We start from the raw sequence: 130,533 nt of genomic DNA, 5'->3' as shown, positions 1-130,533 counted from the left end.
AAATATATTATGTGACTTTTCACATTACAATTACACGTACGCGTCAGTTTTTTTAAAATTAACATAACGGGCTAACCGTCTTTAGAAAAGACGGTTTCTCAAGAGAGAGTCCGAAAAAGGAATGGGTTAAACTTAAGCCGTTAAGGAAGGGGTTGGGTCATTTTGGGCTATTGCTAATTTATATTCGGTTTTGAAAAAACCATTTAGATAGATGGACTAAATAGTAATAAATAAAAATAAAATTAAAAATTACAAAACGGCTAAATTTGAAAAATTATAACGGCCCGTTTGGTTGATGGTAATGAAGTAATGAGAATGAAATGTTGTAATGACAATAGTAATGAAGGATTGGATATGAGAATTGGTAATAAAGATTCTTTTGTTTGGTGTGCATAACTAAAGAATGATAATGGAAGATAATATTCCATTGATTGCATTTGGTTGTTAGTAATAAAAAATGGTAATGACTCCTAGTTTCATTATTGTATATTTGTATCTAAAAGCATTATTGTATCTAAATTATTCTATCTAATAATTCTTTTTGTAATAATAATATCTTTTTGGATGATTACATACATTACTTTTTTTTCTTCATTATTTTTTTCTTCAGCTCGAAACAACATTACCGTATTTTATTGCCACAGTAAAACTTCATTACCATTACAGGTTATTGGATGATAGCAATCTGAATTTTGCCATTGAAAGTAATTTGACAGTTTTCTTCTCGTGATTGATTCATCTTCAACTTAAATCACGTGTAATTTCTTGTTTTGTTTGGTTTATTTATATATTTTTGGTTTTTTTTTTTTTGAAGTTTGTCGAAATTTTAAGGTTTTTTTATTCAATTTTTTGTAATTTTTATATTTTGTTCAGATAATAATTCTTCAAGCAACGACTCAAGGTTATTAAGAGATAATGAAACTTTATCTTTGATTTTTCAATGAAAGAAAAAAGGTGGTTCCCAATATTGTTCATAATATTTACCAACAAAGTATTAGCTGACAAACTTATAAAGAGGAAGGAGAATTCCTCTGATGTTGATATAGTCATAGAAACGGAGCCCAAGGCAAAATGCAAGAAAATTTGAAACCGAAGAGGGAACGCAAGTATTATGTTTATATGTACACTTTTTTGCAAATTTTTACGATTGTATGTTTTGTGTTATGGTAATCCAAGTAGGGTTTTTAGGTTTTCAAATTAGGTATATATGGTGTATAAAGTAGGTGTTTAGGGTATGTCAAGTTAGGTTTATACTACAGTGTTTAAGATATGTCAAATAGCTAGGGATTTTTTTTATATAAGTATGTGTTTAGGGTATGTCAACTAGGGTTTTATGGTATGCCTAGGATTAGGTACATAACAAATCACCATTTTATCAAGGAAAAATTATCCAGAATAATACAATCTTTTTACTGATTTTTCTACAATAATCTCAACTTTTGATTATACATAAATAATTCCAACTATTAATGGTGCTTTCTAAGAATGCACCAAGGTAACCTCTTATCTGTACAACAAGTCATTTTGCACAAAAATAAAAAAGTAAAAAAAATTAAATCATAAAAAAGTTGAAAAAAAAAAATATATAAAAGAAAAATCAAGTTTATTTTTTTTGTTACCTTTCAACTTTTTTTATTTTTCCTTTTTTATGACGACTAATCTGCAAAAATCGGTCACATTTAGGTAGCAATGTTCTTGGATAAGTGACCTTAAAATTGGGATTATTCATGGTTAATCAAAAATTGAGATTATTGTAGGAAAATCAATGAAAAGTTGGATTATTTTAGGTATTTTTTCATTTTATCTAATCCATTTCATGTGTAATTATCTTACTCTGCAAAATTAATTATTACATTACCAGCTCGTTTGAACGTAGTAGGTATTAAATAATAGGAATAGTCATGGAAAACTAGGTTAATTTTAGTAGCAAAATCTCTTAATTAGTTAAATGATTATGTTTGTTCTCCTCTAATCATCTCATTTTCTTCACAGAACTTTTTTCTATGATACATTGCCATATTAAAATGTGGTACCATATTAAAATGTGACATTAAGTGGTAATAGAAAATTATAAATAAAAAATTTTTATGATTAAAATTTCATTGCCATATTACTCATGACATAATACATTTCATAAAAATATAAACTATCAATTATTTAGTTTACCATCGTTTAGTAACAACAACCAAACGAGCTGTACAATTCTAACATTAGCATCATGGCTATATTAGTTGAAATAAATTTAAGTGGCATTGCTATTTGTTTGAATGAATATGGAATCTCTCATCACATATTCTAATCTATTGCTTCAATGAATAAGATACAATATCTAAGGAAGATACAAGTTGGGAATTGTCTTGCCCTTTTCAAACATAAAGACAAACCACTAAAAAGTTCCATTTTCTCCTCAATACTAAATTCACAAACAAGCAAATGTGTCAAATCCCTTAAATACATCTACCTCAACTTTCAAAGTTGGTGTTTACGGTTTTAATCCTATGCCAACTTGCCAAGTTGATGTATAAGGTATATGAAATAAGTATTATATAAAGTAGGTCTTTAAGGGATACAAAGTAGGTGCTTATGGTGTATGAAATAGGAATTTTAGTATGCAAAGTAGGTTTTTAAGGTATATGAAGCATGTATTTATGATAATAAAAGTAGGTGTTTATACTATACCAAGTAGGTACTTAAGATACCTGAAGTAGATATATATTTAAAGGTATACGAGTATGTAAAGTAGGTGTTTATCATATATCAAATAGGTGTTTATGATATGTGAAGTTGGTGTTTAATTATGGAATATTAAATAGATGTTTAAGGTATACAATGTAAAAGGGATTATAGCTTGTGAACCATTGCATAAGCATCAATCTCACCCATTTCCACCAAATCTTGCTCATAGATAGACATATTCCATGTCTTTGTTGCCTTCTAAAATGTCATTTTCAATTCATCATCCTAAATGACTTGTGCTAATTTTCATATATATATATATATATATATATATATATATAGACACACACGCTCTTTACCTTTGGTCGTACTTGTGCTACACTACTCAAAATTGACTAGTATACACAAGAAAAACATTAAAATATGAAGCAGGTAATTATATGAATTCTGAAAAGGTTGTTAAACATCATAGTTAATACCTTATGTTCATTTGATATGATGACCACACCTTACCTTCAAGAAACACTCCCAGCTTTCATTGTTTCTCCTTCCACAACTACCAATTGCCTACCAAGGAAGGTCTTCAAGAAACAAACATCAATACATATTACCCTCTTTATGGAGTCCATGACCTTCGTTCCAAGCAAATAAGATCTTGATTCGAACACATCATTCTCAACTAACATACAACTGAAAGGAAAGAAATGAAATTTAAAACCAAAGCTTAACATGAAATTTAAAAAAAGAAAAACATATATTGGGAATGAAATGAATTAGGGTTTTTAATTGATATGGCAATAAATTACCAATCGTTGGATGATGAAATGGAAGTAGTTGGTTGAAAGATTCTATACAATGGGGGAAGTTAAAAAGATAACAACTCATTAATGGAAGATGAACACAAATTCATATTTATCTAATATCAGGTAGAAAAGACCTTTACTAGAAAATTGATGGAAAATTGAGATTTTTTGAAGGTAAAAAACTAAATATGAAATTAAAAAGAAACCACCAAAAATTAGATTTTTAAAAGTACATTTTCCATTAAATTTTGCTTTTTAAAAATCCACCCAATACAAATTCTTCATCAACTATTACATGTGAGTAAGCCACTATTTATTTTAAGTAACTTTCAACTTTATGGTTAATGGTAAGCCTTCAATCTCTTTATTTTATTTTTCCATTTTTAGTTAAAAATAAAATTCGTTCTCTTTATATTATTGCTAGAGTTGTTTTATCCATATATTTGATTCGTTCTACCCATATATTGGGTTTTAAAGTCTCTCATAAGAACCCCTTGGAAGAGCCTTGGAAGCAGTTGTATCAAACAAGCAGATCTCCTTTATAATGATCATGACTTTTTTATATAGAAATTTAATTGATTAAAATTGTTGTATTTTTAATCGATTATTATTCTATAATGACATTTTAATCAAATATTAGGATCCTTTAAAAAAACGCTCTTACGTTACATGTGGGTTAGTACTTGGTACACATTAACGAAAAAGTTCAGTATGGACTTAGTGCACACTAAAATTAATGTGGGCCAACATTTACACCCCCAATTTTATACTCTTACACTTCACCCCTACACACTAAAAGTTCAGTATGGAAAAAACCTTAAAATGTTGCTTTTTTTTGCCACTATATGCTGCGATTTTGACACCAAACATTAGTGATAGCAGCAGATGGCTTATTTTAAATGCTGCAGTTTAAAACCGCAGCAAAAGATACATTATATGTTGCGGTTCTATGGGAACCGCAGCATATAGTGTGTTTTTTTTTAATTCAAAAAACACATTATATGCTACGGTTCTCATATAATATTTTTTTTTTACTTGTAAGAGATCGTCCATAAATTTCAGAGTGTAGTAGCCGCAATCAATACCATTATCTTGTCGAAAGCAATAAGTGATAATAGATGTTATTGCCAAAAATGCTTAAAAAAACCTTAAAAACGCAACTTAGCACGTAATTTAAAGCATATGACTATTAATTTCAATTCTAATCAACCATTTCAACACAATAATATATATTAAATAGTGTTGTGTACTAAGTTTCATGCCAAACAAACCAAATTTGAACTACCTTATGCGAGAAACTGCCAAAAACGCTTAAAAAATCTTAAAAACACAACTTAGCACGTAATTTCAAGCATATGACTATTATTTTCAATTCTAACCATTTTAACACAATAATAATATATATCAAATAGTATTATGTCTTAAGTTTCAATAGTATGCCTATAAAATTGAATAAACAACCCCTTGAATTTTCCTATCACTTAAATGCTAACCTCCAACCTATAAATCAAATTAATTATTATCAATAAGTACTTAATCTCTATCCATTATTAACAAGGCAAGCAAGAATGAAGGAGGAAGAAGAAGGAATATCAATGGCGAAAGGAAGAAGAAGGAAGACACTGGAATCTGGAATGGAAGGCGGCACGCACAAGGTAGAAATCTGATTTAGGGTTTTTAATTTTACTTTTTATATTTAAAAATAAAAAAAAAATAAAATAAAACCGGATACCGGGTACCCGGTTTCCAAAATTCGTGATCTGTATCCGACCCGAATACGCGATTTTAAAACCGGGTACCCGACCCGGATTATCCGAATTTTGGAAATCGGGTAATTTATCCGCTTATAAAAATTGGAAACCGGGTTTTCGGATCGAGTTTTCGGAATCGGATATTTTTGAACACCCCTAATTAGATGAATTATACTCCTATTACATAGACTCTACTAATCTTAACTACCCATATTTGACATTATAAAGATGGAACGGAATATATTTCCAACAACTCGTTTTTCAACACCAATGTCTTTATTACTTTGATCCACATATGTGCAAAGAAAACTATAAAATACAAAACAAAAATGATATTCACCTACTTATGTATTTAAGAGAACTTTTATTATTTTTTACTCGTTTTTTCTTTTCATTTTATATTGCGTTTGTAATGAATCGTAATATTTTTCATGCAACATATGAACTCTTTTCCACTAGTGACTCCATCCTACTTTACTTTACTCTTATACTCTTACACTCCACTCCACCCTACTCTTAAAAAATTTTAAAAATTAAAATTAAAAAAAATAAAAAATAAAAACAAATTAAAATTAAAATTAAAATTAAAATTAACAAATTTTAAAATTTTAAAATTTTAAAATTTTAGAAACTAAAAAATTTTAAAAATTAAAAATTAAAAAAATTAAAATAAAAAATTAAAATTATAAATTATAAATAAATTAAATTAAGTTATTTTTTTCAAAAAATTTTTCCGATTAATTTGAACTATGTAATAAAGAGCGAAGAAACTAGAAATACAAGTGCCAAGTCCAGCACTCCACACAAGAGTTTCTCCATATTTGGAGACCTCGAAAAGTCCAAGTCAATTGGGGACCATTTACTAATCAAGTTATCGTTGAACTGTTGAAGATTTGAATGCGACATCTCGTTTTCGTAAGAGGAGCGAGGAAGTTATAAATGGCAATTTAGCTTATCTTCTCCTCTTCTCGATCCTTTTTTCATGATGAAGATCAGCTGCTTGATCTCTAAGCTCAATTTGTTTACTCTAATCCTGTTGCTTCAATTACATCTTTCGCTCTCTTCGGGAGAAAATCATTATGGAGATTGCAAGACGACGAAATGCGGCAACCTTTTAATACGTTTTCCTTTCACCATTCCAACTCTGCAACAATCTTATTGTGGTGTTAAAGATTTTGAGGTAAACTGCAAGAATGGTATACTTCCTATGATCAATATATCCGGAGATTATTATCTGATTAAAAATATTTGGTATGATAACTCTACGTTTCAAGTTGTTAATTCAGCTTTGGTTGATGATGATTGTTACAATTGGCTGAAAAACGGCAAAAACCTGTCGATTCCAGCGAATAGGTTTGAATTCGCAAGAAATCAGAGTGACATATTACTGTACACAAATTGCGCAAAAGAAGTTTTGGGAGCAAATAAGGAGAATAATATATGTGGAGCAATAGCAGTGTACAGGAATAACTCACAAATGAAGGATTTGAAGAGGGAGTGTGGTGGTGAAGTGATTGTAATGCCCTATAACGATGTCAATCAGAGTGAAAACAAGATTGTAGACGTATTGAAAAACGGATTTTCGTTGATATGGTCTGCTTATGGTTGCGATTCCTGTATAGATAGTGGGGGGATTTGTGGATATGATGCGGAGAATCTTCAATTCAGTTGTTACTGCCCTGATCGAACTCATGCTTTGTATTGCGACGTTTTTGATAATAGTAAGTCCTTTTCCTCTTAATTCCAACACAAATTTGATTGAATTTAAGTTCTACCTTAATTTTTACCTGTTAAACTTTGAAGCATTAAAATACCTTCACGGCCCACTGTCGAAACTTGAATAAAAATTTAGGGATGGAGTTAATTAAAAATTGAATTCAACTAATATATTGCCAATCGATACTGCAAAAATTATTACGTAATTTTGAATCAAAGTAAAGCTCGACGCTTTTTTAGTATTTTAAAATTGTCTATAATCTCATTGGCACTATGTGTCTTTGCCATTTATCTCTAATATATATTACTAAACTATCTTCATGATTAATTGTTTTATTGTTACGAGTGATCTAAGTATTCACTTATTCAAACTAATTATTTAATAAAAAAAAGAAAATTCAATTAAAAATATAAAACAAACCTTTATCATTCAATTGTGGATGATAAATTTAATTTTTTATTTTGTCCATTTCTCCGAATCGTTTTTTTTTTTCCGTTTGTTCAATTGTTAAATGATAATTTCATTCCTAATTAGATACTCCATTATTACTTATAAGATTTTTTATTTTATTTTAATTATTCATTCTCTTCTTTTAATTGTGTTGCTTTTATTTGTTGGCCTAAAATTTTTAAAAATATAAAATAACAATTATATATTAAAAAATTTGCCGAAAATCTCAGAGGGACGAAGCCCCTACCTGTCCCCAAGTAAGTTTCGCCCCTGTCAGGGCCGTTTCTGACCATAGGCAAAATAGACATTTGCTTAGGGAACAGAGTTAGAAAGGGGCGTAAAATTAAAAAATGCTAATTCATGAAGTATACACTTAAAAATTTGCAATCATTTAAGAATTATATGACACGTCTACGTTTTTAATGCTAATTATAATATATAGTGTCCGTTTGTGTTATTTTTCCAAACACTTGTTTAAGTTCAGAATCGACCCTCCATAAAGAGGGTTAATTTCTTTCTGTTTGCCTACGGCCCATAAAATACCAGAAACGGCACTAAATACATTTTGTTTTCAATCGAAATCTTCAAAGACCTCTATAAGGCTCATAGATTAAATAACAATTCCAAGTAGAAATTTGTGCTCCCCAATTGTGTGATGCATTCTGAATCAACTCCAGATGATGAATTTTGCAGGGAAAAAAAAAATTTAAGATCATTCTGAGGAGCAATTGTTAGGGTAAAAGTCAAATTGGCATCGCACTGCCATTTTCCGACAAGTTCCCCATTCACTGATTATACAAACTACCAATCAAATCCAAGCAATGAAGAAGACACTAGCTTTTCAATGACAAAGCCCCTCCTCTCATTTTCATATAAAACATTCCAATTTTTTTAAACACAATTTCCTCTACTGCTTGAAGCCAACACCTCATGCCAATGCTTCTACCCTCTACAACACCATGTTTTCCTTCTTCACACTCCATATTCACCTTAAGCTCACAATTATGAGGTGCTTATCAAGTCACACTCACAATTCATGCCATTACATAACTTGTAAAAGATTTAACGACCCGTTTGGTAATCAATTAAATGGTAGGAATGGTACTAGAATTGTTAGTTTAATTTTATTAAGAATATCTCAAGACAAATTTAATGACCATCTTTACTCTCCTTCAACAATTTCATTTCATTACCATTTGAAGATATGGTATTAGATAGTAATGAAAATTTGTGAACAAAAACATTTTTTTATGATTAAATTTTTATTACTATGGCAATGACATGATGCGTATTCTGAAAATTTACACTACTTATACCCATTAACACCAATTATTAGTACCATTAACTAAGGGTGTAGAATCAATACTATAGGCTATAGCTTATTCTTTCTATATTCTAGGCATACGGGTACTCTTTTGTGGCCATCCAAGGCCCAGGCCTTGAAGTCACTTATTATTAGTCTCTAATGATTCACATGCTATCCAAGCAATCATGAATTTACGTAACTACTCTTCTTGAGACCTTTTTTTCTTACATAGTGTATATGGATGGTGCTCATCTTGTAAATTGTTTGTTGTGATAATGGAACATTTCAAATTTAACACTTGGGAATTATCAACTATGATCTACTTTTTTCGTGTTACAAACACAGAAACACTGACAATTTCATTTGCAGATACCAAGTGGAAGTGGAAGTTGAAGTTGGGGGTTTCTCTAGGATTAGGTAAATAACACCATTTTATCTAATCCATTTCATGTACTGTGTAGTCATCTTACTGGCTACTACCGTAACTGCAAACTAGTTATCACATTACAATCCCATTTGATAGTAGGTATTAAAAAATAAGAATGATAATGGAAAACTAGTGTAAATTTAGTATGAAAATCTCTTGACTAATTAAATGCTTATTCTTGTTCTCCTCCAATCATGTCATTTTCTTTACAAAATTTTTTTCCAATGTATTACCATATGAAAATGTGGTTTTAGGTGGTAATAGAAAACTGTGAACAAAAAAGTTTTTAATGATTGAAGTTTCATTACCAAGGGAATGACATTAATTTCATGAAAATTTACACTACTATTCATTTTCATTATCATCGTTTAGTACCAACAACCAAATGAGCCCGTATAAGTCTAGCACCATGATGGCTGTATTAGTTGAAGATTAGGTCTCAATAGACATCTTTATAGTGTCTAGTTGATTGTATTATACATAAAGATTTTTAAAATTAGTTTAAGTGGCATTCCTATTTGCTTCTATGAATAAGGAAGCTCTCATCACATATTGCTCAATAGAGATTCAACTTGATCACTTGTATTATTCTCAGTTGGGGCTGCAGCATTGATTGCTTTACTCCTCATTTATGCAAAGCGAAGGTCTAAAGGAACTATGGTGAACCAAAATGTAGAAGCATTTCTGAAGAACTACGGATCTCTTGCACCAAAAAAATACACATATGAAGAGATTAAGAAAATCACCAATGATTTTAATGAAATTATTGGGGAAGGAGGCTATGGTACTGTTTATAGAGGTAAACTAAAGGATGGAAGATGTGCGGCCGTAAAGAAGTTGAAGAAGTTAAAAGGTGACGGAGAAGATTTCATAAACGAAGTCGTAAGCATCAGTAGAACTAACCATGTCAACATTGTGACACTCTATGGCTTTTGTTTTCAAGGAAACAAGCAAGTTCTAGTCTACGAATACTTGTCTAAAGGGTCACTAGAAAAGTTTATACATAGTGCAACAAATGGGCAGAGACTTCCAGTAGAGACAATGTTTAGTATTGCAGTTGGTATTGCTAAGGGACTTAACTACTTGCATAGAGGTTGTAATACCCGGATTTTACACTTCGATATTAAGCCTCATAATATTCTTCTTGATGACAATTTGTGTCCTAAAATTTCAGACTTTGGTCTGGCTAGACTGTGTCCTTCAAAGGAAAGTTTGGTATCAATGTCGGAAGCTAGAGGGACGATTGGGTACATTGCTCCAGAAGTTTTTTTGAGGCATTTTGGCGGTGTGTCGCATAAATCGGATGTGTATAGCTATGGAATGATGCTTATAGACCTGATATGTGGTAGAAAGAATGCGTTTAGCACACAAGCTGCAGAGTGCAGCAGTGATTTGTATTTTCCAGAATGGATATACCGTGAATTAGAGTTTAGAGATGATTTTGAGTGCGAGATTGGTGATGATAAAAGGTTGGAAAAAAAGATGATTTTGGTGAGCTTATGGTGCATACAAACGTATCCTTCGAGTCGACCAGCGATGAACCGAGTTTTAGAAATGCTGGAGGGTCCATTGGAGTCACTACAAATGCCCCCCAAGCAAAATATATCTTCACCTCAAAAAGCAATTTTTGACTCTTCTGAAATACCTCTGCACAGCTCAGAATATTGATGTCATTTGTGCCGAGTAAAGTCTAAATTCTTAAAATTGAGCTATCTGGGCAAGTTATCAAGATTTCTGAGCAAATTAAGTGTTACAACCCATGTTCAAGTTTTGTCCATTTGTTATTTGTAAAGTATAAGAAATCCATTGTCATACGTATACGTATATAAAGTAGATTACAAACATAATGTATTTTTTAATCAAACTTATGTTACTTTGATTAACGACTGGTTTGTTTCCTGTTCTAAATAGTTTTTGACTTTCTAGAGGTTTCCCATGGTTTACGACAAAAACCAATGATCATAAGTCAACAACATGTCCTACTTTTGGATCCTAGTCGAGCAACATTATCTTGGTCATGCAACTAACCTCCAAACCTACTATAGCAATGGCAGTGTAGTTATAGACTAACTGTAGAATGAACCTCTTTTTGCTTATAAGATGCATGATTGAAATGAAAATTGATATCTATAGTTATCTTGTCATCTAAAGCATGCAATTCATCTATTAATTCGAATAGTTATTTCCTAATAAGTCTAGTTGAATAATCTACATCGTCACAACCAAAATTTTTAAAATTTTTTCAGCATATATTATTTAAAATTAATTTTAAAAAATGTAAAAATTAATAAAATATTGCACAATTGCACAAAACGTGTGACTGGACATAAGCCAAGTAGCACAATTTTCGCGACTCATAAATTTTTTATTCCATAAAACTTATGAAATTCAACGACAAACTTGAAATCAGTGCTTACCTCGACATTTTTAGGGTTGTATTAATTGTCCATATTGTTTAATGTTGAATTTTAATTGATAGCATGTTTTTTAAAAGAGATAAAAGAATAGAATGAGTTAAGAGCCTAAAATTTCAGTATATAAAAGCTAACATAATAAAAAGAATAATGAGAATTATCAATGTCCTATAAAAATTGTTACACAACTTTACAGTTTACTCTATCGAGATTCTGAATTTGTATAATAGTTTTAAAAGGCTTGGTAATGTCTTGCAAGCTTAGCGAATACTCTCTTCATTTTTTCTTGATGGTTACATTTGCTTTTCGTATAGATTTCAAAGCATAAATCAATTCTCAATATATATATATTAGAAGTTTACACATTGATACGATTCTTACAAGACATTACATGAATATATTTTAATTTTTATATGTCCATAAAAAAACGTGTTTAAATTTCCCTTTCCTTATGTGTAAATATGAAATATTCCAAATATAACCAATAAAATTAAAAAAAATTATATTCTATAAAATATGTTTTGTAAAAATATTAGCCTTGACATCAATCATTTATGAAGCCTCATTCAAAGCCCAACTTCAACCAAACTAACAACTACTCCATAAGGTTGGCTCATTCAACATAAAATACTTAGTCTCAACTTAATTTAATAAAACTTGCTCAAATCTTCCCTCCTAAAAGTTTCATAATCAATGAGGTAGTTATGATCAAGAGCAACAAAAAATTAATTTCACTTAGTTATGGTAGTTTGCCTACTACCCATAAAGCAAAATCATACGTAAACAAAGAAAAACTAAATTTGATAATTAGATAACTCACAAAAAAATATTGTGTATGTTCAACTCTCGTCTTTGTCTACGTAAAAACTTATAACAAGATAATGAAATAGCGTTGATTGCACTAATCATTTTATTCGATCAAGAAACTGAGAAGAAAAACCATGAATACAATCTTACAAATATTGTATTTATGGTTTTTCTTCTTAGTTTCAGGATCATAGACCGATTAGTGCATTCAACATTTCATTATCTTATTTTCATTGGACAAAGAGAAGAGCTGAACATACACAATATCACTCTTAATAATACGAGGAATTTTTGAAATAAATAAATGGAATATTACTATAGTTTTGACATTGAACTCATCAACATGTTTATCCCCACATATGAATGGCAGTATATAGCAGTTACAGTTGAGCTAGAGTCCACCAAATAAACTTCAACAAAATATCGGAGCATTTCGTCTGTCCTTTTTAATTTGTATTTAAGAGAAATTGGATTATTTTTAAGATAGTGGAAATAAGTAAAGAGATAAATGAATTGTGCGGATGAATTTAAAAGAGACTTAAAATATATGGATGAGATTAAAAGAAAGTAGTGGGTCATTATCTAAAAAAATACAAATTAAGGAGTTTGGAATTGTCTTGCCCTTTTCAGACATAAAGATAAACCAATAAAAACTCCATTTTCTTCTCAATACTAAATTCACAAACAACCAAATGTGTCAAATCTCTTAAATACATCTACCCCAACTTCCTTACTATGCATTACTCCAATTATTCATGCATATGCATCATTCAACAATAGTAGCTAGTACACACTATGTGAGTATGTGTTACCGAACCAACTCATCTAAAAGCTTAAACTGATGGTTGAGGCTTCAGAACATGTTATATACTCTAATACACCTCCTCACACGAGAGCCCATTGGGCAAGAATTATAAATGTAGCACAAGCCTTCCTCATACCTGGTGCTAAATATTTTACTTTAGATGAGGGGTGGTTGAGATTCAAACCCGTGACCTCTTGTCACGTTGGCTCTAATACGATGATGACCCTCGTATTTTCCTGTTAATATGCTGACATTCACAATAAGTCCAGCCTAATTTAACAGTATGCATATATAATTGAACAAACAACCCCTTGAATTTCCCTATCACTTAAATGCTAACCTCCAACCTAGAAATCAAATTAATTATTATCAATAATTACTTAATCTCTATCCATGAGATGTATTATACTCCTATTACATAGACTCTACTAATCTTAACTACCCATATTTGACATTATAAAGATGGAAGGGAATATATTTCCAACAACTCGTTTTTCAACACTAATGTCTTATTACTTGGATCCACATATGTGCAAAGAAAACTACAAAATACAAAACAAAAATGATATTCTCTACTTATGTATTGGAGATAAGTTTTATATCCATCAGCTAGAAATAAAAAGAATAAAGAAAGGAAATAAGTACTTAGAAAGATAAGCATAAGCTTAGATAAATGTTACATCCTTACAAGTAGTGCCATTGATCATGATGTATGAGTATCATAGATGATGATCATTAATCATTTCATTCTCATACAATAAAAAAAAATTATAAAGAGAATAATTAATTTAATTATAAAAGATGAAATATTTTCTTACTAATACATACGTCAATAGAATATATGACAACACACAAAATCAAGAGAATATTTCTTTTACTGATATTACAAACATAGAATATGTATGATCATACAAATGTTTGTCTCATGTACCTAAGAATAATAAGATATCAAGTTCTACCATCAGAAATTGTTAATCCACCATACATAATTAAGCAATCTCTAACAAAACAAACTTAATAAACTTTCTATTTTTAGTTAATTAATCAAAATCCATATAAAAGGGGGAAAATCACTTTTTTCTAACATCACAAAATATAAATTATATTCTTTTACTTAAATTTAGAACCTGGTGTGTAAATAGCAAGATCAGGCCATCCATTACTACCATTCCAACAAGATAGATCAACACCACCCATGATCAATCCTTCTGATGATGTTGAACCATTATATTTATTCTCCTGCAACATCTCCAAACCCGGATTTTGACCCGACCCATCACCTTGACCCAATCTCAACCCACTTGAGCCCAAATTCTCTAAAAGCAAATTACTGAATTGCCCTTCTGATGCCAGTCCCAGTAAGGAAGTAAAGCTCTCTACCCCCACCCCTACTCCTGATGCTGGGTATCCCAAACCAGACCCGGCTTCTGACACGGGTATCGAAATGGGTTTATGCTCTGTCCCTGGGTTTTGACCCGAATCCGAACCCGAAGATGGTAACTGGCTTTGAGCCGGAGAAGAAGAAGAAGAACGTTTAGAAGAGGAACGTTTGGTAATCTTCCGACTACCGCCGCCAATAGGAATGTTCCTAAGAGCGCCGCCTTTAGTCCAATACCGTTTACAACTCTTACAAAAATGGCGGGGTTGAGAAAGATTATAGTTATTGTAATAGCAAAATTTGGTATTAGTTGAATCACAACGTGGGCATTTTAGTTGTTCTTGTTCAGGGAATTGTGGGGTTTTCAGCGGTGAAAATACTGCTGCTGGTAATGATGATGGATCTTGCATTTGTTTAGATGATCAGGCTTCTTTTTTTCTGGGTTTTACTCAATTTCTAAATACAGAACAACCCAAAAAAAAGGAGGAAATTTTGAAGACTGTGAACAGACAAAAGGGTAAATCAAAATTGGACAAAAAGGTTGTTTTCTAAAAAAAAAAAAAAAAAAAGATTTTTTTTATGGGTTTTGGATTTAGATCATACCAAACAAATCACTACTTTTTGTAGTTTAAAACAACTAAAAAATTGATGCAAGAAAGTTGATCATCGTCTCATTATCATATTCAAACCCGATTTGAAGAGGGATAAAAGACAACAAACCATATAACTACAATCAATTAAACCCTCGATTTGAGACAATCTGCAATTAATGAGACCCTCGACTCGAGAAAACTTAAAGATCAATGGAAAGTTGATAACTCTTAATATATTTTAGGTGGGTTTTTAAGAAATTTAGAGAGGTTTCTAGAGAAGTAGAGTTAGTTTGATGCGGAAGAATAAGATAGTGGTTTGATATTAGTGCTTATCTTTTGATAGTCCGCCTGAAGCTGACAAGCCTACAATTGAACAGTGTGAATTGAAGTATATATAAATTAGAAACTAAGAATAATAAAAATTGTTCTTAGGTTAATTAGGTTTAAAATAATGTAGTTAAGGTAGGTTAATTAAATAATTATGGGAATAATGATGGAGTCTTTTTCTACACTTTTACTTATATCTTCAATTGCAAGTTTTGTATTGTGATTGGAAATTGATTCAAGCAATACAAGACATGTGTCAACTGTTTTCTCAAGATGGTCTTTTGCTCTTCCTTATTTTGCTTTTCCTTTAACATACTCCTAACCTTTTTTGTTTATTAAACTAATGAAGCATACATGTCCTATCGTTACTATAAATTGGTATAGTTGTATATTGCGTAAAGATTAAGAAATTCTGAAATCATTTGAATTGTGTTGATAATAGGGTTGAAATGTCTGAGTTAAAATAAAAAAAAGTTGTGGAGACAATTCCATAAAAGAAAATTATAGTAAAGTAAAAGGGACAGACTAAAAAGAAAAGTTTAACAATCTCTTAGAAACAAAGAAAGTAATTTTTTAACGGTAATAATACTCAAATAAACCCAAACAAATACAATTTATTGCCCTTCGAATTTCAGAATATCCAATATCGTTTATATAGAATTGGTATTTGATATGTACTTTTTTGTCACGATTTTTAAAAATATAAGAACTTCAATGATTTTAACTTAATGATTCAAAATCAACTCAAACAAAAATAATTTATCGACCTCTAAATTTTAGAATATGCAACATTATTTATATAGAATTGATATTTATTTTTTGTTTATTTGTTACGATTTAAAAAATTTTAAGATTTTAAATATTTTAACTCAGTATAACCTCGAAATTCTCATCATTTCTACGTAAGTTCTCTACGGTTAAACCTCTAAAACCTTTGTAAACCCTATCGTTTTTAGTCTACTCTAGCCTTTAGAAATTTAAGCTTTGCTTTGCTTTTGTCACAACACCAAGAACCAATATAGACAATATTTTGGGCAATATAAATGTTGTGGCAGTATATGTAAAAACTTTGCTTCGTGGGTTTAATGTACATCATCTAAGATGATCCATGTGTATTCATGTATGTGTATTTGGTTCTTTGTCAAAAAAAGTCTTAATAAATGGCTAGCATTTACTACTTGCCAACATTTTTATATATATTGACATAAATGTCTTTACTTTTTCTTTTTTTTTTTAAATTAAGATAAATTCATCAATTCAATACTTATTAGGTAATCTAAAAAGTCTTAATAAGTGATGGTATTTTTAATGTACTCAACAAAAATCTTTTGCTCCACTATCCTTCCTAAGTAACCACATTATTTCTAATAAATAAATTTTTATATATAAATCATAATGTAACAAATTAAGAGAGATATAATATTTATTTACTATAAATTTTTTTTCTCAATAATGTATTTTAAATTTATTTGATAAAATAAAATTAAAGTTTCTAATGTATAAATAGATACAGTCTATTTGGTTGTTGTAATGTTGTTAGTTAATATCTAAGGGAGGGAATTGTAATTGATTAAGCCACAAAAACAACTTAACAAGGTTTATTATTATGCATTATGCCTATCCTACCTTGATTATTTTTCTTTCACAAAACTTACATCCATCCATTACTACTTAGTAGAGTAGTTTGAAATGGAATTGCATAGTTGTAAACAAAAACATATCTAAAGAAGAAAGCTTTATTTTCATGAAAATTAGATAACACATTACATAAATATCAATTCTAAAAATGCATTTATATTACTAGGAGTACAAAATGAATTGATAGAGGGTTCCAACTTACATGAATAATAAATATAGGAAACTATGCCTTTTTCTATTCTGAAATATTTGCTACATTACAGTTATTGACATTATTTATGGTTCAAATTGCGGCTAATATGTAAGAAAAAATATACTCAAGTGGTATCTTCTTGTTTGAATCGTCTAATAATATAATTTCATAATATCAACTTTTATGATTTTTATATATGAATAGTTTAATATATACATGATTAAAATAACACATTAAATTGCATAAAAAGTCAAATATAGCAAATATAATAGAACAAAAAAAACACATTAATAGTTCAATCTATTGCTCATCCCTCTAAAAATAAATTCATCTTTCGATAATCTCACTTATTGTATGTGACTACTCAAAATATATTCAACCTAAATAATTCATTTTAATATTCGGTCAAAACACATTAAAATATTATAAAACATTAATTTTCACTCAAATTGAATATATTTTTAGTGAAATCATGCAAGGTGAAATTATTTTAAAATAACAAAAAGTAAGTTTATTTTCAATGGCATTAATGTTAATTTTTATAGTACTAAATAATAAAAAGTGAAGTTGATAGTCAAAGCTCAAACGTAGATTTAGTAAAAAGGATTTAAAAATAGTCAAGATGATATTCAACTAGTACAGACGAAGTTGTAAATAAAGTTGACATTCTACCATCCCAATTAAAATAAATTTGACTAACAGCAAATTTAGTCAAATAAATGTCCAAAATTGGTCATTTTTAATTGGTTTTGTAAAATGTTAGTTGGAGCGGATAGCTGATTAGAGTAATTGATTATTTAATCGATTAATTTTATTTACTATTCTAATTACTTAATATTAAATCCGCTCTTAAGAACAACTTGTGAAGCTTAGATGGTTTGACCTAGCTGTTTATGGATGGGCCACCCGTCAAACTTGACCCATCTAATTCAAAAAACGGGCGGGTTTGGATAATAATTTTGAAAAAACAAATTTGATATTTGGGTGGGTAGTATGTTAAACGGGCGGGTAGTGATACAAAGATAATATCCGCGAGTAAATCCGACTGCCCGCTTATTTTATAAATATATAATTTTTCTATTTTTTATATGCTTTATTATTTGCTTTTTTGTCTTTAAGTTTTTTATGGTCTATTGTAATTATAAGTTGCATATTAGTTATTCTTGATTTTGTATTTTGTATATTGTCCAAGTACAAATTTTTACCTATTTTTTCTTATGGTGTGTCAACTTACTATGGATAATATATTGTATATTATTCTAATTGTTGTTAAAGACATAACTTTAAACTTTTTATTGTTTTTAATAATTTTAGAATGGAAAAGCCCGTGACTAAATCACATTTCTAAGTTGACAATATTATTTTTTTCGCCCGTAAGTTGTTTACTTAATTATAAAATAAAAAACTCGTTTGTCGGTAGTTCCCACCCTCTAAGAAAGAGGATGGGTAACGGCAAATAAAATAAGTCTGCTAAAGCGGACGGGTTTTTAAAATTTTAAGCTCGCAGATAGATTTCAAAAGACAAATCCGCTTTGCTATCTGTCAAACCCGCCATAAACACCTCTAAATCCCACTCAATCTACTACTTCTATGTGCCAAAATAAGTTATATTTGTCTATAAAATTATTTACACTCCAAATAAATTTGCCATTAGTGGGAGGGCACAAGTGCAAAATTTTCAATAGATTCGGGAGCCAGTAGCATACATTCCGTAGTGTGATTATTGGGACTAATAATTTAATTTAATTTAATTTTATTTAATTAGTTAATTAAGGTGAATTAGATTGATCTTAATCAAAGCAAATATTTTTTTGACCTAAAAGTTTTTAAATTTAATTCTCAAATAATTTTCTTATTTTATTTTTACACCATATAATTAAAAAAATTGAGCCGACAAGGGAAGTCGAGCCGCTTGAGCCGAAATGATTAAGAATAAAAAAAGTTGGCGTGAAAATAAAGCATAGGATTGAGAGACAGAAGAGGGATGAGTGGGAGCATGATTAGGCAGACATAGTTGACCGTTTATTAGGACTTTTAAGAGTCAATATTCAAATAGTAGCCGTCCAAATGGGTGAAGATAATCGCTTTAGTAGGTTTAGCCAATCTCATCCTTCACTCGTGGCGTTACCACCTTATACTTCTAACTTCCATATGTTTTGATTCAGGGAAAATATTATAAATTATTCTAAATAATTTAACTTATTTTTCATTTTTTGTAAGTAATCTTAGCTATTAATTATATATAACCCAACTTTTGAATATTTTTTGTTAACTACACTCCTTATCACATTTTAACCGGTTATTGTAGCCTCTAGGTACCTACCGCCTAAGAGGAGTAGGGGCAGACCAACAAAAAACCGAGGAAGAAGTAAATGTAACGGCTACTAAGTACCTACAGTACTCGTTTAAAATGTAAAAAATGTATTATCAACAAAAAATATACAAATATTAAATTATTTAGAAATGATCAATAATATTGATTATTCATATCAAATGTATAATATGTTTAATTATTCAAGATACATTTCCCTTTTTATTATAAATGAGTTTTATTTATTACAAGGTACCAAAGATAAGGAGGATTAAGTGATAATCGAACTCATAATATTAACTTATAAAAAATAATATTTGCTTCAATTGAGACAAAATCTTAAAACTAAATTTATTTCCCATCTCCACTCTCTATTTCATTTCAAATTAGGATTACAAAGAAAAACTAAAAAGAGAGAAAAAGCGAAGAGAGCCATTCTTAGGATTTCTAATATTCACCTTTGTAATCTTCCAGTTTATAGTGAAAATTCAGTGCCCCGTAGAAAATGTGGCTATCTCATTGATAGTGAACCACAAAAATTTCTCTATGTGATTTTCTTTATTGTTTGTTTAAATCTTTATTGTTTCTTTAGTGTTTTCGATTATTACTTCCTTTGTCGTACAACAATAACCATCTTGCCAAATTTCAATCGTCAAAAAATAAACAGCCGGTCTTCCGAGAGACATTTCTCAAGCAAACCCATTAAACCTTAATGTCCACTTATGTATCCCTAATGCCTATTTACATTATTCTTAATGCCTACTTACAATATACTTAATGCCCACCGAAAAAGCACTTAAAATGTATACTTATAATATTCTTAATGCCTACCGAGAAACTTAGTCTGCTAGCCTACTTATTACCATATTCTTAATGCCTACTCATTACCATATTCTTAATGTCTACTTACAACATCTTTAATGTCTACTTACAATATACTTAATGCCAACTGAGTAAGTACTTAATTATTTACAATAGGAAAAATTACCGTGAATAATACAACCTTTTGTTAATTTCCATACAATAATACCAACTATTGAGGAATCATGAATCATACCAACTTAAAAGGGTGTTTTCTTAGAAAATCCCTAACATGTAAAAAATCAAACTATAGGTAATTATAAGACCAAAAAAATTGGTAAATTAATTAATAAACTAAAGTTATATTATTTTAGAAAAATACCCCCTAAGTTGGTATTATTCATGGTTAATCAATGGTTGATATTATTGCAGAAAAACTAACAAAATATTATATTATTCACGGTAATTTTTCCTTTACAATATTCTTAATGACTACAGAAAAACTTACTTCATATTTTCCATTTTGGACCAGTTCTAATCTCAAATAAAATAACATGAACAAAACCCAAACATTGAAACTGTCAATATAAGGAATTAAGGATTCGGGATGTTGCTAAACACATTAAACATAAAACAGATGAGACCCAAAGTGATCTTATAAGAAAGATAATAATACTGAATGGCTCAATACAACAGACATAAGCCCTTATCAACTGCTCTTTAACTTTGTTCTCCAGCAATAATATTACCTTCTATAATCGACATTAGTAGTCCCGCATTATACACTAAACTATAGTCTATACATAACAGAAAACTTTTTACTCTTCCTAGTCTATGAAGCTCGAACGATTCTCAAAATGCCAAGAAATGAGCATAAAACACCAGCCAAAAATATCATAATCCAAAAATGAATTGTTGTTTGATACGGACGGGCGTGTATAGAGATAATACTGATACACAAGAGTTGTTCTTGTGAACCTTGCAGCCGATTTGAGCAACACAATGGAGCACAGCAAGCATAATCATTGTGGTAACAGTGAGCTAAGCTGCCTCTTGTAAAGTTCACCAAGCGCACCGCGGACATCCATCTGAAACAAAGCTGAATGTCAGAATTTGCACCGTAAAACAAAAACAATCGATCTTGTATAAGACTGTGATGGCGATATAAGATACTAATTTTTACATGGCTTTTTATATCTTTGGCAAACGATTAATCTCTATGATCTGGTATGATAAATGTGGAATGTACAAAAGCAACTTTTTCGGAATAAATGAAACTATAGATTTGTTTAGTGCTTATTTTTATAGATCAAGAAACACTGATGAAATCTATCTAGGAAATGCAACAGTCTGTATATTTTGGATTCTGTTAATGCTTTCAGTAATGTCAATGACAAAGAACTCCATATTTCCTGCTAAACTTATCAAAATTTTATGAATGCTTCTACAAAGAATCTAGCACTAAGCAAAATGATCACCTGATCACAGCACACAAGCTTGGTAAGCAATGGATAGAACTCTCTGAGATGTTTGCAGAATATATGAGAATTCATAGAAGACATGCCTTTTATAACCTGCAAGACAAAGGTAGAGATCATTCAGTTTGGGCATAAAAATTTTACATGACATCACATTAAAAGCGCTTAATAAGTGGCAACATTTACTAAAACGTTCGTTTCTTGAGGACTCCGTACTTAATCACAAACAAGTGAAGTGCATAATTTCATTCTCAGGTTGGCTATTACCCAAATTCCCAAGATTGGCTGAGCCACCAGGACCAGAGAACTGGAGGCGAAATGCATTGATCTAATTGTAATGGAAACAGCCAAAAACTCTCGATTCTTCACATATACAAAGATACAATCTCAAGAATTAAGAGCACTCGTAAAAAAACTTTCATTAGAGAACAATCTTTGAATTTCATAAATCATTATAGTGAGTGAGAGTTTTATGTCTTTTAAATAAGTGACAACCACTTTAATCTATTTCTATAAATGTCAACAAAATAGTTCAAGACAGACTGGATCCTAATTAAAAGAGACATTCTAGAATTAGAAGTGAGGAACCTACCCTCACAATTACTGGGGAACGCAACTCCAATACCCGATGAATTTCCATATCAGTAGTCTCTCCGGCAGAAGTTTGAAAATCAGACGCCTCTTTCAGGACATTTCCACAAAATGATACCAATTTCTCTTCTGCAATACGACCAAGCTTCTCATCTGCAGAGTAGGCCTTTGGGCTTATGTCTTTCTGCATCGGGGATGCGTTTGAATCACTCGTTTGAAGATTGTTCTCATTGCTAGAATTGAGTTCTGAAGTAGATTTCTGTAATATGTCCAGGTATATACTAGTTCCTGCCAATTCCTGGCGTAGAAGATTCAATGGAGGCCTGCAGAGTGTCAAGCTCGGTTATTGAATGAACCAATCATTTAAGTTACACATAAAAAAGAGAATGTACAAAGGTCTGTTTCCTAAGTCATAGAGACGACAATATCAAAGATCTGTTTCCTAGATCGTAGAGGCAAAGGAAAACCAATAATCCAAAATGCACAACACACAAAAAAACATCCATCTTTTAGTTTTCTCCACATTTCAGTGAACAGTTTGTAGACATAAAGAAAGCATAAGTGTATTTGGATAACATTTTAGGAGTAAGAGAAGGGAGGGAAGGGAAGGGGAGGAAAGGTTGATGTATTTTCCTGTCAAATTTTTTCAATATTGGAAGGATATATTTTGGACAATGTAAAAAAATCCATCCTTCCAGTCCTCTTCCCTTACATTTTGCTAACGAGAGAAAGGTCATCCCATCATTTCCCACCCCTTACGTTTCTCCATTTCCTTCCATCAAGCTTAGTATAAAACATGTTTACACATTGAACAGCTGATGCATATGGATACTTTTGGGAGTAATTTGGAGAAGATATACTAATCATGTCCATTTCTTTAAAAGGCAAATGTATTCAGGTTCTTGGAACTGAAGAAGAGGGGCGGACATACATTGTGGCATATGGTGACACAAGCCCCTAGGCAAAAATTAAAAAAAATTAAAAATTGTTCCATCTCATTCTCTCTTATAGAGAAACTCTAAACAAAACCCTAAAACTTCAACCCTCATCCACGACACTCAGTCACTCACCCTCATGCTCAGCCTCACGCCCTCGCCTGCTTATCTCGCCACCACAACACACTCCCAATTCCAGGCACTTAAAGAAACTATGAAATCCAATCATGTGGCATCCCAAAGCCCTCAATTTCATGTAGGGTTTACCGCCATTGTTAGGGTTCTATTTCAAAAACGCAACACAACATCAATTGGTCGGATCTTTGCCCTGAAATTCACTTACAAATCACAGATCGTTTTGAAACAAGACACAATGTTTACAATCCCAAAATATTAGGGTTTCTTAATTTGAAATTTCAATTCGATTCATATTTACAACATTACAAGTTACATCCATTTACTAATTTACTAGTTGTTATTACTTATTAATCTTGGGATGGCTAATGCATAATGGATTAATGATGTTGGTGCCACCAGGATGTTTGAACCCAGATTCGCCCCTGCTGAAGCATACTACAGTGATCCTTTGTAAAATGAAGGTGTAGAGTTAGGTTACCATATGTTCCCAACTGGATTTATCAATTTAGAACTGCACGTTAAAGTAAAAAACCCAGTATATTTTGGGGACCATATTGTCACAAAAATTTTATATTTTATCCTGGACTTGCAGGAAATAATATCAAGAGTGAGAAAAATCTGTTTCTAGCGCATAACTGTACATGTCTGCATTAAGTATTATGAACTAGAAGCTTAATCACTTACTGAACATCGGAAAACATGGTTGTGTATCAAGAAATGTACACATCAGTCTCCACTCTTATACAAAAATAAAATAACTGCATATTAACATACTAAGAGTGGTACAAAATGAAGTCCAACAGCACACAGGTAATTTATATGCAGCTCAACAGAAAGCATCAGCAATATAAACCATGAGGGAACTTGAATGAAGCTGTGGTTACCTTTCACCAGGTATGCGGCGCATGCGCACTCGAAGATTAGTGTACGAGTTATATGAAGCAGCAAAGTCCAATATAGACAGCAAAATTTCCATTATAGTAACCTTCTGTGGCGCTCCCAGTTTAGACCAATATTTTCTCTACATGAAAAAGATCAAATCAAAAGCTGAAGTCACAAATTATCTGACTCTACAAGAGATACATGGTTGATGCTTGTTTGACATATTAGTCCATCTCAGCAAAATCACAATTAACACTTTCAGATTACAGCTGTCTCAAAGAAGCCTACTAAGAACCAGGTTGATAAATCTCAGCTACATCACCATGTGCCAACTTTGACAGTGGGATGCAAGAGTCGTAAACTATTTGCATTGCCCGTGTCGCACTTGGGGCCATTTCAAAATACATTTGAGATTTAAAACAGGGGAAAAATTATCTTCCGACATGTTTGATGCAAGTGCATAAACATATGTATGGAAGGTATCTGTATTGTTCAAATTCAGCCACCATCTGAAACTTCATAATCGAGAAATGATTACATGATTCATAGAGGTTTCATAAAGAAATTTTTTATCATTGCAAAAACAATGAACAAGTAAAATGAATCACAAAATCTTGGGTGAGACCGTCTCACTTATGAGATGCGTCTTATTGGGTCGGCCCAATTATTTTTTTTACTAATTTCATGACTTAAAAGGTCAATTCCAAGACTTAAAAGACCAATTTAAGTCATGAAAGTTGACAATTTCAAGACTCATAAGGCCAATTCCAAGACTTAAATTTCAAGGCTCAAAATTCTCATTCCAACTTTAAAGTAGGATGACTCAAACATTGAAATTTATATAAAAAGCTTCGAAATTGGCCTCATAAGTCTATTAAAAAGTTCAAGGTTTATGGCAAGAGATAAGGAATTGGTAATACACATCTCCAGGCCAGGCTGAAGCAGTACCTTGAGTAAACAAATTACAAAAAATAGCATTTTTGTGTCCCACAGCCAACATAATATTTTCAGTATGTCACGTGTATAAACACACAACAATTGACAACCACTAATGGTTGTCCACAAAAAGTTAACTAGAGGAACTGGATACCTGGATACTATCTATTGCACCCAGAAGCAACAACTGAGTGATGCATTTACCCCTAATGGTTGTCAGCAACTGGCTTTCAACTTCATCCTTGGAATCAAACTCCAAAGGTTCTGGCAACTAAGTTCAAAGAGGTTCGGAAAGACAGAAAATATGAGTTAGTAGCCACCACAACATACAAAGCAATGATAACAGAGCTATAAGCAATACAGAAATCATTTTGAAATTTGAACTATAGAATAAAACTCAATCAAAATAACAAAAAGTAATTGTCACAAGGAGCCCTTATTCAATGTTTTTTGTCAATTGGTTTACAACCAATAAACTAAAATGCCTAAAACTTGCCAACAACTTCCCATTCATTGTGAAAAACTCTCTATTATAACATGGATAAAACTGCCTACATCAGATTCTTCCACGCTCGCCCCCACCCCACCCCTATTACAACTACATTTACAGCCTTACAGGTCTTTTATGAACATTATGGCCATGCTGTTAGCAGTTTCATTTAATAAATAAAGAATGCAGAAAATAAAAATTAGGAAATAAAGGCAATAGAATATAAATACTCCAGTAATCCACATAGAACAAGAGTGCATGTTCATATATACGTGGTTGTGGATACGTTGATACATAGAAGAAAAACAATTGTGCATAATGAGGGAACTTCTCATGACAGCAATACCATTGTACAATGGAATTTCTTTTGACGAACTCATTCCACTAAGTCAATCAATTACCAGATCAATACAAGATGCATTGCAAATCTTATGTCCAAATTCTTCTCTTTTTCCCTTTCTCCTTTTCTTGGTTGGTTTTCCTTTTGCAATTGTCCCACCTATTTATACTAGATATCTGCAGCTAAAAATACATATCTACTAGATAAGCCAGGCTTTTTTGACAAAAGCAAATGAGATGCTCACACTTGAGAAGTGGTTACGACTATAATTTAGAGTACTACACTCAAGGAAACAGATCAGGTGCATTTTATTTGATCTGTAAAAATATCAAACTATATGAATTTTAGAATATTTTAGGGGTTAGAACTTTTCTACACTGCAATGTTTGACAGGATACTCCATAAGAACGAAAAAAACAGCTCAATCGCTCAGAGTTCCCTCCTAACAAATTCTAAGGGCTCTCACTTTACAACTTTTGGCATCCAGTTACTTTACCAGAACCTTCTATCTAAGGAATAAAGTAAGCAGACCATTGTAACCCGGAAAGACATTCGGTTTGGTACGTGAGACGGGAAAGGGAATGAGGAACGCAACCTAGATTGACTCAGGAATGATTGGGTACGAAATATGTTACGTATAAAAAGTATATTTAATAACAAAAGAAGATGAAATTGACTTTTTGCTTTGGAAATTGTTTTAAAGCGGGGTTTTTAATTAAATTTTCTAGGTTTTATCTCTTGATATCCTCTCTTATTTCTTCTTTAATAGACCAAATACCTTTAGAAAGACATGCTAAATCGGGACAACAACTTGAGTGTTTTGGGGGACGGAAGTTTCGGGGTCGCGGAACGTGGAACCGTTCCACTTTCCATGTAACAGTGAAGCAGACACAGAAACAAATCACTTTTTAGACTCTGCTCCATACCAATCATATCGCAATATAACAGTTGCATCGGTGTAACACAATTCACCACCACATAGGAAAAGCTTTTGAGATTACCGCAGCCGCAAAATAGGCCATGTTAAATTCAAAACCATATACATTGACCACGAAAGTGATTTTGCGACAGTTAGCAAGCTGCATAAGCATCCAAGATTTTGCACTATAATTCCAACTACCAATGACCCAAGAAAATATAACCATCAAATCAGAAGAGCCTAACCTTGCCCCCTAGAGCATCTAACCTGCAAGGGTTTTTGACCTTTTACAAGTTACCAGGCATAGTTTATACAACAGTAAGCACTGCTTCAGATCCACACATGAGTGATTTCCTTCTCAGATTAGAAAAAAAAATTCAAATTTGGCTGGGGACGCATGCTTCACACAAATATGATATAATTTTCCTATGCAAATTGATATATGATACACATCATTCTAGTGGATCCAGGGAATCAAAGTAACAGCATCCAAAGGCATAACATCATTTTCAACCACTTAAAACTCTAGAACAACAATGAAATCAATAAAATATATTTTTTTTTCAATTTGTGATTCACACTTTTTCACATTGTGATGAGTATGACTGCCTAGTGCTAGGTGACACCAACACAAGTAATTACTGCAAATGTGGATGGAACTAGCGGAGATGGCTTTTTACCCCCTTCTCTCCACAATGAAGTAAGCCCTCATAATTTTCATAACCTAGGCACTCCCAAGCCCCAATTGAAATTCAAATATCAAAAAAATTTGGGAACAACAATATACCTGTGTTTGAGGTTGCACAGCAATCTCAAGTTCTTGGTATTTTGCCTTGGAGGTGAAGCTTCTAAAAAAACTTACATTGCCCATTATTCTTTGACCTAAGCTCTGATTTCTCAGCAGGTCCCCAGAGTCAGTGGACTTCTGTGAGGGTGATGGTAATCCTGCAGCACAATATATTAGCTTTGCCTTCTTAATTCACCAAGACTCAACCCTGTCACGAGCAACAAGAAATTTCTAATCACCTTCAGATACTTCTGAATTTTGAAGTGAACCAGCACCATTATCAACCATATGAGATGACCCATCAACTTCATTAGCATCAAATTTCCTGTCACTTACAGACTCGTTCCCAGTGGAATTAACATGTACCCCATCAACATCAGGCATCATTTCTCTCGGGTGCTTAGGTGCATTTGAATTGTTAAAACCCAAATCATTCAACAGTTCAAGTGGCTGTGTAGTGTATGAAGCATCTCTGTAGGCAGAATAAAGCAAAGTCATAAAGTAATTTGAGGAAGGAAGAGGGAAAAAGCATGCACAAACCTTATGCTTTTCAACAAGGTATCCCAATCCTTGTCACTGAATTGATATCCGCCAACTTCTATAAGATGAACAAGCGCACCAAGAGCTATAGACACCACTGATTGGTCTGTCTTCTTGGCACAATCCAAGAGTAAGCTAAGCAATGGCGGCAGCATAAAACATACTTCCTAAAAAACCAGAAATATTGCTATTAGTTATAAAGAAGCTTGGCATTCAAAAAACATAAATCAATCCCATCAGCCTGCAGTAAGCATAAACTGTAGATAAAATAGAAAATGGAGTCCCAAAATTAAATCATACATATAAACAGAAATGAAATGCAATGCATAGACAAGAAGCAGCATACTGGAGGCTACCCAGTATTTAAGACAAAAAGACGCACAATAACACTTTAAGACTCAACATCATCTTCACTAAATTAAATATCACATTCGTCCATAGAGCTTGAAATAATGCGTCTTTCACAAAAATGTTTGATGCAGCATTTTTCAAGTGTTTCCTTTGCAATAGTTTGTTATTGCATATACTTCTATGCTGAATAACTTGGGTCTCCCAGCTATAACATAGAATTGTACATGTATGTGTATATGCAGAAGCTTAACTTGATTGATATTTCGAGCTAGACCTTGAGTTGTGGTCATTCTTGAAAAAACATTCATACGAAATTTTTTATGACATGAATTCCAAAAGAGCTCATGGCGTGACAAAATATCATAGCCTAGATATCTTTTTAAATGAGACAATGTTTCATGGAGCGAGTTCATACCTTGTAGAAAGTGTTGAAAAGGTTACACAGCAACTGAAGCGAGTGAATACAGGTTTCATGGAGCCATTCATCATCAGATGAGGCCTCCTTTCCAGCATGTCTTACATGATCAAAGATAGGGAAAAGGACTCGGCGGAAAATACTCTCCCAGAACGATGGAGAGAACTTGTTGCCTCTCTCATTCAATAGATCAAACAGAACTTCCAGCGCACAATTTCTGACCTCGGCTCTTGGATCTGAAGTAAGGTCTGATAAACCAGCCAGCATTGGAAACCAGTAATGCTCGGTCACATCAGAACTAGCATCTGGGCTAGCATCAATAGGCTTTAAAGCCCCACCAGGTACAAGTCCCTGCCATTTGACATAGAGCAGTCCATTTAGCTAAGAGTAAGAGGAAACACAATGATCACATACATTCCACCGCTTTATGAATGCAATATCGGTATACAAGGTTATTACACCAATCTCTTCCTTCTGAAAACCTTTTGGAACAACATGTATTACATATTCACATCATCAACTAGTTCAAATTACATGAATGTGAAAGTAAAACCAAATTCACAAAAGGACACTTTTGATTTCCACATGAACATTTACAGAGTGAAAACATAAAATAAAATTTAAGAATTTTATAGCAACATATATCCATGAATATAGTGGAACTTGACATTAATAATGATTTATTCCACAAAGGGAAAATAATCACAATGAAAAAAAAGGTTTACAATACTGGTATTACTTAACAAAAAATCCATTTTAAATCATACATGTAAAACTAAATGCATGCAACAAAACTTACAAATAGAACAAGTAATGAACCAAAAATGTTAAAATTGCCAACAAAACCAAAGAAGAGTGCAATTTGACAGGCTGACCCATATGATATTGCCTACTTCCATCAAGCAAATCCACATTTTATTTTTCAAAGAGATAAAAAATAGTAGAGAAGCAAATGTAGGAATGCGTGAGGATGAGAGAAAAGGATGAATGGGATGGAGAGTTTGCTTGTAATCGAAATTTGAATAAACATCTCAAAAAGGAATATCTTGAAAATTTTGAAGGTCACAAGGAATTCACAGCACAGTAACGGGAAGAGGAAAATGCAAATAAAAAAACAAACAATAAAACACAAAAATGCCAAAACTTGATCCCAATATGGATCGGCTACATAAACTTTAAACTAGAATTAATCAACGTGAAAGATCGTCGCTAACAAAGGTTATAGTAGGCGCTATCTTTAATATTTATCTATAACTAAGAAAATAAATTCCACTAATCAAATGAGCAATACAAATATCATAAAGTCTTCTTTCATTAAAATAACTAAAAAGAAAACCCCTCAAATCCTCAAATAAGTAGGACATAAATTTTTAAGGGTTTACTTTCAACTTTTCTAAATTTTTACTTGCCAACGTACAGGTATACTTTTTTCCCTCCATCCACTTTCAATCAGCTAGAGCTGTCCCTCAGAAAATACAAAATCTCCTATAATTCTTGTTACACCCATGGAGACCGCTATTAAACTTAGATATCTAAAACCAATTGTTACAGAGCTTAATATTAATAACTAAATAATAAAGGAAAAAATAGCATGTGATGATACAAGCATACAACAGGCCAAAGCCTAAATCCCATCAGATGGGGACAACTGCAAGAGCCAATAATCAATCTAATCACTTATGGGACAGTAACTCGTTAGCAACGTCACTACACCTCCCCCTTTCAGAGCACTAAACATCACAGAGCTAGCTCAACAACTCATAGGCAATGTCACTTGACTTTGCACAATTATAAACAAAGAATGAAACGTCATTCCAATCTCTTTTAGGTTAAAAATACAAGTGAATGATGATTTTAATTGTCAATAGAGATAGCCTAAGTCATTACGAACAAGCAAATAAGCTAAAATTTAGATGATCATACACAGCAAAAAAATTACAAAATACATGTATGTTACTTCATTGATGACAGGAAACCAAACCTCTGCAAGACGGTCTTCACAAATACGCAATAATGCAATAGCCTTCAAACTTATACGGTGAGAAGTTTTATTGTTTGCAAAACCAATAAGACAGTTGACGCAGTCCATAAAGCAGTCCCCAACAACTTGATCAAAATGTTCCAATATCACTGAAAGTAAACGTATCAGACAACACTCATCTCCATCCGACAAGTTTAATAAAGATAAAAAATGCAACTGCCAAGCTCACCCTGCTCCACATTTTCAAATGCACTTTCAACAATAGGTTCTGATTCGTCATCTGCAGCAGCAGTGAAAATCATAAAGACACTTCGCCAGCCTGATTTTATGCTTCCCACCTTAGATTTTATCATCTGAGAATTCATAGCCACAGTACAAATATAGGTATAAAAATGATACTCAAGTTACTACCAACCCTGGAAAACAGTAAGAGCAGAGAGGAAAAAAAAGAGAAATATCAACTCAGAAACCTGAACAATACAATCTACAATAAGTCTTCTTGTGGATTCACTTCTACTGTTCCGCATAAGAACAACAAAAGGCTTCAAAATGTCATTTTGGAATGTAAAATTTGTGAGCTCCTCCCGTTCTAAATACTTCATTCCAAGCTGCCTCAGGGAATCGATAGCATACATAGCCACCTTCTCATCGTGATGACTTCCAGCAGATATAAAGTGGTTGGCGAGGACATGCCATATTCTCGCCCACACCTGAAAGGAATTCAGACACCAACCCTCTCATTCAGGAACATATTGATGAATCATGAATTTTAAAGTATCCTTTAAAGTGGTAATAAAGTTCTCACTAAGAACCATAATTCAAAATAAAACAAGTATCTTCTCCAATCCCCATCAAATGATCACATAATTTAAAAAAAAAAGAAAATGCATTATGTAGAGGAAATACCATACGTATACGGGCCATGTTGTAGTAACTTATTTCAACAAGTTTCTGTAGACTAAACACCCTAGCTGGTGTTTGTTTTAGTTCTTCGGCAGAAACCCCACAAAGAGCTGTGAAAAACTCAACTATTGCACTGCTTGGCAATCTGACACTGTTTAAGAATACTTGTTCTGTAGGTTTCCCAGCCAACTCTCTCAAAGATTGAAGAAGTCCATCCCTGGAGATTTGATTTGATCCATGCATCACAGTAGCAGCAATCGCAGGATTTGAGGTGATAAACTCCAGCCGAGAAACGCATTCTAGAACAGCATTCCATGTGTCCTCAAGAGAATCAATGTCAGACTCGCATAGAGAAAGTAAAGTTCGCAAGGCTTCAACATTTTTGCTGCGCATCTCCTTTGGTGCATGCAAGAAAGTGAACCTGTAGAAAAGGGATCAATCAAACTAACTTTATACCATGTTTTATACTAACAGCTTCAAGAAAACCAACTAAACAGATCCAAAACAAATTTATTTCAGAAAGGTATGAATAGAAGAAAAAAATGTCAAATGATAACAAAAGGAAACCTGTCAACAACAGTCTGATAAGTCCTTTATCCGAATGTACAAAGTCTTTTAAGATCAAGGAGAAACAACCAAAAGTAAAATTTTCCAATTAAATCAATAAAGAACAGGAGGCAAGATTTTCCCAGAAAATCAATAAACTGAATTTTCAGAGAATATAGTAAAATTATCTTCAGAGAAGAACTCCAGAATCAGAAAAAACAGCACGAAGTCACAATGCCACAGATTCTTAACATAACATTTTCACATCCTCTCATCCATTCGTTAGCTAAATTTTCCACAAGAAAAGCGATATTGATCAAGTGGTTAGATATAGGATTCGCAAATTGGGCATTTCCACTCAAGAAAAGAAAATTTCTACGAGACTGTCATCAAAACTGCACTACTATATTGAAGAGATCATCATAAAAATATGAGAGTTCTATGTTATGAATGAGTGGACCAGACATGCCCTAAAAGATAGAATTCGAAAAGATGACATACGAAAAATTCTTGGAGTAGATATTGAAGACAAAATGGGATAAGATAGTCTATATAGGTTTTGTAATGTACAAACTACAAAGACTGAAAAATGCTTTTGATGAAAAATGAAAGGTTGAAATTTGGGTTTTGAGGGGCTTAAAAAGGAAGAGTAGACCAAACATGACCTAAATGATATTAGTGAAGAAAGACATGAATAATTGAAATTTACATGTGCATATGACTATAGATAGGAATAAGTAAAAAGAATGTAAGCATGATTAATTACGTTAGTTGTAGGTTAGTATTACAAATTATTGTTGGTATTACATAGAACATAATAATCTTTGTTAGCAACGTTTTCCCCCATTGATTTGTTTTGCTTTATGTAGTCACCCCTATATTATTAGGATAACGGCTTTGGCGTAGGCCTGCTATTGATGAGCTAGAAGTTTAAAGGAGAAGGATAAGCTGGAAACCATTGCAAAGAAACTAAAACATAGGAGAACCCTGCAACATTCTCGGGTATCATATTTTAAAATAAACTGAACACAACCTTGTCCCAGAAAAATCATACACAAGTGAGGATATTTGTCCAGTCAAATTCAAGTGACTGGTACTTCATAATGACAGAGAAATCAAATGGCATGGAACTCAAACATACCTTACTAATGATGTCAAGAAGGCATAACGCATTGTATCCATTCCTAGAACATGTGTGATGTGAATTCCGGATTTGAATCCCTCCATGCATGCCACAACCCTTATCTTATTATCTCCTTCCTCCATGATAACTGAAAATGCAGCAAGTAAAGGCCATCCCACTGCTTCAACCATGGGCCTTATATGTTCAACTTTTAGTGAGGTGTAGAAAACCCCCCTTTTTGTACCCTTGTTTCTAAAAATAGCTTGTGTTTGCTTCACTATAGCATCAGTCTCAGATTTTGCCTCTGTTGAAGACCTCCGCTTAGGAAGAGCCAAATTAAGGATGCTGACCAGTCGCCCTCTTTCTTCAGCTTCTGGTTTCTGTCTGCTACTCTTTCCAATGCTGGGCAGATCATCTTTCATCTTTATTTCTTCTTTTACAATAGAATCATAGATCTCCTCTAAGAGCTCCTGTGGTGCAGTCTCATCTGCATCAGTCATAGTATTCATACGTACAAAATCAGCTTTTGACATTCTAGTTGACACCACAGGATTATGAGCATCTGTGTTCAGCATGATGACTGCATAGGCAAGAACATAAGCTGTATCTGCATTCTTAAAGAGTCCTGAATTATCTGCACAATAACTGCAGGAGACATTTTAAATACAGATTTAACAGTAAGAAATACATAAAAGTTCATTCAAAAAGTTGCATAAGCCATAAAGGCAGTTAGCCAAAAAGGAAAACATTAGAATGGGTAAAAATATACAGATACGACAATGCTTAGTCACAAACACCTTGAAAATCAGTGTCAGCAGAAAAATTAGTCAGTGTCTTCATCATTTTAAATTAGTCCAATGAATTTGAACCACAATGGAAAGAGCCTCTAATAAAGAACAAAATAAGATAATTCCTATTATACAATGCTTTCTATATAACATCTCCCATGGCTCCTTTCAATAGTTAAGAATGTTTTCACTCAACAAAACAAACATTTTAGGGTAAACAAAAATAGGTGCAGCAATATTGAAGTATCAAATGAAAAGATAAGTAGACTCCTAAATTGGCATTGGTTTAAAGCTTAAATTTAAAAAGGGGCATTCAAGGAGTTGACACTACCAAGTATAAAGTTATGTATATCCTTCATACTTCAAGAAAAGTAAGCTCACATAAGGTCCAACAAGTTCAGATAAGTTCATATAATATCCAGCAGGGTTGCCAAAGTTCAAACCACAAGGTCCACAACTATGATAAGTTCTGATACATTTTAGATAAACAAAATAGAACACACTGTAAGAGGCCATCACAAGTGACTCATACATTAAGGCTTGGGGATATTTCAAACTGCCACTTGCTAGGACAAAGTAAATTTTTCCTAATGTCCATCAGAACAAAGTTTTCGGAGTTAACAGTCACCAAAATGTGAGGATATCTTCAAATCATAGAATGTTAAATAATCAACTTATATATATGAAATTGTAGATCAGTAGATGATATTTGCAATCAATGGTTCAACTGGACACAGTCAAAGAGTCTCTTTGTTATTGAAGGGTAAGGTTGCATACATCGAACCCCTCTAACCTTGCCTAGGTAAAAGTCATTTGGTGCTTACGGCAATTTCATGTTGTATAAAATGTTACAGTTTTGCAGTTACCCACCGTTCAGCAAATTTTTCCATAATACGGTCAATCTTCTGAGCTTCTCCAGGAAGTCTAAACCCACTAAGAAACTCTCTTATTGCAGTGCCAAAAGTCATTCCCGAAAAATTCATGGAATCAACATAAGCATGCATGACGGACAAGGGAAAATCTTCATGTTGGCCTAAGTAATCACCAATCATAGCCTGCAGAACAGAGAGCAACTAAACATCAAAACCCCTTTTATCATAGAATAGAAATTCAGAAGTAAAAGATAACAGTTATACCACATACCTTGTTTAAATTGGATGTGTGCTTCAAAAAATCTGCAACAGATCCAGGTGTATTTTCTACCAACTTATTAGAGATTAGATACTCCACACCCTTGCTGGGCTGCCTATTAAACTTTAGCAACAAAAGGAAGGCAGATATAAATCCAAGATCTCCAGCATCACACAATTTAATAAAAATATTGGAAAATTTCAAATGTCATCCCCACAACACCCCTCCAAATGGAACAATTATATTAGTTGATGTTGGCTTATGTGTCGAATAAAACTTACAAGACAATCATTTTCTGACTCATTTACCAATTTTAAAAAGGAAAAAAAACTATATGATTCTCCCTTAAATAGAGATATATAAGATAATGTAATGATTTGATATAATTTCATACCGAAAATTTATAATCTTTAAAAACTAAATAATTTAACTATTTTCAAAAATCAATCAGCAAGAAATTTAAATTGCATCGAAAGATCTAAATAAGGTAAAAAAAAAATGATATGGGTTAATTACATTTATTAAAATTTACCTAACATAGAAATAGATTGGTTTATTTAACTTGAAATTTAAAATGGACCTTTACTAGTTAATTATTTCAATTTAAAGGGGTCATTAAAAACGAAAATATTTTTATTTGATTTCATTATAATATTGTTATACCGAAAACATTAAAAGTTAACCTTACCATTTTTCGAATATAAGTCGAACATGCTGGCTACTTCAATTCCACCATCAAATTTATTCTTAAATCGCAAATTATATATATTAGGAGTAATATAAAAACTTTGTGCATTGTAGGAGTTCTAAACTAATTATATGATTGAAGAAAACAAATATATGATGCATTTTTAGGGAGGGTGTGTGGAGATGTATCCCTTACTTCAACGAGGCCAAAGATTTATAGTTTTTGGGTTTTGAATTACAATAAGTTGATGATGTGGAAGCAGTTTGATAGGAGGTCATTCTAGAAGAGAATCTTGTAACAGATTTACCATCAAGTTGTTAGACTTGGTGGCTATATATAGATATAATGTACTAATGATTAATGAATACCATGCTTATGAATGAAATGAAGTAGAATTCTTTTGGATCCTTGCATTTGCTAGAAATCAACTTTCTATCTTTCTTAGCTTTCTATCCTTGTTTCCCTTTCTTATTCTTTATTAATGATCTTTTGCACTAAACTACTATTTTCCTTCTCATGTTCTGTATTGTTGCACAGTTTACTAGTAAGGATCAAACAGAAACAACCTCTTTGATATCATAAACAAGGGTAAGGTTGTGTGTGCACATCCGACCCCACAGAATCCACCATAGGTGGAAACCACTAAATGGCATTGAGGTAATGGAACTAAGTAACCAATACAAACCACTACAAGTACCAGCCTACTTTTCTACATATTCTCCTCATTATTACTGCTTCGTAAAATGATGCAGCCATCTATAAGATACATAACACATGAAAATTTAATCGATAAGCAAACAAAACTAAGAGTCCAAATTTAGTCTCAGTTCCAGGCACAATAACTAAGAGATTAGTAACCAGTCTTGGATCTTACCATAGCTACGGCTGCTTCCACTGTAGACTTGTGAGCCTTTGCCTTCTCAAAATCATTGGAAGCATCCTCTTTATTTTCCATCTTGACCGAATCTTTACCAGAAAGCTCATCCTCAAGGGAGCTCTGCTTTTCCAAATCTTTAAGTGACTTCTCCCAGTCAACCAAAGATTTAATCACATTTACAAGGCACTGAAATGAAAGTAAGCATCGAAAATGAGACTCGAAAAAGTAGATGAAAGGAAACATAAAAATACTTGTCTGCGGCCCTAATCATCGAAATTTCTATATAAGCAAATCCATGGATCATAATTCATAAATACATTGAGTAGCATGTGGCATGTACAAGGCATATTCAAACATGCCTCAGCACCAACGAAAATACTTAAATTTTCAGAATCATCAACCTTCAGTAGCAAAAGGAACAATGTTTTTTTATTTATGACACATAATAACTCATGATTTTTTTCAATTATGGAGTGGATAAAGATCTCATCACTTTGTACAAAAAGAAGTCACTAATTTACTGATCTCATTGTCGCATTTCTGAACTACTTCGATATAAAACCACGATAGAAAGACAAAATATATCCTCTAGTAAAAACGATTCTCTTAATGTGATAATAGCAGAATAATACAAGTTCAAAAAGAGTTCAAAATCAACCAATCCACTCAAGATATGCTATATATCTTATTGGTGTTTCTATAAACAGCACTTTATGCCTTTCCCAATCAAGGCTCTAATCTGATATAAATGAAATCACCAAATGATACACAACAGTACAAAAGAAATGACAGAGAAAAAAACAAACTAACAACTTGGACTCTAGTATCCAATATTATGATAAGGGCATAAATGAAATATATGCCAGTTTTTTATAAAACAAGTAAAACTGAGTTGTAGAACAATGAATACACAAAACTGATTGGACATATAAAGGACAAGAAGACTGAGAAAGTTAACTGGGTCACTAGACAGAATGCAAGGAAATGCAAAAGCTTGATGGCCTATCATCTGAATTAAGTACAAAACAGTTCACCTGTAGTGATGAACCCTTGACCGATGCATTTTGTGAGGAAGCAACAGAATTTGGATCAGATGCTTGAGTTCCTTGAGCTATTTTTGACAAAGTTGTAACCTTGAAATAACAACTAAAGATGTCAAAACAATACAAAAAATTCAAACAGTTAATCTACTAAGACATAGAATAAGAAATTACCAAGCGTTCAAAAAGGTTTGGTGCATCAAGATCACAGTCATAATTAACAAATATATCCACAATCATCTGGGGATCCCTGCATACCTTCTCAAGCATCCTACAAAATTTTGTGAGATGCAACGTAATGAGAGACATTGACCAAAAAAGCATAATAACTTGGGTGATAGATGAAATGTCAAGGATAATTTGCGATCAAATCCTTACCTCAGTACACTTAACTTCTGGTTTGGAGGAGACTCTACATTATCCAAGTACCTTAACACTATCAAGGGAAAGAATATCCCAATCTCGCCCTAGAAGACCATATAAAAAGGTTCGGGTATAAGATTGTGTAATGAAAAAAAACATTAAACCAGACATAACAACAATAGTACCTTGAGGCTCTCTCTAAATCGTAACAATAACACAGAAAATATTCCAGCTGCATGCTGTTAGAACAAACATAAAACAGGGAAATTCAATAGCAATATAGTGCGCTCAATAAATCAATAAAGGTTGAGAAAAGGAAGGTAGTAAACCTGAAAGATCACAGGGGATGATGAAACACATGCCCGCAACAAAGTGTAGGAAAGATATGCTTTTACCGAGTCAATGAAATGGAAGTTTTTAGTAAATGCATGGCTGACACCTTCCAATAAACCCTGCAACAAAAACTGATGATTACCAACGGATATATGAATGAAAATAAATGCACAAACGAATAGAGAAAGAGAAAATTTTCAAGAATACAAGATTGAGCAATTATGGCAAAGTCCCAAACCACAAACCAACGGAAGCAAAAAACATGAAAGTCTTCCATCAATTCCCATACACAACATGAGTATTTTACACCCACTAGGCCATTAGATATTAAAAATCTAACAATATTGCAAAACACCCTTCAAGAGAAAAAATAGTACAATGTGATGGAAAGAAATAATTTCAGCAGCTATTCAAGACCTTAAATCAAAGCTATGGGACAAGAAATCTATCAAATGATTTGAAAGAACGTAAAAAGCTAATTGAAAAATTGGAATGATTGGCATCCATATAAATGTCTTTTCAATTTCATATACAGTAATTTCATTTGCAAAGCATAAAGGCATGTAGTTTTCTATAGTTACTATCCCTTTTTCACGTCCCGTTTTCATCTAAACTTCCAAGCCGCTCTAAAGATACTTAGCTACTTGGTCACCATAATAAAAGTCCCGTTAAGAGATTTGGAGATAGGCGAGAGAAAGTTAAGGAAGAAAGAGAGTGTAGGAAGCTCAAATTTTTACAAAAATTACAGTTTCAAACAAAATCAAGACAAAGTAGAAGCTTCATGGAAGAAAATCTAGCAAAGTTACCACTTCGAATAATATTGACTTGTTTGTAATTGTTGAACAAAGGTAAATACTGGATTGTTGATGATTTATGCTGCAATTGGCAGGAATATGGATTCTTGCAAAATCCAATATAGTTACCAGTTACCACTTAGTCTTGTTAAGGCTCAAGCAGTAAGATGAGGAGAGTCCCTTAATGAAGATTCAACATAATTTCATACCAATATAATAACATTTGTGTCTAAAGGATAACTTCTCTACAATCTTTTCTCTTCATCATAAAAATCTTTTTATACTCGTATGTGATCACAACAGTGTACGATGAGAAACTAATTCATTCTCCAAAAGCATGTCTTTAAACCTTTTTAGTTATCCGCATCCAACTCTCAAAAGAAACATGGAGCAAGAAGCTCCATGGCACATTATTCTTAAAACCCATGCACAATTTCAAGACACTTACTCAACAAGAGCACAAGGCTCCAACAAGGTAGCCACACGTAATAGGCAAAATCAAATGTATGGCAGATAGCATTCTTTTGAAAATTCGGCTGCAGAATACCCCTAAAGGATCACTACAAGCATAATCAATTACTAAATGTCAACAATGAACACAACACAACATTAATGCCTGTCTTTTATCTCAATGCTACAAGCATTAAATGTACAAGTTCATAATTCCAAGTTAATCTAATCAAAGATCCGAGGAGCCAATGCTTTCATACAATGACGCAAAGGACAACTTTTTGCTTTTAACATTAAGTCAACTATGTCCAAAGCCAATAGCACAGGCTCAAGCAGTAACATAAATGTCCATAAAATATTAGTGTTCCAGCTAAAAGAGATTCCAAAATTCAGACCCTCAGTATCAAACAGAGACATTACAAAACACAAGTTCAATTGAAAGCTGAGAAATACCTGCAGAAGCTCTAGAGACAAAACACGTGTCTTTGTTGCAATTTCATCACTGTCCTCCTTCATGCCCATCTGCAAACACTAGTATTAGAAAACTATCCAAGAATCCATAACAATTAACCACATGTAAGTTTTAAAAAAATAAACTAACCTTGCAAAGAGTACGGAATAGCAAGAGGGCATCTCGATGCCCAATACTCATGCTCTCAAGATCCATACCACTTTTTCATCAAAAATTTTATTTTAGAAAAAACAATGTCGTTAGATTACCATCAGGAGATAGTTAACCAAACACAACTCCTACATAAAATTAACAAAGAACTGCATACTGTTTAGTCTTATCCCCATCTTCAAGATGCACTGCCTTGTCTAGCATCGCCTCCAAACCCTGCAAAACGAAGAGAATCCCATTAGTATCCAGCGGGTGCCAATACAGAATATCCAGAGATAAAAATCCAATAAGTTCTCCAGAAGAGATTATACAGAAATTAATGTTTATGTTAGATAAGTTACAATAAACAAAAATAGATGATGCAAAATCACCACCTTTATATCAGCACCACCAGCAAGATTTTGGAGCTCCTCTACAGATACAAGTGAAGCATCTTTCACGGGGTTTTCAGAAAGTGCATCTCCCAGCGTCATCTCTTTCTCATTTTGATCCTGTGCAGAGCTTGCTTCACCAATTGCTGCCGAACTATCAGTTGATGTATCCACTCTATGTGAATCAGAACCACTTGAATCAGAGTTCTGAATCTCCTTTGAAACATGAATGGTACTCTGAAAATATATTATAGCATCAATAGATTTAATGTGTTTAGAGATTTGTTTTGCAAACACACAAACAACACATGCATGATATTTCCCATACCGGATCAGACTCCATTCTACGGAATACGATGCTGATCATTTGGGTCAGCATCGCCTTTGATGTTGCTTGATTTACAGGGCTCTTGCTGGCATCATTGCATGTCATACGACAGATGTATGTTAATACAAGAACATAAGACCAAAATAAAACTTACAGGTTGTTTGGTATGCAGATATTTATGTGGCTTTACAATCCATGTCAATAGCAAAACAAGTGTGGTGTTTGGTAGACAACGGTTAACTATACACAAGTGTGGTGTTTGGGATTTGTGAATCCCTGCAAAATGAAGTGGCTCACCCAGCGACCCTTTAGTGATTGCAAATACCTACATTAGAACTTCCTAATTTATCTCTTAAAAAATCAAAATTATTAATTATCTAGAAATTATTAAACATTGTTCCACTATATATCAAGTCAATTAAGTAAACCATTATATATACAGAAATCAAGGTCCTAAAAAGTTCTAATGTCTATATGTCAGTCAAACACATTTTGCAAAAAAAACTTGGGTAATATATGAGGAAACCAACTTCCCATGAATTAGAACTTCCTGTAGGCCTTAAGATCCCATGTATACCAAACAAACTCTTAACCACAAAGTGGTGAAAAAAATTAAATTGAAAGACAAGGTCTGGGAGTATATCAGCTACACTTTTTCGTTGGATTTTAAAGCAATAAGACTACACCATCCAAATTAAGACACCTGTTTTTTATTCGCAAGCTAAAATTCTACCCCAGGTGAAACCTTTTGTTAAATACTCCCTCCAATTCACTACTAATGTCCCATTTGCTTTTTGTACACTATTAATTTCTTACTCTTAATTTGTATTTTATTGTTAATCTATAAGTTAAAATATAGTCAAGTGCGATTTTGTTTTAGTCTCAATACAAGGATTATTTATATCAACTTCATAATTTTTAATTATGCACAATTAGAGATATTAAGAATTGAATAAGTGCATTGGATAGAGTGCATAAAGTAAATGGGACATTAGTAGTGAATTTGAGGGAGTAGCTAGTTTATGAGAATATGATACTATCGCTAATTTGCGAATTCAAAGTCAAGCAGAGACCTTTACATGAAGATCATCATTAGGTTGCTCCACTTACTGTTAATTACAGATTCAGTGTAAGGAGTTAAGGCGTCAGAGGTATAAACTTTGAGGCAAGTCTGTTTCTTCCATTTTAGTTACTTTGGCCATAGAAGAATAAGGACATTTCAAGATCAAAACCTTTTTTTGCCTTCTATAAAAATCAAATACTTAATAGCTTCTGTTTTTGTCTCACTCATGGGGCAGTTCGCCACCATGTCCCTACTCAAAGTAAGACTATTCTTTTTCCATGGTATCTGGTGGACTTTTAGCACCCTTAGTAAGTAATTATTATATAACTTAATCACTGAAACTCCTTTCCTTAAAAAATGACCAAAAGACTGCAGCACCAGAAAAAGTGATTATAGGAATAGCAACCATAGCTAGAGTGCCACTATAAAGGGTCCTAGTCATCCAGAATCTAAGCCTTCAACTCATATGGTTCAGCTAATAAGAATTGCCACATGTTTATTACTCCTTGTTGCCCTCTTGTAAAACAAAAGCAGAAAACATTGCTACAAGAGAATGATCTCTTTTCCATCTTACTAATCCAAACAATCATAAAACAATCTGCAAGTGATACAATTACCTGTTCAAAGCTATATTGTAGCATACTCTTATAACTCCCAGCAAAGGCTCCCCATGAACTACATTTGAAGTAAAAATTAGAAAATTAGACAATCAATTGAGAGCCAAAATGGATTTCGCAAAGTTTATTTGGCAATAAGTGAATGATGCAAACTGATTAAGACATTAATAAACATTATAAAAGGGATCCCTTCTTTCAAGGATATATAACATCAGAAAAATTAAGTTTACATGAGTTAGATAATGGCTATAATTGTTGAAAAGTTCTAAAATTTTCAAATAAGCTCCCATACGAGCTAACAAAGTTCAATTCACAATCATAGTGTAAAAATGCACTAATGGTCGCGATTGCAAGAACAGAACGGTGATGCGGTAACATGAGTGATGAAGTTATCGTAATGTCAAATATCGGTCAATATCCCTTGATAAGGCCCAAACATATTTTTTTTAGATCTTACAATTCGGGAAATATCGGTTCGTTTGTTTTGAAAACCTTTACAATGCGGCCGATGCGAAGTGATGCAATGCGGCCTTATTTTTGCACTTAATCACAATTAAAATAGGTTCAACAAATTTTTAATTAAGCCTGATAAGGGCCAATATGTTCATAAAAGCTAATAAAGACCAATAAGTAATTAAATCAAACTGAAATAATGAAAACAAATAATGAAAAAACGCAATTTTTCTAGCTACTCATGCTAGTTCATAATTTTACAACCTATCAACATAAATTTTTTGAAAAGAAGTTGATCAAATCCTTAGAAAAAAGGAACAAAGATTAATGTCAAACTTAATTAAGTAGATGCATTGAAATCTAAATTATGTTCTTCATCTTAGGTATATATATATTTTATCATGAAAGAGTGGAGAAGGCCATAAAGGCAAGGTACTTCTAGTTTACCTAAGAGCCCAGTATAGTAACAATTTAGCAATGGAAATTACATTACACTCTCGACCACAAGCTCTCAATATAGAAAAGGGAGGAAGCATGTAGGAACGTTTTCCTAATCATCCTTGTCAAAAAGAGTGAATTCCAGAGACCCTTGGGAAATGAAACCATCATCAAAGTAAAGTGTGAGATAGAAATGCTTAATGAACAAGTGAACAATTATACTAGTAAATTCTTCCCAAAACTAAATATGCGGCAAAGTTTGCTACTCAGGTAATCTCTGGGTTTTTCAAATGATGCATTTTAAGTTTGTATAATGTATCCTTGACTAATGGAATAGAAAAGACTTTCAAACTTGCAGATTTTTTGCTTCTCGAGTGGTGACTTACTAATTTAATGGGCCATGGCGATACACTTGTAGTTTTACTAACATACAATAATAATGCTTACCAAAAGCCAATAAGTGGCACCCCACCTCGGCAGGGGCAGTGGATTGTAATATATGCAGCCATGCCCTTATAATAATAACAAGGAGGTCAATCCGATCAACTTTACCTAATTTGCCAATCTCCATACAAATTGCAATAAAAAAAGCGAAATATGATTGCTTTTGGTTTATTTTTACCCCATCTTAGGCGAATCCCTTAGTTATAAAAAGCACGAGGAAAACTCACAAGCATTGGATTCACCTCGCCACTCCAAAATAAGTCATATTTATTGGTTTGTAAAATGTTTATATTTCCCACCTCGGCTCGCGCCTTGTGCACCTTTTTTGGACACGGTCTCATCGAGACTTGAAAAGGTAATTGGTGCTCCTAGAAACACTTTCTAAAACTAAGAGGAATTCTATTCAAAAAGTGACTTTTATAGTGAATAAGATAACAATGTTCCCATTTGACCGGTCAATAGTGAACCTGATTTGAAACTTCCCATATAGAAGTGCACGTCACTAAACAAATATTTTTACCATAGTCCTTTACAATCTAAAACAAAGAACTATGAATTTCCAGCTCCCTTGGTGGCACTAATATACTTTTTAAATAAAAAATTCATAGGAATAGAGAAGAAGAATTCATGTGGACGACCATTAGAACTGAAAATTAGTTCATGTAGCGGACTTAATCTTTAGGATTAAGCTTTGGCAGTGTTGTTGTAGTGACAAATTCACTATAATCAGATATTATAAGTCATGGAAAGGCATAACTCATACCTCTGAATTTTGCAGAGGCTACTGCTGTCAGGAGCACTTTCAATACTTGCAAAACAGTACTGCATAGATAGACACCAAGTTAAAAATCATTCACAACTGAGAAAGATAAGATCACAAACGAGATGATTTTACATGCCTGTCCAACGAAGAATTATCAATACAATTGCAAACAATGTTAAGAACATCTGCAAACAGAGAGGCATTTTTTCCACCATCAATACCAGGATCACCTTCCAAATGATCATATGCAATAAGTTTCTGCTCCAAAAAAATCAAGTAAAATATAAGAAAGGAGTTTTAAAAACCAATTTTAAAGGTTTCTAACAGAAAAAAAAAAAAAAAGAAAAAAAACAAATAAGCAAACTTCATGTCACAGAAATTCCAAGTACAACATATATTCTAGTAAAGGGCCAATACTCAGGAAAGCTCTATAAGAACTTTTTAAGTAGTTAAACTGGAAGAATCAAATACATACATGAAGACAATCTAACGCCAGTTCTACAATTTTTATATTTTTGGTCTCAAATGCAAGTCGAAGAGGATTTAGGACAAGCTCTGCTTCAGCTCCTTCTAAAGTCTGTCCTGCATTTGACAAAGCTGCCGCAACAGAGACAGCCACCTGTGCTGTTATCCCAGCTTGTCCATCTCCCTCAGAAGTATGTCCATGTGATCCATCAGCATTTGTCGTCTCCTTGTCTGGACCCTCATCAAAACCATGTTCACTGCACAAAAGTGAAAAGCGTTTATAAAACAAGAATAAAAAGTGTCTGCTTAGTATTGAAGAAAGTCAAAAAGGTTAATAATCAACACAATGACAGGAACATTCTTCTTCAACTCAGACTAAATTCATAAGTGTCTGCTTCTATACCACTAGACCACCACTGCAAAGCTAAATTATAAAAGATGAACAAGAAAATTCTCTTTGACAAGAAAGATAAATGTTACCAAAATCCAAATTCTCTTATGTTTTTCCTTTTTGTTGTTTCACGGTCCAAGATAAATTCAGAAACCATTTGCAACCAATCAATTAAATTCTCCTTGCATCAAAAGTTAGAAAAAACATTCAATTCTCAAAGGAACCATGGTCCACAATGTCTCTGAATGGCAGAAAAGGCATAGGGTGCAACAGGCCAACAAAACTTCATGACATTGTAATCTTTATGGAATGACTTCATATATCCAACAAGTTTTTTGAATTTAAAAAAATGGTGAGATCTCATCATTAGATGAAATATACAATAGCAACCAATCAATTAAATTCCCAAGTCATTATTTACTTCTCTTGTGAAAAGCTATGTACTCACTTACATGCAAAAGGTACATCACTAAAGAAAAGGCATAGCCAAATTGCACCTCACCAGATAGAAAAATGAAAATATCTAGTTCGATACTGATCATTCAAACATTACAAAGCATTTCCTCAAAAACACCTTACAAAATACAAAATGGTCACTCTCACACATATATGAATTCTACTGAGAGCTCATACGAAAACATAACCATGTATGAGGTGCAATTAGATTCAAAATTTTAAAAAAGGGGATTTAGTAGTTGGCCTCCGTCCCTTTCAATTTGATACCTTTTCCATTTATATTCCCTTTAACTTCGCTACACTTTCTTTCTTTGCCTATGTTCCCACATGCTCACTTTTAATGCCATTTACAAATTCATCCTCTCTTTTCGTCTCATCTATATATCCTCTAACTAAAACTTAATAATGTAACCATCAATTGGGTTAAGGAGTATAAGGCAAGGAGTCCATCATCCATAACATTGTCAAATACTCGAGTGACATGCACTGGTATATGATTAAAGAAATAAAGGAGACAAATACTCAAAGTAACAGAATTCAAGGGTAAGCCTTAGAGCAAACAAGCTAGTGATAGATCTCTTAATTCCAAAAGTGAGCTACATTACTCCTCCTATCTATGATCACACCTCTACCGCAAGCATCATCCCTATATCACTAAGATCCCACACTCAAAATGTCAAGCATCGAAACCAATCTAAATACTTTGAATTGCTAACAATCACAACTTCTCAACTCGCCAAAACAATAGAGTCTTTAAAACCAAACAAAAACTGAAGAATCTCACAATAGATCTAACCTTTCCTGAGTTGTTGCCGTTGCAGCAGGTGCTGCTGCTGGAGGTTTCTCTTTCACCTGAGCTTGCTGATTCCCCTCTTTAATACCATCTATCAACACACGTTAAACCCAATAATCATGACAAGGGAAAAATAACAAAACCCAACAATAATATCATAATAATGAAAATCAACAAAAACCCAACAAAAAAATTGAACATTCAATAAATAACATTGACAAAAATACAAACCTAAATAAGATTGAATTGCGGTCTGAAGTGAGGTAAGCTTTTTGCCGGAACATTCTTTGAGCATAGACTCAAATGCCCGAGTAACAAACCCACCCGCAGCACCCGCCATTTTCGGATGCTGGGTAATTTAGAATTGGGTCGATTGATCTACTTCAAACAACTTTATATTCTTCCAATGTGGAGAAACAAGGAAAATAGGATGAAATCAAATAATTAGAGGGTAACCCTAGTAAGATCCAATGCAACGAAAAATGGAAGATCTAATCAATGAAATTTGAAGATTTAATTTGGAAAGGAAGAGTGAGTATCAAGATTCAAAGACTGAAAGAAGTGGAAAGAGAAATGAATAGGGTGGTGCTCTACATTACATAAAATAAAATTATTATTCAGTTTTAAATTGTATTTTGTTCTTGGTAATAATGGAGTAACTTATTTTAGATGTGCTTTCTTACCTCCTAAAAACTTGATAATATTAATTTTAAGCCATAACGGAAGATCTAGCTACAATGACAAATAGGTTATATCAATTTGATTTTTGAGGAGCAAAAATGTGTTATAAAGTAAGTTTAATTTCAAATTCAACAAGTAATTTCAATGTGTTTAAACGTTATTAGATTAAAAATAATAATTTAAAATTAAAATAAGATTGATTTGTATTTTGATTATGGACGATCTGCATTTTAAACGTGTTTAATTCTTATTCAGAATATATTTATTAAATTTTTTTAATATTTATTTGTGTAGATACTTTTAGAGAAACATGTTGAATACAATATAAATTATTCACAATATTTAACAACAAAGAATGATATGTTCGATACATGTATGTACAATAAGATTGGGTTAATATGCTATTCAGTATACAGTATACAGTATACATAACAATTGTATATCATTTTCTATAGCTTCATGTATAAGGGAGATAATTTATTAAAGATTTGATCTCTACTTAAAAATTGAAATATTGGCATGGTAGACCCTTAGAGGAAACCCAATACACCGTTTGTTGCTCAATTTTATTCAAAGTCAAAGGCAAAGATTGTAGCTAAAAGGTGTAGTGTTAAGGATATGTAATACATTTAAATCTATAATAATAATAACAATAAAGGATAAAGAAGAATGCACAACCATGATTTAATTTTGTAAAAGAAAGGCCAAACACATGTTATTTGATACACTTATGATTATAGACACATATGTAAGAATTAACTTCTTCAGGTATGTAAATTGTACTTTTGAAAAAGTAAATTTATTATAGAATTTGTGTCAACACGAACCACTTTTATGATATACAAATCAATATAAGATTAGATAAAATTAATACTAAAATTATATTTACATCTTTATTTACATTACGGGAAAATAGTTGTCATTCATTATTGACTTTCAAGTCAATCAGGTACCAATTAGGTTAGTATTGTTGTGTAAAATACTAAACAATATAAGGTTAATGTCGTTAACATTTTGTTTGATGCGAAATATAAAGATGAATACTTATATTTTAGTACAAGATAATTAATGATTTTTATTGGAGAGCAGGGATTACATAAAGTGTGATTATCAATATCAAAAATATTACCATTGTCGATTTAGATAGTTTTTTCTTCTGATTTTTTAGCTATTTAGTGTGACATATTTGATATAATGTGGAAATAAAAGATCAGTGCACACTCACTTAAGAAAAGCAAAACAATTAGTGAGCAATGTATTGTTTAGGCCATGATACAAAGTACAAACAAAAACTAAGGAACACTTATGTCATGGTTCAAACGTACTAAAAATGTGTTTGGATCATAGGTTAAATTTATCGATCATGAGTTAGTGGCATGACCTAAACGTGCAATTATTGTCTCCTAAGTCCTAATCATGGCTCTAACACATTTTGTGCACGTTTGGGATTCATTGTATCTTGTTTCGCTATAAAAATAGCATTTACGAATGTTATAAGATCGGTTCGGGTGTAATTGACTGTGATGCTTAATATTGTTATTTTTGAGATGAAATGAGGCGGGGAAAAATAAAATAAATGAATTAAAAAATGTCAAATGAAGTGAAAATATGAATAGAAAAAAATGTTTAAAGAAAAAAAAACATAAATAATAAATGCTATTAAAAATAAGAATTGTTACTTAAAATTTTTTTACATGTAAAATGTGTTTAAAATTCTCAAATTACTCAAATTACTAAATTGTTTTTCTCATTGGATAATTAGTTTTACTTTTGCCTTAATTTCTTTATAAGGAATTAGGTTTAAAATTTTAATTAGTGGTTCGGATAGATGTCAAATGCGAGTTATTTTATCATTTAGTAGAACATATACTAGAGTATAAGTTGTTCCACAATTAAAGTAATTTTTAAGTTAAATCTAATCTAATAAAGTAAAAAAATTTGCTTAATCGTGAATTTAAGAGTTATGATTAATTTTAGGATAGATTATTTCAATTGGACAAAACTTTACCTTTTTCCACGTAAGCAAGTTGAGCTTTACGAATTGTTTTTGGTAGGTTGTTTAGAGGTTATTTTTTTCATTTTACTAAATTTTATCGAGACCGAAAGACAGTTTCCCATTAAATAGTTAAATCAAAATCCATTTTAAGGTGTAGGTCACTAGTTTTGGGTTATATTAGGTAATGGATCCGGATCTGTATCCTAGTCCGGATCTGGTGAATAACTCAGCTTGTGAAAGTCTTCCAAGTTCTATCAAACAAAATCGCAGCATATAACACAACTTCTCAAATTTAGATTACAATTCACCATTTCAATGCTTAGTTCTGCCAAAATTTAGGTGCCCAATCAGAGCCAATCAAATCAAATCAAATATATAAGGTTTGTTTCAACTCTTTACGATTTTCACTTCATATCTTTCATTATCATTGATTTGTTCCTTATCCTTTGCTTCATATACGCATCAAATCAGACCCTTTTTTTGTTCTATTCTGGGTTTATTTCAATTACAGCTTTGGCTTATTTATTGGCTTGTTTCATATTTTTCTATGATGATTTCTTTTTGGTGTTTTGTTTATAGTTTTGTGAGATTGGTTGATGCCCATCTAGGCATCTAAGTGTGTTATTTTTTTTTTTGCTAGTTTTGTGTATAAATTTTCCAACACCATATGATATTGGATTTTTTTGGGATTACTAGTCTTCAAATAAAACCAATGAATTGAGTCTTTACTGTCAGCAGCCCTTTGATTATTGGTATTAAATGGTACTAATGAGAATGAGTTTTATTTTAAAATTTCCCGTGATGTGATATGCCATTCTCATGATAATGAAGCGTTCAATCTCAAACACGTGTTTTTCTTACCAATTTTTCATTAACTCCTTTTCAAGTGGTAATGTATTTTGTGAAAGTAAAAGTGATTGGAATAGTACAAGCATGATCATACAATGATACAATTTATCAGCTAGTATTCCCAGCTAAATTAGCTTTATTTTTCATTACCATCTCACCCTTCAATACCAATAACTAAACGGCCAGTCAAGGTTTTAGCTTTAGTTTTGGTTGATGTAAGTAACAATTTTGAGGATGAATTTTGCATTGTCCACATTTCAAACTTAGTAGGGTTTTGTGTAAATGAGCGTATTGACTATTGAAGATTAAGCATGAGTAGGTTTTCAGGCTTTCGATTCGGTACGTGTACTCGTGTTTGGGTGATGGGGGAGACATAATTCGTTGGTATTCTTGCACACTAAAGAGAATGTGAGTATATGAGTACTATGTAAGGAGAGAAATAAAGGGTTTTCTTGTGTGTCCTTTTAGATTTTTTTTCCTTGTGGTCTGGACTCGCACAAGTTAAGGTTCTTAGTAGGAAAGATGGGGAAGAAAATTCAAGGAGAATGCTATGTACCTAAAAAGTTTATGCAATTAACCATCTACTTGAGTAGCATGTAGAAGAAACTCATGGAAATTATTCTTGGAGTTTGTCTTAAAAATGCTGCAACTATGATGGTGACCCTTTATATGGACCCTGAAATAATGAAATGCATGTTTTCTATTGGACGGTATCAAGGCGTTGCAATTGGTAAATATGTTACCATTATAGTATTAATCACAATGTTAGTCTTGAATGAAATTTAAGGTGTCTATTGATATTTTTATAGCATTTTGTTGTATTTATCCTTTTAAAAATTTCCCTGTCATGAGATTAGTGTAACTGCTTCATTTTCATGCAGACAATCTAGAATGTGAGAATTGGTACATGGCTTGTTTAACTAGGTGGCAAATAAGGTTTCCTTGTCTGTATTATGCATTTGATCATACCGTAATTGGTATAATGTGGTTTTTCCCCTGGTTTTTACATTTCTCATTTCAAACAGACATATATGTTTCTTTCTTCTCTGTCTAAATTCCTTGATGGCCTTTTACTTCAGAATATGACAATGGCACAAGTGTCCAGGAAGTTTTTTGTAGCCTCAATATTCATGTGGATACTTCCTATTGCAATCTTATACGGGTTTCAGCATGACTGGTTCCCTGGTAAGTCTTTCCATGTTTCTGTCCTTAAGTCTTTGTAAATAGGACAGTAGGAGCCATGATATTGGTAAACATGCTTTAAAATAGACCTATATGAGTTATCCCACTAGAAAGAACTTTTTGATCATGCATATTCTTGTTTGGGATTCTGTTTGGTGGTATGAGGATCCACACCTTGCCACAATGTTACTTGACACTTTCTTGAGGGGCTTATTGTGATCTTGTTCAGCCACTAGCCAAGTTGACAAACTATTGACTTCTGTAATTCTGTTGACCTTAGTTCTTTATCTACTAATGGTGAGCAATCACAACCACTGTGCTTCATGTTTTCATTGTTATTTAAAAAATTGGATAAAACAACTGATCAAAATTGTTAAGAGTTCAAAGTGACTTTTGGTCTTGGGCATGAGAGTTAGTTAGTCTACTCCCTTTCCCTCTCCCGAGTCCCGTCCTTGTTGATTTGATGTTTTCATGCTTGTTGAAGATCATTAGTTTCTCAGTTCCATTTCAGGATAACTTCTGAAAATTTGTTATCCGCTGTAAAGGTTAAGCTTATTAACCTGATGCTCAAACTTGATTGTTGGATAATGAGTGTAGTTTGACACTTTTTCATGGAAGTTTAACAAGATGGTGAAAGGTTTTATTTTTGAAGGCTACAAGCTCTCCTTTTGAGAGCAAACTATCATGTAAATTTTTAGAATCAGAAGGTGGTGATATGTGAAATTTGATGAGTTTTAGCTTCTCTTAATTAGACTTCAGCTAGGTCAGTTCTTTTGAACTTTAGTTTAACAAAAGATACATGTATACTGTCTTAAAAAAATTCTATACGAACTCTGTTGTTTAGCAATTGATGGAGACTTGAGAGATGTATTTTTCTGCTTGGTATTACAGTTGCTGCTAACATTCTGCCCAATGATGTCATTAGTTGCATTCATCATTGATACTGTAGTGGCTCACAGTTGGATGGTTTTACTGATGAAGAAGGCTTTCTGTGGCCCTATATTATTTGGTTGCCCTCATGTTATCTTGGATAGGATGACCTTGCATATGCACCTTCCCTTATCATCTCTCCTAGTTAAGAAATAATCATTTTGGATTGCATTGATTTCACTAATTTAAGTGACCAAAGTGATTCTCACTTTCTATACCATGTCATAGCCTCATAGGTAATAACAAATCATATACAACTACAACAATGCCTTTCAAAAGATTGGGGTCGGCTACATGAACCAATATATCATTCATGTGTCTTTCATATATATTTTTCTTCTCCATTCATTTTTTCTATCATCTATATCAGTAAGTTTAAATCATTCATATTCTTTTTCACTTCTGCCTTCCATGTCATCTGTGTTCTCCTTCCATTGTTCCACCTTTTCATTCATCCAACCCAGAATTCCAACTTTAGATCATCCTTACTGGTTCGGTAATATTTTATCTTTGCGCATGTCCAAACCATCTTAAACAATTATCTTTCATCTTTTCCTTCATATTTGCAACTCCGAAACCCTTTCTTATATCTTGTTTCGAATTCTATTTCTCAAGGTATGCCCACACATCCATCGAAACATGCACATTGCTGATACTCCCATCTTCCTACTAGCCACTAGGTACTAACAAAGCATATGCTTATGCAAAATCCAAAATAAACTCCCTCTCCTCTTTTTTAGTTACATATCCAATAATGGACACTCTCAAAAACACTTTGTATTGTCCAATATGATCGTTAAGATTCCCTCCAATATATAAATTTTCTAATGGGACATTTTGCATCAAGCCATCTAACTCCTCTAAAAAAATTTCTTTTGAGTACCTCTTTTACTCTAGTTGAGGCACATATGCACTAATCATCATCAATATTTCTCTTTTATATACAAATTTCACTCCGATACTTCTATCATTTATTCTACATACGTCTATCACATCATTGGCTAACCACTCATCCATCATAATACAAATTCTGTTTATCTTCTTATCTTATCTCAAATACCACATTAACATATTGTCCTCCCTTTTTTGATGTCTTGGCCTTTATTCACTTTGTTTTGTATGTAAAGAATGCTCAACATCAACTAATTCTAAGTAAAAAAATTCCAAATATCCAAATGCCAATCTTAGCTTAGATACAACTTTGCTATCATTAAGAAGGATAAGACTGCGTACATCCTATTCCTACCCCATACTTGCTTAGGTGGGAGCCACTTAATGACATTGAGGTAATCAAATGTTTTCTTTCTTTTTTTTTTCTTCTCATTTGACACTACATTCAGAAGATGTAGCGCACTGCTTCCGGGATTACTAGTGTCACTCAAAGGTCTACTAAGTTCTAAAGGTATGTCAGTACTGAAGTGAACACTTTAACTGTTAAGAAGGTGGTAGAAGTGGAAGCTTTTTATTGTTTGATATTCCTTTTCATTTGAATACATGTGCATTGAGACCAATTCCTGTTCTAATGCTTAACATCATGATTGAAAACTTACAGTTGCATATTAAGTATCAAAATTTGTAAAGCTGACTTGTTTTTGATTTACACTTCATTCATTTGTTTCTTGCAACAGCAGCTAATACTTATCTATGCACAATATCCAGGTTTTTCACATATATCACCTTATTCTCAGACACTGTTAAGTGGATTTATGGCTGTTATATCAGTTAATATCATGCTAGCCTTCTACATCTGCATGGCAATCAAAGAGCCTAATGACAGGCATGAGCCGGATCCTGCTTTTGTAGCAAAAGCTAAGGCTAGCATCACTAAACCAAGCAATGCTGCTAAACAGGACTAGGTTACGCCTGTACAGATCACGACGAAAGCCTGCCTAGAGGCGAAAACGAGAAGGTGAGCAGTTGGAAACACTGCCAATGTAGGAATACTTTTGAAATTTGATTTATGGTTTATTTTTTTGTTGGCTCTCTTGTGAGAGCTCAATGAGACGACCTCAATATAAAGAGTTCATGTTCAAATAATTTGTATTAGACTATTTAATCCATGCATGGTGCGTGTCTTACGGTGAGACGGTCTCATTCAAGAATTAGTGTTATTTTTGGGGCGCAAACAAGGGGACAAAGCCCCATAGGTCACTGTTGAATCTAATTTACCAATAACCAAATGTATGACATGATTCAGAAATACTTTTATACTGCTTCACTTATTGTTTTCTGGTGAGACGTTGAGTAGTTTTGCATCATTGTAATACTGGAGTACTGGACCTAAGTTGTACAGAAAATATCCTTTTGAAAAAAATTAAATATTTTTTTTGTTCAAAATAGTTATATTTGGACAATTTATTTAGTTATAGTATGAGATAATCTAACACTACAAATAAGTTTATTATAGCTAAAATTATTGATTTTATGTACTACTCCTTGGTAGACGAATATTTGGAAAAAACATTTAGTTATATGAAATAACCTAACTTAAGACTTAAATTAATTTCGAATAACAAATTCTCTAATGGGACCGTCTTACGATCAAAAGTTTGGTTCATGTGATTGGAGCGCACCTCATAGGTTCACAGGTAGCCCGTCTACCTGTTCAAGAGAGCTATTTGAAAAAAATAAGATTATTTAACAACTTAATTCCAAAAATAAGCTCCGTGAAAACTTATTTCCCAAAATAAGCGTCCGTACATCCAAGCCTAGCCTCGGGAAGAGTCGCTGTTAGTAACATCGAAAGTGAAAAAAAAAAAATTAAAAGCCCAAAGTCGCTGTTAGTAACAGCGACTTAAAAAAAAATTTTTAAAGCCCAAAATCGCTGTTACTAACAGCGACTTAAAAAAAAAAAAAAATTCCAAATATTTTCTTGGGCCAAAACTCACATAATGGCAAGCCCAAAGCCCATTCACTTTAACCTTCAAACAGTTATGTAATATCAGATAAACTAACTTTAAGAACTTGTTATTGTTTGATTAATCTTCCGATGTGGGACTGTACATATTTTGCTTGTATATGGGATGCCTGTTCTGCACTGTACATATTGCCTGCTCTTTACTATTGTAATGTTTGGTACATATTTTCTTTATAAGATTATGTTTTTTGATTTTCATTTTATTATAGGGGTGTGCCTCCTTCTCCAAGGTCTGATCATGCTGCTGCAGTACATGCAGAACGTTATCTTCTAATTTTTGGTGGTGGTTCTCATGGTGCTTGCTTCAATGATTTGCATGTTCTTGATTTGCAAGCTGTAAGTCTTCATTTCTGTGAGTGAAAGTATTGTAAATTGTTGCTTGATCTTTTTGCATCATCATCCTCTGTGATATTATAGATGGAATGGTCAAGACCCACCCAACAAGGTGATATACCCACTCAGCGTGCTGGACATGCAGGCGTCACTATTTTTTCGACCCACAGTCCCACGTCGGAAGATTAATCAAACAATAACAAGTTTTTAAAGTTAGTTTATTTGATATTAGATAGCTGTTTGAAGGTTAAAGTGAATGGGCTTTGGGCTTTGGGCTTGTTGTTATGTGAGTCTTGGCCCAGAAAAATATCTAGAATTTTTTTTTTTTTTAAAGTCGCTGTTAGTAATAGCGACTTTGGGCTTTTAATTTTTTTTTTTTAAGTCGCTGTTACTAACAGCGACTTTGGGCTTTTAATTTTTTTTTTTTCACTTTCGCTGTTACTAATAGCGACTCTTCCCGAGGCTAGGCTTGGATGTACGGACGCTTATTTTGGGAAATAAGTTTTCACAGAGTTTATTTTTGGAATTAAGTTGTTAAATAATCTTATTTTTTTAAAATTTTCCAGTACAATAAGGGGATAAATTAATTGGGTTTGACTAAATTTGTGATAGATGACATGACTAGGAAAGATTGAATTAATTAAGATTATTTATTTACTTAATTCCAAATATAAGATTCGGGAAAACTTATGTCCCAAAATAAGCTTCTGTACGTCCAAGCCTAGCCTCGGGTAAGTCGCTGTTAGTAACAGCGAATTAGGGGGAAAAAAAAATATATAAAAAGTTGAAGTCGCTGTTACTAACAGCGACTTTCAGGTTTATAATTTTCCAGAAACCTTCTTCTTCCTCAGTTCATTTCGCGATTTTCTTTTTGAGCCGCATCTCTCTAATTTCTCCTTCTTCATTCCAACCTTGTAAGGATCTTTCAGTCTCTTCTTTCCTATGTGCCATATCATCCATTTGTCTCTTTAGATTAAATACCTCATCTTTAAGCTCTTGTTTTTCCTTCTCAAGCCGTATTATTAAGTCTCTCTGCCATTTTGTACCCTCCGGAGCAATCCAGCGAAAGTATGTGCATCCTAATCCGTCAGCCAAGTAGAAAGGGCAAGCAACAAATTCACGCCCTGGATCGAAGTCGCTCCAATCAGTATTAATCTCAACTTCATAACCACAATCACAAAGCTCTTCAATACAATGCTCCTTTGACATCTACATAATACATATAATATATTAACGTTAGTGAACTTTCAAAAATAATATTTACATTTATAATAATAAAACTAACAAAATACCTTATGTTAACTTTAACAATTGATGAAAAAGAAGAAGAATGATGTAGAATGGATAAAATGAAGTATGAGAAATGATGGACCTATTTATACAACAACATTACAACGGCTATTTTCACATTCCTAACGGCTATTTTTCTAATTAACAACGGCTAGTTTAGTTTTTAAATTTTAAAAAAAAAAAAATAAAAACCTGAAAGTCGCTGTTACTAACAGCGACTTTCAACTTTTTATATTTTTTTTTTCCCTAATTCGCTGTTACTAACAGCGACTTACCCAAGGCTAGGCTTGGACGTACGGAAGCTTATTTTGGGACATAAGTTTTCCCGAATCTTATATTTGGAATTAAATTGTTTATTTATCTTATTTTTTTCAATCTTTCACATGACTAGGCTGGTAAGAACAATGTGAATGTTGTATCAAATGTGAAATGGGTTTTACTGAAATTCGTAAGCTTTAAAAGAGTAGCATCAATTGAGAATAGATCATATTTCAGTTGGATTAAATATTACTTTTCCCAAATAAAGGCCTCGGATTCGATTTTATCTAACTCTTTCCTTCCCTCAACATATCATCATCATATCTAATATCCTGCTTGAAAGTAGAATCTGAATAAAGAAATATGACAGACAATCCATATCCGTACTCCCTTTACAGAAAAGACTAGAGGAATGTGGTCAATTTCACCCCAAAAAATAAAAACAATGCATAAAAAGGAAATAAGTAACAACGTTGTCTCAAAAGTAAAACTACTTGCACAAGAACAACACAAACAAAAACTAGGTCTGGAACATTATTTTTCTATTACATGGAAACAAATCATACAAATTTTATTACACTCTCTTGTCAAACATTATTATTCTTGTGCTTCAATTTGTTGACACATAATTACAGCCTAAATCCCAGAGGAAAAAACCTCATAATCTTCTTGAGAAGAGGAACCAACCAGAAAATTCAGCATTCATTGCACCGGCCTGCAGATAACTTTGAAGCTTATGCATTCACCACCAACAAATCATTCACTCAAAATCTGGCTTCCTGTCCACAAGATTCAACCATTCCAAAACAGGAACCAATAGCTGGTTCAAATAGATAAATTAAAAATATGTAATCACCGGAGACTTGCATCCTTCGGCTTTTAGTGGTTCGACAGGATCAAACACTGAGTAAACAGAGCGTACACACCCAAGACAAATGTGCCAATAAGTTTACACATAAGATGACCTCGTGATGATCCTCTGACCATGAGGTTTCATTAAGCATGAGCGACAACTCAACATAGTCAGACTTGCAGAGTATACACTGCTCCCATTTTCATTCAGTAATGTCAAAACAGAGCTTAGCTTCGTCCCATGGACCATTGATTTCAAACTTATATTTCTGAATCCTGGTAAGCCAATAAGGACAGATGAAAGTGATGAAGACTAGCAAACCTAGCAGCAAGCCAAAGAGAAACCCTTGCAGTCTATAAACTAGTGCCAAAGTTAGACCCACTAATCCCAATGAAAACCAGAGATACAACCAGAATGAGTATCTTTTGATACAGTACACAACAAAAGGAGCAAAAAGGAAAACCTGCAAGGAAAACAGCACAATAGCAAAAACAAGTTGCCATGATGGGAGCCGAGAAGCAATCAAAACTGAAGCAATGATAGAAGTATTCAAAGAGATATTGCTGCTAAAAGAAGGATTTGTTAGGGAACCAGGAGCCTTCACAGTGCAACCAGTGTAGTCATGCAAAAAGAGATGAAGAACAATAAGCATGGTTGTTAGAGCCCAGATCGAATCCGAGCTTATAGACCTTGTCAAAGTGTGGTAAATTGGAGACAAGGCATACAAACCAATAATAAAATACAATATGTTTAGGATGTATTTGGCAAAGAGGTTGAGGGAAATCATCTCCGCAGTTAAAAGAAGAACTATGAAGCCTGAAACAAGCAAGGCTATATCAAGAAGCAAGAGGGATCGAAAACTAATAGATGAGGCAAGAGTATAGGTCCAGACCAAGACCACAAGGGTGACTGTGCAAAGATATTGAGAGATGGACACAGAATCAAGGATCACCTTACTCAAGTCTCTCTTGACAACATTAGCATTTGTGACCATATCCTCGAGGAAGGATTCATCAGTATGGTTGTCATCAAACCCTGGTTGCATACCTCCATAGGCTACCTTTCTCCATTTCCGTATAGCAGGAAGAGAGCGGTCGTTCATTATTGATTATAATCAAACTCCTATTCCAGAAAATATTTCAGTGTCTACTTCCAGGATCTCAGTTATGGGTTACAACTGAGGACCACTTCAAATTTGAAGAAACCAAGTTCAATCCCAATATCCAAGTCCACAATGTATCCAGCCTCCCTTATAACCATGAGTAAGCATCATAGACCATAACGCACAAGCTTTGATCCATCATGGTATGGGACTCTGCAACTTTAAGTTTTTTTTTTTTAATCAGAACCAAAATGTATAATTTCACACGTAGAACTTTCCTTTAAAAATGGTATGCTTAAAAGGGATGGAAACGATATATACTACAGCAATACTGAGGAAGGGTAACCAACACAACAATGATTGTGAGTTCCATAGTAAGCAGTAACACTTGAAATATTTATCATTTAATAACAGGCTATAAGCAACTATCAATGTAGCTGAAATATTATCCTTGATATAAGAGCCAAGTGATTATCCCACATTTTGGGTTCAGTCAAACTAAAGAAGATAAATTAGAGAAAAAGAGAGGGTGAGGCCCATCCAGCAGCTATCTACAAACGAAAACCACAATTATATTTCACATTTATGATTTAACAATTTCCAATTACTGACAAGTGTACATCCAGTAATATAAACAACATGGCTTTGGACTTAAAGCTCCTTAATTCATAAACCATTGATAAGAAAATTTATAAGTATCAGATTCAATCCAAAATATAGATTTAAAAATTACTCCTACTATCAGTGTTGTCAAGTTCTATGAATCAGAATTGCATGACATCTTACATTTTGAAAAGAAAACATTCTCTAGAAAAGTAAATAAGCTATCATTCAACAAGTGACTTCCAATCCTATTTTCTGCTCTATGTTTAAGTCATTCATCATCCTACATACTATACATACTACAGCCTACAGGAGTGCTACGGAAAATCCCAGAATATCATTTCTTTTCTCGTCCACCCCAATCACAAATACACATTCATAATCAGCTACAATTAAGACTACAAGTTAATTAGTTACAAAAATAGATCCTCCTGATTCTGATGATTCCAATCATTTTGGTAGAAGTGATCAAATAACTTTCTGATGATTATAATTATTCCGATCAACTCAACAACTAACGTGAAAGCCTTAATAACAACAATATGGGTTGACAATTATTCAAATCAACTAACATCAGAATCTCTAAGATAACCTAATTTTGTTACAGTTACATTTCCCAACAATCAATATAATTCAGGATGGAAAAACTTGAGCAACAATCACAACATATCCAGAAATTAAAAAAACACTCAGAAAAGTTAGAAATGAAAATATAGACATACACTAATACTTACAAGCAGCTAATCAAATTACAATTTCAAAACGCATTTTAATCACTAGGCAACTATACAAATCATAAATTATAAAGCTTATCCAGTTTGTAGATGAACTAGTAACTAGAGTGCATCATGAACCAATATAAAAGAAAAAGAAAAAGAAAACCCTTAAATTAAATTTTAATAACGAAAAAAGAAGGATGTAAAGTGATCAAAATGGGATTGAATCAAAACAAAACCCATATATTAAAGCGAACAGCAGCCTAAACAAACCAACATTTCATCGTAATTTTTTCTGCCCATTTCAATCAGTATGAATTTAGCTTTAAAAAATCAAAATGGCACCTTTATACAGAGAGGGATTGGAAACCAGTAGCGGCTGGAAGAACAGTACCGGAAAATCCCGATAAATTCGGCGGTGGCTGATACAAAGGGCGTGTAAGAAATGGAGAATTTTCGGATCCCGGGATTTCTTATTTTGGATGAATCCGCTTCCCTCGGCCGAAATCAGTAAATCACATCCTTTTTTCTAAAAAAAATCGGAAAAAGAAAAAGTTCTCACCTTTGGCTCTTAACTTTGGATTTTTTAAATTGGTATACTTAATGCACAAATTTTTATAGGAGACAAATTTTTTTAGAGAGATTACATTTAATTGGGTTAATTTTTTTTTGTTAATTTAAATTTTAATAGGATGTGGCTAAGAAATGTCTCTCAGAAGATCAGTTGTAGTTAATGTACCAAATATTGTTTTCATCAATTAATTTTATTTTCTTTATAAATTTTAGAATAAATCATCTATTTAGACCGGTCTAATATAGAAAAAAAAGCTGAAAAAATTATTAAACAAACACTTTAATAACTAATATGCGGTTATCTTCTTTATTCAGAGCTTCATTTATTCCTTAAACTATTAAATTCCTTTCATCATTAATTGTATCTATTTTTCGCTATTAATTTTCCTATTTTAATGCTCAATTTGCATCATTGTTTGATATATCTTCAAACTAAATTGCAAGCGACAACATGATGTCTTTTAAGTAGTAGGTGTACATATTATGTTTAGTTGATGGTATACTAAATGTGAAATATGTGTTTAGGTATGATATATAGATGTTTATGATATGTGAAGTAGAGATTTATTATATATATTATAGGTGTTTATGGTATGTAAAGTAAATGTTTATAATAATTACAGTAAATGTTTATAGTGTAACAAGTTATTATTTATGATATGTAAAGTATGTAGTTATGATAGGTGAAGTAGATGCTTAAGGTATGTGTAGTATGTGTTTTTAACTATTTGAAGTATGTGTTTATCACATATGAAGTAGGTGTTTATGTTATGTAAAGAAGGTTTTTTTTTTTTTTTTTTTATGTCAAGTAGAAGCTTACGATATATAAAGTATAAGTATTTAGTATGTATAGTAGGTGTTTATGATATGCGAAGTACGAGCTTTTAGTATATAAAGTAAATGCTTTTGATATTTGAAGTAGATATTTAGGATATGTGAAGTAAGGATTTTTGATATCTGTAGTAGTTGTTTATGGTATGAAAAATAGGTGTTTATGATATGTAAAGTATTAAATTTTTAGTATGTAATGTGTTTATGATATGTGAAGAGTTTTGTATTATGTGAAGTAGGTGTTTAGGATATGTGAAGTAGAATTTTTAATATGTGAAGTAGATGCTTAATATATGTGAAGTAAGGGTTAATAATATGTGTAGTAGGAGGTTTTAGTATGTGAAGTAGGGTTTTATGTTATGTTAAAGTAAGACATTATGCTAATTGTGTTGTTATCTTCGTCAACAATCTTATTTTTATTTTTAAATTCAATCATTAAATTATCAATAGTTGAAACTGGTTAAGTTGAACAAAATATTTCTCATAACTTTCTTCAAATATATTAACCACTAATAAACATTAATAAAAAAATGTTCAACTTCAATCAAAAATATTATTTCATTTTTTCCATTTTGTTCCTTTTTCCATCAAAATTTTCATATAAGGGCTCACTTGGATTAAGTTTAAATATTGAAGGGATAAAAAAAGTCAAATTAATGAAATAAAGGTAAGTAGAGGTGTAAAAGAAGCAATTGGAATTGTGAAAGAGGTAGAATAAGAGTAAACTAAAAAAGATGAATAAAAAAGAAGGATGATTTTCCTTAATTGGTGGAAAGTATTCTCAACCTCCACGAAAGTAAATTTATACCCCAATGTGATAAAACTATTTACTACTTATCCATTTTTCATTACTTTCTAACCAATACTTTTACTTTTCTAATAATCAAATTCCTTTTATTTCTATCTAACTAATATTGTTTTCCTATTTTGACTTTTTGCCCTTTAAATATTTACGCTCAATTTAAGCGAGACTTAGACTAATAATTGCCTAATTGGTAGAAAGTAGCAATAATTTTTTTTATTAATGTTGAGTCGAGTTTCCATACAGATTAACTTACTTGGCCACTCTTCTGGGATGTTTGGTGATGCTTTGTTTTTCCTTAATTTAGTATGCTCCTAAAAAAGAAGTATTATTATAATTATCCGAAAGAAAAATACAAGGAAAAAAAGGTGAAAAAAGGTCATAAAAAAGAAATAAATAAATCAATTCATTAGATGTTTAACAGCTCCTTTCTCACCAACATTTGAGGTCAAAAAAGGGGAGAAACAGAAAGAAAGAAAGAAAGAAAGAAAGAAAGAAAGGCTACATTCATCTTACACTTCTAGTGGCAATATGAAACATCCATTTTAGGTTTTAGTTGTAGGAGAGCTACAATCACAAGTTTCCCCAGGCTTCATCCTAACACATAGTAGAGAACAGAGCTGCACCTATCTTTTTTGCAGCTGCTGCCAAGGCTACAAATAATAAACAAAAACGAATCTGTCGGCATTGGTTATGAAATAATCAGAGCGGCGACCTGAAAAATTGAAGACAGCTTTGCTTCATCTACTGATTCTGTAACAGCAGCTGCAGGTTCAAGAGGCGCTTTCGAGTTGCCATAAGGCAAACAGGCCAATTACATTTAACTGTTGATGCTGTGAGGGGAAAACAGCCTGCTGCCCTTCTCGAATATCAACCCCCAAAAAAGTCAAACAACAATATATCTTCTTCCGTTTATGCGTAATACATGTACAAACTGTTTGCAGCGGCACAAGCAATTGAGTTTTCTGATGGGTGCCAAGCCAGGTGGAGCAATTTTGTGGTAAAGTCGAAAGAATTTCCATTCGAATCAACACCGGGACTCTCGGATCCTGTTATTTGTTTAGAATTTATTGAGTAAAAAGGTTGGGATGAACGAAATTGAATGTCATCTTACAACTCAAGTGGAAAACAAGATACTATAATAATAGAAGTAGAGAGGTAAACCTCGTCTAACAACACGTGTGAAGGTGCTCAACGGCCCAGGGGTTCTTGACGAGGTTTGCACTTGCCTTCTGCAGTTTCCAGATCATGTTATTAGGAAAAATTTTACTTATAAAAAAAAAAGAAACACGCTTCCTATTCCCTACTATAAATCAAAAGTACCTCATGGGATTTTTGCTGGCCTCCAAAGTAGAGGCCTCCGTACTTCCAGGAGCACAACCAAACACGCGAAATAGATTGCTGAACACCAGAAAATTTTCTTAGAAAAAAGGTTTACAACAATGATCCGCATATCCTCCTAGACACAATATACACTCATACCTGTAAGAACCAGTTGCCACTCGCATCCCATCACCACTTAGACAACACTCAAATTTATCAAAGATCGAATCGTTTTCATATAAGTCACACAGCTGCAAGAATACGATCATTAGTAATTAAGTGAACTGTGCCAATTATAGCAATCCAATGACCATGAACCTCAAATCTCACCTTAGGTCTCAAATATTCGTGGACCTGAAAGGTTGCAACAGGACCTGAATCCATATTGATATCCCATAACTGAAATGACAACATAAATTGAATTATGTCGGAAGCAAATTCAATATGGCAAATATACAGGGGCTCAAAATGTTCTAATCCAAGCCCGCGACACTCCCACTCAACAGAATGTAATACTTGGTTATTTGCAGTTAGAAAGTATTTCAGAATACAGTCACCACTCATCCACATTTAAAAGAGTAAGGCAAAACATTGCATGCTAGCCCTACAGGCAGAACTATACAGACTTAGCCATATATTGGAAATGTAGTCAAAGTCTAATTTCGTATCAAACCCCTCATATATAAAGTGATAGTGTTGCACTATGTAACTTCAATTTAAATCAATCGACAACTTCTTAGAAGCACCTGTTAAGACCTAAATCCACTTGCACCAAACTCTATCAGCCAAAAGTCTGAACAATGTTCAGTACTGTGATTGCATCTATAAACCATGGACAGAATCAAGCTAGTTGTATTGCAAGTAAAAACATCATCACTGCAAATGGCACAAAAAAGTTACAACAGAGGACTTAGTCCAGTATCTTGAATTCAACATTTGATGTTTAAAAGTAAAACACACAAAATGCCATATAGCTGCTTTTCATTCTTTACCTTCATTTTTTCGTTCTTGTTCGATTATTACAGGTATTCTCCTCTCCTTTTGTTTCTATCTCTTTTTTTTATTGCTAAGCTAACTGATTTAGTTTCTATCTCGTTTGACCATTATTGAATATTATTAGATTAGTCATTAAATTTTATTGGTTGATTGTTAGATTTTAAAGTCTATTGATTTTATTGCTTATTTTGTTAGATTATTCTTGTACATTTAAAGAAAATATGTTCATGAGTCTCATGTTTTAGTTTATAGCATGCTTGTATGTTTTTACTATTTAGAAGATATGAAATTGTAAGTTTATAAGACACTTGTATAGTTAAGATATGGGTTTTTGTATGTCATTGTCTACTAATTGCTAAGATATGGGTTTTTTTTTGTATGTAATTACACTATCTTTTTGTATAGTTAAGATAAGGTTTTTTGTATAATGAAGACCAGTGTCACATGATTTGCTAACCTCTTTGCGAATCGTGAATCGAAAAAAGCGAATTATGGTCGGCTTTGGACTATTCTTGAATAAATTTGAGCGAATCATGAATTCAAAAGGCGAATTAGCTATAGAATCATGTTACACTGATGAAAATATGTTATAGTTTATTGTCTATCGATTGTTGTGGTGTTGAGATCCTAGTTCGAGCCCCTCCTCCTTCTGTGCTCACTTGCACAATGTTCATTAGTTTTTGTATGACAATAAAAATGAAATATTAATAAAAATCAAATATTTGATGTCTATAGTGGTGATTCAAGGATACTGCCATTTTGATGTAATGCGTGATTTTAAGTTTTGAAGACTATAGTTGTGAATTGTGGTTTTTGTATAATTCTTTGATTTATAATCCACAGTTCTACTTTGTTCCTGGTCTCTCATTAATACAAAGATACTCAAGTACTTCGTGCGTTTTTTTCATATATTTTGTGCTATATTGTTTTAGAATGTAATTTTTCTTAATGTTTCAAATGGATATTGATCAAAATGACTTACTTACAAAGGTGGACAAAACTATACAACAACCTCATCAAGTATCGAGTCCACACCTATGGTATACCTTCCTCTATTTTCAAACAACCAAGCTAGCTGAAACTTCTCTCTCTCAAATAGACATCCCATTGGAGGTGCTCTTATTTCTAAGCTAAATCAAGATGAACAGTGCTAGTTAGGCACAGTTAAATTGCCAGAGAGCGCTTGAGGTGCAACCCTTACTTTCTGGTTGACTACCTTAAGCTTTAAGCATTGATGAAAAATTTCCAACCATTATGTACTCCTATTGTAATTCTACTCTTTTAAAATATAGAATCCTGAAAAAGATTACAAATTTGGTACTTATTTTAACTGTTGGGTGTTGAACAGCATAAAATTGTTTTAATATGAAAGATCATACTTCTTAATGGGAGGAAAATGTGTGTCCTTATGCCATAAATAAATACCACCCCTCAAGCACTTGCTAATTGCTATGCTATCTCGCAACCATTTAGTAAATCATTCGGTTGAGAAAGACTGTTATCAAATTTACTTCTCAAGAATTTTTTAAGATGTACAAGTTGGGATTTGCAAACCACATCTGTTGTAATGACCAACGGAAGAAAGCATGACATACTGCAAGAGAAAAAAGTGAAGTTGAACTCAAGGGTTAACACAGCTACTAGACTAGACCCAATAAAATATTCAGCACACTCAACCCCTAGAGCAGAATTCATGTTGTGAATCACCAATAACAGAAACCAAGTAGGTCAAACATTGATTAAAGGAAGTTAAGGCTAGTATGAGGGAGCAGAAATGATAAAATCCAAACCTTAAGAGTCATGTAGTCACGACTAAGTATATGTCGTCCATCATTGGCAAATTTAATATCTGAAATGGAGGCAATTATCTCAGTGAAAAAGGATTTTGAACCGGGTGCTTCCTGTTCCTCAAACCTGCATACCAAAAAGATCATCTCGCAAGCTCATATAAATACTATCCTAAATTAATGTTCATTTCACACACTTTTGACAACTCATTCAGAGCACTCTCCCCTCCTCCCTCTCAAATACATGCTATTATTTTGTATAATAAACCTGTAATCCTTTAGACGAGTAATTAGATTGAATTGAACGATCTTAAAAATGAGTAAATTATTAATACACAGCACAGACAGCAGGAGAAGAAGAAATGACATCATGTGGATATCTGTATGAATTCTCTCTCCTCTGCCTTGTTCTTCAAGAAATGTGCAATATTTTCCAAATAAAAGAAACAGAAACACTAGATCACTCACAACTTTGCATGACTATCACATAATGCTGATTGCCGCAAATCAATGAGGCGGATTGATCCCTTTGAACTACTATATGCCAAAGTATTACAATGAGAGGGGTGAAACTCAGCTGACGTGATAACCTCTGCGATTAAAAAACATACATCAACATGTAAGAGGAAAAAGGCCTTGCTGAATAAAAGTTTTGAAAGCCGACTGTTCAGAGAAAGATACACCAAAGAGAGTTGGGAGGGAACAGCATAAGAATCCATTAGGAGATAATCATCAATTCATCACAAATCACAAAATCTTCCAATTAATATTTACTGCATTACAAGTCATAAAGTGCAAGCTGAGAAACAAATTCCAAAGTTCAAACATCCCAACAAAATTGTTGTCTTCCAAAGAAAAACAGAGACTAGAGAGTTAACCCTGCATACTAAATTTCTAATCAATTTGCATAAGCTCATTTCTCAACCTCCAAGATAAATGTGGAAATTTCAAATAGTTAAATGTAGTATGAATTTGTAATAAATCTTGGATGCAATTTCGAATGTGATAACAATGGGAAACACCCGAGTGAAGTGTGAATGATTTTCGACTGTTGTGGCCTAATATGCAGTCCATAGCTTCACAACCTTTGACATTACTGGTCGATATGGGATTCAATACCATGTATCAATATTGAATCAAGCTTGCCACTTGCCAGTATTTTGTCAAAAGAAAGCACAAGGGATTTTAGGGAGATTAAGATGAATTTCACTTGGGATTCGTTTTAAATTTATAAGATCTAGAACCACCACAATGTATAAAAAAGCTGTCTTGATGCTTACGCACCGGACAACTGCAAAGTCGATTGATTGTGAAATGGACAATAGCAAAATCAAAGATACCAGTCAGATCCTCCATATTCTGGGGTTTTACATCAACAATATTGAAACTCTGGTTGCTGATTTCCAAGTTCCAAAGATTTATCCGCAAGTCATCTGCTGAAATAAAAGTCTCTCCATCACTGTAACAGAGATAAAACTGAATGTCACGGAAACCACACCATAACACTCGGTATAGCCAAAATTGGTAGAGATAAAGACCATCAGCATCAATAGTCAAACTTAATATTCATTCTCTCAAATAGGAAAATGTGAATAACTGATCTATTTAAAGAAAGTGACAAACATATCATGCAAGCAGATACAAATCATAAAATGCTACCTCAAGCTTCCAATATACTGCTCCAAGTGATGCTCTAAGCATAATTATGATAGCGAGAGGAAAGCTTACATGCACATCTATATTTCTATGAATGGCTGATAATACAAGTTTTCCCATAGAGCTCCATTATCCATGACTCCAGCAATAAGTAACAAAATTTGATAACATCCATCAGTAGCTAGCTTTCTTCCCCAATTTGCATTAGCACAGTGATAAAATAATTATTTAATTTAAGAAGCTAAGCAGCAATACACAAAGAAATTCAATCGATAAATAGATAATAAGCATCTTCATTGACCAAAAAAGTATACCGGATCCCAATGTTACGAGAGGAAATAGTACCAATACACGGAAATTTACCAATGAAAGTCTATTTATTCAAAATGAACAATGAAGAATTCAGATATCCTGATTGTTCAACATATTTGAGAATTAAATTAAAATGAACTTTGGATGATCCAATAACAGCAACCAATTATTCGTCAGTTGTCACCATTTACCCTCTAGGTCAAAAACTTTTCACCCTCACAAAGATAGAAGCCCTATGGGACCCACAAGTTACTTTTAAGGAACCACACAAAATACATATGTAAACTACAAACAAAAAATGCTCCATTACCTAGGCACACACCAAGGCATAGCTTCGGGATGGGGTGTCAAATGTACGCAACCTTAACCTTATAATAACAAAGGCGTTTTTGATTAACTTTTTATAGCAAACATCATGGCAAACTTCTTACAAATAAGCAGTACATGATACATACATCAGTATACATGAAATTATGATGTGGCATGCTCAGCTAATATGTACCTGTTGTTCGATATGGAATTTATGTGGTAGTCATGAGCATGAGCATACACTCTTCTACATCGAGCAAGAAGGCTAGTCTCATGACTTGTAACCTGCACAACCAAGGCAATTAACATTATCATCTTTAACTACCATCCAACAGGTAAAAAATAACTTCCATCTAACTTGTAAAGTAAAAGGGGCAAGAAGGAATCTTATCACCTAACAGATACAAAGGCATTGCACAGAAAACTCAATTCATTTATGGTGCAAGATTATTTTTCAGGTTTCTTCCAGTTTAAGAACCACACAGAGCAGTCAAGGAAGACTTGAAACATGCATACAGATACCAAGATCATAAACACTAAACCAGTAAAGTACTCTACCATGCAAAATAGTGAGCACAGAATTTTTTCAGAAAGTTACACAAATTGAAGCATTAGAATAACCATAGTAGCAGAATCTGAATTGTACAAAATCAAAGCACACATTTTGAGTTGTATTGAAGTGATCATAAATCTAGGTTTAACAAATGGATTCCACACCAACAAAGGCATCCAGATCCCCGAACTTCGCTGGCAGCCAAACCCTCAGATTGGCATACATTCCGAACATTTCCATACACATGATCAAAACCTAACTTCAGCGTGAAAATACATGCCGCAAAGGTGGGTAATAGGTTACAAAATGACGAAATTTAATCTTATCATGAACGGAAAATGAAAGAACCACCAAATTTAATTATATAAAAAACTAGCAAAAGTACATAGGTTACAACTACCACTGGTAAACGCAGAGATGAGATCCCTCCTGGGGGGAATGAGAGGTCATTATTTAAGGAGCTGGATAATTTGTCAGGATAACCTCCATTCTCAAGATGCTGTTTGGAACTGCTTGAAATACTTGTACTAGCAACAGAACCATTTCCTGCACCTTTGGAAGCGTCCATATTCATGTCACTTATCTTCTTGACCTTCTTTTCTTGGACCTTCCATAATTTATAATCAAAAGGAAAGGCAATCAACTACTAAAGATATAAATCATGTTCATACTCGCTGAATAAAACATGATACCTCACATATATGATCTTATTGTCTTAAATGTAGCACGCAAACAAGGATCTCAATCACAAGTATAGAAAATGTACAAATCAATTACCCCACTTTGCATTTTAATACTTAATAAGAATACTTGATGACTCCAGGACATTAGAAAATAACTCAAAATGTGCTAGTTTCCCTAATTTCTCCCCGTGAGAAAAACTTCTAAATAATATCAGAAAACAAGATAGCTCCTCCATTCTTCTACTTATTTAAAAATAAGACGGCTTCAATGACATTAGAAAATAGCTCAAAAACTTCCAGTTTCCCTAACTTCTCCCTCAAAAACAACTTCCTGACTAAATCAGAAAACAAGACAGCTCCTCTATTCTTCAACTAATTTAAAAAAAAGTAATTAGTAAGACAAATGTTGAAAGCTTAAACAATGAACTTTAAAAATTCCCCAGACAACATTTAGCTTCCCAATATGTTTTTCCATCAATTAATACTTTCATTTTCTAATCCTTTGATAGGAAAAGGCAGGTCCACCAAGAAATTTAGTAAATGTACATAAAAAGACATCGGAAAATCTTTTCAGCAGGCAAACTTAAAGATGATAATGAACACACTGCAATTGCGAGACACACACTAGTAGCATCACAAAGATACCAGCAGGAATACCAACCTTCCAAAATTTAATAGTCTTATCATTGGTAGACAAAAGAAACAATGCACTGTTAGCAGTTTGGCACCATCTGATTTTGTTGATTTTCTCCTCTATTTCCAAACTCTTTAGATAGTCAAACTGAGAAAAAAAAAAAAAAAACAATCAAGCTCATCAACAAATTCAGGAAAAGCAACCATTATACTGAGTTCATACACTAGATAATCACGCAAAATAGAAGTTCAAAGATACCTCAGGCTCATGACTCTGAAACTCTGTTTTGTAACGGAACTCAGGATGCCTACCAATTGAATAATCTATCTTCTCCAGGTCCCTTCTACTAACACCATGCTGCATAATGACACATGGACGCATGAGAATGAGTGTGATTATGCTAAAAACATGATATAATGATTAGAAAAGGACTTACATCCTTTGTGTCTGTCCTCTCAAATAAAACCACCCTGCCCCCACGATCACCAGTAGCTAAATGGTCTCCAGATTTATCAAACTCAATTGCTGAAATGATATCAACTGCAGAAACAAATACAAACGTCTGAACACCGCTATATATTCATGAAGCAACATAGATTTTTCATTTTTATCAATATGTAGCAATTAGCATCAATCTAGATGGTGGTAACTAAAGATATGTCTAATGGTAAAAAAAAAATGGCGTCTAAAAATTAGTTTGAATGAACATCCCTCTAAAGCATTATCGAGACTTGGATTATTACATTGCAACTCACTAAAATTCATAAACTCCACATTATTTTAGCCAATATATACTATCCTAAGTAGCAGGCAGCCAGGCAGCTAAAACAGATTTACATTTGTAACTATAGTAACTTACTGATTCCATTTATATCCAATCAGAATCAATATTGCAAACTTCTCTCTCTTGCTAGCCAAGAACAACTAACATACTGCAAACACTTGATACAATATGTCATATGCTGCTGACCATAAGTCTAGCTTCTATGCCAAAGATGTTGCACAATTTGCTGAAAGCATTGAAACCAGCTCATGACAAAACACAATATTTTTGATCTGTTCTAATACCAAATCATAATTTTGATTAGGAGCACATTTCAATTTTCATGCACTGATGCACATCAAACGGTTTATCATGCTTCCCATAGCTCAAAACTACCACAGTCAAAAGTATCAGCTGCTTAAACATACAGGAAATAATATTCCTAAAAGCAACAATCAATCACCAGAACCTAGCTGATTAATGGCCACAATTCAGTGACCCTCTAACTTAAAACTAAACCAGGTAGAATCATCAACATGTTTGGGTAAAGAAGTTTGGAGTAAATGAGAGAACAGATAAAGTGACAGATCGCTTTTCCCTTGGTATGGAAATAGGGAGAGAGGAACGGAAGGGGAGTTCTCAAGATCCATTTTCATTCCCTTGATATGAAATCCTTTCACAGCAACAACGGCAATGCCTTAATCAATAAATCCCAATGAAAATCCCTTTGTTACGATTTTTTGAAATAATTCCTTTTTCAGTAACCTATATCAACTTCATTCCCCTCCCTTTTCTACAATGATTCCTAACTAAGCACACCAGAACAGCCAAGGGAAGGTATTAGCCAACAGAGAGTTCCCAATTTACTTATTTTACCAGTTCACTTCACACTTCTTTGACTTTGAGCATTTCAAGTGATCTTACGCAAGCAGTTCCTGAGTATTTATATTGATTACAAACATCACTCACATAACATACTTCTGGTCGACGAGGAATCTCAAAGGAAGGGAAGGAGTACTAGTTATCAGACATAATTACTAGGAGCCTATCCCATGGTAAAAAAACAACATTCTATGAACTGATCATCCACAATAGTCATTATGATATGTGAAAGTAGAGAGAACATCAATCACTCGAAAATCAACCAAAAATAATCAATCACCCCATCCTACTTAGTGTTCCACACAACGAGGGCAAGACTCAAGAGGGGAAATATAAAGCTTTTTCCTAACATATTTTATTTGAGAGGAGAGACTTAGAATACCCAGATCAACTTATGTATAACAAAAAAAAAAAAAAAAAAAAAGATAACACTCAGCAATAACCTCCGATAAAAACAACTCAATTAGCATCAACCCATCATTTCAATTTTATCTAATATCATATGATTACACAATACATTGAAAAAACTCATTTGTACTTAAAAACTTAAAGCTACGAATTTGTCACATATAATACATTAAAAATTCATGATCAACGGCATGATTCACAGTATCAAAATAACACTAATAAAACAACCAAGTAACCTCATCCCTAATTCAACATTTTGAATTACAAAAACTAGTTCAAAAATCTCAGATCAAGAGCATCAAAAAGTCTGAAACCCAATTAATAAATATAATGAAAAGAAAATAAATATGACCTTCTTGAACTTCTTCACCAGCTGCCCTTTCACCGAAAACTTGAGAAAATTTCCAGTCCAACGGAGATGGAGGTGGCCCCACACCAGAAGCTTCTCCGCCACCACCACCACCATCACCGCCATTCATCGTCGCTTTGTCTCTACTCTTATTGTATTTCTCCTTTCCCTAATAAGTCAAAATTAAAGAGCAACAAAAATCTAGGTCGAATTACTCCTTCATTAAAGCAAGAATTTGATTGACAATCTTTGATGATTGATTGTAGATGATCCAATAATAGTATTATTATGGAGGAAAATTAGGGTTAGGAGAAATCTATGAAAGTGTCAGATTTTTGATTGCAAAACATTCGAACATCAGATTTCAATTTCTCTCTCTAATGCTCAATCTCTCACCTCCACCCTTCCTCTCTTTCTCTCTCTTCTCTTTTTCTGTCCTAATTTATTCAGAGGATAAAAATGATAATTTTTCTGTAATTAAAAGTAGATAGTGACCGTTTCATGCACGAATTTATTAAATTTTCCGATATAATTGTATCATTGAAGAAATTAAAAATTTAAGAAATAAATTTTATATTATAATTATATCTTATTTTACTCTAAAAAATTGCATGTACTACATATAGTGTTTGTTTTGTGTCATATTTTATATTGTGCGTGTAAATGATTGTGAAAATTCAGTTCCTGACAAATAAATCATAACAAAAGACAAAAAGTTTGATTAAATATTTAATATAATTATATTTATACTTCTATTGGTTTATTTTGAATAAAATGGCAAATGGTTTGTAAATGAAGTATACAATGCAAAATTATGAGTTTTTATAATAAAAAAAAAAAACATACCAATTTATGCTAACAAAAACAAATATTACATTAATTTATATAGATTATTACAACTATTAACACTTTAAAATCAAATTTAACATAAATATTTATGTAAAGTTATTTTGTAAAACTTAAAAAAATAATAATAATTTGTTTGACATAAAAAATAATAAGTGACTTGCAAAAAGATAGTCATAACTAAGTGACTTGCAAATAAGATAGTCATAACTAAGTGACTTGCATAAAGATAGTCATAACCTAAATCATATTAGAATTAAGCATTGCATATAGATAATCAATAGTATAAATAAAAAAATCCTAATAAAAGTATATTATCTTTAACCATCTCAATCCAATACACTTAAATAATACTCAATAGATAAAATTGATAAGATTTTATAATTACTTGAAAAAATAAAATAAACATGATTTTCTAATACATTAAATGATGTGATTTAAAAAATATAAAATCAATCAATACGGATAATGTTATAATCATAGAAGTAGTTAGAAAGTAATAAAGTCAAAAATAAAAATATTAATCCTAATAAAAATGACATTATTATTGATTTTGGAGGTAAAATTTTTATTGAGATTGTGACACATAAGTAATATTAAATAGTAATGATGTCAGCGTGTTTTGTTTTAGTAATAGTTATAGATGAGTTCAGAGCTGATTAACTATAAATCTTATCTTTGGAATGTCAATCTTTTTTTTGTAAAATGGTAAGCAAGAAGTAGAAAAAGTACTTTTCTTTTTTATTTTACAATTTTTTTCAGAAGTGTAAAGAAAAATATAGTTAAGTGTCTTATTTGAGTTTTTTTATATTAATTTTTTATAATTTTGAATATATATATTTGAAAATATTTAATGTGTTAAATTAATGCCATGAAAATCGAAAGTATAGTCATTAAACAAAGGAAAAATTACCTAGAATAATTCAACTTATTCGTGATTTTCCTACAATAATCTCACTTATTGATTAACCATAAATAATCCCAACTTTGAGGGATATTTTTCTAGAGAAAACCCGGTGACCGGATGACTTGCTATAAGCAAGTTTTATTTTTAAAAAAAAAAAGATAAATTAAAATAAAATGTCGAAAAAAATGTTAAAAAATATTTTAAATAAATTTATGATTTTTTTTATTATTTAGAATTTTTTATGTAAAATTTCAAAAATTTTCACTAATTTTAAATTAATTTTCAGTTTACTTTTTGGTGAATTACCTACTATAGTAGGTCATCGGGTTACCTAAGTTTACTCTAGACAAATACCCCTTAAAGTTGGGATTATTCATGGTTAATTAATAGGTGAGATCATTATAAGAAAATCACGAATAGGTTGGATTATTCTTGGTAAATTATTTTTAAACAAAAAGTATAAATATTAATTAATTGGAGTCGTTTAATTTTTTATTTACTTTTTTAAAAATAATATTTTCTACTGTTACTTGCACCCAAATACAATTACACATAGGTTAAAATGATGAAAAAAAATGTTAAAATATTTCAATGATTTGGTTAATTAATGACATTATAAGTAAATATATTACTACGTTTAGAAAGATATATTAAAGATTACATATCAAAAGTTTTATGGATAAATTGCTATTAATAATCCAACCTTTCACTCATTCGTTATGAATAATCTAAATATTAAATTATTTTTTAATAAATTAACTTTTGCCCTTAGTTTGCTGTCAGCATACTAATAGGGTATGTTGATAGCAAACTAAGGGTAAAGGTTGAAATATTATAAAATAAAAAATTATACTGATGGCAAATTAAGATCAAAGGTTAGATTATTAAAAAATAATCCAAAAGTAAAATTATTCACAGCGAATGGATAAAAGGTTAGATTATATTAATTTTTCCAAGTTTTATTGGTTTTGGTTGGCAATGAAAAAGCTTAATATTTCTAATCTATAAGACATCAAGAGACAAACAAAATGATATACAAATAAAATATAGATTCAATAAAAGAAATTATACTGAAAAAGAAATACACCACAAGAATGGATAATAGTGCAAGTATAAAAACCAAAGTAATAAGTATTCTTATGCTTGTCCTCCTAAGTCTTATTCTTCTTTATCTTTGGATTTCCCCTTTTACCCAATTTGTTGTTAATGTGTTGTTTTTTCTTGGAATTGGTTATTTTGGATGACTTAGTAAATGAATTAGATAATGTTGTATTTGGGAACAAATATTTCATTTTAAATTATGAATTTTAATTGTGAAGTCATAAATGAAGATTTGAGAATGACAATGTTTAAATAGTCATTCTCAAATTCTCAACATTAACAACACTATAAAAAAAACAAAATTTGACGGCAAAAAAAAAAGTTTTTTTCTCTAAGTCTGGCGACAAAACTAGCAACAAAAAGGCATTTTTTGTCGCCAATATTATTGTTAAAATTTTTTAAATAGTTTAATTTTAGTAATTGGACGGAATAAGGTTGATTGAACAGTAAAAACTTTTTTGCGACACACTCTTTCTCGCCTACTTTGTCGCCATTTTATCTCTCTTAATTTTGGTGACAAAAGATTTTGTCACCAAAACTTATTCATTTTCTTTATAAGCGTATTGTGCCGTATCTCTCTCTATCTCCCATCTTTCTTCTCTGATCTCCATATTCCTACATTTCTTCTCCTTCCCTAAACCCTCATAACTTATCTCTACAAGAAGCTTAATCACTTTATTAATGGAAGCTACTACCCTTCGTTCTCCTTCCTTCGAAAAGAACACTTATCTTCTCTCGAATTTCAAACCTTTTGAAAAATCTTCCTAATATTGACTTTTGAATGCTTCTATCTGGGTTGTATTTTTGGATCTGAGTTGTATTTTTGTTCTTGTTCACGTGGATTCTAGGTTTGCTTTTGTTCTTCGTTTTTGTGTTGTTGTTCGATTTTGTTCTTTGATTTTGTGTTGCTCTTCGTTTTTTGTTCTTCGATTTTGGGTTGTTGTTCTTCGTTTTTTTTCTTCGATTTAGTGTTGTTGTTCTTCATTTTTTTTTCAAGCTTTTGTTCTTCGTTTTTTTTCATTTTTAAGTTGTTGGGTTTTTATTTTTGTTTGTTTTTGTTGTTCAATTTGGTTTTTTGTTCTTCATTTTTTTTCATATTTTTTGTTCCTCATTTTTTTTTCATATTTTTTGTGTTGGGTCTTTGTTTTTTTGTTTATGTTCTTCATTTATTTTTCAATTAAGGGTTTTTTTTTGTTCTTCCATATTATTTGACCATTTATGAATTTTTAGAATTTTTATCTATTTTTCAGAATTTGGAAAGGATAATTAATTTTTTTAGGGAATCATTAATCTAATAAAGAACCATTAACAACTTACTAATTTTTTTTAGTTAAAATTTAATTTACTCATTAAATTTCATTTAATTCAGTTTTGTTGTGTAAATATTACTTTAATAATGTATATTTGTTAAAAAAAAATTGAATATTTGTTGTTATTGTTAAATGATAATAGTAATTACTCTTATCATTTAATAATAATGACAAATATTCAAATTTTTTTATGACTTGTAATCAATGTTAGCGACAAATTAGGCGACAAGTTTTTTTTTGGCGACAAAGTTTTTAGCGACAAAACGTTTTGTCGCCTATTTTGTCGCCAAACGTGTTTTGTGACAAAGTAATCGACAAAACCCTTTGTCGCCATATTGCTGTATATTTGCTGTGCAACTTTAAAAACAATGGTGGAATTTGATCCAAATTCAAATTTAAAAATTTTTTATTTGCCAAACAATAAATTTGAGTCAATTTCAATTTTCCAAATGAAATCATGGTTCCCAAACATGGCATTAGTAAATTTATTAAATTGATGATTCGAGAATTGAATTTTGTCTCAGTTAAAAGAATATTGTCTTTTTCAAGTAAGTATTTTGATTTTCACCTAGTCTTTTCCCTCAACCTAAAATGTAAATAATTAAAAGTTGTCTATTAACAACTAGGAAAAAGATCGGGTATCTTTGGTGAATGGCTTTATAGTTGACTTTTTGTTCCCATTTAACTTTTGTCTTTTTAGTTGTTAAACAACAAATATAATATTTGATATATGCCTTCTTAGCCAATTAAAAGTTGATTTTAAAACCAATATCAAAAGTCAAATATTAGTAAATTTTTTATTGACTTTTAACCTTTTCAATCCACTTTTTTCATAATAAATAGTCAACAACTAATTTTTACAAAAATATTCCATAACAACTAGATTACACAATATAGTTTACTGGTAGTAATGGTCATGACTCGGAATTGATTGATTCATTTATGGGAGGATCGGTTCCTCATGTGTCGGGCGATACTTGTGTTAAGGGACTCTCTTCGATCGCGATCTGCTCGTGATGAGGGTATTTGATTAGCGTTATTTCCCACCTAAAAGAAGAGGTATTTACCTCACTTAAGGATCGTAAAAATCGAGTTTAAGTGAATGTTTATGATGTGTCTTAACTCTTAATATTAAAATCAACGGATATTTCATGATATACCACTGAGTTTCTCCGAAATTCACCATATACCACACAAAATGTTTTAATTCACCATATACCATTGAGTTTTCGTCCGTTAGCACAGAATACCATTAATGACAACTACCATCAGTGTGCCGTTTGTGGTAAATTAATAATTCACCATATACCATTACTTTTTTTTTGCGTCAAATACCATTTTTTTAAAAAATAGCAATAAATCAACGTGAAAATTCAACCAATAAAATAAAATGTCTTTCACATCGAGTCAAAATTAGAAATAAACAAGGATTAATTTGCCCATTGTACACGCAAATAGCAATAACACTCAGTTTTAATATCAATCAATGGAATTGGAATCCACCATAAATAATTATGGAGTATTTAACAATGACACCCACCAATTTACAATGATTCTTTTATGTTAAATTTGAATCCATCATTCAATCTTCCATTAATGATTGCCAAGTAGATATGGATGATTGAAAGAATATATATATATATATATATATATATATATATATATATATATATATATATATATATATATATATATATATATATATATATATATATATATATATATATATATATCAGTAAACGTATTGAACTGCATCAAACATGGAGACTAATATTTGGAATCACCCATCACCATAAGCAAATTACAGCAAACAAGATTGATTGAGTTGTTCTTTCATCTCTCATGCAGTTGCATTCTCTCCAACAATTTCTAACAAACGATGATGAAATCAATCTTTTTCTTTCATCTCTCATGTTCTTGTTCTTCATTCACTCTTATTGTTGTTGATGTTGTTATTATTGCATAACAGTAATAACCTTCCGCCCATCTCCCCCTCAAACTCCCCACCATCCAATCGAGCGATCAATTAATCAATCAATCAATCATCAATCAATTCTTTTTTGCTTTCCCCTTCTTTATTGATTTTCTTCTTCAGATTCCACCAAATTTGATTTTATTAATTTAAACTCAAAGTTTATAATCTGGAATTTTCGGATTGATTGAGTTGTCGCTTGTAATTTGTATGAACAAATATTTAGGGGGTTTAGGTATTCAAATGAATTGGGAAATCAGTTGAATATGTATCGAAAAGGCGGCATTGAAGGAAGGGATGAAAGCTTAACTGCTCTACTCTTCCATGAATGGATCGGAGTAACAGAGGAGAGAGAGGAGGAAAAGAATATGACCCAAGAGAAACAAAAAATTAGTATTTGACGCAAAAAAAAAGAAAGTAATGGTATATGATGAATTATTAATTTACCACAAACGGCACACGGACGGCAGTTGTCATTAATGGTATTTTGTGCTAACGAACGAAAACTCAATGGTATAAGGTGAATTAAAACATTTTGTGTGGTATATGGTGAATTTCGGAGAAATTCAGTGATATATCATGAAATATGTGTAAAATCAAATATAAAAGTTATTAATGAATGACGATAATAATAATAAAAATTAAATAAGAGAAGAGTTTTTAAGGAAATTGGAAATTGTGTGGAAATCGGGAATGAAATTACGTTTTTTTGAATATAATTAAAGAATTAAGAAAGTAATTAGAGATTTTTTGTAAGTCGTAGAAGTTCTATGATAGAACTTCACATTATATTGCGTGACAATAATACCCTTAATTATTTTTCTTTGTGTATGCTTTTATTTATAAGTATTTTATAATACTACTATCACTTTAACAAAAAAAAAATATTTTTTATTTTTCATATATGTAGTTATAGAATTACAACTATGTTCAAAACTTGGAAACACCATCTCAAGCTCAAACATCTTCAGAAATTTTATTTTAAAAAATATTTATTATAAAAAAATTATTCTCAAAATAAGCTTTGGAAAATTTGATTCCTAAAATAACATCTTCCTGTCCGAGTCTAAGGTCAAGTATGTTCGCTATTACTAATAACGAACGAAAATGGTAAAAAAAGTCAAAATTCTTTATCCGTTGTTACTAACAATAAACAAACAGGAGACAATGTCATAGCGTTGGAAGAGACAAAGAAAAATAAAAACATTTTTGTTCACTGTTATTAATAATTTTTTTCTCTTGCTCGTTGTTAGTAATAACGACAAATTGAATCTTAGATTCGGACACAAAGACGCTTATTTGAAAAATTAAAATTTTTCAAAATTTGTTTTGGAATTTTTTTTATAAAAAAGCTTATTTTATTCAACTCGCATCTTCAATGGTATATGATCATATATAGAATACAAATATACTCAACCCTCTTTGACTTAGTCTAGCTCTATCTAATTCTTAATATTTACATTAATCTTTTACATGTTCTACGCTTCATCGAGCATCAAGAATCCTTCTTAAAGACCGCAAATCAACCTCAAATTTACAATGCATGTTGTGCGCAATTCTCAATGTTATGATAAAGGATGCTCGTTCAAGCACAAATAATGTTCGTCAGAGCATGCCTACTGCACGGCTCGACTAAGCGCATCTCAAACATGATTGCCCAATTAAGCTTCCAATCGAAGCTACACAAGTTGCTCGATCCAATGCAAACTTTCTAGAACATAACATAAAAGTGTTCGGATAGTTGCTCATTTGAGCAGTTTCCGCCCATTACTTTGTCTCTATGTTATATGCTAATTGCTACTTGTTCAAGCATGCACTTTATTCATTCAAGTAATTCCGTTCGAGACCTTCTTACTTGCTTCTTCATGTCGATCGCTCACTTGATTGAGGATGTATGTATGCCAAATATTCCGCTTACACACATCTCTTTTCATTTTGATCATGATTATCTCACTCAATTGAATAAGACACTAGATAAATACATACCATTTTCCACTCTATAAGACCGATTTTTAATTTTACAAAACTTCAATATCGATTCAATCTCGTATTTTGGTTGCAACGATCAACAAATTATGCGAAAATCTACAAAACTTCAATATCAATTCAATCTCGTATTTTGGTTGCAACAATCAACATATTATGCGAAAATCTACATTACTCCGGTAGGCGGTATATGCCGGCTTTCAATACTCATCCATGCTTCACAATCACTCTAACTTGAGTTTCGCGGTACTATCCTCCTCGAATATTGAGTAGTTAGATCTAGTGTTACTTATGGTAACAAGAAAATGAATCAAAAGGAGAAATCTATAGCAGAAAGAGAAACTGACCCTTACAACAATACTACATGCATCAAACCTTTATGTACTCAAAAGCATTCAAGGAACTTCCATTACTGATAATTGAGATTGTGCCCTTTCGGCAGTAAGTACAGAGTTCCTATCTTGATTTCGAGTAACAGTGGAATTTTCCTTTTACAAAGCAAATTGGACGACAATTGTGAACTTGCCTTTAAGCACTGGTGCAATCTACGCAAACAAGTAGTAGTGCACATGAAAGATTAGCAACAAAGTTAAGAACCTCAAATATGCTGTATGATCAGTGTTCAGACATGATATTGAAAAGTCTGAATGCGTAAGTGTGTTGAGTGTTGATCAAAAGAGCGAAGATATTGCGCCATACCTAAAACTGTTAGGCGACCATTCTCGAGGAGTGTAAAGATGAATCTTCGGATTTCTCGGCCAAATAGTGCTCAAGCATGTCTTCTTCATCATCTGGTAATTCAAAAAGGTATATCTTAATCAAGCATTGATTCCAGAAAATATAACCAGAAATATAATATTTATTTGGCTCATTCCAACACGAATGCCTTTTTTCTCAATGCAGTGAGACTAGTAGCTTTCCATTTTTTTCATTACTCAAATGCCATGCAATGGCTCCCACCTATAGGGGATTTGGAGGGTCGGAAGTAAAAAACTAACTTCAAGCCTATTTTGCATAGTGGTACATACAGGGATTTCCTTATAGTTTGACGGGCAATGGAACTAATTAGTCTACTTACAGGCTTGGTATTTGGTTACCTTGAGGAACTAAGTTAAAGCCTTTAATAAATGACACCTCCAAAAAGGTATTCCCATCCCCCTTCCGGTCTTCCCTCCCCTTTCTCATAAGACAAAGTCTGCTTAATTAGCTAAGAGGCTTCTGATTTGCCAAGTTGAAGCCTACACAGGACCATGAGGGTCCTTCACACCTTTGATTTTCTCTGCAAAGGTTTAATAAGTTACTATAAAGCCCAAGTCCACTTCTACCTGAAAAGAAAGGAATACAACATTTACATAACGTATCTTTTGAGAAGGCGGCACTACTTGATTTGTAAAGGAACATTAAAAATGCAGAGATGTAGATGGGAAGATACAGGAGTGCACACCCAAATCCAGTCACTTGAATGTTATGTTACTCCAAGACTACGAAAAGAAGACAAGAAGTGAAAGGGAAAACAGAATGTTTTAAAGAACAAAATCAAGAAAATGAAAATGAGAGAGATGGAAGGAATGCTTGTGTTTATAACGAATCTAGATAGTGGAATATCCACGCTGGACTCTTCGAGCGGACCAGAGGCTCCAATAGTGATCAAATCACTGATGATGTAATTACAAGCATAAGCCAAAATATATCACACCCCTCCTATATATATACTAGGCAAAACCAAAATAACAATCTATTGCCTAAGACAAAACAGAATATAACTGAATGCGAGCTCATATTATTTCCTCCTCCTGCTATACGTGAGAATTACATCTGGTCACTTCTTCTCGGTACCCGTAGTTGCGTTAGGGTCCATGACATTGGACTGGTGAGTGAAATAGGGTTTGGATGTTGTCTTAGGGTAATGGGCAAGTAATGAACTGGAAGCAGCTATTTCATAATCACACACCTTTTCTCAAACCACCCACCAGGTGACCAGGGCCCAGACATGTCAGCTAAATTAATGTTTTTATGTTTTTCAATTTCATTTTTTCCTCAGAATTCTAGACGAGACTCACATAAATGACCAGGAAACAGTAAAGTCTTACAAGTAAATTAGTGATATTTTGCTATTGTTCATCGACAGAACATGTAAATCTGTCACATACAATGCATATGTAGCCATGCAAGTTATAGAATGGGTAGCCAACAACTAGTCATTTCGTATTCTATTCATACGGTACATTCTGTACATCTATACATGCATAGGATCATAGCTGGGAGGACCTATAGCTGGTATGAAACTTAGAGTCTTGACCCTTTCCCCAAAAATTGCAAAACATGAGTATATTTCAAAGATCAGAGAGTTACCTTCAAAATCATCATCATCAAAGTCAATATCTTCCTCATCTTCCTCTTCAGAGTCTTCTTTGCTAGTCAAAGTGCCTCTCTGCACAATTAAAAGGTGCTTACAGTTCTAGAATTGACAAATGTTTTTTAATGTCAGTAGTCGGAACAATTTATTTCTTATTGATGGAGGTTTTCTTTTTTCTTTTTCTATTAATATATTTCTGAAGTTTCTTTCAAAGGTTCATGATACTGTGGAAGAGGAATATTTAGAATATTTCGGATACATAACATAAATCGGAGAAAGACAGTAAAAAAGAAATGGATACACAGTGGGACAAGGAATGAGTACCGCTGCTGCAACTGCTCGTCCACTTTCAAACCACTGCCTTCCAGTGAGCTTCTTTTCCTTGGTTGTTGTAAGTGCAGAATCAGGCATTAACCTTATAGTAAAATAAAGTCAGTCTCGGTTTTAAAAAAGTGAAAGGAGAAATAGAAGAAAGGAGTAACTAAATGACTAAGAGACTTAAGGGAAAAGAGGGCGGGAAGACTAATTTACAAACGGAGAATCAGAACGAAATCAAAATATTCTTTACGTAGTAATCAAGCAACTAAGAAAGAGGCAAATAAGATATACATCAAAAGTTCAAAACCCTTAAGGAAAAGAAAGACTATAGTTCATTAGAAAAGGTCCCTTTGATTCTAATACTTTTACATAAATCTTCTACTAGCCGAAAAGAATCCTTCCAGTGAAGAGTGAAGACAAAAAACAACGAACTCCATAGTATTCTTAATTAATACACTTTTACAAATTCATCATAACATAGCTAATCACCAACCCCACAGCCTCTAGATTGTGTAGTACATAAAGTCGCATATTCTTTGAGAGTTCACCATGTGATTATTGACATCATCAACCCTTCAAATCTCCTTAGATTACAACGTATTCTCCAACAAGATGCAACCCGCCATAGGATAGCAACTGGCTTCATGAATACATTTTTCTCTTGGAATGTTTCACAAACTTCCATTGGTCGCACAAGAACTCTATAGATCTTAGAAAAAAAAAGGAAGAGCACCAAGACCTAATCAAGGAAGTCTCTTACTCCCCCTTGCAATTATTAATTGTGTTCACATTTTCTTACACCCTACCTGTTTCAAATATGTTCCAAAATTTGACCCCAAGACACGAATCCCAAGTCTGCAATCATTGATTGCACAAGATACAAAATCCATTTCCTCCTAAATTTCCCACTTGAGCCCACAATAAGGAAGCGTGATCTCGAAGATCAAAAATCTGCTCCTAACTTTTGTATTCTTGTTATTACAAGCATGGAATCACACCAAGCAATCGCCTTAACTCAACATCCTTCAGAAGTCAGATTGTTTCATACTACTAACCACCACCAACAATGTCAAAGCCTTATAACCAAAACATGAGGTTGGTTTCATGATCCAAAACAAGTCTGCGTGAGAATTCACAGCAATGAAGATCATTAATGGGAAAAACTGGCTTCACACATTTCCCTACATGTGTCGTGTCAAAAACCCACATGCAATCATACACCCATGGAGACTGCTTCAAAAACCCCTAACCCCTAATAAGCCATCTCAAACACCACACCATATGTCTCATATGTGCCACCACATGTGCCATCTGAAGGAAAACCTACCACATTACCACAAGAACCTCCACATGAAGATTTCTCTAGGAGCCTGTTAAGCCCTAACAACCATTCTCAATAACCATGCCATCTTAAGTTCCTAAACAACCTCCCTAGAGACCACCCCCTAAACTCCATCCAAGGATCAAAACTCTACCTACCTGAAAGAAAAATAATAGCTCATTGGACCCTTCCTGAGAATCCAATCTTCAAAGCTTGTCATGGGAATTTAGTTCAATCTTGAACACACAAGAAATACCCCAAACCTCTTCTTTTCAGAAATCTCTCAAACCTGCTGATAGAAGGTGAAAAACCTTGCATTAAGTCAGATGCATTGAAGATTTAACATCGGATGTTTCCACCAATCTTATTTAGAACACTAGTAAATCCCGTCTATGAGAGTATTAAGTATCAAATTGAATCCATATATCCGCATTGGTTATGAACATCCACAACAATAACAATATCAAAACCTTAATCCTAACATATGAGGTCGGCATTAGTTGTGAACAAACTGAACATCCAATTGGTTTAAAAAAAGGTCATTGTCTCATGGAAGAAGAGAAAAAAGGGTAAGATAGAACAATACATCCAGACATTGAAATTAACGGGGAAGATACATAGAAAATATAACATTATAGCTATTCAACATTATTGGGTTGTACAGTGAAAATATGCATTTTAACTCGAAAAATGCAAATATGTTACCCAATAAGAACTCACTTAGCTCGCTCTAGTGCCATCTCTGCTTCAAATCTCTCTCTCCATGCCAAAAAGGTTTCAACAGTAACAGGTTCTCCATGTGGTACTATAACCTGATAAATAAAACATAGGATATCCGTTTATAAGCGTGAGCATAACTTGCAGTAAATTAGCTTCCTAATATGATGGATAACATACAAACTACAAACATAAAAGATGCATAGAACCCCATAAAAAATCTGAAATTACATGCGTTGAAATCCAAATGGGTTAGAATGTAGGAAAGAAATCGAAAGGAAAAATATGCTTAAACTTTCAAAGAATAACAAGGCAATGTCCAAATACAATTTCATCCCACAAGGATCAATTTGATAAATAAAATTTTGCATAGGTATGTGGCCAATTTGTTACATTGCAACAAACATAACAACTCAATATTATATACACTGTGTCCTGATCTCGGACAAACAAACCATTTAAACATATGATGCTTACCAAGTATGTAAGCAATTTATTAACACAAATTCTCATATGAGACGGTCTCATGGTGAGACCATTTTAATTGGGTTGGCCCAATGTACATTTATTTTTGAAGTGATGACTTTTTATAGTCTTAAAGTTATCACTTAGAGAAATGGGCTTACTTGTATGGGCTCTTCTCATGGTGAGACAGTCTCATATAAGACGGGTTGATTAATTAAATGCCACACTGCATCTTGTTCCATCAATTATTGAGATTACATTAAACAATTTTACTCAAATTTCATCGAAAACAAGAACGCTACCACCCTCTCCCCCTCCCTCCTAAAAAAATTCAGAAATATAGATATTTATTCTTACTACTTTTCAAACTAAAAATATCAGGTGAAATACAATATTCATTGCTTCAACAAAAATTCCACATGCACCAAAACAAAAGGCCGACATAATCTAGAAAGCAAATAGTATCTAATGCTCTTTTATGGCAGAAATGGAGGATAATTTCCTTAGTTAATTCTTAAGCACCTACACAGCAAACTCACAGTTTTAGAGCATTCGGATGTTGGCAATTTATGAGCATATTACCGCTTTTGAAGACAAAAATAAATTGCAACAATTTCAGCTTCCAATAGGGAGTTTATCAATTGGATTTGATACATAAATGTTAATTTAGACCCGAAAATAGGGATACTTCAAATAATTGACACTACACTGATATTATCAAGGCACCAGACATAAAGGACATCCAATAGTGCATTCTATTAAGTGGAATAGACGGTTCAGATAATAGAAAAACTCCACAAATATTGATATATTGATGTTTCCTTGAAACCTTTGATAAGTATGAAAACCGAACTGGTTATTAAAATTTACTTTTTGACCATCGTGCTTTCATGTTACCAGCAATATCTCAACTCTTGATTCCTTTCTAAGTATTCCTTTCTAAGAATAACAAGCAACATCAAAAGGGAGCTAAAGGTTGTACTGAGAGGGGGAAGGGGGGGGAGCTTACTTCATCTTTTGCCATTTCATCTTCTGCAGCACTCTCAATGGCCCCATCTTGACCAAATCTCTCACTCAACCAATCTTTAGCTGATGTAACTAGTGTGTACACCATGGCCATCCCAAGGTTCTCAGCAGCCTAACAACAAAAGCAAAGAAATGTGCATATAGAAAGGAATACATATTGCTCATGATAATATTACCTTTATAGATTAGAAACATTACATTAGCAAAAGGAAAAAGACATAATCACTGTTACTTCTCCTCAATCACCACACCTTTGACCTCACATGTCAGGTGTACAACAACCCAGTCAAACATTTTAAATAGCAGAAAAAAACAATATACTCCTAAATGGTATGAGTAACATAGCACATAATGAATTCCAATCATGGTTATAGATCACATGACAGTGTACAACACCCCAGTTGGACATTTTAAAATTGCCGAAAAAACAATTTGTGGCTGAAATACAGTGAGATCCTTAAGGCAGCAATGTAAAGAACCAGAACACCATAAAGTAACTTGGAAATTGCTCTAAAGAACAGACCTTGTACATTCGACAGTTGATTACTGCAAAATTTCATCCAATACCCAGTTCCATTAAAAGGGCTCTCGTCTAGGTACGAATATGAGGAGTCGGGTGTACGTGGCCCATAGTGCAAAATATTTCCACAAAGTGTTGCTGGATCATTTTTCGAATGTTCATTTTCGAAAACACAATATTTTACATGGATATAGAAAAAATAATAAACCTTATTGACTATAGAAGAAATCATAAACTGTGTGGCAATGTAACAGAGAAGTAGCATACCTCTTCTTCCAGCTTTTGCTTCAAAGTTCTGAGATCTTCAATTGGAATTCCCCGAATACTGTTTAGGGTAGTCACAAATCAGACTGTGCTGGAAATAAAAAATTATAAGTAATAAAACGTACTATAGACCATTAAATGCACTCTTGAGACAACACAACACACACCATGTTACTGACCATATTTCACCAAAATGGTCAAGCAATACATACTACTGGAAATGCTTTATATATTAATAATGTAAGTAATCGGTATGAAATTCATTAATTGATAGAAGTAGTTATTAATAACAAGTTCTTAGCCGATTTGACAAATTTGTAAACTAAATTCATTGCATGTATGTACATATTAAGTTGACAGACATTGGAAATTAATGATAACATTGAATTCGTTGTACAACACAAGTATAATTTGTGCAATGTATTCTTGAAATAAATCTGGTATGTATTCGTAATAATTATAGAATCATATTTCACTAAATTTTAACAATTATACTCTTTCTAAGAATCATTATATTTATGAATTTTGGCACTTAATATTATAAATTGGGTCTTCTGAAAAGTTAGTATCATATCAATTATCAATAATTTTGTTCAACTTGCCCAAGTCACGACTCAGGAGTCGAGTCCGGAAAAATTTATTATTTTAGAGTTTATTAATTTATCAAGTACTAATTTAAATAGTTTCTGCTACATCTTGGTTTTCACTTTCGGCTAAACATTTCTGTGTTCTTGTAAGATGGAAAAATTTTGTGGAGAACACAAAAGATATAGGGATGGGATCATGGAAGATGTGAAGCCTCATGAGTCAAGAGAGTACGAAAGCATAAATCAGAATTTTATCAGATATTTCACAAAGATCCCATAAGCATACAACATTCTATTGCCGCAAAGCTTTAACTGGTTCAGACTTCAGAGGTTGAAAAATCCCATAAGCGTAAGCTTAAAAAATGCACCGGCAAACTTGTCTCCCCCTCCCCCACAAAGACAAGTTACTTGTTAACCGATCTTAAAAAACAATTTTCTCCAACAAAATAGTCTGACCCAATAAGCATGCAACAAGATATAGTTACAAAAGTTCAAATAGAAAATATTAGAAATTTAGAAAGGAAAAAAATGCAAACATAGTTTTTAACTTGTGCTTTCTCTTAGCAGCAGTCAGCAACAAAAGACAATTAAGGCTACTTTCAGAATTTCATCACGATCTAGAAAGCATAAGACATTGAAAAAATTGAAAAAGACCTATAAACTGATATATCCTTTACCATGCTTATTAAATGATGGAAATCAAGGTATAATTATTCATTTCAGAACTTCTACAGCGATTGGCAAGAGGTAGCCTATAATGACAAGAGTTACTAAATGATGAGCTGAAATCAATCAAAATATTTTTTTAGAAGGGATATAGGAAGAAAACATGTAACCAATTCATTTAGAAGCAAGTTTTGGACCAAACAGCTCCGTAACGACTATTAGCTTCACAGATTTAATCTTAAAATATACTCCACAACTTTATTACTGTCACCACAGAAGACATTCATAGGTCTAACCTTTTCACATTAAGCAGTGGAGGTTCATCTGGATATTTTTTGGTGTGAGAGAAGATCAATGCTAACCGAACTGCAGAAGAGTATTACCACAGCTAAATCCTCAAAATAAAAAAGGAAAGTGAATCAATCAAAGTAATTTAGAACTTTTTTCATGATCAAAGTTCAAACATCCAACTACTACAAAAATTGAAGGTAGAATTAAAGACAAAGGTTAACCTGGCAAAGAGGATGGTTCGTCTCCATCATCATCCTACTGCATAATAAAATTAGTCAATTCAAAAGAGATCATCAAGACATAAAAAATAACTACTTACGCAAAAATATTTCCAGAACCAAGTCCAATTGAGAAAATTATCACATAAAACACGAATTAGCAAACCAGTGGTGATTACTTAGACTGCATGATTAAGCATCAATAGCAACATTGTGCCACCAAAAGAAGCAACAAAAAAAAGGAGATCAAGAGAGCAAGACATATGCACCAAAACAATTAAGGGTATTAGAACAGCCGAAAGTGATTCCAAAGATAAAAAAAAAAAAGAGACCAAGAATTAGGTTGAAATAGAGTACAAAAATGATATTAATCCTTAATTTGAATCGAATTCATTTTTTGTGCTCAAAAATAGTAACATTTGATTGTTCATTTGTCTATTCAAAACACTTTAGATTTTCTGTTTGAAGATATTCCACCCTTATAAGCCAGTCATATATACATTTGAACATTTGCCATTCATGGCTTCCTGTTATTAAACTAAACTGGTAGCTAGAACTCTAGTGTTACCCTATAAATATCAGAGCACGCCAGGAACAACATTGGGAGTTCACTTCCATTTTAAGAATGTGTAACTGAGTTGTTTTCATGTAATGTATTGGCCAAATCTCAAAACAATACACAAATTATAAATAATAGAATACAAATACGCTTAAGTAAAAAAGCATAACTAACATCAAAAACCAAAGTATTGTACTCCTAAAATTACAGTAGAACGCAGCAGCCTAAATCTTTCTTACAACAGCATGAATACTTTTAGTACTACTAGCTTTCACAGCTTGTAGAACTAGTTTGACGCCAACAATAAGTTTGAAGCCCTACATAGATGGTTGGTGATAAGCCAGAGGAAGATGAGGTGTCCAGCAAGTCACTACGTCTCTTATGTCCTAGGTGACATACATGCCAAAGTAACTGAGAGAGTGGATCACGATCCTACGAAAAAGGGCTAAACCAACAGTTGTTAGGCTCTAACTTCTCCTCACCTTAAATCACAACAAAAAATCATACTTAAGTTTGAATATAGGATAATCGACTTCCAAGTTCCAAGTTCAATATGAATCTATCTGAATTTCCAACATGGCAACATATCTAGGACATGTAACGAACCTGCAATCATAAATGATTATCACTCAACCAAACACCAAGTCGCGAATGCATCATGAGTCATGACTCATCACTCAAATCAAAAAGTAGTTGAAAGTTGTAGTTCATTATTTGATGCTCTTGGATATGGCAGATCGACAAACCTAAAATGTCAAGGTGAGAAATAATCAACATCATTATTTGAAGTTCCATGATCCTCATTAGTGTTTATTGGCATTAGGGGTAATGTAATGTTGTTGTGGTATCCTCATTAACGTTACAAACAAGTTGGAATTGGAAAAGAATGAGAAAGATAGTTGTCGAGGCGGGTAGAACTACAAGCAGTAAGGGTATTCATTTAGAGCATTAAAGTAAGGTGTGTCCCTTAACAAGGTGGAATGTCATGGCATCAAACCTCTTTGTCTAATGAAAACTCTCAAAATTATAAGAACTCAAGGGGACCTTTTCCCCTTGAATTGGTAAGGAAAACGACACTTGAGTTCTGGTGATACCCTCAATGAAACTAATACAGTTGAGGTGTTTCCATGACATGGTTCACAATTGTTGGATGCTTCTACAAACTATTGAACCACGCAACCACCTAAGGTTCCCATTATGTTGACAGCATGACACACACGCTCATAAGGGGAAAAAGGAAAAGAAAAAGTAGGGATATTAGCTACTTATTTTGTCAAAGCACTATAATCTAAAGGAAGTCTAAAAAAATGGAGGACAAGTAATCAAAAGATTTAATACATAAGGCGAGAATTTTAAGAGAAACCATGCAAGATTGTGTCATGGATTGAGTTGACCATGGATGTTAATGATGAATGTTAGACAGAATCTGAAGTAATTATAGCAGGAACTATAAAGTAATATGTGTGAATAGGTGAATTTGTACATAGTACATAGATCATTGAATGTATGAATCTGTAATTAAGATAAACATAAGTTATAGAGGAATTGTAAGCAAGAATAATTACAATACAAGGAGATAGTATTCAAGCAATTCGAGAAGCATCCGATCTCTCAAAATGAGTCAGGAGGCTCGTCCAACATCTATTACAAAAGACTAAATGACTTTTGCTTCCCCTTCCCTTCTATTTATTCTATTTCTCTCTAAAACTTATTCCTCCAACTATTTACTACTCTAATTATTATTTATTAGGTAATTTCCCAAAGCCATTCATGACAGATTATCGCCCATTCTTACCTAATTTTGGGGAGTCTAGTTTCTCAATGTTTATAATCTATCTTAAGCTTGTCACCCCAATTTTCATCACCTTTGTTTTATAATCTCTAATATCATTTGTTATCCATATCAAAGGAGTACAAATTGGTGCACAAGGACATATGTCATAGATTGTAGTGGAATGAGGAAGTAAAGGCGGCAATAAAAAACAAAAAGGAATGACGAGAAAGTGTAGGGTGACAAGAACACCGCTTGATACAAGGAGGCTGAAGTTAAAGCAAAGGAAGTTATGTGTGAATCTAGATCAAAGATTTGTGAAAAATTATACAGGAAGCAAGACTAGACGGAAGGGAAACGAGATAGGTACAGGATTGACAAAAGGCTACATAGAATGGCTAAGGACCTCCTTATAGTGAAATGTACCAACAATAAATAAGGCTTAGGAAAAATTGATATTAATAATACAAACTTTCACCTATCTGCTGTGAATAATCCCAACTTTGGGATATTTTTTAATAAACCAACATTTGCCTTAGTTTACTTTCTGCATATTAATAGGGTATGTTGATAGCAAACTAAGCAAAGGTTGGATTATTAAAAAATAATTTCAAGGTTGGATTATTAAAAAATAATTCAACGGTTGGATTATTCATAGCGGATGGGTGGAAGGTTGGATTATTTATATTAATTTTTCCTAATAAAGAATTCTAGTGGTGGGTGAAAAAATTAGGACTCGATGGAAATAATAATTTGATGAGTTGTTTAATAGAAATCAAGGTGGGGTTATATAAGACACTAGTATCGAGGTTTAGGAAAGAAACAAAATCCAAAAAATACAGGTGGAAAAGGTATTAAACAAAATGAAGCTCAAAAATCAATGGCATCCCAATTGAAGTTGAAATTTTCTAGGAAAGGCATTGATCGGTTAATTGACGTATTTAACAAGATTCGGAGAACATAAAAGATTCCAGGTGACTTACCCTTATCTATATAAACAAAAGAATGCACAAGATTGCTCAAATGATCGTATGAAGAAAATTAATGAGAGCTTATACAATGAAATTTTGGGAAAGAGCAATTGAATTTTGACTACAACAATGTACAAAATATATAATAAAAAATAGTTTCCTTTCATGCACATAGGTATACCATTGAACTTATTCATCATATGAGGCAATTGATGAGGTATTAAAAGGGAAGAAATCAAAAGTTGCAATCTTGCTCATAATCTACATAGAGCAAGAAAAAGCTTCGCACGATACAATACCAAGGGTAGTTTTACAATGGGATTTAACAAGGGTTTTCCTCTTAAATGCATCAATATAATTAGAGAAATATATGATGAAGCGAGGACCAATGTGAGGACATGTAGATAAGGGAGTATGATTTCCTATTACGATTGGTGTGCATCACAATCCTCTCTACGCTTCTTTATATTCACAACATAATTGACACAAGCAGTTCAAGATTGATGAATCTAGAGTTGTTGTCAATGTCAAAATTGAGAGATGGAGATTGATTGGAGACTTATGGGTTCAGACTTGGCCATAGTAAAAATGAGTACATGAAGCTTCGTTAAAGGGAAACAAACAAAGATTTGATGAAATAAAAAATTAAAGAACTATCATTAAGTGAGTGATTTAAGGATCTTTGTTCAATTTTCATGAGAAATGGAAAAAATGACAAAGATGTGAAATGAAGAAGATATAGTGTAGTGTACCACATTGATTAAAGGGGAAAATTTACCAGATGGCTATCAAATCTACTTTGTCGTTCAAATCAAAATTTGTAGAACTTGTAAAAAGAACCAAGCAAAAAAGGGGAGTAACATACATACGAATGTTTGAGATGAATGTGTAGGAATATGCTATGAGATAAGAATTTAAAATGTATATATACATGAAACCAAGTGTGGCAGATAAAAGAAAGGAAAGTGATAATGACCGAGATGCTTATGTTAGGACAAATCAGATTTAGACAATCAATGACTACCAATATTCCCAAAAGGTAGAGGAAGACCAAATACGACTTGGATGGAGGGGTAGCTAGGAATATAGTTGCATAAACGTATAACATTGGACAACAATGAATGCAAAAGGCAAATTATTATCAAGGATCCCTAGGGTTGATTTGTATTCATGTATTTGACCTAATATTTTGGCTTTGATATTGTTGCATCAATGAGCTTACATTGTGATTTCAATTGATAGTGCTGAACAAAAACTATATTGAATTGGCAACCAAAACTTGATTAGGCTAGACTCCCTAAGATTATTTGTGCAAGTTTGCTACATCGGAACAACATCAGCACATAAAAAGGAAACTAAAATATAACATAATAGTAACAAGAAATCAATACATGATAAATAAAGCAAAAGCACATTACTAAAGTTTAATTCCTTATACAAATTTCAACAAACACTAATGCTAAAAAGTTGGCTAGTTTATATAAAACAGTGTTTACAACGATTTTGCATTTCAAGATGATATTTGAACCTATAGCCACACTTAATCAAGACCTAAGAAACTTTGCAAATGATACCTTAAAAAATTAGTGATATCATAAGCTTACAACATATGGAAACAAAAAACAAGTAGTCTTTAATACAACCAAAAAAAATAGTGATATCACAACCGATAATGGTTGCTTGTGCTTCTATTTATGTGAAATTGTCTATAACAACCTCTTTGGTATTACAAGAGTAAGATTACGTAAATCTGACAAGCCACTTGGCATTGGAGTAATGGCATGTTGTTGTAGTCTTCAATTCAATATAAACATAATCATAACAATGTGTGCCAATCGTTTTAAAGATCCAAAATCCACGAGTGGAAAATGTAACCAAAATAAAAAGGCCTCGGGTTCCCATAATACATCGGTTTTGCATTTAACCACTACTATTATAGTAACTAACAAGAACTTGGTAAGAAATCTTTAATTCAGTTCCAATTTCAGATAATACTTCCTTAAAATTTTAAAAGTTGAAAGTAACAATTTGAGAAATCATTAGTTCAGTTCCAAGTTCCCTTCAAGCTTTAGATTCAGCAGATTCAAACAAAAACACTAAAGTTAAGATTATTTTCTAAGTTTAATAGTCCATAGCAAATTAAAGTTACCAAAACTCGCAACGTCCATTTTTCGCAAACCTAAGAAAGATCAATCCGATTGACTCACCGCATACAAATCAAAGCCGTGAAACACTTTCTCTTATTTATAGACGGAACATTAAAACAAACTACGCATGCATTTACCTGTGGATATATTGTGATATGATAGCATTTATTAGAAGTGTTAAGCCCGCTCTCCCCGGAGAAAATTTCTACATCAAACATAAACAATGAACATAATGGCAACGCCTAACGCCATAGCCTTATAACATCAGCAACCAAAATCCACATAGAAAGCGACATTAACCGTACTAACCTCTAAAATCATCCATAAGAATAGCTTCCAGAGCTTCAATTTCCATTTCCTGCTCCTGCAAATAGTCTACAACCCAACAAAATGTAAGCTTAAATTAGAAAAGCTGGATATTGATAAGAATAAGAATGATTACATGAATTCGAATCAGGATGATTTTGATACTGCCAAAAATAGCATTTAATATCCAAGATTTCATCTTTGATATGAATTTAAATGTCATCTTTCATGTAAAAGGCCAGAATTGCAAAACCCAGTTATAGACATGCCTTTTAAAGTTGAAGAAAGTGAAATTACAAATTTTTGCAAGGGAATTAGAGAAACTAATCCAACACTGTAGCAGTTTATACAACAAATTATAAGAATCAGTCTAATTAATTCCATCAAATATTAGATACAAGTAGAATCAACCCATAAAAATTACAATCAGATGCTCTTTAATTCATGATTAAACTTGCTAAGAAAAAAAAAGTAGTAATTAGTAAGTAATACAAAGAGTTCGAAACATTAGTTGAACCCTCAAAGGCTCAAAGCTAAAAGATCAAAATCAAAATTATATCAAAGCAAAACTGAAAAAATTTACCAGTCATGGTTATTGGTTGGTGACTGAATAGCTTTATCACGCACTCTCTATTCACCGGAACTACAGGAACGAGGAAATTGCGCATGCATCTGAGAATAAAGATCAAAACGTAGTCTAAATTAAATAAAATAACGAGAATCGGAATTTATTTATGTTAGAGCAATCGTTTTTTATTTTTTTTATTTTTTTATTTTTTTATTTTTTTTTTTATCATATTCTGAAATAGAATTTCAACTATCCCTCTATTTTCTTAACCTATAACCAAAAATATCTTTGCTCTTTTAGCATTTTATTGAAGTAAAAATTATTAAAAATAAATCAATATTTATTGGATCTATTGAAAATAAATTTAATTATCAATTATTTTTAAATAAATTTACTTATTTGATATAGTTATTGAAAACAAACTAGTTATTCTTTTATTCCAAATCCTTGCTTACAGAGAAACTTTGAAGATGGTTATAAATAATGGGTGGATTTAATTTTAGCAAATATACCTAATATGTGAGTTATTTATTAATAAATAATAGGTAAGTTTATTTTTAATGTATTAAATAACAATTGATTTATTATTAATATCATATAAAAATGTGACCCCAATTCAAAACATCTCATGAGCTTCGATTCATAGAAGAGTATGTTATGATGATAATCTTCAAAACTATATCTCTTCTATTAATCGAAGCTCATGAGATGTTTCAAATTGCCTCCTGCATTGATTATACAACAAATCGACATTTTCATGTGATCGTATCAAACACAGTATTTGATTACATAATAAAATGCCTAAACTTCATTAAATATTTGATTAAAAATTCACTTAGTTTAAAGTGTTACAATATAGCAATTATCATTCTTTAAAAAAAATAGCAATTATCAGCAACATTATCTATAATAAAGAAACTTAATTAAGATGCATACTATAAACTGACTTTGGGATAATATATCTTGAAAGCATATGTATTAAATGTGTTATATAAAGAACTTAATACCTAAAGCGAAAGCTAAACATTCTAAAAGTGCGTTATATAATATTTCTATATGTGTAACTTAAAGGTAGTATGATAACACTGATCGAAATATCAGTTACAGGTGTTACACATGCAATATCAAGTTTCGTTATAGTTCACTTATACGACTTTCTCTTTGTGTTTTTTTTTAATCATTTAAATATTTTAATATCTTTTTAATAGCTTTTAAAGTTTATTTTCATTATGTATACTTTTAGGCATCCCAATTTTTGGATTGATTAAAGTAATTGTAAAAATTCTAGTAAATTCTAGTACACTTCCTCAAATTCTCAATTAATACCTCACTTAAGACTAACCTAATAAGTAATATAGCTAATACTATTAAGTAGAAAGTCTACCCACTATCATCAACAAATATGAACCGTTGATTCACTTGATCCATCCTTAAGTGAGACCCACCAAACGTGTCAAGAGCCGTGAGATCAAACATGGTCCCACGTAGGTCCCACAATGCATGAGGGACATGTGTTAAGATATAAATTTCACCCCTTAATCACATTCAACCCCCTAACCCTTTTTTCTCCATCTATCTCATCTGATTTTCTCTCAAAAAAAACCTAAAAAAAGAAAAAATAATTTTCATTCTCTCTCATCCTCTTCTACTCTCTCTTGTGGCAAACAAAGGATTTTTAGTGATAGAAGAAGTATTATTCATTCATACTCTTAATATTTTGTTCTAAGAAAAAAAGGTGGGGTTTTGACAAAAACAGAACAAAACCCTTCTCAGTGTTCAGTAGGAGACTGAATAAACAAAATCAGAACCGACATCATCAAAATCAAATCTGGGCTTTTCGTAGATTGTTCTTAAACTCTAGTTACAGTGAAAAAAGAGCAAAATATATAACAACAAGACATGAAAATATAAAAAGAAACGTTTTTTAAAAGACCCATCTAGTTTTTTTCTTGTTTTTCTGGGTTTTTAGTTTTTTTATTGGATCTTGTAACATCTTTTGCGAATAGGGTTTTACATTTTTTCTAGATTTTTAATGATTTATTTGATTTTTCATAAATGTTGTAGCATGTTGATGGGAATATGCTAAATTTTCTGAGGTTTGTTTTGTTTTTGGATTCTGTTATGTGGTTCAGATAATGGGGGGGATAATCTGGAATTTGTTAAAAGGGGAAGGGGTTTTACTGAAGGGTGTTCTTGTTTGAGATTGAGTAGCTGTTTGGAAATTACTATTCTTTTACCAAGTTTCTCAAATCTTTTTTGGGTTTACTCTTATCTTGTGTACTTGCATTTGGGGTTTTCTGTGTTTTTTAGAAGGGGGATTGAGTTGGGATTTCAGTGATAGGTTAGAGATGGTAGGTAGTGGTCCAAATGAGAGAGAAGACAAAAAACCATTAGATGCAACTGTTGGAGGGCTGGTATGGGTTCGACGACGAAACGGGTCATGGTGGCCGGGTCAGATTATTGGACCCGATGAGCTGTCTGAGAATGGTGAGGGTCCTCCTAGTAGTCCAAGATCAGGTACACCCATCAAGCTTCTGGGTCGAGATGACTCAATTGTGTGAGTTCCTTTTTTCCATTAATCAATGTTTTTACCTTGTTTCATCAAACTTGTGTTGCAGCATTGTAGTTCTGAAGTTTATATTATCTGTTTTGCCCCCATTTTAGTTGGTATTGCCCTGTGTGGTATTTGGTTGTTACTGTGTTGTGTGAGTGTGTTTGACTTTTTGGGACTATTTGATGGTTCTTCATGTTTTATTGCTGCTAAAGAGTCGACTTTTTTGAGTTTGAAAGTGTAGAGGGCTATTGGCAGATTACAAGTTAAGGCATCCTAGTGAGTTCATTTGGTGAGCTATTGTACGCTTATCTACATAGCCTGAGGCTAATCAAAGGGGTTTTATTTTCCTTCATCTAGGATAAATGCATTCTTTGAGGACATATTTTCATAACCGAAAAGCCAACGCACTTGTAAGAGTGATAGAGGCAAATGATCATTGTTATGTGTGTGGTAATTATTGATCAAGAAGCATGCTCCTTGGCTTTGAAAGACATTGTGACTCGTTCGTATTAAAGCTTAGTGAATTTTATGTCATACGTATAGTGTGCGTTGGAAGTGGAGAGGATTGAGTAAGGACAATATAATGTACTTAATAGCCTGTGACTTGATATTGTAGTTTCAAATGTCATTGGCTTATTGTGGAATTTAAGAACTTTTAAGGTTTATTTTGGTTTTCTTTGGGTTTAACGGGGGATTGTTTTTTAGGAATGAAAGTAGTTCTAAGTAGAGTAGTCTTCTACTTGATTTGAAAGTTTTTTAGCCTTCAATACTTTTAAAAAACACCAACCCTAGATACATATTTCCATACAAGATTTACTAATTTTTTTATTGAAATCGTTTTATTGTGAGACGACTTCAATTGGGTCGACCAAAACTATTTTTTTTTTACTAATGGGTTTCTTGTATGAGCCCATCTCACAGTTTAGATGGTCTCGTATAAGACTTGTTGTGCAAGATTGGTATTAATGGTGGTATTGTGTTTTTCTCATACGTGATACGATCATGTATTATCACTTATGCAACATTGTTTGTGAATTTTGTTTTGTTGCTTTCACGAAGCAATTCATTATGTATTTGTCAATTTCTTGAAATATGTCTTTTGCTTATTTCTGGCTAGAGATTTGTACTCATCTCCTTATATGTTAAGACAATTGAATTGCTGTGAAGTGTGAACCCTGAGGATGGCATATATATGCTGGAAAAATATTGTTTAATTTTATTGCATATCAACACAGCTGATTGTTGAATGTGCTTCTAAATATGCACTTCCACTTTGCTTACTGGATGTTTCTTGGTTAAAATTATTTGCTCTTGTTGTTTTCTTTTTGTTTGGTTCTTTGGATAAGACAATTAAGCTTGAAACCTGTCCAAATCTTTATGTGGCGACTCGGGTGTTGATGTTGAAGTGTCTAAGTGTAATACCAATGTCCGAGCATCAAGGATCGGACACGCAAAATAAAGAGTCTGAGAAACATATGTCGCGGTAGTACTCCGAGCACTAAAAGTGTACATATGTTTCCTGAAGTTTGTTAATGGAATGATATACAAGCAGAATGTTTCTACATTCATTACAGGCGTATTTGGAGGGATCGAAATTTGTTGCAATATGTATTAATACTACGTGTATGGAGAGGAATTTATTATGTTTTTCCCCAGAGACATGAAAAGTAGCTAGAGCATAATTCCTTTGAAACTGGAATTTATTGTGTTTTTTTGCAAGCTTGCTTCTGAAATATTTGAAGTTATTGAACTGTGTCATTCCGCTTTTATGTAGAGAGCCTGTTGCAAGTTTGTTTTTCTGATCTTGGGAATATTATAGACTTTTGTTGATTTTTTTTGGTTCGTGTGGGCAGCCCATATTGTTGGGATTAATATCTAGCATTATTGTTGTTGGGGCAAGTGGATATGGTGCTGAATAGTTGACATTAAATCCAAATTGATGATTTTGCAATTTTTTGTAATTCGACACTCGATTAGTCTGATTGCTAGTTTTGATACTTTTGTATTTTTTTGTGGGGATAAGGCGGAAATGTGTGCGACTTTTGCATCAGCTTGCAAGAATGATCAACATATGATTTCAATTGTACTATTTTTTTCCCTCCGTTTAGCATTTGGATCGCCAGTTTGCTCAGATTGTTGTTGATGCTTTTGACGTTTATGCTGTTGTTAAAGGAGAATGTTCTGCTTGAGTGCTGCAAAATGCCATGTTTATAACACTGTTTGGATTTTTGAGCCTTCTTGATCCGTGCTTCTAAATTTTTGATTCTCTTTTTGGTTTTGCCAGGGATTGGCACGATCTTGAGACAACTAAAGGGGTCAAAGCATTTCGTTGTGGAGAGTACGACTCCTGCATTGAGAGAGCAAAGGTCACGGCCGCTAAATTCTTAAAGAGATCGCTGAAATATCCTCGCAGAGAAATTGCTATATTTCGTGCTCTTGAAATTGAAAACGGTAGTAATCCAGACAATGGAGCACATGAAAATCCTGAAAATGGTGTTGCATCTTTGACTCATCCTACCAAAGACAGCGAGTCATCGGACAATTCGGCCAAGACAAGTGCTTGTGAAGGAAACTCAAATTCTACACCTGAATTGGCTCACTCTGGTTTATCTTATGAAGAGATAAACGGGTCTACGTGCCTGAAGGGTCAGCAATTAAGAGGAAAGAGGAGGAAGACGCCAAATGATTCAGAAGATGACGGTAATGAAGGGTTTAAGCGTATGAAAGGACTTAATGACCTGGGTGTACGTTCTGAGCGCAAAATTCAAGTTTTGGCGTTGCCCAATCCAGCCCGACCAAATGGCGTACCGATCAATGGAACTTGTAATGCTACAGCAGTGGGAAATTTGGCAAATGGAGGTGCTGTACCAACAATCAAGAAAAAGAGATCTCAAGTGGTGCATATTCAGGAGCTTTTGAAAAGAAAGTATCGGAAGCGTCCGTTGACTAAAGTTTTGGAGAATACCTCAATGGTTCCTGTTCGAATATTGTGCGATGAATTTTCAAATCCTTTCGAGAGATCTGACGCTATATCTTCATATTGTGAATGTGACGATGGCAGCGAGGTAAAGGATACCGAAATGTTGAATAGGCAGCTTCCCGAGGTTGATTCTTCGGGCACACTGTTTGACGTCCCATTTAGAGATGAAGCTCTCCATGCTCATGGTACGTTTGTATATCTACCAACATTATTTGAGTAGCTATTTGCTCGCCTTCTTAAATAATTACTTTTCTTACAATTTGCCCATAAATCAACATTCACTCTCATGTCACAAATTAGCCCTCTTTTGGGGCTGAGGCTTTGGCATCGCTGACAAAGTTCTGTGCTTTAACTGGCCGGGCTGTTTTTTTTTATAATAAAAAAGTTGGGAATATATAAAAAGAAAACACTGAGTTCAGGAAAGCTTGACCGCCAGCATAAAAAACCCCAGTTTGGAGAAAAAGCCATTGGACAAAGGCCCAAGATTTTGTCTTTGCACAATGTGTTTACTAAAAATACATGAAGGAAAAGCTCTAGATTTTAATAGTTGCTCTTATTTAAATAATTATGTGTGCTGAGAATCATTGGATATATTTATGCTTTTCTATATCAGGTTTTACCCCAGTCTGGCAACCCTCTTCCCCATCAAAGCCTTGTGTTGATGCTTTCAAAAGGAATTCCAGTCGCTTTTACGTTCAGGCCTCTTCTCCCGAGCACGATCCAACTGACAAAGTTGGTCCTATGTATTGTCCCCGTGTCAACCACAAGTTAGAGAAAAGTGCGTCCAAATGGCAGTCAAAAGGAAAACGGAAGGCTAGATCTTTGAGCAAAAATGACGAGACAATTTCACATAAGAAGTTAGATAACGGTCTTGTGAAGTCTGATACTTGTGACCAATTTTCCCCAAGTTCGAATGGCTTAATTAATGGGTTTACAGATCTGAGAAAACACATTTCTGTGCCGACTTCTTCCCCAAGATCATTCTCCTATCATCAGTCCCGTTTCATAGCTCAGTCCAGTTCGGAGTTGCCTGATGTTCCGTCGCTGTATGAGGTCGAAGTAACCGTTGAAGCTACCAGGCTACAAGCGCAACACGTTCCATATATTTCTCTTATGAGCAAGTTGAGTGGCAAACCGATCACGGGTCATCCATTAGCAGTCGAAGCTTTAGAAGACGGGTCTTGTGATCTTCTAACCTCTGAGTACCCTGCCAGCGGAAGCTGCGAGTTTGATGATGAAGGAACAGAAACAAAAGTCGTAGTAAAACCCAAAAAACAGAAAAGCAGGCGCATGAAACTCGGACCTCATAGCTCTCAGCGCAGAGGTAAATCCAAGTCGAAAAAGCGACAAAAGAGACGTAGCTCTTCATCGAAGAAGACAAGGAAATTGTCTTTAATAACAGCTTCACACAAACTCAACTCGGAAAAAAAGAAATCTATGGTTCAGAACTCCAAGGGTCCGACACTCGCTTGTGTTCCGCTGAAGATAGTTTTCAGTAGGATAAACGAGGCGCTAAATGGATCGATACGATCAAGTCATCGTGCTATGGCTTTGAACGACACATGACAGTGAATCCCCAGGTTCGATTTACAGTAGGGTGGGGTACAAAAACATTTTACTTTCTTTTCTTTAAAATTTTTACCTCTGGTTTTATTTGATTTTAGAGATTGTAGAATCTATGAGGTTAGTCTAATTTCTGCTAACTGCTAAGCAGTTGAAAGTGTAGCGAATTTCAGCAGTACATTCCGTCTGATCGGTAGGAGCTTCATTTTTTCTTTGGCAATGAGCCTATTTCATTTGAGAAATGGTAGGAAGTGATAGCACAGCACAGTCAAGGCCCGATTGTTTCTGGCTTTGTACATAATGTATAAGTTGTTGAAGGGTACAACATTCTTGATTTGTTGAATTTGGATGATTTCAGAGTGTTCTTGCTTTGCTTCCCAGCTCTTTTTTTTTGTTGGTGGGTTTAGAGTTCTCGTACTATGTATGTAAAGCACAATGTCATCATTCAGCAAATCTCCTGTGAGACGGCTGCATACGTGCAATCACTTACAGGTCCAGTTCATAATTTTGAAGTTGCCGTTTTAAAGCTTGAATTGGACATTTTGGATCTTGAAATAGGTATTAAGTCTTGGATTTGATAAATTTTAAACCATTGGAATACACATTTTAAGTCTTGAAATGAATATTTTACAATTGAAGTAGATAAGTAAAATATAAAATTAAGGGTTAGAGTAGCGGTTTTAAGAGTTAGAATTGATATTTTAAGTGGTGAAATTGGTGTTTAAAGAGTTGAAATTGATAGCTAAAAAGTTAAATTTAGCCTTCGAAGAAGAAAGATTGAGGCTTGGAGTAGGGGTTTTAAGTCTTAGATTTGGCTTTTTAAGTCTTAAAATGAGTGTTTTAAGGCTCGAATTCGACAAGTATAAAAGTTTTTTGGTCGCACATGTGAAACGGCTGCATACAAGTAAGTTTGGGTTTGGGTTCGGCATTTCCGTAGTTATATGTCTTGCTTATAGTCGATAAGAGACTATAGGTGTGTAGCAAGGATGCAAAACGGGGAAAAATCATGAAATACAAAATTAAATATTGGTGAAACTCCTTCAATTAAGTTTATGTTTTGTTCATGTGTGCTTTACTATTTCTTATGTTGTTCTCTTAACTGATTTATTATAGGCTCTAATCAGTCTTCATCATATAAGTAGAAGAAAATGTATGAGTTTTCCAATAACCTTTGACTCAAGAATTGTAACTTTGAAAGTGAAGGGCATTGTAATCCTCATGCTGATTTTTGTGCTAAAGCTGCCATTTTTATTACTTGGGTGTTAGATGAGGAGTGGATTATAGAGTAAAGAAAGAGAGAAGAAAAACAGTGGATGGAGATTTTTTGGGATTTTTGTAATCCTCAATGTTTATAAAAGCGATTAGCAACTTAATATCGGTGATTGGGATTCAGTGTGATGATTATAATACTTGCATTTTTTTTAAGTGGTTATAACTTATAAATATTAAACATTATGGTTATAATTTATAATTGACATTGTTTTTGATAAATGACTCTAATTTCTTTAGCACAAATTCTTGTAAAGGGGGGTCGTCCATTATATATTTAAAAAAAAACACGGAAAATGTAGAGTAAGTACTTCACGCTAACTCGATGGGGTTTTAGGATATCTCAAGTAAGACATTTAGAATATGTTAGGTAGGGGTTTACATTTATGTCAAGTAGGCATTTAGTATATCAAGTAGGCATTTAGGATACTTCAAATAGGGCTTTAAGATATCTCAAGTAGGGATTTGGGAATCACCAATTAGGTATTTAGTGTTTACCCAGTAGGTGTTTAAGGTTTGTTTGGTAGGGATTTGAGATATATCAAATAGTATTTGAGGTATGCCAAGCAGGTGTTTGAGATTGTTAAGCCGGTGTTTGAGATATATTAAGTATGAATTTGGGTATATAAAATATACATTTAGAATGCATCAATTAGGTATTTAGAATACCTCGAGTTGAGGTTCATAACATGTCAAGGTGGGCTTTTCAGTATATTTAATATGGTTTTACACCATGCTTAGTTGGATTTAGATCATAAAAAGTAGGTGTTTAAGGGACATCAAGTAGCGCTATATTGTAAGTCAAGTAGGGTTTTAAAGAATGTCAATTAGGGGTTTAGAGAACCTCAAATAGGGGTTTATGGTACCTCAAGTAGTGATTAAGTGCATATAAAGTAGGTATTAAGAATATGTTAAGGCGTCCAGTAGGAGTTTATACTATTATACTAAGTTGGTGTTTAGGGAACCTCAAGTAGAGGTTGAGGTCCCAAAGTATTTTAAACTATTGCATTTGCAAATTGTTAATTGTATTTTTTTTAGAATTAGTTATTTGGCATCGTAAAGTCTATTAACTCAAATAGTAGAGTACTATATAATTGCGTAAATCTCTCCCCTACTTAAAGCATCCTAAATATCTACTTGAGAAATCCAAAAATCCTACTTGAGGCATCTTTACTTGAGTTATACTAAATGTTCACTTGAGGTATATGAGATATCTTAAGTGACTACTTGAGATATACTAAATGCACATTTAACATGCTGTGAACCCCTATTTAATGTATTCTAAACACCTACTCAAAATATCCTAAAATCTACCAAGTAAACGTACAATTACACAAATTAATTAACATTTTTTTGTATTAAACTTTAATATTTGGGCCTGACAGATTGATTCAGGAGAAAATTTGAAAACAATAAGACAAAAAAAAAAGGAACAAAATAATATAGCTTTCATCTTATTTTCAAAATTAAGCGTGAAAATCTCAAACCTATGGTTTGGGTCTATTCGCAGTTACTAACTGCGAACAGAGAGCTCCACAAATACGCAGCAGCTTCCTTTCGTTTCATTTTCCTATTTCTCAAAACCCTAGCTTAATACTACTCGACACTCTCCTTTCAAAACCAATATTAGACTAGCTTGAATCCATCAATTGTTGTGTTTCTCTTTCAATTTGGCACTTTAAAAATAGTCTGGGATACTCTGGATCGCACAAAGGTAAATTTTTATGCGTTATTTTAGTGTATATATATATATATATATATATATATATATATATATATGTATATATATATATATATATATGTATATATATATATATATGTATATATATGTATATATATATGTATGTATATATATATATATGTATGTATATATATATATATATGTATGTATGTATATATGTATGTATGTATGTATATATATATATATATATATATATATATATATATATATATATATATATATATATATATATATATATATATATATATATATATATATATATATATATATATATATATATATATATATATATATATATATATATATCTATTTTTAGGGTTTTGATGAAGTTTTGTTGTTTCGTCAAATATAGGTTACTAGTTCTTTAAATCAACACTCTTCTCAATCATTCATAACTATTCAAGGTGATGCGTAATTGTTTTCATAGCTTTATGTTGTTTTTTGAAGTATTGTTGTTGATGAGCATACTGAATTAGTTAAATTTGATGTACATTATATATTATTAGAAATGTTGATGTTGGTATTAGAAATATCATTTATGAACTTATTAATTGATTTATTATTTGGATTTTATGTGCATTATATATGTATGAACTTAGTTACATTATAGACTTTATTAATTTGTATACCAAAAGATTATAATCAAATGACTATAATGTACTTGTATGGGCATGAAGTTGTTGATAATGTTGATTTTATTTGTATTAATGTAGAAAATGACATCATTTCACGTCACTATAGTATGTTTTTGGAATGGTTGTATTCGAGAAAGTAGTGGCAAAGTTCATTATGTTGGGGGAAGACGTAGGTTGTTTGCATGCAACTCGAACATGGATTTGAGCCAGTTTAAGCGTTATTTTATATGTTCTAAGATTGGATTAGACCCAACTAGAAGTACCGTAAATACAAGATTTAAATATGACATGAGTGGAGAATTGCTTGTCTTTCCTGTTGAGGATGATGAGGCTATAGATGCTATGTGGGAGCATTCAAAGTCCAACCAAATTCCCTCTTTGGAGTTATACGTTGAAGAAGTACCCTTAGGGAATGTAGTTGCTTCTAATCGTACTCCAACCCCTATGCCTATATCAACTCAGGAAGCTCTTAATCCTTTCGTTCCTTCTGCATCTTATACATTTTCTCAACCCCCTACGAATCAAGTTCCAATTGATTCAATGGTTAACTTAGGAGAAAGTGATGAGATGGAACCTTGGGATGATGGAAATAAGAGTAATGAACTCATTGACGATCCTTGTGGGAGTGAAGGTCACAACACTTGAACCTGTAACTCCAGGTAATATGCTAGTATGATACTCTATAACATATATAATAATGTTAAACTTACCACACAATTGTATGATACATAATTACATAATAGTAATATTAACTAAAGTTACTGCGAACACAGTAGTATAGGAGATGGATCTAGCAGTTCCAGGACCCTAAGACCCTAGTGTGTTAACTATGCAGCAGGAGCACAGGAGCACTCCTCTTTGAGATGCCCAGGTTAGGTGTACGATAGTAATGATTTGAATTTAACTAATGATAACATACAAGTAACTAATTCATATGTCTACATTCATAGGTGTCCGATACAGACACGTTAGGCACTAGGTATCCAGATTTCGTTCCGTGGGTGATCGATTGAAAGGACCATCCCGTACCTGGAACTCACGAGGTTGTATGACTTTCACCTCGTTGCATACGGCAGAGTTGACCTTGCTATTATCACAGCACTGGTCGAGAGATGGCGTCAGGAGACGCACACATTTCATCTTCCTCTAAGTGAGGCTACGATCACACTGCTTGATGTAGCCTTACGAACACGGCTTCCCATCGAGGGATGTGCCGTGTGTACAGCCGGACGCCAGCTATCAAGCTGGCGTGACATGGTGCACCGCATATTGGGAGAGCGCCCTCCAGCGGAAGTGATCAGGGGGAACGGTTTGCGCTGCACATGGTTGGTTTAGTCCTTCTCGCATCTCCCCGAAGATGCTGATGAAGGCACCATTTTGAGGACGCCAAGGCGTACCTCTTATATTTGATAGGAGCTGTGTTGTTTGCCGATAAAACAAACAACCAAATACAACTCCTATACTTGACTTTACTTGACAACCTCTAGGAGGGCATCGCCGAGTATAGTTTGGGCTTCGCAGCCCTAGGATACTTGTACAGGAGACTATGTGGTGCTGTCCATAAGAACATCAAGGATATTGCAGGATCACTAGTCATATTATAAGTAACAACAATAACATTTAATTCTAAACCGCATTTGTTGAATTACATACAAATTAGATTTGCAATCTTCAGCTGTGGGCGTGGGAGCATATTCTTATCGACCAACCTTACAAAACCGTTGGTCGTGGTGATGCTGCTCCTCCGCAACAACCCCCACCAGATGCTGCGTATAGTTCAAGGTGAAATTTTGCACGCCGGATGCGCAAGCACACCGGGACCGGTCTCGGATTCTACCGAGATCAGTTTGACCTGCTACGACCCAACCAGGTAAATATTTCATTACTCATTGACATTACTGCAATTTAATTAACACATCACTTACATTTTCATAACATGTATTTTAGTTTTTGTGGGACCCGTACCCTGCGGAAGCCTACACAGCTATTCCCGAGCACTCGGGGATTCAATCAGGCGCGTGGAGGGCTTTTGTGCCACTCATATGCTCCGACATTGTCGAAGTACATCTACCAGAGCGAGTACTGCGCCAATATGGGTTGGTACAGGGCATTCCACCGCCTTGTGACACAGAACTCGAGCTGCACCTGATTTCGCGCAAGAATCAGGGTACGATGAACTTTGATGGAGATCAACTGGCGCCACATCGCTCGTTGGGATCGTAGACTTGAGCTGCTGGCGCCGATCGATGTTCATGGCGCATCTACTACACCGGATCACATGCCGTGGTTCCTCTCCATCACTCGCCGATGGATGACACCACATGGCATCATCGCAGCAGCACATTACGCACCTGCTGCGCCTACGATGACCCAATTTGTAAGTCTTTATTTGCATTTAAATGATTAAGTATATAGAATATAATATTACATTAACTAAATATTAATTGCAGGCATAAGGTGTGGCAGCAGTGATGCGATACAGCCACGAGGAGCCGGTGAGGGAGATTGCGCAAGACATGCTCGTCGGCACGCAGTTCTAGTACTTCATACCAGAAGTTGCTGCAGAGTCCATACCGGCTACCACCCATACACACGTCTCATCTCCTGCTTATGACTATCATTTGGAGGAGATGAACCTTTCATACCTTGTTGACGTTGTGGGGACCTTGTAGACTGGGCCATCGCAGCCATCACAATACCAGTCCCCTCCACTGCCAGAGCGACACCCGAACGCCTCTTACTACCGTTGGAGGCATAGAAGACCAACTCAGTTAGATAGGATAGATGAGGGTCGTGAGCGTTAGCGTTTCGCTTTTGTGTATTTGGATCGACTATGTATATGTATATATATATATGTTTATTTAGTTGCATATTTCAAACATTTGTATATATTTAGTTGTATATATATGTTTATTTACTTTATCATAGCCTCCAAGATTTGACTTATGAATGTTTGGAGTTTTGGCGATGAATCATCCCGCCTGAAACATACATTGACTTGTAATTACTTATTCTAATGTCTCTAATGCAAATACAACAAATAACAACTCAAAAATTATGAAAAAAAAATTATGTAATATAGCTGTTCGCAGTTAGTAACTGCGAACAGCCCCAACCTTAAGGTTTGAGATTTTCACGTTTGCTTTTGAAATAAAATTGAAAATTATACTAATTAATTCATTTTTTTAATTTTTTGTCAAATTGTTTTCAAATTTTCGATTCAGGAGACTGACTGTTTCTTTAGTCTTAGCACATTTGTAAAGAAGAGAAAAAAGTAGCATTAAAAAGACTACTTGAACCCAGCCCAAAATCTGATTGTGTTAATCGTTGGAAGCCCAAAAGCCGGTAAAGAAAACAAAGGCTAGGGTTTTGTTGAGAAGATCAATATAAAACCTTAATCTGTCGACCGTCAATCTCTTTTTTTGTGATCTCTCCTATACCCTAAACGACTATACTACACAGATCGCCTCTTCGGAGCTTAGGTTTTTACAAATCTCTCTTTACCTCTTTTGATTCAACAATTATAAAGGGTTTATTGAAGTCTCTTAGATTGATTTGAATTTTGTTAAAAAATTGCAGGAGAAGAAAATGGCCATAGTACCAGGAGCCTTGGTATGGGAAATTGTGAAGAAGAACAACTGTTTTTTGGTTAAGGAGTTCGGTAATGGTACTGCTAAGGTTCAGTTCAGCAAGGAGGGCAACAATCTGTACAATACTCACTCCTACAAGTATTCTGGTAGTCATTTCTTTTTTATTAAAAAATATTTTGTGTATTAATTGATTGTTTTTATGTGTTATTTTTGATTTTGATGGTCATGTTGAACTAGTATCTGATTTGTGTGGGGTTTTGCTATTTTTATTGTTCATGTTATGATGAGAAGTTTGATGAAACTATTAGGGTTTGAGAGTTTTAAGTTTGATAATTTTTATCAAGATTGAGTAGATCTAGCTATGCTGCGCAAGCATTATAGATTGACTTCAAAATTTTGTTGACTGAATGTAAATGTTTGGTATATTTATGTTAAATTTGAAATATGTGGTTTTTCAATGTTATGTCGAAGTTTTCTTTTATTTGCCTGAAAGTGAGGATTTTGGTGATGATTATGGCCTGGCATTTAGGCGCTGGTTTGGGACATGTGCCCGATTGTACATGCCTGAATCAAGTGCCTCAGCCCTCAGCTACTGATTGAAGTTCCTTCCTATTTATGTCCTGCTGAATTAAAGGGCATTCATTATTGAATTACATTATTTGTGCTTTAGTGTACTTGTTTTTAGACTCTAATAGATTTGATGGAAGTATAAAATAAACAAGGCATGAAAGTTCATTGCGTTTCTTTGCTTTGATTTTGTTGATATGATATTGAAGTTAATTTTACTCAGCCTTCTCAATTTGAGTTTTCCTCTTTAATACCAAAAGCCCCAACTTTGTTGTGCAAATTTAATAGAATGGAGGAAGTAGTCTTAGTAAATAACGGTGATTTGTAATATTGGCAAATAATCCTTATGTGGATGAATTTGATAAGGTGAAGCCTTTTAGGATTTTAATTTATCTTTTTTTGTTTTTTACTTTATTGGTATTTGTTGTTTTTTTACTGTGATTACAAATCACATAATCGATTAGAAATTTCTAAGAATGGAGGGGGTACTCTTTATCTTGGATGTCAGTTGTCATTAAACCTAGTGTTAGACTAACTGTTCAGCATTTATAATATTATGTTATTGTTGATGTAGGTCTTGCCAACACCAAGACTGTATCTGTCCAGCCCGGAGGCAAAGACTCTGTTGTTCTTTCTACAACAAAGACCAGGAAGCAGAACAAGCCTGCTAGTCTTCAACACAAGTCTGTCATGAAGAAGGATTTCAGCAGGATGGTCAAGGCTGTCAATAACCAGGTAATGAATGAGATGGTGATTAATGTATTTTCTTGTGGATTAGTTCCAAAAATGTGTGAAATTGTGGCCTTGATAATCTTGTATGGCTGTATTTATTCTTGCGAATAAGTCTCAAGGCAAACTGATCAGTAAGTGTCTTTTTGGATACTTCATTCATATATCATATATAGACACATTTTCTTTTCTTCTAAAGCAGCCCAAATTCAATTTAGAATGTGCTTGTAGAGGTCTGCATTTTAGCGCTTACTGGTATAAGACTTGGTTTAATGTTTTTGTGCTGTCAACTGTGAAGTGTCTCTGTTACTAAGAATATAAAAAATTTCATATTTCGTGTCTTTTTGTTTGACTGTGGTTGACTGCTTTCAGTCCTGGCAAAAGTTTACCCGATCTGTTAACGCGACTTGAATCTAATTGACATAAATGGGTTTGGATTGAAATTAATGACCCAATTGATTAAATGCTGATCAGTTTATTAATTGAGTTAGGTTAAGTTAATAATTTCAAACTTGAAATAAATCTGTATAACCCATTTAATTATACAAGATTTATTTGAGTCAAATCAATTAGTATAACTCGAATGTTTGATGACATTGGTTTCTGACCCATTTATAAATGACTGGAACACAAACTCAACTTGATAGACCTAGCTGCTTAACATCTCGATTGTTTGATGACATTGGTTTATGGATTCGGTGTTGTTTTTTCTTTTTTATCGTACAAATTGTGTTTTCTTTTAGTTTGATGCCAACTTGTTTCTCATTTTGGATGTTGTACCCTTTCATTGCAGGTTGCTGATAACTACTACAGGCCTGACTTGAAGAAAGCGGCCCTAGCTAGGTTAAGCGTTGTGAACAGGAGCCTTCAAGTTGTGAAGTCTGGTGTCAAGAAGAGGAACAGGCAGGCACCAAAGGTCCGTGGCAGGAAATGAACTAATTAGGTGTTGAAATTTTGTCATACACTCCGATAGTAGTGTCTTCGTATCGACTTGTTTGAATTTATATCCTATTTTGGGCTTCTTTGTAGCTTTTATTGTTTTTGAGACTTTTTGCGTGATAATGAGGTTCTTTAGACTCCTGCTGCTTTGTTACTCCCACCCAGAAAATTTGTATTATCCGACCAGATTTGTTATATTAGTTGCTTTTAATTTGCTATTGTCATTTTCCTAATCATGGGACTTACACTCAAACCCAGATTATTAATTTTTGAGGACTTTTACTCGGATTTGCATCGTTAGGCATTGAAAATTTTGAATTATACCCCCCATGTGTTTGATAGGTCTAATGTCTTAAATCAATCATAATGGATTAATGGCCCCCTTTGGTACATGGTATTAGAGGGCAGTAATGGTAATAAAATTAAGTAATAAAAAATTTTGGTTGTTTGGATGCTTTTAATGGTAATGGATGGTAATAAAATAAGGTAATGAAATTACCAAAAAAGGGTCATTTTTATTACCATCAAACAACCTGGTATTAGGCTGTAATGGTAATGAAGTATTACTGTGGTAATAAAATAAGGTAATGTTTCGAGCTAAAGAAAAAAAAGATAATGTATGTAATTATCCAAAAAATATTATTATTAAAAAAAGAATCATTAGATTGAATAATTTAGATACAAATATACAATAATGAAACTAAGAGTCATTACCATTTTTTATTACTAACAACCAAATGCAATCAATGAAATATTATCTTTCATTACCATTTTTTAGTCATGCACACCAAACAAAAGAATCTTCATTACCAATTCTAATATCCATTCCTTCATTACTATTGCCATTACAATATTTCATTTTCATTACTTCATTATCATCAATCAAACGGGCCGTAATGGGTTTCAAATGAGTTTGGTTTGTTGGAAATGTTTTTTCAAAACTGTTTGGTTTTTTTTCTTAATTTTTCGATTCATTCCTTGAAAACATTTTAACTCCGACAAGGGGTGTTTAAAACCGGATCGACTTGGATCCGGATATTTGGTATTTGGATACCAAAAAATGCAATCCGATTTAATCCGGGTCGGATCCGGATGTCCAATCTTAATATAATGTTTTTTAAAATTTCTTTTTGTTCATCCATGCGTTTCTTTTATCTCAATTTTTACTTAAAATTTATTTTTATATAAAATTCAAATATTAACTCTCTAAAATATAAATACTATTTTTATTTTAGAATATTTTTAATCTTGCAAGTGTGTAAATGTCTGCCTCATTTACATGTTCAAATCTTGTAAACTTCTACCTTAAGAAAATTAGAGGATTAAGATTATTGCTCATTGGTTTAAGTAAGAACAATCATAAAGAAATTATGCGAGAGAACAATTATATTAAGATTCAACCCAAGGTTAGTTTAAGAGAAACCATCATCATTTTATTTGAGAAAAAAGTAAAAAAAAATTCTAAAATTGGATATTGGATATCTAGTTTTCGAAAATATGTGATCCGGATTCGGTATCTGGTTTTAAAATCGGGTATCCGCAAATTATCCGATTTGTGAAAACCGGATTGATTATCCGATTTTGGAAAATCGAATAATTCAGATCGGATTTTTCGGTTCGAGTTTTCATGCACACCCCTAACTCCAACATTCTAAGGCAATGAATTTTCTATAATTTTTTGAGATCCAACATTCCAAATTTTTAAGAGTTTTTCATCAATTTAATTAAAAAAATACAATTGTTTATGTATTTGTATTTGAAATTATTCACACAGAAAGTATTTCAATCATAATGGTATATTTGGATACCAAAATAAAGGGACAACATTTGTAAATTGCTTACCCTAATGTCATTAAGTAACTTCACTTTAGATAAGAATTAGAGTCCAGAGATAAGATGTAAGCAAAACACGCCATTTTTCTTGTTACTGATAATAAATATGTTTTTTTATTGATTCTTGTTAACAAGCATTATTTTACATCTACGACTTTATATAAATAACTACATATGGTAATTTCATGTGTCAATATACCACAAACTATTATAATTCGAAATAAAAAAACTAAAAATTTTTTATGTGCAACTTACAAAAAGTGTTATCAACAACACTACAGTCTACAAGTTTCAATAAACTTTTCTCACTCTACTTTTATAATGTTATTAATATTAGGGAAAATTATTAAAAATTATCTAATTTATAGCAACTTTTTATAAAAATCTACCTAATCTAATATTTTTTGTAAAAAACTACCTTAAATGACATAAACGTTTGCAAAAAAACTACTAGATGACGGAAACCGTTAGTTGACCATCAAATGAGGTGTTGACTTTGCATGTGATAGACATGTGACATAGATTAAACTCACTAAAGTAAAATTTTCATTTGTTCTAACCTACAAAAAATTAAATTGACAAGAGGGCATTATTTTCCTAAACTAAAAATAAAATCATCCATGAACAAACCCAAAATTAAAATCAACCTATCATTAATTGCTTTAGGATTATTCACAATTGAAGACCAGCTGTAGACAGTGTTAGACATGGGAACGACAACAAAGGAGGGGGTGAATTGTTGTTTTAATAAGTTTATGTATTTTAGCCCTGCTTTTAGCGGAATTAGATTGAAGAATTAAAACTTAAACTTAGTGTGAAAAAGTAAACGAGACAACACAATTTTACGTGGAAACCTTTTAGGCCTAAATAGAAGGAAAAACCACGACCCCTCGGGATTTCAAAACTCTCCAATATGTTTTAGGCAATTCGTTACAATTATATAAAACAACTTACTTCACTCGAAGCTTCTCTAACTAGGCCAACTTCTCTTTCTCTTTCTCTTTCTCTTGCTTCACTCGAAGCTTCTCTCTTAGCGTTACTCAAAGCTATTCTCTTCTCTAGCTTCACTAGAAACTTTCTAATTCTCCCCTAAAGTTATCCAAGTCTAGTTACAACAATTCTCTCAAAAACCCTTTACAAGGATAAATTTTCTAAAGATAAAATTAAAGAGTTGCACAAGAAAATATTATAAATTAATTGACAATTTTTGAACAAAATATTTCTTGTTAATTTTATCAATCTCTCGTATGAATTTTTATGGCTCATACGCAACAAAAAATGAGGAACAAACAAATCTTCTATTTATAGAGTTTATTTAGCTAATAAAAAGGAAATAACTACACACTATTTCCTTATCCCTAAAATTAAGTAGAATAATATGGATCTTGAATTACAAGGAAAAAACACTTGTAATTATTCTCATTAACAAAGGAGAAATAAGTGGAAGCTTGATGCTTGAGCAAAAAGCTACGGTTCACCTCCTGTCTACATTTGACACCCTAAGCGATATACCTTATCTAACTCCATTGGATTCTTTTGACTAGTACACGTTCATAGACTAAGTCGTAGGTACTATCAACGATTTTAATCACGACCGGATATCGACCTGTATACAATCTCTAAAAATACATTTGTTTATATAAAGTGTAGTCATCATCAAAACCTAAGAGAGCCAACACCGGCCATAACGAACTATATATACTCCATTAATTATGGCGTCCTCTTAGCTTTGAAAGAAGAGCAATGGGGCCCGCAGTAGTTCGAAAATCCCAAATTCCTTCTATGATGAACTTAGCTTTGAAGGAGGAGCAAACATCACATTGTCGTCTATGATGAACTTTATCATCAAAACTACTAATACTTCTCCCATTAGCAGAAGAAGCAGCATCATGGCTAAATCACCTTAAACCTCCATAATTCAAATCATAATAAATATTTATTGAATTTAAACTTAAAGAATTTTTCCAATCTCTCTCTTCCACTTCCACCATTTTCGTATAATCAGAATTCCTTCTACGAAACATCACATTAGGAACAACTTCACTAGTAGAATCATTTTTTATTGGAGAGAAAATGAATTTATTGGTTGGGATTGCGATTTGATGATGATTTTGGTCATTGTGTTCCAGATAGATTATAATTTGATGAGGTAATTCATAAAAATTAGGGTTGATTGCAATTGGGATTGTACCCCAATCTGTTTCTGTTAAGCCATTCAAGAATTTCACTCGGAAAAGAGTAGACAAATATCTTTGCCAATCAAACAAGAAAATATCTTAATTTAATTTGGGGAATAATTAGGGTTCTTAGGGATTGAAAGGGAAAGCAGAAGAATTAGGGTTCTTGTGATTTCAAGGGAAAAGAGGAAATAATTGGGGAAAATCGTATTTTCAAACAGAAAGAAATCAATGACTTAAGTAAATCACGTGAGACATGTGCTGGTCAACTTACAGTTTTCGTCATCTGGTAGTCTTTTGCAAACGTTTGTGTTATTTAAGGTAGTTTTTTGCAAAAAAAATCAGATTATCATAGCTTTCTATTTAATCTTTTTTTTTTAATCAATATGTATAAATAGAGAATCGAGTTGCGTTAGTTGGAGAGAAAATATTGGTTCTTATGTAATGTCCGAAGTTCGATTTTTAGTCTTTTCTTTCTTTTAACCAACTCTACAATTATAATAAAAAAATACGTCTTTATATTTAAAAATAATTGTTGGTATTATAAGATGGTAATAGAAATGACTTGTATAAATTTCCTTGAAATACAATGTCCTTTGCAGTTTTCACACAGTGGCGAATCTAGGGTTTAGAGTCTCAGGGGGCACAACCTAATGGACAAAATTTCGGCAGTGTTTCATTTGTAAAATTAACAACTAATTTATTTTTTTTATTTTTTATTTTTATTTATTTTTTTTTACAAAATGACAAGTAGAAACACAATAAGGTTATCAAAATTATGATCTTATTCTTGAAAGAGTTTCTCGTAATTAAACAGCGTTTTCCAATAAAAGAATGCTAGTAATTAAGATCTATCTTAATCATATGCATTGCCTGAATTAATAACAATTTGAACTTATTTATTAAATTCATTCCTCTTTATTCAAAATAATGTAACTAGAGAAAAAGTTATATATACTCTAAAAATAATGTGTATGTTGTACATAAATAGTGGATTGAACTACTATAGTGCACATTCTTTATTGAATTAATGATAGAAACTACTATAGTCCAAATTTCAACTTCCATCTTCAACATTGCTCTAAAATCTTATTTTAAAAATCAAAACTCTTGTAAAAATGGAGGAATTAATGATGGAATTAATATTCTTCAAGGTATGTTATTTAGAAAAATGTTTCTGTAATGCAATAAAAGTTATCTACTGTTTTATTTAATTTTTAGTTCTTTAAGCTTCATTAATGGCGGATTTACATTGCTCATGTTTTCAATTGGGAAAGATAAGGATGCATACGAAGCACATAGCAACGCCATTTGCTTGTATGTAGGTAATAAATTTAATATTGTATTTTTTTGTTGTTATAAAGTAATATTTCTGTGTTTATAATAGCATGTTGTTGGTATTATAAAATAATAAATTTGAGTTTATAATATTTTGTGTCTGCTGTTAAAATTAAATGTATTTTATATTATAATATAATATATATAGGGTTATAGTATAATATATTGTAATGTTTAACATAACAATTTTGGAGTTATATTGAAATACATTTATATATATATTGTGAAATATATTTGGTGAGGAGGGTAGAAAGCTTTATAGTAGAGGGTAAGAGGAGTCGGGGAAGACCCAGAAGAACTTGGGATGAGCAAATAAGAGTTGACTTGCATGAGTTAACCTTCTCTGCGAACCTGACTAGGGATAGGAGCAGTTGGAGATGACATATCTATGTCTTAGATTACTGATGACCTCTTAGTTTACCTTTTGGTGTCCTTAAACTCTTGCTTTTATCGTTTCCTTTATCTTTCTCGAGCCGGGGGACTCCTTTAGCCGCACTCTCCTTTATGGGTATGAGTTTCCGCCGTCTTTCCCTCCCCAGACCCTGGCCTTAGTTTTCTATGATTGGGTTATACTGGGTATGATGATGATGTGAAATATATTTGGTGTTGTATTGAAATATAATTGGTGTTATAATAATATATATTTGGTTTTATAATAAGATTTATTTGTTGTTACATAGATGAACAAAACGAAGATACTAAGGTTTCAGGTGCAATTTAAAATGCCTCAAAGTGAAATGAAATGTGGTACTGACTTATCTAAAGTAGACTTATTTGGTTAACTTGAAGGCATTTCAACTCAAACAATAGAAGAGCTTAAGAAGCTATACATGTCACATGCACGAGTAACGGGTTTTAGCATTAAAAAATACAACCAAAGAACAAGAAATGATATTGTTGTAGAGAGTTACTATGTGTGTTCATGTGAAGGTAAAACACACCATGTAGATCCTTCAACTCAAGCACTAGAAAATCCAAAAAAGTCAAAAAAGATGAAACTCATCCCAACAACAAGATATGATTTTAAGGCAAGGATATGAATAAAATTGGATAATGAAAGCGGACTATATTATATTAAGCAGCACATCATCTTGCACACACATGAGCTTACAAGGGCTGAATGGCAGCACCTTCATCGTTCTGAAAGGCAAGTATCAGTTGTAGAGAAGATTGATACCATTAAATCATTTGAAGAGGCAAGCATCAGACCAACCACTGCTTATAGATATTTGTCTCAAGATGTAGGAGGTGATGAGTACTTAGGGCATACACTATCCGACCATATAAACTATGTAAATCGGTAATACCATTAAACACCATTTTATGATACATGTTTGGAGTCATAACATATTATATTTGGAATTTATAATTATAAGAAATTGCTCTTATATAATACGATATTTGGTTATATAGCACTGTATAGCTGGTGTTGCTAACATATATTTAAGAGATTATATATAATAGTATTTGAACTTATAATATACCATGTATGGTATTAAATTTTCGTCAGGTTGAAGATGAAAGCAGTAGAAGAGGATGATGCTCATACGGTAATTGACAAGCTGATAAAAGAATCAAAAAAAAAGGATCCCAATTTTTACTATCGTGTAAAATTGAATGAACAAGGACAACTTATAACTTTATTCTGGAGTGATAGTATGATGATGGAGGACTACAAAATTTACGGAGATGTGGTCATATTTGACACAACCTACCGCACCAATAGCTATAATCTCATATGTGGTCTTATAGTGGGGATTAATAATTATTGGAAAACTGTTATGTTTGGGTGTGCATTTATCGCCGACGAAAAAGTGGAATCATTTGAATGGGTTCTTGGTCAATTTAAGAAAGTTATGAACAATAAATCCCCAATGTCAATCTTCACTGATCAAGACTTTGCGATGTCAAAAGCAATTGAAAAGGTGAAAAATATTTGGTCTTGTAATATCTTATATTTGCTGTTATATAGAACTAAATTCGGGAATATAATATCTTAAATTTGGTTTTATAATCTGTAGGTTTTTTCGGATACAAACATAGATTATGCTTGTTGCACTTACTAAAAAATGCAGTTTCACGATTTGGATCGTTGAAGTCAAATGCAGGCTTCAAGGAAGCATTTCATAGATGCTTGATGGGATGAAATAATGAAGATGAATTAAATGAGTGTTGGGATAATATGGTATCCACCTACAAAATGAAAGAAAATGAAGAATTTTACAAATGGTTTGATCGTCTGTACAAAATAAGACATAAATGATGTACAGGATTAAGTAAAGACTTCTTCTCCGACGGGATTCTATCTTCACAAAGAAGTGAATCAACAAATAGTGCCATTGGATTTGAAGCAACAAAAACCACAAGTTTGACGCAATTTTATAGGATTTTTCAGAACACCGTAGAACGATGGAGGAAAAGACAAATTGAAGCAGAATTTTACTGTTCAAGAACAACACCAACATCAAGTCTGCGGATCGTCGATTTGCTCAAACATGTAGCCAAGGTATACAATGCAACTCTATTTAGAGATTTTGAAGAGGAGTTCAAAGTGGCTATATCGTGTTATGTGACCGAAATCACTCAAGACAATGGGTTGAAAGTATATAGGTAAGTGCAAACTATTATTTTTTAATAAATGGTGTTATATTATTATTATTTGAGATTATAATGTGTTATGATTGCTATCATAATATTATAAAATATTATAATATTTTATAATTGATATTTATAATCAGTGTTATAATACGTCGTAATTGGTATTAAAATGTTTATGTCGTTTAGGGTGTGTATGGAAGATACGAAAGAACGTCCACAAACTGTTGTTTATATGAACCATCAAGGAAACGTTAATGTTAAATGCACGTGCAAAAACTTTGAGGAATGTGGTTGGTTGTGTTTCCATTGTTTGCGCATACTCCATAATCACTCGATAGAAAAAATTCCGGAAAAATATATCTTACATCGATGGACCAATAGTGCTAAGAAAAATGTGTGGGAGAAGATGTTCAACAACCAAGACCCTTATGGTAAAGACAATGACAAACAACATAGATCATTAGCGTTACTGTGGATGCACAACAAGGGGCAAAAAATGTACAATTTGGTTTTGAAAGCACAACACAACAACAACGCTCAGAGGTGGTTCAGGATTTATGTAACAAAGAATATGAAGAAGTACAAAAGTTAGAAAATTCAATGCAAGAATAGCCGTACCCAACCATTGTGTCGGATGTAGAAATCATGGTATTAGACTCGAAAAAATCATTAACTTAAGGGCGTAAAAATAGGATCAAGGGTCACTTTGAGGAAAAAAAAAAAACACAACAAAAAAGGAGTTCGATTCTGCAACACCAAATTAGCAAGTTATATAGAATAAATTTGTTGGATGTAAATGGTGCAGTTGTATTATAATTGTGAACCTGAATCAATATAATTCTCAATACATGGTATTATATTCCCAAATATAGTATATTATACAAGCAAATATATTGATAATCCATAATTGTCTATTATACTGGCAAATATATTGAAAATCTATAATTAGTGTTATAATTGCTCTTACTTGGTATTATAGTATTATTGTTTTTGGGGGTTTGCTTATCCATAATTGGTATTTGGTAATATAAATGCTCTTATTTGGTGTTATAATATACTCCCTCTGTTCTTTTTTAATCTTCCACTTTGGATTTTTCACACATATTAAGCAAGATAAAATCTTTGAGTTGTAGTGGGTATTATTTTAATTAAATAGTAGTATGAAGATGTTTGAAAACCTAAAAACAGAACAAGAAATACCAAAAATACAAAAAAAAACGAGTCTTTTTCATGCGAAAATGGAGAAATCTTGATAAAAATTTGAAAACCATACCTTGGATGAAACACAAGAACAAACAAGAAGATTAAGGGATGAAGATTTTGGAGAGTAGAACAAGAAATCGGGCGTATGAAGGATGAAATTGGTAATGTCAAGAAAGAGAGTAATGAGGAGTTGACAGGAAGTTGAAGTTGAAAGGGTGTGATATGACTATTCAGGACGCGCGTTTTTCAAACAAAGCAATTACCTTAATTTTTTTTTAATTTCAAAAATATGTGATTCAACTTTCATTGGTTTTTTATGTTTTTTTTACTAATGGGTTACTTGTATGGACCCGTCTCACGGTGAGATGGTCTCATACAAGACTTGCTAAAACTTTAAATACGAAATACCATAAAAGGAATGGAACAAAATAAATCAACTGACCTAATAAAAAAATAGGACAAAATAAATAAATTAGAAAAAAATTATTAAAATGAGGGAGTATTTATCATCAAAAGACTTCAATATTAATTTTACCTTTTTATTCTTACCAATGGAAAAGTCTACTTTGAAATTTAAAAAAAAAAAAAACGCTTAGGGGCACGTGCCCCCGTAGGCACCAACGTACATCCACCACTGTTTGCACAGTAATAAAACTTTTATCATAAAGTTTGTTTGCTAAATTTTCATTACTATCTAATATCAATTTTTTAAATAGTAATGCATTAAAATAAATAAAAATAAATTTTATTTACAAAATTAGATTATCGAAGGAAAAGAATCATAACCATTAAAATTATCAAGAGATCTTTCTATTAAAATCAAACTAACTTTTAATAAGCATTTCTACTATTTAGTACCGAATATCAAAGGACACTTATATGATAACAATTTTTAAAAATACACATGTACGAATGTAGCAAATATGAAATTGTCTAAGTAAACAATGGTAATTTATAATATTGATCAATTACCCTTATCTGAAAAAATTTAATATAGTGGGTTTTTTGGATATTAATTTATAAGTAAAGGTAGAGCATTCATGATTTATCTTAACTGTAACAAAATTCCATCCTTTGCACAAAGTTCCAAGTGCAGAATTTGAATTTCTTAGGAATAAAAAAAAAGAAGGTAAAAGACAATCTTGTAAAATCCATCCGTTGAAGTATATTATGAATATGATCATATCGTATTTAAAGTCCGGCAAAGTTTAAGGCCTGTACATCTGACTAATTTTTATTTTTAGTGTTATTACATATTCTCTCTCACGTAGCAATTTTTAAATAAGTCCTTTTTTTATTTATTATGGTTATTTTTATTGTGTTGCTTATATTTCTTAATGAATATTAAAAATTGTCCATCATCTCTATAAAATCCTCAAAGCACTCTTTTCTCTCTAAATAGCGCTAAATTTATTTACAATCAAATTATTAAAATAATTGAATTGAAAGCTTATAAACAACGAATTGACTACACAAGCCACGCAAAAGTAGTTTCTAACTAAATCTTTCCCTTTTTGAAATATAAAAAAAAATAATATAAAAATGTAGAATGTGAACCTAGGCCAAGTGGCACGTTTTGTACGACTGTACATGCGTATTTTTTAATTACTTTTTTAATTTTCAATTAACATTACAAACACAACTCTCTACTGATTACCAAAATAATTGAAAATTAATCGGTATAGGCATAATCAAATAATTTTCGACTATCTTAAGCAATCAAACTAAATATAGTCGATATTTCAGTTTAGTAGCAAATCAATTGGAATTCCGAAAAACATCAAAGTTTTATACTAGCAAGTTGGTCATAAATTCATAGGAAATTTTGACTATTTTTCAAAAACCTTTTCTCTGATATTAATCCCAAAATGACCAAAATTCATTTTAATTTTTTTTGACAATTTTTCATACTATTTTCAGACTAAAATATTGGTCTTAAAAAATATTTTTTCGATTGATAAAGCTTCACCATCCTATATCTGAAACTAATAAAAACTGAATCCAATTCATTCCACATATGAAACAAATTAACCAGAGAATTAAATAACACCTCAATCACTATAGACACATGTTGTTTAGTGATTTTGTTGTGTTATCGTTATACTTATTTATTCATAACTCATACTTTAATACTTTATAACTCATATTTACATGTAGAAAATATTTATTTTGTATTTGTTAACGTATTAAAGAATATTATTAGTTGTATTATTATTATTCTCTTTAAAATTATTCTTATTCCTCTTCTTATTATTCGACAACCTATTGGTTGGACTATTGCATGGGGGCTGACGGGCATGTTTGTGTCCACATAGACTATTAGCGGTGTTGATGTCCCGCTTGATAGTCCAGTGAAAGACCTTGATCTCCGAGCTGGGCAACATAGGCAGACAGCTAATAGAAATTGGGTGCTTACTGCATCCTTGCTCGACGGACCTACGGATTTTAGGCTTCTACCTAGCTCACTACAACAAATTTAACTTTTTGCGATATTGGATTTTGTGGCATTAAAAAAATGTCACTGATTCATATTTTTAGTGTAATTATTATTGGTTTTTATTTTAAGTTCCACTATAAAGTGATTTAGCGACACTTTATTTGGTCTTTAGTGGCATATGTAATTTTCAATATAGTCTATAGTGTCATTTGTGAGAAATGTAACTAGATCCTACGTCGCAAAAAATTTTAATGTGACTTTTTATTATGCTGCTAAAGGGTCTAATAAATGTCACTAAATCCTCTATATATAGTATAAGAAATTTGAAATAGCGACATTTAATTAAATGTCGCTAAATATATCCCACTAAAAGCAAATTATGTTGTAGTGGCTATGGAGAATACATAGTTAAACTTATATATGAGAGGATTGAGCATATGTCTTCAATTCTAGAGTGTCGTACTAGAAAGTAGACGATATACAATTTCATCAGGCTTTGAGATATGCCCGATTTTGCTTTGAGTGTGTTGTTGTGTATCATCTATCAAGTATCAAAATATTAATAGTACACTTATTTCCACAATCTTGAGTGGTGGTAGTTAGATACCAACACATTTCACAAGCAACGAGGGGAGATGATGATTATGTTGTATGACATGCAACAAATACTAGGGATGTCTATTGGTGGTTGATTACCCACAAATCCTACGAAGGAGGCATGTGCCTTAGCACTCGGAGGCCTTTCTAGAGAGCCTATAATCGAGGTGCCTAGAACGATGTTGTTTACTAGTGAGGGCATCATTGTTAGTGACCTTCTCAACATGACTTAGTCTCTATAGGTGTAGTCTATTGTTAGCAGGTTTGGTTGCAATATCATTTTGTAATGTCTCACATGGCTACAATGGTCGCATCCGGCATAACTGCAGCGCCCTTGGAATGTTGCTTATATAATCCTCAAATGCATGAACCCTTTTAAATAAGGTATCAAAAGAGATACTACAACTACCAAGGTAGTATTTAAAAGATGATTGTTGAATTCAACATCCATATTATTCAATAATTAAATTGCATTGATATAATTTATTTTACAGAGAAGGCAAATAGAAAATAAGGAAAATTGAAATTCAATAAAAAAAAAAAGAGGTGACGACAAAAATGAACAAGTGACGAATATCAATGCCCTTAAATAAACTAAAAAAATAAAAGTGGGTAACAAAAGATGATCTATGAGGATGTGGTTGAAATATACGAATAAAATGAAAAAATAAATTAAAAAAAAAATTTGAACTTTGTTTAATAATGTAACAAATCTCATGAGATGAAATAAAATAAAAAATGAAGCATAATTCGTGAGATAAAGGGAATATATATTATTTTGGGAAAATCAAATTTTACTTAGTGTTGAATAATTAAGTAAAATTTAGACACACTGAAAAAAAGACAAAAAACAAAGAGAATTTGAACAATGATAATAAATGATAGTTGAGTCGCGGGATTCTTTGCCTACATCCTCCTTTATGGGTGTGGGTTGCCGCTTTTCTTTCCTCCCCAGACTCTGCTCTTAGTCTCTATGAGTGGGATACACTGGGTATTGATGATGACTGATAAATGACAATTGACAACTTATTAGAGTGACTCAATTAGAAAACTAAGTTAAAAATTAAGTTTATGGGGACTAAATTCAATGAAACAAACTATAATAAAAAATAAAGTTAATTGAGAGGGAACATAAGTAACACTCACTTAGTTCCTTTGTCCCACGTAATTTACATCACTTTTTATTTTAATTTGTCTTATTAATTTTGCGTTATTTCCTTTATTTTGACAATTGATTTTATTTTTTCTTTTAATTTCATCTACAAATTAAATTGATATTCTCTCTGTTTTTATTTATTCTTTCAATTCACTTTTCGCAGATTAACAATAATTGACTTGATAGATTAACAATAATTCATAATTAATAACCGCAATTTGTAAATAATCACAAAAGAATAAAAGAATATATATTAAAATAAACAAAATTAAAAAAAAATAATTAAAATAACGATACTTTCATCCTATCACATCCTACCATGTAAGGATTATTACAAATAACTGTTATTAGTGAGACCTTGATCCTGTAATTATCAAAACTAAGTCTTATCTATCTTTATTATCAAGTTGACAGGTACACACGTCAGCTTACCACTTTTTCTCTTTTCCATTCTTTTTCTTTTCCTTTTACTGCACTACCCAATCCAAATCCAAATAAAAAATACATATATTTATTATTATTTTACTTAAGCTCCAAAATAAAACACGTGGCGTAATGATATTGACACGTTGAAGTTCAACACGGACCAAAATCAAAATCCATACCCAGAAAACAAAACCAATAATTAAACGGATAAGATCAAACACGTCTACCCACATCATCTTCAGCTTCTATATAACCAAAACCCATTTTCATTTCCATCTTTCATCACCATTTTCAAACCCTCATCTTATCCAAAAATACAATTCTATTTATACTTTCAAGTTGTTACCAGCATTATCCATTTCAAATTCATCGAAATTCCACCGAATTTTCCATCCGTTATATAATCAATTGGATTGTTTCACAGTTTACAATTACGTATCTTGTAATCGACAATGGCGGCATCACTAACAATGGCGGCAATGACAGCCTATTCTTCTTCTTCTTCTTCTTCTTCATCTTCTTCTTTTACATTCTTGAAGAACAATAAAAAGGTAATGCCGATGAAGAGAAATCGTAAAAATCGAGTAGGATTTGTTTCTGCTTCTGCGACTAGTACTTTAATGGATCCTTACCAAACTCTTTCTGTTCATCCTGGTTCGTCCGAATCTGAGGTTAAGAAAGCCTTTCGACGCCTCGCTTTACAGGTTGATTTCATTATCCGCTTCTTTTGATTTCATTTCAAAATTTCTGTATAATTTGACTTACATTTTCTTATTTTAACCAAATCGATTTACCAGATCTGAAACTTATTGATTTTTATTTGATTTGTTGTTGTTGCAGTATCATCCAGATGTGTGCAGAGGAGATAATTGCACAGTCCAATTTTACCAGATCAATGAAGCATACGATGTATGTTTTAGTTTATTTTTTCGGATTATTTTTATTTATTTGGATACAACGGTTTTGAATAAATGTAGCTGAATTTGTATTATTGATAATTGTAGATGGTGATGAATAATTTGAGAGAGAAAAGCAGAGCAGAAGAAGAAATGGAAACATATTGTGATGCAGATGATTTGTGGGAAGAATGGATGGGATGGGAAGGTGCTGGAATTAGAGATTATTCATCCCATATTAATCCATACATCTAATTTTAATTGTTGTCAATTAGATGTATTGGGTAGTTGTATTGATTAAGTAGTTAAAAAGTGTACATTAAATAATGTTTTTCTTTTCTCTATATTTTCATGAGATTTGACTATTTGAGAACCAAAGGAGTGGATCTCAATTTCTCCTGATTAGATTTTGTGTACAGAATAATAATTTCTGCTACTTTTTCGATTTAAATTACTTGTAATATTTGCTTTTTTATATGATTTAATGTATTAATTTAATTATTAATATCTCTAATTATATATAATAAAAAATTATAAAATTATGATATTTAATAATCTTTGCTTTAAGACAAATCAAATAAAATTTCACTTGACTATGTTTTAACTTATAGATTAAAAATTAATTACAAATTAAAGATGATGAGTGAATAGTGCATAATTCCTCCGTTCTGAAATACTCGTTACATTTTGGTTATGTGCATTATTTATCGTTTAAGCATATTTTATATATTGCGGCTAATGTGTAAGTAAAAATATAGTGAAGTGCAACCTTGTTTGAATCTTCTAATTACATACTTTCATAATATTAACTTTTTATAATTTTTAAATGCGTATAATTTATTATATAAACAAAATTACATATTGAATTGCGTAAAAAGTTAAATGTAGCAAATATAATAAAACGGAAGAAGTATATTACAAATGTTGCGGCTAATTTAGATTGGGAGAAGTACCGGTGGATGTTAAATGAAGTTTTTGGCAACATCCTTTTTATTTTATCGTCACCCCTTATATATTGAACTTTCAAGATTGCCCCTGATTACTTTTCAAATCTTCAATTTCTAACATCTCTCTAAAAACTCCCTCTGAACGCTCATTGAACTAAAACAAGCTAAAACTAAAAATTGAATTACAATGGCCGACTAAAATGAGCATCAACATGATTGCGGAATCAATATGATTGTGTTAAAATTTGACATATGTTCACTCTTTTGGCTATAACTTAAAATAGAAAAATCATGTAATTGCAATGTTTTCGCTTTAGAACCTAGGCTTCAAGATCTTTCCAATGATATATTATATGCCCAATTTCAATAACCGAGCAAGAAATGACGATCGTTTAAAGTTTGTTTGTATTGAAATTTGATACATGTTCAATCTTTTGGAAATAACTTTTTATAGAAAAATTGTATTAATGCAAAGTTTACGGCATTAGAAATTAGACTTCAAGTTGGAAAGAACTTTTTATAGAAAAATTATATTAATGCAAAGTTTGCGACATTAGAAACTAGACTTCAAGAGCTTTCGAATGACATATTATATGCCCAATTCTGACAATCGAGCGAGAAATGACGACTGTTTAAAGTTTGCAGTGATTCATAACATTTAGTCTTGTGCGACCGGACCACGGTATTGTCGCGTAAAATACGCGACCGGACCGCTGTATGGTCACGTAAAACGCGTGACTCCATCGCGGTCCGGATGCAAGTTTTATACGACCATACCGTGGTCCAATCGCGCGCGACTGAATGTTAGAAATCACTGCAAACTTTAAACGGTCGTCATTTCTCGCTCAATTGTCAGAATTGGGTATTTAATAAGTTGTTGGAAAGCTCTTGAAGTCTAGTTTCTAATGCCGTAAACCTTGCATTAATAAGATTTTTCTATAAAATATTATGCCCAAAATATTGAACATGTATCAAATTTCAGCATAAACAAACGTTAAACGATTGTCATTTCTCGCTCGGTTATCGGAGATTTGGCATATAATATATCATTGGAAAGATCTTGAAGTTTAGGTTCTAAGGCCGCAAATATTGCAGTAATGTGATTTTCCTATCAAAAGTTTCGGCCAAAAGAGTGATTATGTATCATATTTCAACACAAAACGTGTTATTAGGT

General features: G+C 32.6%; 11 protein-coding genes across 17 annotated transcripts; 6 read left to right on the top strand and 5 right to left on the bottom strand.

Annotated features, from left to right (window-relative positions):
- Positions 1-6,033: 6,033 nt before the first annotated feature.
- LOC130800539 (LEAF RUST 10 DISEASE-RESISTANCE LOCUS RECEPTOR-LIKE PROTEIN KINASE-like 2.5) lies at positions 6,034-11,029 on the top strand. 2 transcript variants are annotated; one of them, XM_057664139.1, is made up of 3 exons: positions 6,034-6,951; positions 9,073-9,120; positions 9,726-11,029. In XM_057664139.1, exons 1-3 carry the CDS (start codon positions 6,213-6,215, stop codon positions 10,796-10,798), a joined length of 1,860 nt encoding a protein of 619 aa, XP_057520122.1. In that variant the 5' UTR covers positions 6,034-6,212; the 3' UTR covers positions 10,799-11,029. The 2 variants fall into 2 exon arrangements, with proteins under 2 accessions (XP_057520122.1, XP_057520130.1); XM_057664147.1 differs by lacking the exon at positions 9,073-9,120.
- A 2,899-nt stretch (positions 11,030-13,928) lies between these two features.
- On the bottom strand, positions 13,929-15,502 carry LOC130800559 (dof zinc finger protein DOF3.1-like). The gene has a single exon (XM_057664148.1). The coding sequence runs from the start codon at positions 14,942-14,944 to the stop codon at positions 14,267-14,269; it is 678 nt and encodes a 225-aa protein (XP_057520131.1). The 5' UTR covers positions 14,945-15,502; the 3' UTR covers positions 13,929-14,266.
- A 5,480-nt stretch (positions 15,503-20,982) lies between these two features.
- LOC130800533 (brefeldin A-inhibited guanine nucleotide-exchange protein 5) lies at positions 20,983-48,044 on the bottom strand. The gene is made up of 33 exons (XM_057664127.1): positions 47,652-48,044; positions 47,424-47,511; positions 45,791-46,037; positions 45,452-45,573; positions 45,316-45,374; positions 43,218-43,275; positions 41,538-41,622; positions 41,213-41,446; positions 40,996-41,054; positions 40,818-40,887; positions 40,670-40,738; positions 38,969-39,091; positions 38,825-38,878; positions 38,655-38,743; positions 38,451-38,547; positions 38,271-38,369; positions 37,234-37,422; positions 35,684-35,794; positions 35,411-35,595; positions 33,771-34,397; positions 32,087-32,504; positions 31,651-31,890; positions 31,410-31,533; positions 31,181-31,329; positions 29,200-29,550; positions 28,434-28,600; positions 28,133-28,365; positions 27,894-28,051; positions 25,512-25,628; positions 24,424-24,560; positions 22,468-22,789; positions 21,876-21,971; positions 20,983-21,485 (listed from the first exon to the last, which is right to left on the bottom strand). Exons 1-33 carry the CDS (start codon positions 47,758-47,760, stop codon positions 21,420-21,422), a joined length of 5,352 nt encoding a protein of 1,783 aa, XP_057520110.1. The 5' UTR covers positions 47,761-48,044; the 3' UTR covers positions 20,983-21,419.
- A 2,222-nt stretch (positions 48,045-50,266) lies between these two features.
- Positions 50,267-55,150, top strand: LOC130800512 (uncharacterized). 3 transcript variants are annotated; one of them, XM_057664107.1, is made up of 4 exons: positions 50,267-50,477; positions 51,828-51,923; positions 52,026-52,131; positions 54,718-55,150. In XM_057664107.1, the coding sequence occupies exons 3-4, from the start codon at positions 52,029-52,031 to the stop codon at positions 54,912-54,914; spliced, it is 300 nt and encodes a 99-aa protein (XP_057520090.1). In that variant the 5' UTR covers positions 50,267-50,477; positions 51,828-51,923; positions 52,026-52,028; the 3' UTR covers positions 54,915-55,150. The 3 variants fall into 3 exon arrangements, with proteins under 3 accessions (XP_057520090.1, XP_057520082.1, XP_057520098.1); XM_057664115.1 differs by lacking the exon at positions 50,267-50,477 and adding an exon at positions 50,524-51,676; XM_057664099.1 differs by lacking the exon at positions 51,828-51,923.
- A 3,133-nt stretch (positions 55,151-58,283) lies between these two features.
- On the bottom strand, positions 58,284-61,754 carry LOC130800490 (phosphatidylinositol N-acetylglucosaminyltransferase subunit C). Of its 4 annotated transcripts, none has more exons than XM_057664070.1 (2): positions 61,476-61,754; positions 58,284-60,362 (listed from the first exon to the last, which is right to left on the bottom strand). In XM_057664070.1, the coding sequence occupies exon 2, from the start codon at positions 59,809-59,811 to the stop codon at positions 58,912-58,914; it is 900 nt and encodes a 299-aa protein (XP_057520053.1). In that variant the 5' UTR covers positions 59,812-60,362; positions 61,476-61,754; the 3' UTR covers positions 58,284-58,911. The 4 variants fall into 4 exon arrangements, with proteins under 4 accessions (XP_057520053.1, XP_057520045.1, XP_057520062.1 ...); XM_057664062.1 differs by having other exon boundaries at positions 58,284-60,030; XM_057664079.1 differs by having other exon boundaries at positions 58,284-60,024.
- Positions 61,755-63,715: 1,961 nt separating this feature from the next.
- On the bottom strand, positions 63,716-74,474 carry LOC130800485 (serine/threonine protein phosphatase 2A 55 kDa regulatory subunit B beta isoform-like). Its single transcript, XM_057664049.1, has 14 exons — positions 73,995-74,474; positions 72,026-72,129; positions 71,848-71,946; positions 71,617-71,736; positions 70,673-70,879; positions 69,913-70,004; positions 68,783-68,901; positions 67,911-68,034; positions 67,446-67,569; positions 64,990-65,058; positions 64,819-64,910; positions 64,660-64,737; positions 64,501-64,568; positions 63,716-64,385 (listed from the first exon to the last, which is right to left on the bottom strand). Exons 1-14 carry the CDS (start codon positions 74,119-74,121, stop codon positions 64,249-64,251), a joined length of 1,560 nt encoding a protein of 519 aa, XP_057520032.1. The 5' UTR covers positions 74,122-74,474; the 3' UTR covers positions 63,716-64,248.
- Positions 74,475-81,201: 6,727 nt separating this feature from the next.
- LOC130800479 (uncharacterized) lies at positions 81,202-97,394 on the bottom strand. The gene is made up of 12 exons (XM_057664036.1): positions 97,200-97,394; positions 96,620-96,685; positions 96,448-96,515; positions 90,866-90,899; positions 90,650-90,719; positions 89,104-89,161; positions 88,300-88,428; positions 86,829-86,920; positions 84,794-84,884; positions 84,466-84,544; positions 82,813-82,904; positions 81,202-82,658 (listed from the first exon to the last, which is right to left on the bottom strand). The coding sequence occupies exons 1-11, from the start codon at positions 97,282-97,284 to the stop codon at positions 82,822-82,824; spliced, it is 855 nt and encodes a 284-aa protein (XP_057520019.1). The 5' UTR covers positions 97,285-97,394; the 3' UTR covers positions 81,202-82,658; positions 82,813-82,821.
- A 1,345-nt stretch (positions 97,395-98,739) lies between these two features.
- Positions 98,740-104,969, top strand: LOC130800473 (uncharacterized protein At1g51745). The gene is made up of 3 exons (XM_057664026.1): positions 98,740-99,741; positions 102,023-102,903; positions 103,332-104,969. The coding sequence occupies exons 1-3, from the start codon at positions 99,533-99,535 to the stop codon at positions 104,282-104,284; spliced, it is 2,043 nt and encodes a 680-aa protein (XP_057520009.1). The 5' UTR covers positions 98,740-99,532; the 3' UTR covers positions 104,285-104,969.
- A 6,207-nt stretch (positions 104,970-111,176) lies between these two features.
- Positions 111,177-113,984, top strand: LOC130800463 (60S ribosomal protein L28-2-like). The gene is made up of 4 exons (XM_057664014.1): positions 111,177-111,408; positions 111,506-111,662; positions 112,658-112,818; positions 113,606-113,984. The coding sequence occupies exons 2-4, from the start codon at positions 111,515-111,517 to the stop codon at positions 113,744-113,746; spliced, it is 450 nt and encodes a 149-aa protein (XP_057519997.1). The 5' UTR covers positions 111,177-111,408; positions 111,506-111,514; the 3' UTR covers positions 113,747-113,984.
- Positions 113,985-115,013: 1,029 nt separating this feature from the next.
- On the top strand, positions 115,014-121,245 carry LOC130828652 (protein FAR1-RELATED SEQUENCE 5-like). Its single transcript, XM_057694631.1, has 7 exons — positions 115,014-115,157; positions 117,714-117,733; positions 118,983-119,086; positions 119,889-120,127; positions 120,182-120,399; positions 120,610-121,043; positions 121,121-121,245. The coding sequence occupies exons 1-7, from the start codon at positions 115,014-115,016 to the stop codon at positions 121,243-121,245; spliced, it is 1,284 nt and encodes a 427-aa protein (XP_057550614.1).
- A 6,239-nt stretch (positions 121,246-127,484) lies between these two features.
- LOC130800460 (chaperone protein dnaJ 8, chloroplastic) lies at positions 127,485-128,959 on the top strand. The gene is made up of 3 exons (XM_057664000.1): positions 127,485-128,220; positions 128,357-128,425; positions 128,521-128,959. Exons 1-3 carry the CDS (start codon positions 127,969-127,971, stop codon positions 128,665-128,667), a joined length of 468 nt encoding a protein of 155 aa, XP_057519983.1. The 5' UTR covers positions 127,485-127,968; the 3' UTR covers positions 128,668-128,959.
- Positions 128,960-130,533: the final 1,574 nt, after the last annotated feature.

The sequence above is a fragment of the Amaranthus tricolor genome, chromosome 1, assembly GCF_026212465.1.
Source record: "Amaranthus tricolor cultivar Red isolate AtriRed21 chromosome 1, ASM2621246v1, whole genome shotgun sequence".
Taxonomy (NCBI): Eukaryota; Viridiplantae; Streptophyta; class Magnoliopsida; order Caryophyllales; family Amaranthaceae; genus Amaranthus; species Amaranthus tricolor.
The sequence above is the reverse complement of the archived record's forward strand: the minus strand, read 5'-3'. Positions and strand labels throughout refer to the sequence as shown.

Coding starts and splice junctions, on each gene's coding strand:
- LOC130800539 (XM_057664139.1), top strand. CDS start 6,213: ATGATGAAGATCAGCTGCTTGATCTCTAAGCTCAATTTGTTTACTCTA. Junction 6,952..9,072: donor TTGCGACGTTTTTGATAATA/GTAAGTCCTTTT, acceptor TTTCATTTGCAG/ATACCAAGTGGAAGTGGAAG. Junction 9,121..9,725: donor GGGGGTTTCTCTAGGATTAG/GTAAATAACACC, acceptor TATTATTCTCAG/TTGGGGCTGCAGCATTGATT.
- LOC130800559 (XM_057664148.1), bottom strand. CDS start 14,944: ATGCAAGATCCATCATCATTACCAGCAGCAGTATTTTCACCGCTGAAA.
- LOC130800533 (XM_057664127.1), bottom strand. CDS start 47,760: ATGGCGGGTGCTGCGGGTGGGTTTGTTACTCGGGCATTTGAGTCTATG. Junction 38,744..38,824: donor GATTTAGAGAGAGCCTCAAG/GTACTATTGTTG, acceptor ATGGTCTTCTAG/GGCGAGATTGGGATATTCTT. Junction 29,551..31,180: donor GTGAAGACCGTCTTGCAGAG/GTTTGGTTTCCT, acceptor GTCAAATGGCAG/GGACTTGTACCTGGTGGGGC.
- LOC130800512 (XM_057664099.1), top strand. CDS start 52,029: ATGACAATGGCACAAGTGTCCAGGAAGTTTTTTGTAGCCTCAATATTC. Junction 52,132..54,717: donor TCAGCATGACTGGTTCCCTG/GTAAGTCTTTCC, acceptor CACAATATCCAG/GTTTTTCACATATATCACCT.
- LOC130800490 (XM_057664070.1), bottom strand. CDS start 59,811: ATGAACGACCGCTCTCTTCCTGCTATACGGAAATGGAGAAAGGTAGCC.
- LOC130800485 (XM_057664049.1), bottom strand. CDS start 74,121: ATGAATGGCGGTGATGGTGGTGGTGGTGGCGGAGAAGCTTCTGGTGTG. Junction 68,902..69,912: donor AATTCCATATCGAACAACAG/GTACATATTAGC, acceptor TCTCTGTTACAG/TGATGGAGAGACTTTTATTT. Junction 64,386..64,500: donor CACACGTGTTGTTAGACGAG/GTTTACCTCTCT, acceptor AACAAATAACAG/GATCCGAGAGTCCCGGTGTT.
- LOC130800479 (XM_057664036.1), bottom strand. CDS start 97,284: ATGCGCAATTTCCTCGTTCCTGTAGTTCCGGTGAATAGAGAGTGCGTG. Junction 88,429..89,103: donor AGCAAAAGCTGGAAGAAGAG/GTATGCTACTTC, acceptor TTTTGTTGTTAG/GCTGCTGAGAACCTTGGGAT. Junction 84,885..86,828: donor ATGGCACTAGAGCGAGCTAA/GTGAGTTCTTAT, acceptor TTTTACTATAAG/GTTAATGCCTGATTCTGCAC.
- LOC130800473 (XM_057664026.1), top strand. CDS start 99,533: ATGGTAGGTAGTGGTCCAAATGAGAGAGAAGACAAAAAACCATTAGAT. Junction 99,742..102,022: donor GGTCGAGATGACTCAATTGT/GTGAGTTCCTTT, acceptor TGGTTTTGCCAG/GGATTGGCACGATCTTGAGA. Junction 102,904..103,331: donor TGAAGCTCTCCATGCTCATG/GTACGTTTGTAT, acceptor TTTCTATATCAG/GTTTTACCCCAGTCTGGCAA.
- LOC130800463 (XM_057664014.1), top strand. CDS start 111,515: ATGGCCATAGTACCAGGAGCCTTGGTATGGGAAATTGTGAAGAAGAAC. Junction 111,663..112,657: donor TCACTCCTACAAGTATTCTG/GTAGTCATTTCT, acceptor TTGTTGATGTAG/GTCTTGCCAACACCAAGACT. Junction 112,819..113,605: donor TCAAGGCTGTCAATAACCAG/GTAATGAATGAG, acceptor CTTTCATTGCAG/GTTGCTGATAACTACTACAG.
- LOC130828652 (XM_057694631.1), top strand. CDS start 115,014: ATGTCTGCCTCATTTACATGTTCAAATCTTGTAAACTTCTACCTTAAG. Junction 115,158..117,713: donor ATATTAAGATTCAACCCAAG/GTTAGTTTAAGA, acceptor ATTGTGTTCCAG/ATAGATTATAATTTGATGAG. Junction 117,734..118,982: donor ATAGATTATAATTTGATGAG/GTAATTCATAAA, acceptor TTTAATTTTTAG/TTCTTTAAGCTTCATTAATG.
- LOC130800460 (XM_057664000.1), top strand. CDS start 127,969: ATGGCGGCATCACTAACAATGGCGGCAATGACAGCCTATTCTTCTTCT. Junction 128,221..128,356: donor TTCGACGCCTCGCTTTACAG/GTTGATTTCATT, acceptor TTGTTGTTGCAG/TATCATCCAGATGTGTGCAG. Junction 128,426..128,520: donor AGATCAATGAAGCATACGAT/GTATGTTTTAGT, acceptor TGATAATTGTAG/ATGGTGATGAATAATTTGAG.